Below are 127356 nucleotides of genomic sequence, written 5' to 3'. Positions count from 1 at the left end.
AAGGAATATGTCTTAAGACCTAGAATTCTTTAATTCTCATTTATCTGACGACCATATTCAACCACACTTCTAAGGGGAAATGCCTACATTTTAAAAAACTGAGTTACATAAAATACATGTAACTCTATATATACATAGATATACACTGGCTAAAATCCTATTGTGGAAGTTTACACCATGTAAAGTTGATGATGTCATCAGCTGCAGCATTTCAGAAATTAAAAATTTTCATTCCCTCTGTGATCAGGTTCATTGCAAATATTTGACAGTTCCTTCATTTAGGTGGGAAAAGACAGGAGCAGAGTTTCTTTAAACAACTCTTTATTAACACAACTGGGTTTTTTTTCAACAACAACTTCAACAGGGTCATTAAAGTCTATGTCAACTGGCAAACTGGTTCATAACATAGGTAACATCTTTTCATAGGATTCTTCCTTTAACGGTAGGACTGACTGAAGCGTTCCATATCGGTTAGTTTCCTCAGGCACCCACTCCTTATGGCACAAATAGTCCCGCAACAGGGTTGGCATACCCATTCTCCCTCCAGTGGCTTCTCTCCTGGTTTTAGTGGTCCTGGTCAAATCACCTTCTTCAATCGCCCCCGCGGGTAGACTAAGACTGTCCATTCTTCTGGGTACAGTCCTTCTATAATCGGTTTTATGTTCTCAGTTGCCCATCCTTTGAGTCATCATCTTTTCCCCCCAGTATCTCTCCCCTTTTGGGGTACCTTAAATATCTTAGGTTCAGTCTAGGGTGTCCACAAAGCTCTTTTCCAGCACTGTATTTCACCGAAATCTCTCCCCCCCCCCACATTAGGTTTCTTCACTGTCCTGCTTTCACACCCCTACAGGAATAAAAAAGTGTGGATAATGTTGGCCTTTGTCTCCGGTGACACATCCTTATACTTAATGATCTTTTCTAATTCTATCATTACTGCCCTTCTAAGTTTCAGTCTTCTGATTTCTTGCTTGCAGTTCCCATTTGCATTGATGATTGAGCCTAGGTTACCAAATCTTTAACAATTTTAATTTCTTCATTGTCAACATTAAAGCTGCGTTTTTTTTCTGTTTTGAGAGAAACCAGAACAGAGAGATACAGTTGTGAAATCCTACATGAGTAAACTGCTGCCCCTAGCATTTGTCACCTGAGGGCTCCTTTGCCTAAACCGCAGAAGCCTGTGCTGCAGGGTCAGAAGACTAGCAGTCGTAAGATCGAATCCACACAATGGAGTGAGCTCCTGTCACTTGTCCCAGCTCCTGCCAACCTAGCAGTTTGAAAGCATGTGGAAATGTGAGTAGATAAATAGGTGCCACCACAGTGGGAAGGTAACCGGTGCTCTGTGTCTAGTCGTGCTGGCCATGTGACCATAGAAACTGTCTATGGACAAATGCTGGCTCCACGGCTTGGAGACGGGGGATGAGCACTGCCCCCTAGAGTCAGACACAATTGGACAAATTGTCAAGGGGAACCTTAACCTTTATATTTGCACTTTTTATGTCTTAAGAAGTAGATTTCGATCCATGAAACTTCACAATGAAATAAATCTGTTAGTCTTTAAAATGCTACAATATGTTGCTTTCCCTCCCCCTCCCCTTTAGTTTTGCCAGCATGTTGATATTGACTGACACGGTTACTTCTTTGGTGAATGGGTAGTTCATGTGACTGAGGTAGATGGCCTCATCTCTTAATACTGAAACTGCTTGGAGCACAACATCCTTAATTTTGCATCTTTCTATTGCATAACTATTAGGCCTCAAAAATTACATTTTATTTTTACCACCTGTCACCATTTGCTTCTCATAAAGGGAACAGGTCCCAGAACTTTTACCAGATTTGTAACAGGAAATTAAATAAGAACAGCTTTACTAAGCATATGACATTGGAAACAGCAGTTGTATGAATCTCCATTTTAATAGTCAAGTACGTAACATGAAGTTGAGTCTCCCCCAGTGTTCAGAACTGAGAACTACTCCCACTGAGTTATGCACAGTATGTGCAAGTGCCACTTGCATCCTGAAACGCTAGGCAAAGCTACATATAACTCAATTTCTTCTTGGTGTGCACCTTGTCTTGGCCTCCCTGAGAAGGAACTCTGCATCCTTTCCCTTCATGAGGTACAAGATAGGAAAAGGCTGTATTTTACACTAAGGACTGCAGTTGTGCTACTTTCACAGATGCCCAAGAGAAGGTGCCTGTGACATCCTGCAAGGCAATTCACATTGGTTTTAGTAGAGGTAGCCATGTTAGTCTGTGCTAGAATACCAGCCCCCCCCCCCCAAAAAAAGACAAGAATGTTCTGGGACCTTAAAGACTAACTGCTATACTTTAATGTGTGCTTTTGTTGACAAGTCCATCTCCTCAGAATTTTAACTGCTTCTATATACAGTACTTTTTTTCGAGGTTTTTATCCATTCTTTCCAGCACTAAAATGTATAATTTTATATTTAATCAAAATCCCCTATCAATTCCTTTGATAATGGTCAATAGAGCCCTCTTCCATTATGTGGACCAACCAACTGATATTTTAGTAAATTCTTTAGACAAAACCTTGGCACATCTATGAGAAAAAAAATTTATATGGAACATGGTCTGCTCAATCACTTCTTACAATGCTACTGCTTTGGAAGGTATTTATATATCAAAGAGCAATTTGTTCTCCATGGAATGTTACAAATACAATATGAATTAGGCAACAGCTAACTGGATTTAAATTTGGATACATATATATTTTGTATACACTTTTATTTTATACTCTGATGTATCTGCTTTTCAAAAACTCATGACAGCCCTATCTCAATCCCTTGTCACACTTCAGCATACTGTGAATCAGACAGGTCACATGTAATTCTAGATCTTAGCACTTACAACAGTTCTTTCTGTACACAGTTACCTATCTTTGATGCTTTGCCAAAATATGAGTAGATTAATTTCAGAATCTAATTCAAGACAAATTGAACAGTGTGCCAAGTCCGAGTTTCCCACTAGATACTGCTGTCTCCAAACATCAAAACTGTAAGCTGGCAACTGAAGATCTAAACATTTTAAAGCATGAGACATTATTCTCCATTTCTACATAACTGAGCCACTTGAACTGGTCCTCAAGGGATAAGTTTTCACCTACAACTACGGTGCCTGATATAATTGTAAGGTAAATTAATTTCACAGCACAGCCTATGAAGTGCCTTCTGTCCACTTATTCTCTAGTATCTGGAAGAGAGCTAACCCACTGTGTTGATGAATGGATGAAGCCCAAGCATATTATCCACAAATATTTCTAGAAAAATACCAACATAACATGCCTTTTACAATAAAGGATAGGGAATGGATTTCCTCTCATCACACAAAGGACAAAAACATGCATGTCTATCTGATTGCATTCATGTATGGCATGGAAGTTCAACCAATCGGATAACTCTATTTTATACTACACAGAAATGTTATAACCCTTCCATTTGATTCCTTAGCAAGTTGTTAAGTCATGTCCGACTTTTTTGTGACCCCATGGACCAGAGCACGCCAGACCCTCCTGTCTTCCACTGCCTCCCGGAGTTGGGTCAAATTCATGTTGGTAGCTTCGATGACTCTCTCCAACCATCTCATCCTCTGTCGCCCCTTCTCCTTTTGCCTTCACATTTTCCCAACATCAGGGTCTTTTCCAGGGAGTCTTCTCTTCTCATGAGCTGGCCAAAGTATTGGAGCCTTCAGGATCTGTCCTTCCAGTGAGCACTCAGGGTTGATTTACTTTAGAACGGATAGGTTTGATCTCCTTGCAGTCCAGGGGACTCTCAAGAGTCTCTACCAGCACCACAATTCAAAAGCATCAGTTCTTCAGTGATCTGCCTTCACTTCCATACATTGCTATTGGAAAAACCATAGCTTGGACTTTGTCAGCAAGGTGATGTCTCTATTTTTTAAGATGATGTCTAGGTTTGTCATCACTTTCCTCCCAAAAAGCAGGCATCATGTAATTTTGTGGCTGCTGTCACCATCTGCAGTGATCATGGAGCCCAAGAAAGTAAAACCTGTCACTACCTCCATATCTTCCCCTTCTATTTGCCAGGAGGTGATGGGACCAGTGGCCATGATCTTAGTTTTTTTTTTATGTTGCGCTTCAGACCTTTTTTTTGTGCTCTCCTCTTTCACCCTCATTAAAAGGTTCTTTAATTTCTCCTCACTTTCTGCCATCAGAGTGGTATCATCTGCATATCTGAGGTTGTTGATACTGTATTTCTTCCGGCAATCTTAATTCCGGTTTGGGATTCCTCCAGTCCAGCCTTTCGCATGATGTATTCTGCATATAAGTTAAAGAAGCAGGGAGACAATATACAGCCTTCTTGTACTCCTTTCCCAATTTTGAACCAATCAGTTGTTCCATATCCAGTTCTATTGCTTTCTGTCCCACATATAGCTTTCTCAGTAGATCGATAAGGTGGTCAGGCACTCCCATTTCTTTAAGAACTTGCCATAGTTTGTCATGGTCCACAAAGTCAAGGGCTTTTGCATAATCAATGAACAGAAGTAGATGTTTTTTCTGGAACTCTCGGGCTTTATAGCAAGTACAGTAGTACCACTTAAGTATGCCTCTTCTAGAATAAAGAACACCACACTAAACTGATAACACTGACAAAACATATTTTCTTCTGAATGCTATGACACAGTTTGGAATCAATTTATGTAAAGGTTTACAAAAGATTTCATAGTATTTCATAATATATTTAGAGGGAGTTAGCATACATGAGAAAAGCTTGGGTTTGGCTCCAAAGCAACTACACCTATCCATAACTATACTTGGTAGCATAGCAAAAATAGAATGATACCCAAAATGATTTAATGCAACATAACTCTGCATCAGCTTGACCAGTCAAATCTTATTAGCCCAGATTTTTGCATGTCACTATTTACTTGGCCAGTTTGTGACCATATACATCTTGTATGACCAATTCTATTACACTGCAGGTATAAACAGAAAAACGGAGAAAAGATTCTCCACTACTGATGTGCAAGAGCAGAGATGCAAAAATTGTGTACGGATTGTACGTACTACCTTCCTAGAACATTTTCATACATTTGCCAGCCTATGAGTTGTTACCTAAACTGGCACAGTGAAACACATGTTTACCATCTGCTGTACTGTTTCTAAGTAGACTTGCTTCACATCAAATAACAATGACTCACTTGCAGGTATCCCTGCAAACGTCACATACAAAATCACTAGGTAATCCTCCAAGCCCCTTAATTTACTGGACAAACCTATTCAGAGCATATGCCTGCAGATCATCACACGTGTTAAAAAGTTTAATGTGTGGCTCCCTGCATATTAGATTCATCCACATACAATCCAGAAATGACATCCTGGAGGAATCTGGGCATGAGTAAGTTTTTAGATCACTATACCAAAATGATCCCAAGTACGACTGGTAAAACTAATTCCCCTATTGCCAGGAGTCAAATTAGTCCCCAAACTGCCCCAAAGACTGCCAGTCTAAAGCGCCCCTCCCCCACTCGTAATTAAACACAACACGCCCGTGAGCACTAGTCCCAAAAGGTAGCCCACTCTAGAGCAGGGTTTACTAGCATATATTCTCTCTCCCTCACCCCCCACCCCACCGCCCTGACCGCTGCCCCAGGGCCTCCAAGATTTGTGTCCAGGGAGGAAACGCAAGGGGGGGCGGTCCCTGTCCGGGGGGGGTAGCGAAAGAGAGCTGAGCGCGGTGCAGCCCCCTCCCTCGTCGCCTCCTTCCCTCCCCCCCTTCCCTCTCTCCATCGTTTGGCCGGGCTGCGCTCCCGCTGCTGCCGCCACCACCGCCTCCATCTTGCCTTTTCTCGCTTCCTTCCCCCCCCCCCGCCCCGCAACAGGAGCCGAAACCGCGGCAGAGGCGCTGAAGCGAGTGGCAGCGAGGCCAAGCGGGCAAGGAGCCGCGGGCATGAGGGGGCGGCGCTGAGGAGACACGGGCTGAGCCGACATTTTGTCCCCCCTCCCCCCTTGCCGACGGTGCAAACTCGTCTACCCGCGGAAGACCCGGTGCCGCCGCGGAGAAGGACAAGGCGGCGGCCCAGGCAAGTAGAACCAACACCACTTCCACTATCCCCGGCGCCCGTAAACCCCTTCCTTTCCTCCCTCCTTCCCTCAGCTATAGCCCCAGGGTCGCGGGAAGGTGACCGGGCTGGATGGGACGGGGATTTGACGAAACTACAGAGGCCTGGTGCCCTCAAAACTGCCGGGCGGCTCTGTCTCCTTAGCGCCGTAAACCGCGGGTGAGGAAAAAGAGCGAGAAAGATCGCGGGGGGGACGGGAAAGCCGATCCCCGCCATCTTGTTCGCCTTCATAACCGGGACACCATTGGCCACGCCCACCTTCTCCTTTCCTATTGGTGTAGCCTGGGACACGTCGCTCCCGCCCGCACGCTGGGCGCTGCTGTGGGCCGTGATGGAGGAGGATGGACAGCGGTAATATCCAATAGAAGTCTGACTATTTCTGTTTCTTTTACCTGTCGTGTAATTAGTCCAGGGATTTCCCCCTCAGAGGGACTCGCAGATGTGAGGAAATGTGTACTTAAGCCGCCTTTACTTACCGCGTCTATTTCTGTGTGCCTTGCATTTCGCAGAGCAAGGTTATTGCTTGCTCTGTCACGCAAAAAAGGCCTGAATTGTGACACATTTCAGTGTGTTTCCACAAAAAACAGTTTTTGTGACAAGGCCTCTTCTGGGGCTGTTTCTTTGGAGGGGGGCTTCCCATCATACACTCGGGATTTGACAGTGTTTATGCAGTCAGACCTATCGTGAAGGGTTGCTGCTGGGACTCTCGACTTAGTTCAGTGCATGATTACTGGGATTAGAAGATAACTCATGGGCACAAAACGTTAATTAGATTTTACTCCAAAGTGGCACGAATTCACATTCCTCAAGTCAATGGTGGGGAATTCCCTCCCTGTGGAGAACATGACCCATTTCTGACCTCTGTGGCACAGCCTTCTTCCTTGGCTGGTTTCACTTCTATGAGCCAGAATGAAAGACTTGCTAAGAGAGTTGAGTTTATGTTTTGTCACTACAATGACATTGAGAGCCTACAGATTGTAACTTAAGGGCTTCCTTAATTTTGGGAGTTCATTAAAACAGCAGGATTGATCTCCTGGGTAATCACAACAACTCAAGGAATTAGTTTTAGCTCCTCTTAGAACATTCCAAGGGAGGAAAATGTGCACTGATGATGTTTTTTCATTGCTTACATTTGATCTGTGCCAAGAAGGGAGAAAAAACAACAACAACAACCTAGAGCATGAAACACATTTTGTGAGTAGAAGGTTTGGAGTTTGATTTCTCACTGTGCTTCCTGGGAATATAGCCAGGTAGTGTAGCCTTGAACATCTGCATAGTCCCAGGGTGCTCTCAAAAGAAGGGAACGGTTAACCATTTCTGAGTATACCTCGAAAGAACAGTCACCATAAGTCATAATATACTTCACAGAACATTGCTATTAGTAGCAGTACTTGTGGTTCTTTACTTTTTGTCTGCCTCAGGAAGTTCCTGTCCTAAAACTGCAGATTTAATCCCAATTCATTAAATATTCACTAGATGCCTATACAGTAGTCAAAGAATTGGCTAGTTAAGTCAAATCTGTACATCAGCTTCATCTTCAGCACTTTGTCTTTAGATCCCCATTGCTCCTTAGGATTGTCTGGTTACAATGCTTCAGTTCAGGAGAAGTGAAAATGGGCAATTTCCACCTGTCAGGGTTGTAAGAGTCTAGATCAGTGGTTCTTAACCTTTTTGAAAGAAACGCCCCCTTGACCCATTGAGGAAGTTATCATTGCCCCCCTCCACGCAGTGATGATATCTTATTTATTTATTTATTTATTTATTTATTTAATTATTTAATTAATTAATTAATTAATTATTTGATTATTTGATTATTTTATTACACTTAAATCCAATGACCCCTGAAAACAAAATTCAATTACAAGAAAATGAAATGCCCCCAAAATGTAACATTTAATGATTTAGTTGCAAGCGAATTTTAAGACGCAAAAAGAAATATAAAAAGGGCATAAAAACAAACCACAATGCAGGAAGTAAAAATTTCAAGACAAAAACTCTGAAACTGAATTAAGATTGGAGGAAGGTTTGGCTTGCTCCAGAGCCCCCCTACCGCCCCCTTTCTGCTCCAGCGCCCCCACACCGCCCCTTTTCGTTCTACCGCCCCCCTGAAAAATGAAATCGCCCCCTGGGGGGCATTATCGCCCACGTTAAGAACCACTGGTCTAGATGTAGTAACTTGCTTTCTCTTCAGCATCCAACCTGCCTGCTTGCTTTCTTCTTGCTGTAAAAGAAGAGATGACTCATCCTGAAATAGCAGGCCCTCTTACTTGGACTATGGGCTCATCTGTGCCAAAAAGTCATGGTCCCATTTGTTCCCTCTGTCATCTCTTTAATCAATCCACTGTCTTCACCACCCACACTTGCCTTCAGATTTCTGATTTTAAAAAACACTTCCTGATGTGCACAGTTTTCTTCAACAATGTCTCTTGACCTGTTTTCCTGCTTTCTCACTGTCACCTTTGATTTTAGACTCTGGAAAATTTCTTCAGAGTTCCCCTCTCCTATTAGTATCTCTTTGTTATTGCGAGGCCGGCTCGAAGAAAGTGTGTGCTGAAAAATAAATGACTCCCAAAGACAGAAGACTTCGCTTTGTTTAGCTCTTTCAGTTTGCTGGGGAGAGACTGTTCTTTCTGTTAGCTGGGGAGAATACTGAACTGCCTCACAGCTTCTCTCTGCAGTGTTCTTCTATTTTCTCTTTCGGTTTCTCCCTCAACTTTATCAGCTCAGCTCTCTCCAGCCACTGTCAGAGTGATTTATTGCCTATAAGAACGCCTACTTTCAGCAGAGTTTCAGCCTATCAAACAGCTTATACAGCAAAACCTATCCTATTACAATGCAATAGGAAATGAGGAAATATGCTTCTTCCTGTTGCCTATAGATATATGGAGAGTACATAGACTTATAGATATAGCTACATACAGTAATAAACTCTCTTTTCTGCTGCTGCAGAACCATTTCCCAACATTCCCTCCGTTGTTTATTTAAGCAAAGGATTATAGTCATCTAGCCTGATACAATTGCTAGGGCTAAGAGAATCTGATGGGACGGTTCAACGACAGTAGGATAGCAGTGTAGATACAAGAGCAAGCAAACATTGAATAACGCAACATTAAATAACTAAAATTACAATTATAATAATGAGATACATAACAAGGGTATGCAACCAGGTCCGCTAACATGACATCTAAAGCTTGGCGATTCTGCAACGCAACTGAACATAGTTCACTGAGCTCTGAATTTACAAGCTTTAAAGCACGGATGGTATCATTAAACATGGCTTCAGTGAAATTAGATAACTTTAGTAAACTGCGATAATTCCAGGTAGCGCCACTTCAGAATTTCAGACACCTTACTTATCTCTTTAAAATATTAATTGTCCTGCCATGGTCCTAAAGAAATACTCTGACCGCAGGAAAAGATCAATAATAACACTAAGCACATTATGAGTCTACAATTTCCTTTGGAAGCGCAGTGCGCCATGGTCGAACACATCGTGCAGGAATCCACACAGCTCCTTTGTCCAAAGCAATCGCCGCATATCCACGTCCCCAGGTGATCAGCTCGGCCGGGCCCTTCCAGGTAGGGTCCGGTGGCTGACGATATGACACCAAGGGTCGCGGCAGCTGCTCCTGGGACCTAAAATGAAGCTCAACAGGAGTGTGGTTCCTATTGTGAGGAAACAGCAAAAAGTTTAATGTGTACAATACATGAGCAACAGCTATAGGGATGTCAACTACAGGAACATTCTTCCCAGAGGTCTGTTTCTGAAGAAGGGATTTAAAGGTTAAATGAGCATGCTCTACAATTGCTTGACCTGTAGAGTTGAAAGGAATCCCATGTTTAAGCCTAATTCCCCATTGTTTACAAAACTGAGAAAAGGCATCTGAAACATAAGCCGGCCCATTGTCAGTTTTGATCAAGTCTGGTCGGCCCATGACAGCAAACGTGCGAACACAATGCTGGATGACGTGTCTAGTAGTTTCTCCTTTCATTGGTGTCGCCCAAATAAAACCTGAATAAGTGTCAACAGTGAGATGAAGCTTAGAGAACGGGGACAACAATGGAGTATGAGTTACGTCCATTTGCCAAATCTCATTAGAATGTTCTCCACGGGGGTTAACAGCATCAAAAGGCAGATTCAAAGGAGAGGTAGTACAGGATGAACAGGCTGAGATGATGTCCCGAGCTTGAGCCATGGGAATATTAAACTGTTTATGAAGAGTCTTAGCAGATTGATGAAACATCCCATGCGAAGAAATAGGATCATCAAAAAGGTGAAAGGTCTCAGGGATGTCATGTAAAAATGAATCCGCCACCGCATTTCCCTGGACAAGGAACCCAGGCAAATTAGAATGGGAGCGAATGTGAAAAACAAAACACTGATTGATGCGTGACTGAAGCAGAGACTGCAAAGTGGAAAACAAGTCATACAGTTCCTTGTCCATCGAGGGAGCAAGATAGGAGAAAGGCAAATGCAACAGTAGTCGAAATACGTACTGAGTGTCCACAATTAGGTTAAAGTCCTGGTGAGCAAATATTTGAAAGGCAAGAATAACAGCAGCAAGTTCCGACCGTTGAGCAGAAGTATGAGAAGATGTAAATTGAGGAACCCAGTTACCACTTTCGTCCTGCCAGGTGACAACGCCCTTGCTTGGTGAGCCATCCGTGAACACGGTAGTCGCTGTAGGCAATGGATGATCTGCAAAGCAAGTGGTTAAAGTATAGGGAACAAGAGACAGCAAAGTTATACGTTTGTCCTTTGGAGGATTAGGAATGATTTTGCCAAGAAAGTCGGCGTATGCAATTTGAAAATCAACTGAATTTTGTAGAAGACGTTCAGCATCCCCTTGCCTGAAAGAAAAATAAACACAGTCAATATCAGAACCAATCAACTGAACACAACGAGAACGGGCCTTAGAAAACAGGTCTGCCACAGCTGTGACAAATGGATAGAGTTTGCGAGAAGGTGTGTGAGGAAGATGCAACCATTCAATTATGGCAATCCTTTCAGACGTGACAGGAGCATACAGGATGGCTGTAGGGAGTGAAGGAGTAGATAAAATAGCACATGAAAGATGAGAAGAGTTTGGAGGTAGTCGATCAACGGCTTGAAGTTTAAGGCGGTGAGAAACAAATTGAAACGCTTGCTTCATTGGCTCTGTGATAGGAAGGACATCCGCCGGCGATGTGTGACCAGAGAGAGCGTCGAATAATGGAGAAAGTTCTTTCGTGGTGAGAGCCAGGAAAGGTCTAGCCCAATTAATATTTCCTAGTAGGCTTTGTAATTGTACTAAGGTCAGAGTAGATGGAATCTTCAGTTGAGGAAGCTTTGGTATAGATGCTTGTTGTGCTGCAGCATACATAGCTGCCTTATGAGAAATAGACCCCACATTTTGACAGACTCTTAACATATCCTGAATAGTGGTTTCTGGGTTGCTATAAATGGGAGTCAGTGCCTTTCTGCAGTCATCATTAGCATTTTCAAAGGCCAGCTGTTTTTGAAGCATAGAACGTGCCTTATGGTTATCAATTTGCCTTTCTATTGCTGTAATCAGGCGACTAACAAAGTCAGAGAATGATTCTTAGGGCCTTGTCGAATGGTTGTAAACCCAGGTGATGGCCCCTCAGTAGACACTGGCAACTTAGCCCATGCTTTTTTCATAATTTTGGCAAGCTGTTCAATGGCAAGGTCTGAAAGGCCAAGTTGTTGAGCTGTTGTTTGGAACTGCCCATCACCAATAAGTTGATCCCTGGTAACCCTGTTTATGACTGCTTGGTTTGACTGGGCATTTTGTTCAGCTTGCTCCGTTGCCAAGTGTCGCATTTCATCCAAAATTAACAGCGACTGAGCTGGAGGCAATAATGAACGAACAACCAGTTTCCAATCATTAGGTGTCAGCTTCTGTTCTGACAAATTTTCCAGTAAGGCTTTGGTGTAGGGTGCATGAGGGCCATATTCTTTAACAGCCTGCAACAAGTCCTTGATCAGTTTCATTGGGATGGGTTCATATCGGTCTGGGACCGCGGCTGCACCAGGGATCGCAGCATTCCCGCCCGCAGCAGGAATTGCAGCGACAGCAGGGGTCCCCCGGATGATGGGAAATGCAGAAATCATTGGGTGTGCTGTATCCCCAGAGTCAATTAGCGCAGCAGACAGAGAAGCTGCAATCGGGGTTACCACAGGGGTTGTTCTTAAAGGTGCATTGTGGTCATTTTGTAGAAATAGGTCAGGAGTGCTAAAGTCATCATTGTCCAGTTTATCAGGAGGCTTCTTCCTACTGTGGTAGGAATCATACTGAGAAGGCAATGGAGGTGCAGAAGGCAATAGGGATGCACTAGGTGCTGGAGGTAGTATCTGTGGCAAAGGAGGGTACATGGACATAGCCCCACATTCCATTTGTTGATTGAAAAGGATGTTCCTTGGGGAAAGGTTCTTAAGAGAAGCCCTCACTTTGCACCAACTAAAAAGAATGTGTGAAGTAATTTTTGGGTCGTTTTGAAATGTGCTCCCAATCTTCATCCATTGTTCTAAGTCAAGGGTGCCACTCTCAGGGACCCATGGACAACATGAATATATGGCCAAAACTAAGTCTTCCAGCTCTTTCTTTGTGGCTGGGTGGCCATGGCTTGTAATTAGAAAGAACAGTTCATCTACGAAAGCCTTTTGGTCTTGGGATAATCCTGAGCCCATTGTATGTATCTGAATTTGACCAACCTACTCACCCTTTGGGATCCTTTAAAAGGATGATTAGCGCGCTGAGCTCGTGCAGAGCGAGGTGGTAGGGCAGAACACAAGTACCGTCGTTCTGTGGTCGTAACTGAAGATTGATGGCCCTTTTCTTACGTTCGATCACACGGGAGCACCACTTATTGCGAGGCCGGCTCGAAGAAAGTGTGTGCTGAAAAATAAATGACTCCCAAAGACAGAAGACTTCGCTTTGTTTAGCTCTTTCAGTTTGCTGGGGAGAGACTGTTCTTTCTGTTAGCTGGGGAGAATACTGAACTGCCTCACAGCTTCTCTCTGCAGTGTTCTTCTATTTTCTCTTTCGGTTTCTCCCTCAACTTTATCAGCTCAGCTCTCTCCAGCCACTGTCAGAGTGATTTATTGCCTATAAGAACGCCTACTTTCAGCAGAGTTTCAGCCTATCAAACAGCTTATACAGCAAAACCTATCCTATTACAATGCAATAGGAAATGAGGAAATATGCTTCTTCCTGTTGCCTATAGATATATGGAGAGTACATAGACTTATAGATATAGCTACATACAGTAATAAACTCTCTTTTCTGCTGCTGCAGAACCATTTCCCAACACTTTGTCTCAGGTTCTAGTGTCATCAGCCCTCTTCCTCAGGCTTCCTTCTCTATCCATTGCCTACAAGCTTTACATTCTTTGTGTAAGATTTTACTATAGTTTTCAGTCAACCTATTTCAGGTTTTAATTTTAGCCAAACTGGCAGCTTTGGCCTCTCTCACAGAAGTTGGACAGCAAACTGTACTGTTTCCTGAGCAACCAAGCATTTTATGTCATGATGCCCATTCAGCCAGCGTTAGAGGCATCCTTTTCTCAGACACAAACTGAACCAAACCAAACAAAAAGTTACACTTTGCCCACAAGTACCATTTGCTGAATATGACTATTAAGGAGGAATGACATCGTATAACAGGAAAAGAAAGCTTTAAAAAAATCACATGAAAACATTTGTTAATGTCAACTGTCAATATTCTTTATAATTAAAATTCCCAAAATGCTAATTTTGCATGAGCGTAGTGTGATCAATGAAAAACAGAGTACCATGTTTTCCTGTGTATAAAATGACACTTTCCCCTAAAATAATTAAAGGAAAAATTGAGGGTTGTTTTATACTTGAAAGTAAGGAGAGAGGGAGGGAGGGATCAAAGTGCTTTGATCCCTGCTTTCCCCCTCCACGTTTTGCAAAGAAAATGGAGGTGGAAAGCGATTCCTACTTTGTCCCTACATTTTTGTTGCAAAAAGCAGCTTTCCCCCTCCACTTTTTGCAAAGAAAATAGAGGGGGAAAGCGATTTCTGCAAAACGTTTGCAATTAATGTATAGGGGGAAACCAGGAATTGCTTTCTGCCTCAATTTTCTTTGCAAAACGTGGAGGGGGAAAGCTGCTTTTTGCAACAAAAATGTAGGGGGAAAGCAGGAATCACTTTCCTCCTCCACTTTCTTGCAAAGAAAGAAAATTTGGGTTAGAAAAATGAGTGTGTGTGTCTTATACACAGAACAATACAGTAATACAAAACAGAGCAGTGCCTGTCTTATATAGCCACTTGGTTGGATTAGAGTGTTGGTATGGTAATACAACTAGATAGTAAATGCTGTAAGCCAAAAATGCTTACATTTTGTAGTGAAGAATGACTTTTTAAAGACAGTAGTTCAAGTGGCTAGATGCTTATTTTGCTGTACAGCTGACCCCTTCGCTGGTAGGTAGGCAGTATAGTGAGGTAGATATCAGTTAAGAGTAAGCGTGTCACCTGTATGCATTTAGGCAAGAAATACGAGGGAGTACTGACAAGTATTGATCCTTTCCCAGAAAAAAATTGAGCTAGGAAGCTGTAACTGCCACACTATTCTACATATTCCCCCAGAAAGTCAGTGCACTTGTGACATCTATCCTGCAGCTTCTTAAGTACCTGCAAATAAAATTCTTCCGACTGCTGGTGTAACCACTCATTTGCAGCATTAGTTGCCTCCAGAACACTCCCAAATCGTTCTCCCTTTAGGTGTTTTTTGAGTTTGGGGAACAGATAATAGTCAGAAGGAGCCAGGTCGGGAGAATAGGGTGGATGGGGCATCACTTGAAATCCTAAGGACGTCAGTCTTGCTATTGTTTCACCTGCAGTGTGTGATGAGGTGTTGTCATGCAACAGGATGACATCTTTGGAGAGCTTTCAACGTTTTTCCTTGATGTTTTGCCTCAGTTTTGTCAATAAAGTACAGTAATATTTTGCATTGATGGTTGAACCCTGTTGGAGGTAGTCCACCAGCAGAACTCCCTTCTTATCCCAAAAAAGTTGCCATTTGCTTCTACACCGACCTTTGCACTTGGAACTTCTTTGGCCTGGGGGAACCACTGTGCCTCCGTTCCTTAGACTGTTCCTTTGTCTCAGGATCATAGCAGTAGATCCATGTCTCATCACCAGTTACCAGTTTGCCCAGGAAATCTGACTCATTTCTTGCAAAATGTTCCAAAACAGCCACTTATGACTCCACACATTTCCTCTTTTGTTCAGTTGTGAAATGTTTGGGGATCCACTTTGCTGCTAGCTTTCTCATTTCCAAGTCGTTGTGGATAATGGCACCAAGTCACTCACGTGATATTCTCAGATACAGTGGTGTCCCGCATGACAACAATAATCCATTCCATTAAAATCTCTGTACAGCGAAATCGTCGTCATGCGAAAAAACCCATTGGAATGCATTGAAAAATGATTAATGCGTTCCAATGGGGAAATACCTCGTCGTCCAGCGAAGATCGCCCATAGAGAAGCGCCGATCAGCTGTTTAAAATCACTGTTTTGTGAATCTTATGTCCAGAAAACAGCCATTTTGTGAAGAGAAGTCAGCCATTTTGCAAAGGGAAGCCATTTTGCGGAGTCGGAAAAATCATTTTGCGAACAAATGGTTCGTGAAGCAAGGACCTAATCAACGTAAAGCGAAAATCCCCCATAGGAAACATTGTTTTGCGATTGCAAAAAAGTCATTGTCAAGCGATTTTGTCGTTCAGCGCGGTAAGCGTCTAGCAGGGCACCACTGTATATAGCAATACTTTTGGCTGATATTCGGCGGTCCTCTACGATCATGTCATGGATGGCTGTCACATTTGCAGGCATAGAGATAGAAACAGGCCTTCTACTGAGTTTCTCACTTTCAACACCGAAATGGCCAGTTTTAAAATTGACAACCCAACGTTTAACTGTTGCATATGAGGGGCCACTGTCACCCATAGTTTGTGACATTGCATCATGGATCTGCTTTGCACCTTTCCCTTGGAGAAACAGGAACTTGATTATGCTCCTATGCTCTTCCACAATGAACTTTTCTGGAGGTGCTGCCATGTTCATTTTGGACCTGAACATGAAATATAAGTTAAAATCATAGGTAGTTGATTTTTGCACCATTGAATACAGACAAATTGGCCAATACACCCTGCAATTTATAGCTTCCGAGCTCAATTTTTTCTGGGGAAGGCTCAATACTTATCAGCACCCCCTCATATAACAAGATAGTAGACTGCACTGCTTTGAAACAGTTGAGAATTATTTTCTTCTATCTGCCAATGGAACTAGGTTAAAAGATTCATCATACCATAGTTAAAATTTGGTAAGGCTACAAGGGCTCTGATAAAAATTCCTCATGGACTATATCTAATCAGTTAGTTGTTTTGCTAGCTATGACAGCCATAAAGGAGATTAAATTAGTTCTGTGCTGTATGAAAAAGTCTAGCAAAATCAACAGTTACTGTTATTGTTTTGGCTACATGCAAGGAACTGTCAGAAACAAATGGAAGCATTCTAACTGCTCAGTGCCGCATGTATTTGTCTTTTTTGTTTTGTACTGTTTTGTTCTTTGGATTTTGCCTGATATGCTTGCACTGACTAACACGGCTACCTCTTCTAAAACTACTCATTAATTGCCTCTGTGAAGTAATGCAGAGCATACGTACACCACAGAATCCAGACAAGAGAACAGATCTAATTTACAAAGCGGACTATTTTAGTTTCTAAAAATATTATGTGAATAAACTTCTGACTATTTTGTTTTTTATTGAAAATTTTTCTGCAAACTACCATGTTTCCCTGAAAATAAGACAGCATCTTATATTAATTTTTGTTCCAAAAAACGCAATAGGGCTTATTTTGAGGGGATGATTTATTCTTTTTCCATGTACAACAATCTACATTTATCCAAAAACAGTCATGTTATCTTCTGGTTGCAGCACAATGCTGCGCAATGATGGAGGGCGGGGTTTCACTTAACTAGGGCTTATTTTTTGGGGTAGAACTTATATTACGAGCATCCTAAAAATCATACCAGGGCTTATTTTCAGGTTAGGACTTATTATTCAGTGGTTGGAATTCTGTTTCTTAGTATAGTAAGATACAGTGAAGTAAGTCCATTAAATTAGTGAGGATTTTGTGAGTTAACCCCTCCGTGTTTCATTGATTCAAATGGGCCTGCTTTAGTTGTGACATATTGCACTTAAATAAGTCACAACTAAAGTAGGTCCATTTGAATCGCTGATGATTAAGAGGAGTTGATTCACCAAATTCAGTGGGCTACTCTACTGAAATTTAGTAAGCTGAGCAACAATATCTCAACCAATATAGCAAACAAGAGTGACATATAATTAAAAACACCAAGATTTAGTCACAATGAAAAAAAATATACACAGACATGAACAACAGCACAGAAGTTGTTCAGTATCCAGTTCATATTTTATTCTTTTGAGCTTGGGTAAATAAACATGTCTTTGCCTGAAAAATAGAAAAGGGCACAGCAGCAGAAAAAGCCTGTTTCCAGTTATCACCCAATCACCCAACAAACTTCACAGCTATCCTGGATATTTTCATTTGTTGCAGTTATGTTCCCATACTGTTTTTAAGGTATGTGACATGTTCAAAAAGTTAGTTTCCGCTGCATAATTGGGATTTGAGCATTGTCTCAGTCCTAGACTGACATTCTGTCCATTATACTAGTGGTTCCCAGCATTGAGTCCTCAGATATTCTTAGAATAAAACTCCTAGAAGCCTTCACCACTAGCTGTGCTGGCCAGACTTTCTGTAGTCCAAGAACATCTGGGGACCTGAAGACTTCCTCCAACCCTACAGTCCCCAATCATTTTCTGGGATGAAAGGGATTCCCAGGGAGCCTTAGAACCTTTGGGTGGGAGGAGGAATTAGAAACTTTTAATTCCCCAAAAATGGCTGTTGCTGATGATGTTGTCAGTTTTACATGTCATAACTTGATGCTACTGGATTTCAGCTAATACTTTAATATATTAAGCAGCTGGAGGGCTGCTATATGTGACAATCTCCCTCTCTACCCACCAAGGTGGATGCATACAACTCTGTGATTGGAAGTGGCAAGTTTTGCTACCATCACCACACCATATATATTGCTATTATAGTGGTAGGAGTTAAAAAGGCTTCAAAAATGTTGGGGCTTAGGTGGAGACCTTGGATTGAATGGGTCCAATATGACTTTATTTTTCCACTTTAAAAGCAGGATGGACAAAAATCAATGATTTAAAAAATCAAATCACAATTTAAATCAAAAATTTAATTTAAAAAAAATCAGTTTTTTAAAAATCTAAATCAAATCCACCCTGCTTAAAAGTGAAAAAAATGTATCTACCAATGACAAATGGAAAATCAATTGAGGGTTTTTTTCTTAATGATAAATTGAGCCTTCCACATCCTCTATAAAAATCACTTGCTGCTAAGTTTTTCCAGGTTCTTTTTGTGTAGAACATTTTGCAGTTTTAGTCCAGTTATGTTAAAACAAAGAAAGAATGTGGTTTTTGTAGAAATTTAAACAGTCAGTTTATTCATCTTTGGCTGGAAGACTATCTTACTGAGTTCAGAAGAAGGTCCTGCTTGGAAGTATGGAGATACAGTGGTGCCTTGCTTAGCGACGTTAATCCGTGCAGGAAAAAATATCGCTAAGGGATTTCGTCACTAAGCGATTTTTAAAAGCCCATAGAAACGCATTTAAACTTGTTTATTTCATTCCTATGGGCTTTAAAACTAACCTTATGCGAAGATCCTCCATTACGGCGGCCATTTTCAGTGCCTCTAAAGCGAGGCAACACAGCGGGCGGCCATTTTGGAACCGCCGATCAGCTGGCCGAAAATGGGGGCTTTGCAATTATCGCTTCCCCGCGATCATTGCAAAGCGATTTTCCCCCATAGGGGCCATCACTAAGCGATCGCTCGAGCGATGGCCAAAACCCCATCGCTAAGCGATTTCGTTGCTCAACTGAGCGATCGCTAAGCGAGGCACCACTGTATTGGATTGTAGCATTGTTAACAATCAGGGTTCTTTATACAACTAGTTTAACAACTGAAAAGTCTAATCAGGTGGAGGAAGACTGGATTCTTATAGCTCTTCAGACAAGTGGATTATATATTATTATTGTTTTTTTAAAAAAATTTTAGAAGCTAGCATAATATTTTAGGTGTTGGGCCCTTCACAGAACTGGGGGAGATATAAATTTGTCAGCATCAATACTTTAATAGCTAGGCAGTTAGACTCTTTGGATTTTTCTGAGTTCTAGTGATTTTCTTAAAATAGTTTACTGTGAAGTTGTCCCATTCACAAATTACATCATTTCAGAACAAGTGACCACTGAAAACAGTATATGCATCTGTGAAGCAATTGTAATCTCAATGAATTAATTCAGCTTTCATGATAGATGTCCAAGGGGGAGCTGTCCTCTTTCCTTAAATGATACATTTACCGTATTTGCCGGCATACAAGATGACTTTTTTGGCCCAAAAAACCTGCCTCCAAGTAGGGGGGTTGTCTTGTACGCCGGGTGCACTTCATTTGGGCCAGGAAGGAGCTGCCGCCGCCATTGAGTGAGTGACGTGGGGCCGCGCTGGCCGGGGAGGAAGGCAGGCCGGCAGGCAGGCAGTTGGTCTGGATGGAGGGAGGGAAGCAGAGACGGCCATGCCTGAGCGACCAGAGCCCGCCGCCGGGCTGCCCGCTGCCGCTGAGCCAGTTGCATGCACGCTTGCCCGCCACCCGCCCGCTTCCCCTCTTCCTCCTCCTCCTCCTGCCGCTGCCCGCGCAGCCTCTTCCCCTCTTTCTCGCCCTCCTCCCCGCTGACCATGAACTTCCAGGGCGGGCCCGGGCAGAGCCCCAGGCAGCTGCCGCCGCCGCCACAGCAGAGCCGTCCATTCTATATTTTGAGTGGAAATGTTGGGGGGGTCGTCTTATATGGCCAGTCGCCTTGTACGCCGGCAAATACGGTATGTATTATTTTACTGTACAGACACAGTGTGTTGAAGTGATAACACTATGTGTGCAAATTATGTTAAAATATACACCTCCCAGTCCACTGCACCCTTATGGATCTCTAAACATTTTTCAGTTGGGAAGATTTTGCTTGTTTTAGATTAACTGCAGAATTGTATGACATCTTAACCTGAACAAGTTGAATTAGCGTGGCAGGTATGAACCATAGTGAGCTTCTGGCATGCCTACTCTCACTTCTCTTTCTTCTTCCTGCATAATCAGGAGAAGATGGTCCACCATGCCTTACTGTGTTACCTAACTGGTGATTGCAGTTAGTACTAACTATGAGTAGTTCCATAAATCAGTTGCAGAAACTGGTTTCAAGTTGACGTTTTAAAACTAACCACATTTGTTATTAGCCAGTTTAATGCAGAGGACAACATGGGGAACTTCAATTACTTTAATACTGAAGTTATTTATATACTTTAGTACTTTAATAAAAAAATCTCAAAACTTTTGATTGTGCAGGAGGACAGGGCAGAAAATATGAACCTGAATTTCATGGCAACTCGTTCCGGTCATAATAAACCATGGCATATTTTTATGTACAAATATAGCCACTATGGATAATCATAGCTACGGTAGGTTTTGTTGGCATAAGGCTGTTATGAAATTGACTTGTTTCAAAGAACCACAGGTTAGGTTAAATTACAGTATAGGTTTCAGACATCCTGCAGTTAATAGGAATGAAAATGAAAAATTTTGATCACATTTTTGCAGCTGTGCAGGAAAGGTAGGAAGCAAGGATGTTTCACATTACGTGAATGCAGTTTTAATCTGTGGCCAGAATCCAAATGAATATTTGTGTTTGTGTAAGTGCAGTGATGTAACTTGGAGTGCTAATTAGTGAGTCCCAAGTTAAATTGTTATGTGCTAAGTCATGCAACTGGTGCTCTATTAGGAATTCAATCAAAGACTTGTTAATTAGTACCTGTTTGCTGTTCTGAGTTACATCATTGAACATGCAGGTGTAAATATTCAGTTGTATTGTGATCTTTTTGTCTTGATAGCCACAGCTAATTTATTGTTGGTTTAGTATCTGATTCTGGGACATTTTTCTTAATTGAAAAATGTTCATAGAATTACGCTGATGGTGAGTCAGCACTGCACACATGTGTACCCATGAGACCATACATTTATAGAGCTGGTGTTGGAGACAGTAGGGGAAGCATTGATCCCAGCTGAGGTTGTGTGACAGGATCCAAGGCAATTTTTGTTTACAAAAGGCCTCAAATTCAGTTTTTTAAAAACAGTTCCTTGTTTATGATTTAGGAGCATTAATATATGGGTCTCATTTTGAAGCTGTATTTTCTTTCAAAATGATATTCACAGAACTAGTTTGCTGCTTCTTTGAAGCTTCATAAACCCAACTGCACTAAGAGATAACACATCAACTCAAATTTATCTTTCTAGGCTGAACCCATGTGCTGCTTAGTATTCTATATTCCTAGTTCATCAAGAAAGACTGTGTTTTTAAATTCCTGCTTCTTTTAACCTCCTCCTGTGAGTTTATGTTTTTTTACAATAGGTCTTTTTCTAGATCTTTTAATTAGATTTCCTATTCTGCCCTTTTCTTCATGTTCTAGCTTCCTTGTTTCTGTTGTATTTTCTTTCCTTTCTTTTACTATGGTTATTTCTGAATTTCATCCTGTTGGCAATAGAATCTTTGTCCTGTCCATGCTATAAAAGGCTGCAATATGAGTACAATATTCTTAGACATTTCAATAGAATGAGAGAAAAAAAGAATTTGAGGATCCATATTCAGAATGTCTTAATGTTAAAGGCTATCCATTAATTAAAGAGCTTTCAGATTGCAATCCTGTATCCATTTATCTGAGAATAAGCCCTTTTGAATTCAATGCATCTGCACCACGTATATTAGATTATTCCTGTAGTTTGTTAGTAATCTGTCTTTTAACTGAGTAAACCATTCTATTTAAATAAATGCGAGTTTCAGTATTTCCAGAGCTTAAAGATTCACTCTTCAAAATATTGTACAAAATATTATTGGAATTTTAATAAACAAAAACTTTGCTCTCCCATTAAAACTGTTCTTTAACTTTTTTCCTTGCTACAACCAATGTAGCCTCCAAATAAAATGTGTTCTTAGTTCTGTCTTCACCAATTAAAATTTAACTCAGCTAATTAATCAGATATAAAATTAAGCCCTATATTGTATAAGAATCAGTGTAGGTCATATTTAGATATGCTGGTATGTAAACTATTCTCCCTCCCCTGAATTGTCCTATAGGTATTTGGAGTTGCTGCTATGAGGAAACCTCGGAGGAGGTCACGACAGAATCTAGAAGGCAGACGGTCTCCTTCACCATATAGCTTGAAATGCTCACCCACAAGAGAAACTCTAACTTATGCCCAAGCTCAACGAATAGTGGAAGTTGATATTGATGGTCGTCTCCATCGAATCAGCATCTATGATCCTTTAAAGATTATAACTGAGGATGAACTGACTGCCCAAGATATTACAGAATGCAATAGTAACAAAGAAAATAGTGAGCAACCATTATTTCCTTCAAAATCGAAGAAAACACAGTGTAAAGGCAAAAAAAGGGAGACATGTACAAAACATGCTCCAGGGACATCTTTCCATTTGCCACAACCAAGCTTTCGCATGATTGACTCATTCAGCCAGCCAGATGCTCCACCCTTGCCTTCAACATACTATCAGTATATTGAGAAACCACCTGAGGATGTTGATGCTGAAATTGAATATGATATGGATGAAGAGGATTTAGCTTGGCTTGACATGATCAATGAAAAGAGGAAGAATGATGGTTATGGGTCAATTTCTGCTGAGACCTTTGAATTGCTTTTAGATCGGTTGGAAAAGGAGTCATACTTGGAGAGCCGTAACAGTGGCGCCCAGCAGACCCTGATAGATGAAGATGCTGTTTGTTGTGTTTGCATGGATGATGAGTGTCATAACAGCAATGTCATTTTGTTTTGTGATATTTGTAACTTGGCTGTGCACCAAGAATGCTATGGTGTGCCCTATATCCCTGAGGGGCAATGGCTTTGTCGCTGTTGCCTACAATCCCCTTCCCGCCCTGTTGATTGTGTTTTGTGCCCAAACAAAGGTGGTGCCTTCAAACAGACCAGTGATGGTCACTGGGCCCATGTTGTTTGTGCCATATGGATCCCAGAAGTCTGCTTTGCGAACACTGTTTTTCTGGAACCCATTGAAGGGATAGAGAATATCCCACCAGCTCGCTGGAAGCTAACATGCTACATCTGCAAGCAGAAGGGCATGGGAGCAGCCATCCAATGTCACAAGGTAAACTGCTACACTGCTTTCCATGTTACCTGTGCCCAGAGGGCTGGTCTTTTTATGAAGATTGAGCCCATGAGGGAGACCAGCCTCAATGGCACAACATTTACTGTGCGTAAAACTGCTTACTGTGAGGTACATTCCCCTCCTGGCACAGTGAAGAAAAGGCATTCAGCTGCTGTCCACGAAGGAGAGGGAAATATTGCAAAGAGTGAGATAGTTGATGATCGCACTCCCCAAAACAAGAACAAAGTAAAGTTAAAACAGAAGGTGAAGAAGAAAAGTTGTACTTCAACACCTCTACTAATGGTCACACAGATACCTTCTTACCGGTAAGTGGTGTGATTCTTCAAGTTACAGCTTCTGTGCCGATACATCAGTGTCTAGGATTTCTGTTCAACCTTGAGTCTAAAGAAATGCCTTCTTTTTGCTGTGTGGCCTCTGCAACAAATGATTTGTTTTAGTTTGCCAGGACAGCACAAAGAAGTTATATTTATATGAAATATACTTTGTGGCAGTTATGTATTTTCCATGCTCTAAGGCAGTGGCAGCGAACCTTTTTGAGCCCGAGTGCCCAAACTAGGGGGCAAAAAACCCAAACCAGCGGGTGCCGTGGTGGCAGTGGCGGCGGAACCGGAAATGCTGGTGGCGGAACTGGAAGTGGTGGCGGAAGGGGGAATCCTGGGCATGGAGGTGCCTCGAGACCCCACTTCGGATCTGCCGCCAGCTCTGGATCCTGGCCTGCTGCCTGTTGAAGCGCCAGCACTGTGGCTGCAGCTGCTTCCTGAGGTTTGGCTCCGGGGGGGGGGAAGTATCGCTCGGGTGCCCACAGAAGGGGCTCTGCGTGCCAGCTGTGGCACACATGCCATAGGTTCGCCATCGCTGCTCTAAGGCAAAGAACATATTCTTTTTAAAAAGGCTTTTGTGTATGGTGTGCTATGCACTACCAAGTTGTTTCTTACTTATGAGGAGCCTAAAGGGTTTTTGAGATCCATGAGGTATTAAAGGAGTTGTTTACCATTACTGCCTGCAGAGGAAGTTTCTGTGACTGAGTGAAGATTTGGACCTAGGTCTCAGTGAATCCTGCTCCAGCATTCTATTTCTCAAAACTTCTTACATTGCAGCTGACTCTTCTACATCAGTGGTTCTTAACCTTTGGTTACTCAGGTGTTTTTGAACTGCAACTCCCAGAAACCCCAGCCAGCAGAGCTGATGGTGAAGGCTTCTGGGAGTTGCAGTCCAAAAACACCTGAGTAACCCAAGGTTAAGAACCACTGTTCTACATTTATAAGTCTCTAGAATTAAAAGAAGTGCAGCTACGTATCAGTTTCAGGTGAACTTATTGGAAAACAACAATAGCTTTTTCGTTACGAGCGAATTTTTTCAGTGCATGTATTTCTGTGGTATTTAGCCATTCTAGCTATGTGCAGGATTAGAGCCTTAATCTAAACTTGTATTTGTTGCCTAGTGTTCCTTTCAACTATGCAATTAAATAACTGTATAAAATGTATTGATCTACTGAATTGCTTGTGTTAAACCTTGTAATTTGGCGCATTTGAGCTTAGATAGTAACTCAGTGTTTCCCATTTCACTGTTGTGATTGCTTAATAGGAGCTGTAGAGCTGGTTCTAATGGAACCAATTTCATAGTTGAAAGCCTTTGATGAACTTGTATAGCTCTTAATATGTACTTACATGACATTACAAAACTACATCATATTGTTGAAGTGGGAAGGCTACAATGCCTCAAACTGGACTTTCAGAATCTGAAACTGGGTTTAACATTTGTATTTTAACAATGGAAACATAAGAAGGTAAGAATTATTGTGTAAATCACACTAAGACCTGATTATTATAAGCTTCTTTTCTCACTATGGCCAACCAGAGGCTTCTGAGAAACTCACAGGGAGGCCATAAACACAACAGCACACTCCTACTTGTGTTCTCCAGGAACTGATATTGAGAGGCATAGTGCATCTTACACTGAAGCCATTAATACATTTGGTAGCCATTTTTTCTATTACTTTTTTAAATATATTTTAAAATCTGTCTAGGATCATCAGCCCAAACACAACCTTTGCAAACACTGTGAAAAAGAACTTTATTTTATCCCATGCTGATCTCCTTTCTTTCAGCTTCACTGGATGACTCCAGGTTCTAGTATGATAAGAGTAGGAGAAAAACCCCTTGTTTCCACTCTATCCGTACCATGCATAATTATATACATTTCTGTCACACACTCCCTTTATGTGCCTCAGACTTTGTAATTTCTTCATATGCAATGAAACATCTTGCTGCTGTTCCTTTTCTGTAGGCTGAATAAAATCTGCAGTGGACTCTCTTTCCAGAGAAAAAATCAGTTTATGCAGAGGCTTCACAACTACTGGCTGTTAAAGCGTCAGTCCAGAAATGGTGTCCCACTAATACGACGGCTGCACTCTCACTTACAGTCCCAAAGAAATGCAGAACAGGTATAACAACATCTCAAGATGTTATTTTATTTTGGGGAAAAATGATGTGAAACAATTGTTAGGAAAACATCTGGAAAGATTGGATGAAAAGTATTCATCTCAAAATAGTCACATCAGTAGAGATAATGTACTTTGCACATATTTATTTATTTTATTTATTTATTTTATTTATTTATTCAATTTATATGCCGCCCAAACTACCCAGAGGTCTCTGGGCGGCTTACAATAATTAAAATTCAATACAGCAAAAGATAAAATAATTAAAATACAATTAAAATACAATTAAAATTGCCATCAGACCCACAGCTAATATTATTTCAGTTAAAAGCCTTCTGGAACAGGAAGGTTTTGACCTGGCGCCGAAATGTCATCAGCGTCGGCGCCAGACGAATCTCAGTCGGGAGGGCATTCCATAGTCTGGGGGCAGCTGCTGAAAAGGCCCTTTGTCTACAAGCCGTCCCTCTTACCTCCTTAAGGGACGGCTCTTTCAAAAGGGCCCCCTGGCTAGATCTTAACTGCCGGGTAGGTTCATATGGAAGGAGGCGGTCCTTCAGGTATCCATATGTAACAAACAGGAGAGAGAAATTCTGTAACACTTCTTATTGAGTTGTTTTCTGCATAATTATTCTTCTAATTGTAATAATGGATTTTGCAACTTGCAGCTTGTATGTATTCTATAAGAATAATAATAAGCATATACCATCAAGTCAGTTATGACTTATGGTGATCCATTTTGGTGTTTTCCAGGTAGATAATTTTATTTATTTAATTTCTACCCCACCCATCTAGACCAAAGGTCTGCTCTGGGCAGCATTACAAATTTAAAAAAAGTTAGACCAATAAAAATGTACATAAATAAATCCAAGATGGCGAAAATATAGAAATTAAGATACAGCAGGAGGGAAAGCTTACCCAAATAACCAAGTCTCAAGTTTACTCCTGAAGACACCCAGAGAGGGAGCCAGGCGGATCTCCATGGGCAAGTTGTTCCAGAGGTGAGGGGCCACTGCCGAGAAGACCTGGTTCCTCATTCTTTCCTTCTGGACCTCCCTCGGCGTTAGGCCCCTCAGCCACCCAGCTTGGCTGGAACAAGTGACTCTGGTAGAACTGGGTGGGACAAGGCACTCTGCCAGATATTGAGCTTCTAAACCATTTAGGGCTTTATATGTCATCGGTAGGACTTTGAAATCAACGCGGAAGCAAATGGGCAGCCAATGCAAGGTGGCCAGAGTGGAGGAAATAGGGTGGTATATTTTCACCCCTGTAAGAAGTCTTGCCACCGTATTCTGCACCATCTATAGTTTCTGCATCAGTCTCAAAGGCAGCCCCATATAGAGTGCATTACAGTAGTCTAATCTTGAGACTATGAGTGCATGGACCAAAGTGGTGAGTGCCCCCACATCAAGATAGGGGTGCAGCTGGACAATCTGCCGAAGATGGAAGTCTGCGGAATGGACCACTTACGCCACCTGAGTTTCCATGGTGAGCGCCGGGTCCAGATGTACACCCAAACTGTGAACCCCACTCTTGGTGGTAAGAGTCACCCTCCCAAAAGAGAGGGAGTTTCCCAAACCACTGATGTCTCGGCCACACACCTGAAGGACCTCCGTTATGCCCGGGTTCAGCCTCAGTACATTTTCCTGCATCCATTGATGAACGCCCCCAGGCAGCGCTCAAGGGACGAAACAGCATCCACTCTTGTTGGAAAAAAGGAGATGCAGAGCTGAATATCATCAGCGTACTGATGACACAAAGCCCCACATCCCCTGATGACCCCTCCCAGCAGCCTCATATAAATGTTAAAGAGCATTGGAGAGATGATTGAGCCCTGTGGAACCCCACAATTGATGCTCCACGGGGTCGAAAAGCTCTCTCCAATCTGCACTTTCTGCGGACGGTCCTCCAAGAAGGAACAGAGCCAGGCAAAAGCCAGGCCACCAATTCTCAACTCAGAGAGCCTCCCCAGGAGGATACCGTGGTCGACGGTATCAAAGGTGGCTGAGATATCGAGGAGGGCCAGCAGAGACATTTTGCCCCTGTTGGCCTCTCTCAATAGGTCATGAAACAGGGTGACCCGTGGCATTTCCATGCCGTGGCGTGGCCTGAAGCCCGACTGGAATGGACCTAGGGCATTGGTTTCATCGGGACCCTGGGGCTGGTCGGCCACCACCCTCTCAGCTACCTTGCTGAGGAAAGAAACATTAGCGACGGGCCTTTAATTACCAATATTGTCCGCTGCCAAGCTCGGTTTCTTTCTAATGGGCCTAATGAGTGTCTTCTTGAGGGCAAGGGGGAACCTTGCCCTCCTGGAGAGACCCATTAACTATTGCCATAGCTCATTCAGATGTTATAGGCCTGGCTGCTTTGATTAGCCAGGCTGGGCAAGGGTACCCTGGGACTGCGTAACTTGCCCAAGGCCACGTAGGCTGGCTCTTCTGGCATGCACAATGGGGAATCGAACTCCCTACCTCTTGTCTTTAGCCAGATACCTAAACCACTGAGCTAGCCAGTCAGCTTACAAAAATGGATTTGTATTCTGCAATACAAAACCTTTAATGACTTGCTCTTTTCAGATGAAAAAACTCTTAGTTCACCCCATAATACTAATAATTATGTCATGTTAAATCAATTCTGAGTTATAGCGACCCTTTCCATAGTTTTTTAGGTAGAAAATATACATAAGTGGTTTACCATTCCCTTTTTTGGGGGGGGGTGTGTGCTTTGGGTCTGTGTAGCTTGCTGATGTCTACACAGGCAGCTCTTCTTGCAGGATACCTAGATACCTAAACCATTGAGCTATCCAGCCATCTAATTCATCCCACAGGGCAGCCTTTACTACTATTGAAAAACAACCCATTGTTATTTTCACTGTGGATATTAATCAATGGATTCTATCCACTTTATGTTTCTTTTCTGTTTAGGATATACTTTAGAAACAATTAGCACCACTAAACGCCAGTTTTCCTTAGTTTTTAAAGTGACAGGACATATACACTGATTAATTGCTTGAGGTAACATCCCCTTGGTTCTGAGTTACTTGTTTCCTTCAGGTCATGAACCCTAGCTTTATTATTGCTACTGCTTAATTTCATATAGCAACAACAGTGGGTGACACCTACCTTTATTATTGTCTTCAGTCAAAATGTTTACCTGACACTTGCTGTGCTCTATGATATTACATTTGTTTGGCTCTTCTGCCTTAGGTAGAAAGTTTCCTGGACAGAGGAATCCTATATTTCATTCAGTCTTGTTTTCAGTTTTAGCACAGTTATGTCCTAAAACTCACTTTAAAGTTATAGAAATGTCAGTAAGCATAGCTAAGATACTTCTAAAATGTTATAACCCTGGGTATGAATTATTTATTAGTACAGTACTAATCAATACTGTGCCTATTTAACCGGACTGAATTATAATGCTTACAAAGCACATTCTAAGAGTGTCTACTCATGAATTTCTGTAGACCAGGAAAGTTCAATCAGTAGAAGTCTGAAATGAGAGTAGGAAAAAATATGTCTACTTCACAGAAAGAGCAAGATGAAAAGACCAGTGCTGTCAAAGAAGAACTGAAATACTGGCAGAAACTGCGGCATGACTTAGAAAGAGCACGGCTCCTCATTGAATTAATCCGTAAACGTGAGAAACTCAAACGTGAACAGGTGAGTAGTATCATGATTCAGAGGCCTTTTAGCAGTGTTCCTTGAGCCTAGACATCAGACTCCTTACATAGGGAGAACTCTCTCTCTCTCTGTGTACACAGAAACAAACATATTTCCATTTGTTACAAGGTACAGTGCAAATGTATTTATTAGCTGTTTCCACTGCTAATAAAGATGTACAATTTAATGACATTGATTGTGACTTGGTAAAGATATGCTAGAAGTTGTGAATTATTGCCATGTTATTCTAAAAGCCATTGAATTCCTAAGGATATTTGTTTGGCCTCAAGCCCTGCTCTGTTTACTTGGGTTTAGTTCCAAGTAAGTGTGGGCAAGATTGCAGTCAAAATCAGGTTCTGAGATTGATCAGGTGCCACCATTCGCTGGACAAATTGTACCATGCGCGCGCGCACACACACACACACACACACACACACACACACACACACACACACACACACACACACACACACACACACACACAGAGTCCAATAAAATGTGATATCTGACTCACTTCACAATTGGCTCAGAATGATATATGATAATAAAATAACAATAAAAGCAGAACTAAAGATAAAAGCATAAACCATGAAACACAACAGAGCTCCTCTACAACATTAACATTATTTCTAAAGCATACAGAAGTGTAAAACCTGTTGAAATGTGTGGGCAAATAAAAATGTCTCCCTGCTGCTAAAAGAACAGCAAGTCTAGTGCAAAGCAAGATCCTTTGATAAGTGCTTTTTACAAACAGGGCAGCATTAACGAAAAACTCTACAAATATCAGATGGAAAGGCTCTCGGATGAAAAACAAATATTTTGCATATATTTGTATGAAACAAGGCTGTCCTTCAACTAACAAGGTCCCAAGATATGCTTTGGTAGCTAATAAATACTGTTTTGAGTTGTACAATCAACAGTTGTATATTAAAGTACTTGCAAGATTTATCCTCTGCTACTGGTCCACTTCACATCTAAAAACTGATTTTTGTTGCAGCTGAATTTTCGAAAAAGTCTTAAAAGGCATATGACTGTTGCAGTCCCATTGTATGCCAATTTGGTATGACAATGCTTTATCGATAATTGCCCCAAATTTTCTTGCCTAGTTATGCCTCCAGAAAGCAGATGGCACAACATGCAGCAGCCTCTTGATGCCGCCGCGATTGGCACTTTCGAGTTCTCAAAGGGCTTTCCCCCCTACATCGGAGGAAGCCCTTGGAGAGCTCCGAATCCAAAAAGGCAGGAAGAAAGGGCAGGAAATTTGAATTTCCTGCCCTTTCTCTCTTTCTTTTTGCCTTCGGAGCCCTCAAAGAGCTTTCTGCCCAACATCGGAGGAAGCCCTTTGAGAGCTCCAAAGGCGCCGATCGCGGTGGCAGGGACCCCCAGGGAGGTCTCCCATGGTGGCGGGCAAGTCCTGGGAGACCTCCCTGGGGGTTCCCGCTGCCACAATTGGCACCTTCGGAGAGCTCAAAGGGGTTTCCCCCCGTCATTGGAGGAAGCTGAGACCTCCGAAGCCAAAAAGCCAGGGAGAAATGGCGGGAAATTGGAGTTTATAGCCCCTTTCCCCTGCCTTTTTGCCTTTTGAAATGCTGGAACACATTAATTCCATTCCCATGCATTTCAATGGGAAATGGTACTTTGACTTACGAACTTTTCGACGTACGAACGTTGTTCCAAAATGGATTAAGTTCGTAAGTCGAGGTACCACTGTATTATGGAAGAAGCACTTATCAAAGTTTCTTCTGGAATTAATGTACATATAGTTGTCACATTGAGACTGATGAACAGACTGGTTAATTTTATTATATATGATAAAGGGACATATTGTTTTTTCTGTCTTTGATATCTGTATTTGACAATTGGTTTCCTGATTTTCAGGTAAAGGTTCAGCAAGCTGCTATGGAGCTACAGCTCACTCCATTCAATGTTCTGCTGCGCACAACACTTGATCTACTGCAGGAAAAGGATCCAGCTCAAATATTTGCAGATCCTGTCAACTTAAATGAGGCAAGTTCCTAGAGCTATAGTTAAGCTTTGATAAGAACGCAGTCATATAAATTGACTGAAATCCAGTTGGTGCAACCATACCATTCACATGGTGATATTAACCTTTTATTTTAATTTAAGAATTCCTATCCCTCCTTCAGGTTCTGAGTAGGGATCCATTTTGCCTTGAGGAAGCCTTTGGGAGGCTTAGTACAGGGAATGGGAAAATCACCACTGTAAAAACCATCACCAGATCAAATCCTCTAGTGGCAATCTGGCAGTAATTTTCTGATATTAAAGCCCTCACTGCCTCTTGGGCTTCCAAATGTTTCCCCAGGCAAAAGGGATCTGTAGGGAACCTTGGAAAATGAAGAGCAGGATAGGAAATTTTTAATTACATTAAAATAAAGATTAATATCACTGAGTCATGACATCATTACTATTTAGATCTGGTGCACCTATGCAACAGGAATTTAGCTATTGTACTATAGCAAGTAGAAGATATTGCTGAACTGCTCATGTTGTTGCATAAACCAAGGTATTTCTCCAAGGTTTTTAAATAGAGAGATTCCCAATCATCTTAACTAGTCCACTGTTTTGCAGAAGTTGATAATTACTTCTTAACAAGGTAGTTTCTTTTGCCATAGCTGCAGTAGCCATAGCTGGGTTATACTGCTATGAATTTGTGCTTTATCCCAGTGTCAACAAGAGGGCATTTAGAGTGTTTGTGATGAGTATGCCCTGGTTGGCTAGTAAATGATTTTTGTAATTGTACAGGTTTTATATGTTTAGGTTCCAGATTACCTGGAATTCATTTCCAAGCCAATGGATTTTTCTACCATGAGGCAGAAGCTGGAGTCCCATCAGTACCAAACACTGGATGAATTTGAGGAGGACTTTAACCTTATTCTCACCAACTGCATGAGGTATAATTCTAAAGACACAGTTTTCCATCGAGCAGCTGTCCGACTCAGAGACCTTGGAGGGGCAATATTACGCCATGCACGGCGGCAAGCTGAAACAATTGGCTTTGACCCCCAAGTGGGGATTCACTTGCCAGAATCACCAAAGACAGAAGATTTTTATCGTTTTTCTTGGGAGGATGGTGAGTGCCTGTTGATTATCTAATTTAGTAATAAACTTGAATTAATTCAATTTGTTTAAGTGGTGGACAGTAATTCAGTAACTTATTTTGGAAAACAATTCTGCTTTGGAGGCAGTAGTTCAATTAATTTACTATTCCTAATCAAGGTCCGGGTTTTACATTGATTCTGATGTATTTTCTAGATACTCTTGACATCTCACCCTCACATCTTTTTAATTTTGCTTATGCTATATAATTCTAAAGTAGTTTTGGTAAAAATTGAATACAGATGTGGCACTGATAGTTTCAATTACAGTAGTGCCTCGCCTTACGAACGTCCCAACATACGACTATTTCAAGTTGTGATCAGCTCCAGCCGCAAAATTTTGCTTTGACTTGCGGCCGGAGCTTTGAGTTGCAAACAAAAGAGGCAGGGGAAAAAGGCAGGGAATTCAAATTAGAGGGCTAACCGTTGGTCGGCGAAGAGCTTCTTCGTAGCTCGTTCGCCCCAATGGTTAGTGTGCAGAGAGGCTTCGGACTGCCTGGTGCTGCTTTTGGCTTCTGGGTGAGTACATTTACAGGGTTTTGCAGGGTGGGTTTGGGGTTTTTTTTGGGGGGGGGGGTTCTGTTTCTGTGCTGTGATTTTTTTGGTGTGTTTTGGTGTGTGTTTTCCCACCCCCATTGCGTTCCGATGGAGCTGGCTGTGGTGTGTGTGTGTGTGTGTTTGATTTTTTTCCCCAGCCGCATTGCGTTCCGATGGAGCTGACTGTGGTGTGTGTGTGTGTGTTTGGTTTTTTTCTCCCAGCCCCATTGTCTTCCGATGGGGCTTGGAGTGGTTTTGTGTGTGTGTTTGTGTGATTATTATTTTTTTTGGCCGGAACAGATTAATGGGTTTTCAGTGTATTCCTATGGGAAATGATGCTTTGACTTACAACCATTTCGAGTTACGTCCATCTTCTGGAACGGATTATGGTCGTAATTCGAGGCACCACTGTACTAAGATATTCCAGGCATGTCTCTTCTAATAGGCATGAGGCGTCAGTGATTGGTTGTTCACACTACTGTTTTGTTCATTGCAGTTGATAACCTTCTCCTCCCCGAGAATCGGGCTCATCTTTCATTGGAAGTACAGCTGAAGGAATTACTGGAAAAGCTGGACATGGTGAGCACCATGCGGTCCAGCGGAGCCCGAACTCGCCGCATCCGCCTCTTGAGACGGGAAATCAACTCTGTCAGGCAAAAGTTGTCACAGCAACAGAATAAAACTGTGCCAAATGGAGAGCCAGCTCCATGGGAGGAGGGACTGGAGAAAATACTACAAGGAGAACAAGATGAAAGCAGAGAGAAAGGTGAGATGTTTCTCTAGTTCTCTAAGGGAAGTAGTTTAGGCTATACGGGAGAAGGGAGTCCTTTTAACACCCCAAGAATCTGTGTTCATGAATGCCATGCAACTCTTTGGAAAGAAGGCATTGAGTAATTACTGCTTTCAACAACAAATTCAGAAATGGTCAAAGAAATTGAGAATATGAAAAAGATCCTTAACAATTTGTGGCATTTTAGGAAAATGGTGCTTAGTCTCTCTCCCCTCCCCCCCCCCTCCTTGGATGGCTGCGACCCAGAATCCATTTGCACAAACTTCTCTGGGACATCAGTAGAATATGCTAAGATACAGAGGCAGCTCAAGAGCTTTTGCTTTCTGAGCAAAATGAAAAATTGATTTACCTACCTCCTGTAAGCAGAAGCCAACCAGACTAGCATTTGATTTACAGTACTGGTTGCCTTTGGTGCAGCTGAGCAGAATAGGGGAGGGCTGGGGTGCAGGGTGAGCTATGTACTGTAGTACACCTACAGCTGAATTCTCTTTACACGTTGTTATCAGTCCTGCACTCTAAAATCCTTTGCATGAAGCAGTAATCTCTGTTTGCCTAATGGTAGGACCATACCTGCCAGGATGCAACTTTCCCCAAAACTGTCAGCCTTAGAAAAATATATTTAAAGTTCTTATCCCAGGTTTTAGAGGACTGTATCAGAAAGACAGCAACACTGGAAGCACTGATTGAGCCTGCAATCCTGTCAGAAAGAGGCTAAAGGCTGAGGAAGTTGTTGATCTCTCATCCCTCAAACAACAGTTAGCTATTGGGTACATACTATTAATAGTGAACCGTGGATATTATTAAATGAGATTCTGGAGGAACTGTAACCCAGATTACTTCAAATAATTCTTGACAGATAAAGGTAAGGATCCTTGGGTTCTGATCCCAGCATCAGCTGTGAATTAAACATAGCATGCACAGTTACAGAATAGCTCATGAGGGATTGAAAGCAGATTTTAGTTTACTTTTGAGCAAGAATGGCTCTACCTGTTTTCTAAAACAGTGTGATTTGGCAATATGTAAGTAGCCTTCTGACAGTTCCCTAAAAGCAATGAAGAAATTATCATCTTCAAATTCTGACACATTGCAAGGCTGGGGAGGATGCAGAATAGGAATAAAAATAAATAGAGAAGCAATAAGGGTTGGTTCTTGCTTCATTATTATATCTAAATAATGTCATTCCCGTGACAGCATTTTCGGAAAAAGCTGGTGGACATTAAGTGCTCCCTGCCCCTGGCTGAACACACAGAACACTCGTGCTGATGTTTAGTACTATGAAATAAAACAGAAATAGTTGTGATTGCTAAAATTTAGTATGAACTTACTGGTCATCAATTTAGGTGTTTTCTATCACTTGTAGTCAGAAGATATTGTGCAGCTATTCCATCTTTCACTCTGTAGTAGATTGTTGGTGGGGGTGGGGAGGAAGAAGCAGTGAGAAGACATGAGAGCACTACGTATATCCCCTGTAAATTGTTTTCATGAGACAGTGATTTTGCAATAAAAACTTTGTATGGAAGTGCCCATTGTTAGTTGACTTGTTTAAATATTTGACACTGTTTTCCTCTGCACTGTTCCAATAACTAAAGGGATTCAATTGTTAAGGTGGACTCTCTTTTCAGCTTTAGAATATGTGTAACAAACCTTCCTGGTTTGTGTAACTCTTAGCATCAGAATGGCATGTGATTTATACAGAATGGAAAAGAATAGCAGCCCTGGTGTCAGATAGCTGTTGGTGTATATGATTATTTACCATAACGTAAAAATGCTAATTACTTTGTTAAAACTGAGTCTTTGCAAAACAGCCATTTAAGCCTTCGATATTATTTTATGACTTTTAGAAAGTGAATGTTTATAAGATACCAAAGAAGTGAAAACATACTAGAAAATGAAATTACAGTGGTGCCTCGCACAACGAGTGCCTCACACAACGATGCCTTTTTCTGTTAAATTTGCTGCCTCACACAGCGATGTTTCCTATGGGGGATTTTCACACAACTATCTCCCTTTCCGCTCCTGTAAAAGTGTCTTAAAATGTTTGGAAGCTGTTTTAAATGATTGCAATGGTTAGTCCACCTCCTGAAACCTATGCAAACTGATTTTGGTGTTGTTCTGACACTTCGTTAATTTATGATGATTTTTTGTTTTTTCCATTGGAAACCATTGGATGGTCTGTCTAATGTTTTCCAATGGAAAAAACAAAAAATCATCATAAATTAACGAAGTGTCAGAACAACACCAAAATCAGTTTGCATAGGTTTCAGGAGGTGGACTAACCATTGCAATCATTTAAAACAGCTTCCAAACATTGTAAGACACTTTTACAGGAGCGAAAAGGGAGATCGGGAAGAACTTTAAAAGGCAAACGGAGATCAAAGAGCCCTTTCCCGATCTCCCTTTTCGCTCCTGTAAAAGTGTCTTACAATGTTTGGAAGCTGTTTTAAATGATTGCAATGGTTAGTCCACCTCCTGAAACGTATGCAAACTGATTTTGGTGTTGTTCTGACACTTCGTTAATTTATGATGATTTTTTGTTTTTTCCATTGGAAACCATTAGACAGACCATCCAATGGTTTCCAATGGAGAAAATTCAAAAAATCATCATAAATTAACGAAGTGTCAGAACAACACCAAAATCAATTTGCATAGGTTTCAGGAGGTGGACTAACCATTGCAATCATTTAAAACAGCTTCCAAACATTGTAAGGCACTTTTACAGGAGCGAAAAAGGACTTCACAAAGCCATTGAAATGTATTGAGTCGGCTTCAATACATTCCAATGAAGGAAACATTGTTTCACACAGCGATGTTTCCTATGGGGATTTTCACTCAGCGATGGCAATCCGTTCCAATTGGAACGGATTAACCGGTTTTCAATTCATTCCTATGGGGAATGGTGTTTCACAGAACGATGTTTCACACAACGTTGATTTTTTTGGAACCAATTAACATCGTTGTGTGAGGCACCACTGTAGATAATTAGGAGAGGCCATTTGAAATCTTTTCTATATTTGAGATAAGACATTGTAGCCATAGCTGAAGCAGTAGAGTTAATATCAGCCAGCAGTAGCTTCCTTGAAGCTTTTTAAAAATGTATATTTACATTAGCTGTTCTAAGCTGGCAATGCCTTAGATTCTTGCACATTTAACTTTTGGAAACCAAGTGCTGCCCCTGTTGAACAAAATTATTTCAAATGGGGTTCAATTAATTTATGAGAAAAAAATTGCCCATGGTAATAGAAGTTTGAGATAGCACAAACAGCTTCATAATAGGGTAGAAATAATAATTTAAAACATGAAGGTTTGAATCAGGAATTTCAATCAACTTTGGTGAATCTTGGGACAGTGAATCTGAGAATTTCAGAGACTGCCAAAGATGCAACAGGGAAACAAAAGAAGAAGAAAAAAAACTGGAAGCATCTAGAAGTTAAATTCCGTTTTTAAAAATCTCATATTTCTTCTTTGTGGCCTCTGTGAATGCACACAAATGGGTTTTACTGCGCCTGCACAGGACTCCTTGGATACAGGCTGAATGAATCCGATCGCCACTATGTTGAGGATTCTTATGGGTGGCCTAGGCGTGTACATTATATGTATGCCTCTCCCACAAATTCTCAATCTCCTTCACCACCTCCCACTCTACGTTGATATTGAGCGTACTACCAGCACAACCCTGCAATACCAGCACCAAGAAAATCTGCTTCCAAACACGGATTATCCCCATCTGAGATCCCCCGACTGGACTGGGTACCAACGAAACGTGCATGTTTATCCTCCCTGCCAGCGGCCTTGACTTCACAGCCGGGTTCTGTTGTCCATAGGTCCCACTCACTTCATGCTTCAGCGTTGATCCCACAGGTTTTAACCTCAGCTCACTCACCTCGGGCTCATCATTGTTCCCCTTCGCCTCTTCTCTCTAGGGACTCTTCGATCTCAATGGCTTCTGAGCAGGATCGGGATCTCCCTTCAGAAGTTCCTAGGGAGACCCCGTTGAATTTACCAACACCTGACTTGGATGTCGCAGATATCCACCCACCGCCTCCATCTGAAGACTTTGCATCTTACTCCCAGCTCATTCTCCATTTGGCCAAATCTTTGGAACTCGACATTGAACAGCCTCCCCCTCCCAAATAGGACCTTGTCTTCAATGACATAAATTGAGAGATATCCCCTCTTTTGAGTCTGGCATTCATACCAGCCATGTTGGACCTTATCAAAGAGTCATGGGACAAGCCGTCTAGGTCTACCCAAATCTCTCGACGCATTGAGAACCCCTATAGAACACATGGATCCGACACAGCTTTTCTCGTTAAACATTCTGCTCAAAACTCGATTACAGTGCAGTCAAATCAGTCCCTTGCTGGCAATCGATCTTCAGTCAGTCCTACCAATAGGGAAGGTGGAAAGTTGGATGTCTTCAGCCGTTACCTATATTCTCTGGCCTCCTTTCTTATGAGAGTCTCAAATTACCAAGCCGCGATGGGAGCTTATCAGAGACAACTGTGGAGTAAGATCCTCTCGGTCCTTCTGGCTGCTCCTGAGGAAACCAGAACCTCTGCTCTCAACACTCATCTTGAGGCCACTACACTAGCTAAACAGCAGCGTCTTGCATCTCGCCACACGGCTGATGCTGCCTCGAAGGCTTTGGCTTCAGCTATTGCCCTCAGAAGGCATGCTTGGTTGCGCTCGGCAGGGATCAATGATGACGCTAGATCTCGCATTGAGGATCTTCCCTTCGATGGCGTTGGTCTTTTTAATGAGAAGTCATATGAGGTGATGGACAATTTGCACAAGATGCACAAGACTGCCCATTCTTACCCTACCCAACAGCCCAGATACCGACAGTGTAACCAATGGCATAGGTCCTTTACCTTTCAACAATACCAGCAACCATATTGGCCCTACAAACCTCCAGCTCTGGCTCCTGAAAGATCCAACCCTCCTCAGTCTTCCGCAGCTCCTCCCTTCCGTTCCCAGGCCCCTGCTCAGCTCAGACAAGGTTTCCATCACCCTGCAAGAAAAAACAAGCATTGACTCTTCTCTCCTAGACTGTCCTTATCATCCCCAGCTGGCTCCCTTTTTCGACAAGTGGTCCACCATCACCAAGGACACTTGTGTGCTCGCCATCATATGTTACGGTTACCTATTAGAATTCAAGGAGCTTCCTCCTCTCAATCATATCAGACCCACAACTTACTCGCCTGCTCTAGAGGACAAGGTTATACTCCTTCTTCAAAAACGTGCTATCCAGAGAGTGCCTCCCCAAGATACTCTGAACGGTTTTACAGTACTCACGTTACTTCACAGTTCCCAAAAAGGATGGAGGCCTCCGTCCCATCTTGGGCCTGTGATTTCTAAATACCTACATTCATCTGAGGCATTTTCGCATGGTCACCCTCGAATCAGTCATCCCTCTTCTTCAGCCAGGCGACTGGTTTGTGGTTATAGTTCTACAGGATGCATATTTTCATATTTCAACTCACAAGCACCATTTCAGATATCTCAGTTTTCTTTTCACGGGCATGGCATACCAATTTTGTGCTCTCCCCTTCAGTTTGTCCACTGCTGCAAGGATTTTTACAAAGTGTCTGGCTCCGGTGGCTGCCTATCTTCGTGTACACCACATCACGGTATTTCCGTTGATAGTAGCAAGTTCACACAGCGCAGCCTGAAGGGACTCTACCTTTGTTCTTCAGACTCTGGCAGACCTCAGCCTGCAAGTCAATTACAAAAAAATCTCATCTCGAACCATTGCAGACCACGGATTATATTGGGGTGCATCTTGATTCCATCGCAGCCAGGGTATATCCCCCTTCAGAAAGAATACACAAGTTAAGGCGAGCCATTCGCCCCTTTCAGCTTTGCATCACAGTCACCACTTACCATACGCAGCACCTGCTAGGTCTGATGGCTTCAACTATGTCTGTGCTCCAACATGCGTGACTGAAGATGTGGTCCTTACAGGCTTGGCGCCTATCCTATTTCGCCCCTTTGCTAGACCATCCTTCCAAGTGTCTGCTGGTGACCCCAGAGTTAGCTCGCCAACTTACCTGGTGGACCTTTGTTCCTCTCCTCCTGGTGGGCCACCCATTCAGGCCTCTCCAGCTGACAGTACAGGTCACAACAGATGCCAGTCAGATAAGATGGGGTGCACACTGAGGTCATTGCAAGATCCACGCCTTGTAGTCAGGCTCAGAGAGACTGCTGCACATCAGTCACCTAGAGTTTCTAGCAGTTATCAAATCCTTCTGAGCTTTCCAATTTCTCATAGCTGGTTGCGGTGTCCAGGTCATTACGGACAATATGACCACCCTGTATCAACAAACATGGTGGCACCCATTCTTTGAATCTTCTATATTTAGCGATTCAACTGTGGGAATGATGTTACGGTCCCCATGTCTTTCCTGTGGCTCTTCATGTGGCTACAGAGAACAACGAGGTTGCAGACCATCTGAGCAGTCTTACCACCCAAACCCACGAATGGACCCTCAATGATACTGTTTTCTCTCGTTTCTGCAGTTGGTGGGGAACACCAAGTCTCGACGTCTTCGCCACTCAGGTCAACTCCAAATGCAGCAGGTACTGCTCTCAGGTAGGAAGAGGAGAGAACTCTCTAGGTGATGCTTTCATGGTGGACTGGGGTGATAGCTTTCTTTATCTCTTTCTGCCCATTCCTCTTATCCAGCAAATGATAGTCAAGCTCCATCAGCTGAGCTTCGATGCCATTCTAGTAGCACCATGGTGGCCTCAGCAACCATGGTTCACTACTGTCGGAGCCATGGCTACCGACTTCCTGAGATTACCACTTCAACCATCCCTTCTGACTCAGGACGAAGGCCGAATTTGTCATCCCGACCTCAACTCTCTACACCTTACACTGTGGAGAATTCCTTACTGTGGCTGAAGTTCTAGATAGGGAAAGGAAGCCCTCTACTCAGTTATTATATTCTTATAAGTGGAGCACTTTCACCAAATTTGATGCATCACGGAAATTGCCCACAGTTCCAGTTTCCGTGGACACCCTTCTCAAGTTCCTTCGTTATCTTTTTGACCAAGGTTTGGCTCATTCAGCATTGAAGGGTTTATATTTCTGCTATAGTTTCGTATCAGCCTGCGGGGTCTGAGGCCTCTCATTTATTTTCTCATCCTACTTTGAAAATATTTCTGAGAGGTTTACGGAACATGCGCCCACTTCCACGGCCTCCACTTCCACAGTGGTCTGTTCCTTGTGCCTATAACTTCTGCATGTCGAGCAAGTGAGCTGTCAGCTCTTTGAGCTGATGCCCCTTATATTCAATTTTACCCAGACAAGGTTGTATTATATCCAGATGTATCCTTTCTTCCCAAGGTGATTTCAGATGTTCATGTTAATCAACCGTTGATCCTTCTGATGTTGTTTCCAAATCCCTCTTCTGATGTTGAGCACATGCCCCACTCTCTCGATGTTCGTCATGTCTTAGCATTTTATATTTCCAGGACTAAGGAATTTCACACTTCTCCCAGACTCTATGTGTGCTTCCATGGCCCAAGAAAAGTCTCTCCTGCCTCCTCGCAGACATTCTCAAAGTGGATTGTCTCTACTATTACTTTAGCTTATGACTTGGCAGGGAAGACTCCGCCAGAGGTGCTAAAGACACTCCACGAGAGCTATGGCTACTTCTACAGCTTGGTTGCGTGGCGTTGAGGTCCCTGACATCTGTCGAGTGGCCATTTGGTCTACACCCTTGACTTTTGTGATGCATTATCAGGGCCAAGAAGGAAGCAAGTTTTGGAAGGGCTGTGCTGACTTCATTGTTGGCATGACGGCCCTCCTTTCAGTAAGTGAGCTTGCTAGTCACCCATTTGTGTGCATTCACAGAGGCTATGAAGAAGAAAAAGAGGTTACTTACCTGTAACCATAGTTTTTCGAGTGGTCCTCTGTGAATCCACGCATCCTGCCCATCCTCCCCGCTATCCGTCACTTGGTGTCTTGAGCTTGTTGGAGTCAGAGCCTTGACAGCGGCGGACATCTTTGGAACTGAGGTGTTATGGGCAGGGCAGGTCCACGGGGCAAGGTCCTACTAACGTCTTTTAAAGCTCTAGAATATTGCAAGGAGTCCTGCGCAGGCACAGAAAAACCATTTGTGTGGATTCACAGAGCACCACTCAAATAACTATGGTTACAGGTAAGTAACCTCTCTTATTGAGGTGTTACATGATACAGTAGTGCCTCGCTAGATGATGATAATCTGTTCCGCTGAAATCACTGTTTAGCGAAATCATTGTCTAGCGAAAAGTATTTCCCCATTGGAATGCATTGAAACCTGTTTAATGTGTTCCAATGGGGAAGAATTGTCATTGTCTAGTGAAGATTGGCCATAGGAAAGCCGCTTTGCGAACCACCGATCAGCTGTTTAAATCGCAGACTTGCGAAGCTTAGGTCCCAAAAACACCTGTTTGCGAGCACGGAGGGAGCTGTCAAAATCGTTGTCTAGCGAAAATTGGTTTGCGAAGCAGGGACCAAACATTGTCCAGTAAAATTCCCCCATAGGAATCACTGTTTTTGCGAATCGCTATAGCGATCGCAAAAAGTCCATGTCTAGCGAAAAAACTGTCATGCGGGGTAACTGTCTAGCGAGGCACCACTGTATAGGAAGGAGCCCAGTGACCTATTCAAAAAGTGAATCACCAGTGCTAGAAGCTTCCAAGAGATGCAAATTAACTATTTTTGCTGAGAAAAGAGGAAAAATATCCTTTGGGCGCTACATGCTTTGCCCATCCCTGCTTTGAGTAATGACTAGCAATTCAGATAAATATATTTACAGCAGTATAGGGTGGATCAGCAGCCATTTTCAAACTATTAAAATAAATTCTATGCCCACTCTTCATTGGTTTTGTTGTTGTTGTTGTTGTTGCTGTTGCTGTTGCTGTTGTTCCCTTAGTGAAAGATGTGGCTAACTGCATGTGTGCACTTTTTAAGATTTCTTGGAGGAGGAAAATCTTTGTATTGTAGGTAGGAAAAATCCAATTGGTTGATGACGACTCAGGTTTCGTTTACGTAGTATTTTTGCTTTCCATTAGCTCTGCTAGATATACAAGTCTCATGCTGAGATGGAAGAACCAGCGGAAAATGTTAGAGCTTGCTCAAGTTGGCAAGAATAGGGAAAGCTGGTAACATTTAATGTGGGTTTTTAAAAGTTATTTTTCCCCCATTAGAAACTTGATGTCCAATATCTTAGTTGCTGATCTCTTGGTGTAGCATCTGGTTATGCTTTTGAATTGTAGCTTCCATATTTCTTCATTGTTATCTGTGAGGACTGATGGAAACTGCACTACAACAGTATCTAGTGGATCAAGTATTATCCATTCATATTAGAGCTCAAATCAGTAATAGCATATTATTTTTTTTATTGTAACTCTGGCCACTAACAAACTACTTTTCTTTTTCCAAGTGCAGCTTGAGATTCATAATATTTTGTAACACGTCATATGGAGCCAAGCTTCTAAAGCTCTCTAAATGTCAGTATTAGTTGTGAAATCTATTGTCAATCTTGCAGGGACAATGACTATTCAGTAGAAAATGTTGAGGCCTTTTCTGGTAGGTTCCAGCACTTGCAATGTCTATCATAAGGATACTTTTGAACAATGAGTTTGTATAGATTTGAAGGGCTCTTTGTCCATTCTTCCCAACATCCCTATTCCCATAATTACCCATTTGTGATCAGCTGCCACCTGGTGGGGGCCTGGATTATTCATAACTATTAACCAAGAAACCTTATTGCAGTAGTGTATTCTCAAGTGATGTTTCAGAAAGTGCTTTCCAATAAAAAATGACACAGTGATCTACTGTACTTCTATTATTTTGGTCTCTGTAATCAGTTTAGAACTTGTACAACTTTTGTTTAGCATCTATACTAAAGGGGATAACGGGAAGTTTGTTATATTTTGCATTCATAGTTTGTCTATGCTTTCCTTATGCTTTTATTAGCTGCCATACCTTGCCACAGTGTGGGCACCCCATGATGTTTAGAAAGTTGAATGAATTAGCTTGTTTCCATGGTGACTGCTACAACTCTGCACAGATGACAAATATTGCTTGTATAGGAGCAGGAGCTTAAAAGGTGGAAGGAGCAGGTTAATCTCTAATCTCAATTCAGTGTGAAGTGGCATGAAATGCTCAGGCATATTAATGTTAGAAATAAAGGAAGGTTCAGTGGGGAAAAATCTGAGATTGAGTCTGTTTATTTGTTAAGCTCTGGTTGAATTTGTTTATCTTAGTGCAGGGGATAACTAGAAGGACACATAAGTCACTATTTCCTATTGACTTTCAACAGGCTGTGGGCTCCTGAAACTTTCTTTTGCCCTTCAGTATTTCCTGACCCATTTATAGTCTGCAGAGATCGATAAATAGTGTGAGGGTCAGAAAAAGGGGGTGGGAAAGGGGGTGGAGAAATGAGGTCCATGCAGTTCAGACTTCAGCATGTTTTCTTGGAACTCACTCTCAATAAATTTAATGGGATTTATGATTGAGTAAGTATGCAGACAACTGCTCTTTTGAGTAACATTAATGGTTTAATGTCCAGCAAATCTTATAAGGGAGATAATACTTCCATTATTTTATAGAATGATACAGATATGATTCCCCCCCTTACTCACACACATTCTGAATGCCTTTTTAAGAGTATACAACAAAAGTTATCTATTACCACTGATCTGCTACTGATTTCTGTCCATAGAAAAGGGCAGAAAGCTGTAATCCATGCTTTGGGGAAATACTTTCTAAAATGTTCAAGCAGATTCTTTTTCTTTTTAGCAGATGACACCAAGCCCCCACTTCCCCCCACCCTGGAGCCCACAGGACCTGCACCCTCCCTATCGGAGCTGGACTCTCTGCAGGACCCTCCAACTCTCAAACCCATTAGCGAAAGCAAGTCCTTGAAAAGACTACATAAACGGCTGAAGTCTGAGGGTGAGCTCTTTGATAAGAAGACGCTGCAGAGGGAGAGCCACGCCTTCCAGCGCTTGCTCAGCGACAACGGCCTGAACGGATTGGCCCTTCAGGCCACGGGCACTTCTGCCAGCCCTCTGTTTAGTGGAGTGGGCAGGCGGACATCTGTCCTTTTTAAAAAAGCCAAGAACGGGGTGAAACTGCAAAAAGGTCTGGACTGTTCCCTTGAGAATGGAGAGGATCACAGCCAGAGTGGGCAGCTCTCCCCCTCCAGCATAGAGGGTGAGCGGTTATCTCGGAAACGGTCATACAGTGGGAGCTGCAGCGAGAGCGATGGCAAGAAATCCCCCAGGCAGGCAGGAGTGACAGGTGACTTCCCTGAGCTTTCATTTCTCTGGTGTCTTGGAAAGTCAGAGACCCCCACCCCAGGGTAGGAATGTGTTTTCTAGTTGCTCTGCTTGCCTTCTGGCAAAAACACATCACATTTCTATAGCATCAGACATTTCCCTGAGTCCCTTTGGTAACTGAATGGCTGTCACATAAATCCTAGCATCAGCAATTAATTATGTATTTCTTGAACGTGAGTGAAAGCTATGAGCAATTAAGCCGAAGATTTTTTGGGGGGGGTGATGGTAGCTTTATTGGTCTTTAAATCTGGGAATAATTTGGAAATTTTTCGTAATGCTGCTAGGCTTTTTTTCAGAAAATGTGTAATATACAGTGGTGCCCCGCATAGCGATGATAATCCGTTCCGGAAAAATCGTCGCTATACGGATTCGTCGCTATGCGGAACAAAAAAGCCCATAGGAATGCATTAAAACACGTTTAATGCTTTCCTATGGGCAAAAAATTCACTGTTGTGTGAAAATCCTCCATGCGGCCGCCATTTTCGCTGCCCGGTAAGCGAGGAAAGGGTGCGAAAACACAGCGGACGGCCATTTTTTTCTGGCGGCCATTTTGGAGCCACCGATCAGCTGTTAGAAAAAACATCGCTATGTGAAAATCAGTAAGCGAAACAGCTTACCAATCATCGCAAAGCGATTTTTTGCCATTAAAAAAGCGATCGCAAAAAACAAATCTTCGTTAAATGGGGTGCCCATTATGTGGGGCACCACTGTATAACAGTTGGAGATGAGGGGGAGCGGGTTTCCCCCTCCTTTATGTAATAAAATTATGTGCCCCTGTTTCCAACATCCATCTGAATCACAAATCTCTCCCCATGCCTTTTTGAAGACAGAGTAACCTGTTATTTACAAACCTTTTAAATAGAGTAAATCCTGGTATGTTATGAGAGCTAAAGAGAGGAAAAATAAGTTATATGAAAATTTTATAGCATATTGTTCCCTATTGCTTCTTATTCTTGATCTTGAGTGATTCTGAGTCGGAATAGAAGTAATTCGCACACAGAGAGATAACATTGTTTTGAAATACAGATCAGATTATTGTGAAGGAGGGAAACACTATTCAGGAACTTCATCTATTTATAGGGTCTGGATCACCCAATAGAAAGATTAAAGCATTGATCTGAGTATGTTCCTGAATCCAGGGCTGTATCACACATGCTTGTACATCATTTGTAGATTTGTCACTTGCCCCTCTAGAAAAAACACAGCAATTGAAGAGATAATGAAAGGTTTCTGAATGTTGTTAGAGCTGTACACATACACAAACTCATCTGATGCTGCAGTCATCAAGTAATAACCACAGACCTGTGAACCAGGCTTAAAAGACATTGAAAAAACTGGAAGCAGTAAAAAAAATCCTAGTGCCTTCTGTCTTTCCCTCATTCTTACTTTGCTCTTTCAAGATTAAGTTACTAGCATATGTGTGTTCTAATTAAGTAAGAGTAGTAACTAATTCTTAACAGTGTTTTTCTTTGGATCAATTTTTTAAGAATGGTCATACTTAAAGATTCATTCTGGAGATTTCTTTACAAACGTAGTCAAAGGAAAGTCTGGAGTGTTATGCTATGAGTACCAAAATGTATCTCTGTCTTAGAGGATCAAGATGAAATAAAGTCAGATTGGTATAGAGTTCCATCTTTGTAAGTACAGTGATACCTGTTTGAGGTATGCAGAGTGTTGTTACAAAGCAACAATTGGTGTTAAACTAATAAGTGAAATGTCCCATGTAGGTGTTGCTTATTGTGAGGCATGCAGGGTGGCTTGCACTGCTGCATTTTATAGTTCATGTAAGGCAATCTTCTACAACCTGGTACCTTCTAGAGATGTGTTAGAATAGAATGCTCAGGCAACACAAGCTGGCTAGTACATTCTGTGTAATCCAACACATCTGGAAGGTGGCAAATAGATGAATGCAGGTATGAGAGGTGAATGTGTGTGTTGTACAAACATGTTTGTTTAGACTGATAGTAAATTACAGGAGTTTAAAACTAGGAGCATGAAGTCCAAAAGAGAACCTTTAACACATCAAAGCCAGAATCTTGTTGAGGTTATGCAGTCCTTTAACAGCAATCTCACAAGCAGTAGGACACATTTTGCTAGTTGTCACATGCCCCATATTCCTCTAATCATGTGACCAGGCACTCAATCGACTGCCAGCATATTGTGGACACAACATTGTTAGTGCATAGCTACTCTATAGAATTCTGGACCAGGATACAAATCCTAATGGAAACTTCACTGCAAGCTTTAGAATGTCTTGAATAACATTGTATTTTGCCATAAGGTGTCCTGGGAGAAAGAGATTTCATAAACTTGGGGCCCCTATTGATAACACCATTTTTCATGTGTGTACATATGGACTTTGCAAACAGAGGAAGGTGCTCTATAGTTTATAATGAGAATTATGATGGAATGTAAGAAGAATGCCCCATATGTATTCAATATAGTTCTCAATGTTTTGGTCATTATAGGCAAAACATAGCCCCTTGAAGTACATCTGAACTCCATTGGAAACCAGTGCACACTGTAGAGTACTGATATGCAATGCTCCCAATGTCCAAATTAGGCAGCACTGTTGGGGCCTAGGTGTGCTCTGATGATAGCTGGTTCTCTATGGGCTGAAATGTTTTTAAGGCTGGTTGACAAAGTGAGTTGTCCTTCACCTCCCCACATTATGTGCTGTGTGGTACTTTTGTGATATGGGTTCCCTTCTATGATGCCTGTTGTGACTTGGATTTCTTCTGTATCGTGGGCTGGCTTGTACACCTAGTACAGCTTTCTAAGACAGAGCATTAATTGTGTCTCATTTGAAAGTCTTATTTGAAAGTTCATTGGCTCATTTGACTGGGCTGCAGGTTGGGTAAAGAGATTAAATGCAATTAAAATGGAGGAAATTGATTACAGTTCTACTGTGCTCCAGTCTTTTACTAAATGGAGGAGATTTTTTTCTTTGACTCTGTTTCTCCTATGATGGTTTCCCTCCCTGCTTTTTAAAAATAATATGCTAAAAATGTATAATGAACTTCTGGGAGTTTATACTCATTATTACTGTCAGTGACCAGGAAGATAAGAATACATTGTTTAGTTAAAATCACATAATATCAGAGACATTGGTCAAGACATGACACCATCAATGCATCCTTTGACTATTTTACCACATTAAAGTTAAAAAGAAGTTCTAAGTTAGCCAGCAGCATTAAAAGATATAAAAGCTTTTAAAACATCACAGCAGTCACATGATACAGGATGAAATTAAGAGACACATATAACCGTCATTATGCCACCCTAACTCCTAGAAAATAAGTTAAACAAGAAATCTTTAACAAAAGCAGGGACGCTCGAAGACCTTGTGTGATCAGAAGAATGCGGCAAGCTATTGCGGAAGCACAGTATTTGGCCACTTTACTAGTAATGTAAGAAACCTTATCGGAGAGCAGCAAAAGAATATAAAATTTGTCAGATCTCACCAGAAATTTTAGAAAAATATGGGAGAGAAGATCCTTGAGGAGATCTTGATAGAAATGACAGTATAAGAGGACATGCCCCACTGTTTCTACTTCACCACCGTCGCAAGGACAGAAACTTTCAGAGTAGGGTATGCCTGGAAATCTCCCTTCCAGGAGATTAGAAGACAACACATTAAATCTGGCTAAGGTAAAAAGCAATTCTGTTCAGGGAATTTTCCTGCCCTCTTCATTATAATTATATAGCAAACATTTTTCAGGAAAATATAATTAAAGGTTAATTAGGGGAATTAGTTGAAATTAGACTAGAGAGAGCAAATTAATCCCTGGGAACATAATTGGATCAGATCAAAGTCCTATCTAGTCTGGCATTCTCCACCCATAGCATCCAGCCAGATGCTTATGGGAAGCCCACAGGCAGGACCTGAAAACAAATAAAACCATCCTTCTTGTGTTCTCCAACATCTTATATACAAAAGCATTTTGTCTTTAATATTGGAATACTTCTAGCCATTATGACTAATAGTCATTGATAGTAATTATCCTCTATGATTTTGTTTAATGCCTTTCTTAAACGAGTTACGTTGGCATCCCTCTTACACTGAATTCTGTGATTCAGCTGTACTTTGTGTGTGGAAGTGATTCCTTTGTGTGTCATGATTTATGGGCCCATTATTCAGCTTCATTGTATGACTTCAGGTCATGATATTGTCAGAAAGAGAAAAATTCTCTGTTTCTATTTTCACATTATGAATAATTCGATAAACTTCTATCATTGCCTTAATTACCTTCTTTGTATACTAAAATGGTTCAAACACTATAAATATTGCTTGTAGGAGATTTCCTTCAGCTCCATTATATTTTTTGTTATATTTTTCTGCACCATTTCTAGTTCTGTAGTCTCATTTTGAGATGTAGCACTTAGAGCTATATATAACTGTCCAAATACAATTACAAATTAGATTTATATAAAGATACTGTGGTATTGGTAGTTTTACTTTTTGATTTCTACTGATGATTCTGGCATGGAATTCATCTTTTTCACAACTGCCACAGAGTAAGTAATCATTTTCATCCACATAACCCCCATGACCCCAAGATCCCTTTATTAGTCAGTCACTACCAGTTCAGGTTGCATCAGTATATCTGTGAAGTGGGGTTTATGTGCTTATAGTGAATCCCATCTGCCATTCTGTTGCTCATTTGATTTTGGAAAGATCTTTTATGAGTTCTTCATAACCCTGTTAAATTGCTTTTGACTTATGGTGACCCTAGTAGAGTTTTCAAAAAATGTGAGATGTTCAAATAGTAGTTCATCACTGCTGGCCTCCAGCAAGTTTCCATGGCCAAATAAGGATTTGAAGCCAGATCTCCTAGTTTGTAGCCTAACACTCTGCCCACTGTAACATACTGGCAGTTAGACAAGGGCACAAAGCAGCACGCATACACATCCCCAAAATAAAAGTAATGAGGTACCTAGGGGATTAGCAGTGAACATAGATGCAGTAACCATTTAAAGTGAGCATTTTAGAAGAATAAAAACTGACACAATTATTAATTGGGAAGAGATGGAATACTGGTAGAGATGAGAGGCATCCCAAATGTAAGTCCAGTTGACCTCAACATTATTGCATGAAAATTAGTACTTCTTTCACAGGGTACTAATATTCTGGAAAACAAAAACCAAAGAAATACATAACTAAGAAGACTAACCAGGAATATGATTCAAGATATCAACTGCACTAATGATTCATAGTCTCTTCAGGTAATAATCATATGCAGAACTAGCACTACAGGCATATCCACGTGTTAAAGCAGGGGTGTCCAACCTTTCACCTTCCGTGGGCCACATTAGAAGACAAAAATTTGGTTTGGGCCGCACATACATTTGGTTTGGGCTGCATGGGGGGGCAGCCTTAGCCATCCTCCGCAGCCCCGCTCCAAGTGCACTTACCGGCAGCTGCGATCTCAGACAGCAGAGGCTGCCAGCTTGACTCCAGCGGCTTTATGGGGCCAGGAGGGGGTCCACCTATTGATGGGGATGGCACAATGCAGTCACGCAGCCCCCCTGTCCCCTCCCCTCCCACTCCTTCCTTCCTTCCCTCTCTCCCCCTCTACTGTTGTGACATGCCCCGGCCACATTCCGGCCGCAAGCGCTGGCAGTGTAACTTGAAACTTTGGAATTTCTTTAAAAATAAAAAATTGCACTGGGCCGCATTACGAGCTGACCTGGGCCGCATGCGGCCCTCGGGCCGCAGGTTGGACAAGCCTGTGTTAAAGTTTCCTTCTTACCCACAGTCCTAAGCCAGATAGCAGATTTAAAAAAAAAACAGATCCAAATAGAGGCGAGTTCTGAGTTATATTTGATGTGAGTAAAATGATCACCCACTGTCTTAGAGATTACAAGCAAGACATGTTATGTTAGCCTTGCAAGTTAATGATTTCATTTATTACCTAATTTTTTTACATACCCATCTCCCACATAAAGTTTTATTTCTTGAAAGTTTGATTAAATTCATGCAAATGTTCAAAGTTAATAGTAATGTGCTAGAATAAAGAGTGTGTCCGTGGATGAGAGTGAAGTGTGGTAGATAAATGTACAACTAATGTGTAAACAGAGACTCCTTAGTTTTCCTTCTTCTCAGTACAACTGGGTGTGTTTGAAGGTGCAGTCATGTTATCTTTTTACAGGAACAAAATTTTGAGCACACAAAAACCATTCTTTTTCTGAGGGCTGCAATTTCTCCCACTTCTCTTTCTTTTGGTATGATACATAAGAAGAAACTAAAAGCACAGACTGCTCAATTTTTTTGCAATATCAGAAAATTGATGTTCATGCTTTTTAAGCATGGAGGACCAATGGTTTGTGTGTTGAGTGTGTTCCATTATAGCCTGCATTTCCATTCACAAACAAGTGCTTCTGTGATTATTTTGTAAAGTAATCTTCAGAAGGAATAATAGATTAAGGGTTTGATGTAGCTGTATGTTGTTTTGAAATGAGGGCAATAGAACAGTGTACTTAGCAAAGTTACTTTGTCAATAAAAGTTTCAATAAATATTCGCCCACAAGTACACTAGTCTAAGTACTAAATAGTTCACGGGAATCAGTCCTAGGAGTTTAAACTGGATGTATTTATCCCCCAGTCTGTTCTGCATAGTATAACAAATAGTTTTTTAAAATATGTATTTCAGTTCCTTCTCACCAGTAATGTGGTACACACATTGGTAACACAATGTAATGTCACTGTAGCACTAGAAATTAATGCAGACATCCCTAAAAAACATTCTCAAGATGCATGGTCAGTGCATTCCAGTGCAGGACCCAGTCTCTGTGATCAATTTCGCTCCCATTGTGGGGTGGATGTTTGACAGATATTATGATAGCAAAGTTGGATATTTCTTTGCTTGTAGTTGTTGCAAGATACTTCTTAAATTGGGACTGTACACAGACATTAGGGAAGATGATTTCATGCATTCTTCTACATTTTAAATCCCTTTTTTAAAAAATGGCAAATTCAAAATACGTCTGGTTAGCTGGTACAAGTGTGCTATTATATCCTTTTTTCTTCTTTCATAAGTATTTTAAGATTTGTTAAAAGATGAGTGTAGGCAGCTAGACTTGTTCTCATATATTTTCTTCTCAGCAGCAGTAACCAATGGCTTCAGGAAGCATATGGAAAATGGTTCTGACTCAGAATGCAGTTCTGGCCTTGGTGGTGGTCTCGCATTTGACATCTGCAGGTAATCCTATTTTGTAAGGTCTCATTCTAAATAATCTTTACTCTCCTGAATTTTCTAGCCTTTCTTTCAATCTGTAGTTTTAGATGTCATTTACATCAGCGTCATGTCATGACTTAATTGGGGCCTTAGTATAGTCAGCATTCCAGTCGTTGTATCTGTGGCTCCATATCTGATGTTGACGTTTGTGGTACTCACTAGACAGTGAGTTTAATGTGCTATTGGGCTAAATTCAATTTTATTCTGTATTATTATTATTATTATTATTATTATTATTATTATTATTATTATTATTATTATTATTATTATTATTATTATTATTATTATTACTACTACTACTACTACTACTACTACTACTACTACTACTACTATTACAGTGGTGCCTCGCATAAGGGGCGCCCCGTTTAACGACGAATCCGCATAGCGACGATGTTTTTGCAATTGCTTTTGCGATTGCATAACGATGTTTTCTATGGAGAAAAATCGCTTTGCGATGATCGGTAAGCTGTTTCGCTTACCGATTTTTGCATAATGATGTTTTTCTCCAGCTGATCGGCGGTTCCAAAATGGCCGCCGGGTAAAACAGGGATGGATTCCTCACTTACCGGGCGCCCAAAATGGCCGCCGCATGGAGGATTTTCGCTTAAAAGGTAAGTTTTAAGCCCATAGGAACACATTGAAGGGGTTTCAATGCATTCCTATGGGCTTTTAAAATCCGCATAGTGACGAATCCGTATAGTGGTGATTTTTGCTGCACGGATTATCGTCGCTATGTGGGGCACCACTGTATTATTATTATTATTATTATTATTATTATTATTATTATTATTATTATTATTATTATTATTATTATTATTATTATTATTATTATTATTAAAAAATACCAGGCACAAAATTATAAAAATGTTGACTTGTATTATATAACAAATACAGGGTTTAACCAGAAACTTAAGTATCTGTTAAATATCAGTGTAGTATATACAGGCGTATGAATTTAATGCATTCTACGGGACATTACATAATGCAAAAAATTCATAAACTGAAACGCGGATTGCCATAGGAACAGGGGCAGCGCTATAAACCTCCAAGCACAGTGCATCCTGGGGGAAAGGTAAAGGTAAAGGTTCCCCTTGCAATTTTTGTCCAGTCGTGTTCGACTCTAGGGGGCGGTGCTCATTCCCGTTTCCAAGCCATAAAGCCAGCGTTTTTGTCCGAAGACAATCTTCCATGGTCACATGGCCAGTGCGACGTAGACACGGAACGATGTTACCTTCCCATTGAGGTGGTCCCTATTTATCTACTTGTATTTGCATGCTTTTGAATCACTAGGTTGGCGGGAGCTGGGACAAGCGATGGGCGCTCACTCCGTCGCATGGATTCAGTCTCATGACTGCTTGGTCTTCTGACCCTGCAGCACAAAACTGAGGCATTATTTTCAACGCCTTTTGCTTCGTAAACCGAAAATTATGTTAAACAAGGCATTTGTAAACTGAGGTACCACTGTATGCTGTTCCTGGTACTGCAGTTTTTTGCAGGTCTGATGATGTTATTTCAGAAATCTGCAACTGCTTTTATAATACTATGTGAAATTTCTTCATATTGTTCCCAAAGCCCAATGGCAATGGGGACTGCTGAAGTGTATTTCATCCCCTATTTCTATTTCTATTGTTGTTGTTATTAAAGTTATGAGTAACAACTTCCATTTATATCAGAGGGTGTGCTTGTGTGGTGACTAAAACTGTATTTAGGCCCTAAGGTATCTGCATTATGTTTTCATCATGTGGCATCTTATGGCTGAGAGTGTGACTACCCCAAAGTTAACCAGTGATTTTAATGACTGAGTGGCGGTTTGTACCCAGTCTTATAACTTCTATTCAGCATTTTAACTAGCACAACACACTACACTGGCTCTCTATTTTCTTTCTTTTCTGTCTTCCATCATTTTGTGTTTTATTGTGAGGACTTCAAATAATCCAGTTTCTCGTTACAAGGTTTGAGGCTAAGCATTGTTTCATCATGTAACTGTCTTTTCATGTGTCTTTTCCACAGTGGCCTGACTCCACACAAACAGAGCAGAGGAAAGCCTGCTCTTGCACGGGTTCCTTTCTTGGATGGTGTAAATGGAGACTTAGAATACAGCAGCACAGGTAGGAAGCTCTCTCTCTCTCTCTGTGTGTGTAATGCAAAATGTGCTGCTTTAGTCCATACTCCTAATCTGTGGATACCATTTTTCTTGTTGCTTATGCCACTGGTTCTTAACCTTGGGTTACTCAGGAGTTTTGGACTGCAACTCCCAGAAGCCTTCACCACTAGCTGTCCTGACTGGGGTTTCTGGGAGTTGCAGTTCAAAAGCATCTGAGTAACAAAGGTTAAGAACCACTGCACTAGAGCGCTGGTTCTTAACCTTTGTTACTCAGATGTTTTTGGACTGCAACTCCCAGAAGCCTTCACCATCAGCTCTGCTGGCTGGGGTTTCTGAGAGTTGCAGTTAAGAACCACTGGCTTATGCTAATAAAGATTTAGGCTGTAATCTTTGCATTCTTCTATGGGAATAGGCATGATTGAAACTTGCTTCTGAGAAAACTCAAGTTTTGTAATTCCAGATTTTTCAGAATGTTATATAATTATATTCAAATTAAATTTGTATATTATATTTAAAATTATATTTAAAATTACATTGGATAAAAATGTTTTCTCATACAGCAGAATTGGAATGTTCATGATGCATATTTTGCTGGGTTTGCGGAAGTGGCTTAGTGTGTGAATGTTCAAGAGGGGAGAAATGCTGTTATTACGGATTTTATCTATTAATTCCACTATGACAGTGTTTCTCAGCCTTGGGTAACCCAGATGTTCTTGGACTGCATTTCCCAGAAACCCCAGCCAGCACAGCTGGTGGTGAAGGCTTCTGGGAATTGCAGTCCAAGAACACTTGGGTTACTCAAGGTTGGAGACCACTGCACTATGATCTTGCTTTAAGGAACGGTCTTGTATTGGAGATCTGCCAGGGAAAGCACTTTATAATTCATGAAAAGCCATGCAACAGTGGCAAAACAGTTGAGATGCTGCCTTTATGATGGATAGGTTTGTACCATGCCTCATTTTGCGCCAGCAGAAGGGTTGCAGACATGGAAAACTTAATAAGCTAAGGTATAATTATCTTTCTTGCCCTCACACAACTACTAAGAAGGGGCATACTCAGGATGCAGAAGTGTGATGGGTGCTGCCTTCAGCTTATATGAGATACTCTGTTGGGAATGGACCATAGGACAGGGTTAAGTGAAGGATTGGGGTGACGAAGAGGTTTGAAGAAGATGAAGGTGATTGAATTCTCCTGGGAGCCACCTGACAGAGCTGTCCTGTTCAGCAGATAGCAGGAAAGATGGATTGTTTGCATTTGTTGTCAGAGAAGGGGATGGCCCAAAAAGGAATGGTTGGCCTATGTAAAGGCATCCCTGCATGTGCTCAAATGTGTATATGGGGGAGGGCTGGAATGGTTCCTAGTGTGGAATTGTTACTTGGGTTTTAACCTAGCAAGACCTTCTCTTGTAGCCCTACTGTTCCTGGTGTCTATATCTCAAATGCTGATGAGAGGAGAAGGAGTAGGACAAATGCTCTGTGATGTATCTGAATGGCTAAGGAACTGCTCTATTGAGCTTATGGTGCAAGTTGAGTTTGAATTCCTGGGAGGACCTATTTTATACCTGACATAGTTCTGTGCCTGGCAGACCGAAGATATGGGGGGACATGTCATGATTTGAACTTCTCCCCCCCCCCACACTCCCAGTTTTAATTTTATCAAATATTTGCCCCTAAATTGTCAATCTGGTCTCTATAGGGTTTTTTTAAAGCCCCCTTTTTGAATGGTCTTAAAAACAAGTCTGGTGGTGATGGGATGCTACAAAATGGCAAGGTTTTTTTCCCCAGTTTGTGGAGGGCATGTTGTGCCAGAGTGTGTCAGGGAGGCTGGAATTTCCCCAAAGCTGTGGGGAGGGATCAGTCCCCATACCTCTGCAAGTTACCCATTCATTCCCTGTAGAGTGAGCCACTGGTGATTGTGCTTTGTGTTCCTTTGATTGATATATCAAATGTATCTTCGCCTCTTTGGCAATTGAGAAACAATGTGGTTTTTCCCCTGACTGTTATGGCTTTTCCCCCTATCAGGACTATGTAGAGTCTCTGCAGGTGACCTGCCAGGAAGGTAGCTATGTAGGTGCTGTGATGTGTGACGGCTCTTTCCTTTCCTTATGTTGTGCTCCTAATACAGTGCTTGTGGGGAAGAAAAGGAAATCCTTAGATTTGCAGTTATTTGAAGAAGAAGAAACACTGTCAGCATGGAAGATCATAATTTAAGTTAGTTCTTATTATGACTTCTTAGGTAGAAATCTACTGATGCCATTTGAGGAGCATGCTGAATTAGAGCCTCTGGAGCTTGTGTGGGCAAAATGTCGTGGGTACCCATCTTACCCAGCATTGGTATGTATACCTGGTTCACAACCTGCCTTCTTTCCAGGGTGGACATTTTGGCAACTAAATTTTTAGTACTAACCTTACAATGTCGTTAAGGTGTTATACTCAATATGCCAGCAAGTTTGGAAAACTCATCAGTGGCCAGAGGATTGGAAAAGATCAGTCTACATCCCAATCCCAAAGAAGGGCAGTGCCAAAGAATGCTCCAACAATTGCACTCATTTCACACACTAGCAAGGTTTTGCTCAAAATCCAACAAGGTAGGCTTCAGCAATATGTGGACTGAGAACTCCCAGAAGTACAAGCTGGATTTTGAAGGAGCAGAAGAACTAGAGACCAAATTGCTAACATGCACTGGGTTATGGAGAAAAAAACTATCCATTTTGAAGGCAATCAACCCTGAGTGCTCACTGGAAGGACAGATCCTGAAGCTGAGGCTCCAATACTTTGGCCATCTCATGAGAAGACTCCCTGGAAAAGACCCTGATGTTGGGAAAGTGTGAGGGGAGAAGGGACGACAGAGGTCGAGATGGTCGGACAGTGTCATCAAAGCTACCAACATGAATTTGACCCAACTCCGGGAGGCAGTGGAGGACAGAAGGGCCTGGCGTGCTCTGGTCCATGGGCTCACAAAGAGTCGGACATGACTTAATGACTAAGCAACAACAACCTTACAATAAAGAACACACTGTGCATTGTAGTTGATAGAGTGACAGACCTGAATTCAGAAGGCCTGGGTTCAAATCCCCTCTCTGCCATGGAAACTCACTGGGGATATGGAACTGGTTAAAGAACTCCTTAAACATCTCACTTTCCTCAAAAGCCCTATTAGGGTTGCTGTAAGTTGATTCTGACTTGACAGCACATAACATAGAGCTTTTAGTAAAGTTGTTAGGAAAAGAAGGTATCCCCGAGAAGAACTGTGAACAGCACTGATGTCTTAGTTGAGATGCATTCTCGAAGGCTATCATGGACAGGATCCGATGGTTGTTGTAGGTTTTTCGGGGTGTTTGATCATGTTCTGGAGGATTTTCTTCCTAACTTTTTGCCAGTCTCTGTGGCCAGCATCTTCAGAGGACAGGGTATCCCACACAGTACACCAGAACACAGACAAAGTTCTAACCCCTGTCTTAGGATATATATAATACAGATAAGCTGTGTTCTCTGTACAGTTTAAAGCTTACTCTGCATCTGTTTTCTAGAATGGTTTCCAGTTTTACATCTCCAGACTCCGCACTACTGCTTAATTAATTAACACAAGCAGTTAAATTAATTAACTGTAGTACTCCACTCCTACTACCTCATTCTTCTTCATTGTCTTATGGCTCCATAATACAGCCAGTCTAAATGCTCAGACAGTTGTAAAATGGGTTCATTTATTAATATTTTAAAGCAAGACTTCCCATTCCGCCCTGATAAATCAGAAGATTGCTGTCCATTTTCCCACCCTGTCTCCAGTAGCTTTAGATACTATAGAACTTTGGACTGGATGTCTTTGGACTGAATATGTTGAGTGTTTTCTGTATACCTTGAACTGTGTTTAGATTATTGATCCTGAGATGCCACGAGAGGGTTTGCTTCATAATGGAGTCCCAATTCCCGTTCCACCGCTGGAGGTATTGAAACTAGGAGAGCAGAAACAAGCGGAGGCTGGGGAAAAGCTTTTCCTTGTCCTTTTCTTTGACAACAAAAGGACATGGTGAGTAAATGTTTAAGAATAAGATGAAGAACAACTGAAGCATGCAGAAGGTGTGTGTGTGTGTGTGGGAGATAATAGATTATGTGACCACATTGCAGATATCTAGATATACCATTACATAGCTTCCTTCTCCTGGAGAACTTGCATGCTGCTGCAATACTACTAGTGAGATATACTTATGAGTTATTGTTGCAATTAAATGAATAGTAGTAAAAATTTCTGTAAATTTGCAAATTGGCTGGATCTGTTTATTTGGCAGAAGATATTTAGGCTCAAAGTAATTACAAATATATTTCCTTGTGTTTTGTTATACACTGCATAAATAATTTTCGTCTGCTTATGTGTTCCTGAACTGCAGGCAGTGGCTTCCACGAGAAAAAGTTCTTCCCCTGGGAGTGGATGATACAGTGGATAAATTAAAAATGATGGAGGGACGAAAAACAAGCATCCGCAAGTCTGTCCAAGTTGCATATGACCGTGCCATGATTCATATGAGTCGAGTGCGGGGAGATCATCCTTTTGTCACACCAAATTATCTCTAGGGACTGAAACTGTTTTCTTTGCCCTTCTTGCTTTCCTTGGAAACAGTGTCTGCATCTGTAGGCATTGTTGGCGCCATGGGTCTTGGTGTAACTGAGCAGTACGGAGCTTCTCCACTGCCTAGAGGAAGATGTAACTGCCATGCTTGTTTCTATTCAAATCAGAGGTGCACTGCTCCTGGTGTTAGGAGAAGGTTTCTGAAAAGTACCTGATCTGTGCCAAAACCCCTGCCTTGGTTCTTTCAGAATATGCTTCTCTGAAGGGCCAGCAATGTCATGGAGCAGTGCAGTGTATGCTGTGGGCTTGATAGAACCTTCGGTCTAAAAAGCTGAGCTTGTTTGCTGATTGGACTAGAAGGTCCACAAGTCTTTAGTTTTGTGTTTTTTTTAATCTTCAGCTAGTCCTGGAGAATCTCTGGAGGCTGCCACTGCTATAAAGAACTCAGTATCCTTTTAATGCCTTCTATGTGCCAAATTTACTGTATTCATCATACTTTTTCATTTTATTTTTAAAAGCACTGGTTTGCTCCATTGCATTTATTCATTTATACCCTAGTCTAGAAGTTTCATGCCTAGGTTTATGTACCTGATGTTTATGTTTAGTCTCACCTGCAGGAGAAATAGAGTCAATATTTTAGTGAGTTTTCTCTTTACCTCATTCTTTCTTACACTGAGTTTTAAACATGAAGAAATCACCTCTAAAATGTTTTGTTTTACATTTATGAAGTAGTTTTTACATTTCAACTGCAGTTTCAGGTTAAAATATTGAAGTGGGCACAACAGTCTTTCAAAAGTTTTACAAAGGCCTAACCTGCTAGAAAAATGTTACTTAATGCAAAGTTTTGTTAGGGCATGTGGCAAGAGAAAGCTTTTACAAACCTCTGGCCCCATCAACCCAATTAAAAGACACTATATACAGAGTAGGAGCTGCCTTAATCACTTTGGTACATGGAGAAGATACCACCGCCCTGAAGCTGAATGATTGTTGAATGCAGAAGCAACCTCTTGCCTGTGTAGAGAGTGCAGCAGTTACAGAGAGTGCACTGGTTCCACATGCACACCTGCACCCGGTTGGACCAGGACTGATGTGCACCAGATTCTATATGAAGAGCTCCTTCCAGCTTTGTGTGGTATATCTTGAAATAGAATACCATGTGGACATTGAAGTGTGCTGCTTTGAATCAGGGTATCAGTGTCAAAGTGACAATTTCTCTTTACCCTGGAAAGTTATCCTAACTTGTTTTAGGCTGAGTTGGAATGTTGTCTTACCTTCATGCTCACCAGAATACTTTGCAGTTTCGCCGTTTGCATTACCGTAAATAATTCATTATTTCCTGTTCTGCTGCATGAGCCCCCATTATTGGGATCTTTTAATGAATAGAGCACAACTCCTCAGAGAATCTTATTTTTAATGTATATGTGCTGGAAAAGCAAGAAGAGCTGAAGTTTGCAAGATGAAAAACATTTCATGTTTGAATTTTGATTTAAGGATGGGTATTTTCTTTTGAAACATTATGAACCAAAAGTACAGAGCAAGATTGTAATTTGAAGAGATCATTTTTTTTCCTTTTAAACTCAATTTTAAAAATTGTTTTATTTTTTCATACTAAAGAGATAATGGAACAAAATGTTAATAGGGAAAATCACTGCCATTTCTGTGTGATGTACTTTTTTAAAAAGAAAAGTACGGCATCTTATATATTGGGACATAAAATGACACTTTATGGAAAATATCTGTAAGGTATAAAGAAAATAAATGGGAGTTTATATATATATATATAGTCAATTATGCCTGAAGAGTGTGGTTATGTAAGGAAATGTGTACATAGTTGTAAAATACAGTTCTAAATTATTCAGGCCAATTGTAACCATTCTTGAAGTCCTCAGATGTGTTGCTGGGTCTTTTGTATGCACACAGTGTAATTAATTTAAAGCAACATACACTTTTCCCAGATTGTAGCTCAGCTGTGGACTAGTGACCTATGTATAACTGTTTTAATTTTTTCATTTTTAAAAAATTACATTTTAAGGATTTGAATCAGTTAATATCCTGCTATTGCTATGGGACCTAAACGTGACTTGTCAGTCTGCTGTAAAGCACAGATGGCTCTATTTATTGTAGAAAGTGAGTTTATTGCTTTCTATAACTGTTTATATCAGATGATGTAAGAGTTAATAAAATCCTATGCTTGTAAAGAAAAAAAATGCTAATTTTACCTGCTATAATCTGACTGTCTGAAACTATATTTTCTCTTTGAGAAATAAATGTTCTAATGTAAAATTCCTGATTTAATTGTTTTAGTCCAAGAAGATCACTGGCTCAATCAAATCTGATGATTTACCAGTTTCCCTAAGTCCCAAAGAATTCAGTAGCTTTCATAAACTTTTTCTGGAGTATCTCTCCCTCCATCTGTTTCCCTTGTTTTAATTTCAGGCTTGGCAGAATATTGAAAGATTTCTTGATATAAGCAGGTGGGACTTCTCAATTAGCATAGAAAAAGTGGAAGACTTAATTCAGTGTGGGAGCATTGAAAAGATAGGAATGGAAAATACAATATCTATCAAGTTGTGTGTGTGGGAATCCCTCCTCTTTAGTTTTTATGGTGTGTGTGTGTGAACGAACATACAGGCTTTTGATCCACTGTGAGAACTTGAACATGTGGATAAGTAGTTTCTGTTCCCAATGCAATATTATTCATACCAAGTTTTCCATTGAATCGTATTCACAAGTCTTTTGAAATACTGGCAATCATCCTATAGTAACCTATGATTGTTTTAGATACAGAGTAGACTTACATAATACATATCTTCACTTTTGTCTGTTAATTTCAGTAAATTGGTCCTCAAAGCTGGAATAGAGTGAATGTGAAATTCTGTCTAATAAAATGGAGTGATATTAGAGCACTGTTCCCTTTAATTTTGGCTAGTGGCGCGCTGGTTGCTGCCTCCCTATGTGTGGAGTTCCAGCGGCAACTGGAAGTAAATGGGCAGCAACACTGATCTGGCAGTGCAGGATTGATGCAGCACCGTGCTCACGCAGCATAAAGGTAACACTGTACTATATTAGAGTTGTGGTAGGGATTTTTTTTTTTTTAGCTTTGCTCATACAGGAAGGTTTTTGGTTCAACAAATATGTTTGTTTTCTGACAATCAGAGGTCATTCTACATTTGAGGTAGAACTGTTCTTTGGAATAGGGAGGCAAGACCTATTTGTTGATAGTAGAGAAAGATTGTTGTGCCTTAGAGTGCAACTGGGTAAAAGGGTCCTTTGGAAAGACTGAAGCTTGGAAGTAGCCTGTTACAATTAAGATGTGTATTGGACTCATTGAAGGTAATCCCCCTTCTTTACTTGGCAACAGGTTCTTTCCTTGGTGCTGGGGTAAGTAAAAGAGATCCTTTTGCCTACTCTGCAGCCTTATTCAGACATTCAGAAAAAGATCAATTTGAAAGAATAGCAGGGAGAATTCTAGTTTTCTCCCCACAAATTGGTGCTATCCCATGGTGAGCCAGAAGGGATATCTGAAAAGGAAAGCTTCTGCAAGACACAGAGTCACTCAATGCATTCAGGATCCTGAACAGCCCTGGTTCCCAATCATGTGAAAAGGCCTCATGTGTAGCTGACTGTCTCCACGTAAGACTGTTGTTAGCAGACAGATGGAGGAACTAGAACGTTCTCCCTTTTCCTACTTTCAAAGTAATTCTTTTTTTAGCATATGGATATGGCTTAAGTCGGTTTTGCTTTTTCTGACTTCTGGAGGTTAGTTAGGGAGGGTGAGAACACAGACCTTGTTGTACCAAGGCTCAGGAAAAATGGCCCCTCTATTGCCTGTCCACATAAGTTCATGTGTGTATAAGAGGGCAGGCCCCTCAGTGGAATGGATTCCGTAACACTCATCTATGAGTGTGTGTGTGTGTGTGTGTGTGTGTGTGTGTGTGTGTGTGTGTAGGGAGGGAGGTGGACTGAAAGTGAAGCCTGCTGTGCTGATCACCAGCTTGGCAGTGAATTAGGCAAACAGCAGGAGAGGTGGTCACGTGGGTTGCTGGGGGGGGGGGTTGAGTCAATGGACCACTAGACTCTGCAGGCTATCTATCAAACAGTCATAGTAGAACCTTTGTGATAGTGTGAGACCTTGGCTTCATAGTTATTTAGAAAAACGAAGGGGGAATTGTTATATATAGTGCAGGTAGCCTTTGTAGGAGAGAAGCCTTTGACCCATATTATGATCTCCCTAATTGGCTCAAGTATTTCAACTTTATCAATGTGCTTGTAGATATGAGGAGCCTTTTCCAGAAAGAGAGAGATCACACTGAATGTTTGAAACTGGAATTTTCCACATGTGAAAGTCAAACTTTTCCATAAACCCATTGTTGTTCAAATCAGAAATATGATCTCGATGCATATGGTTGGGTCTATGTGACCACAGGTAGCAAATGTCTCATGGTGTATATGTCTCCTGTCCATTTTGGTGGTTGGATGCATGAGGAAGGCAGACAGGTATATAAGGTACTGTATGCAGTTCCTTCTGTTTTCTTCCAGCATGGCTATTGCTGGCTAGATATGCAAATGGAATGGGGTTGACTCTGATATTCGCCATGATGCACCTGGAACTCCTGCTTCCCTTTCTCCTACTTCCCTATGCTCTGAGGTGAACTATTGGAGCATTTGCCCATGAGAATGTGGTTATGACTGCTCCTGTTGCCTCTCCAGGTTCCTCTCTGGTAAAAGGCTTGTTTTTCTTCTTGCATTGGGTTTTGGGTTGATGTCCAGGGGAAATCTATGCATCCTTTTGTCCAAAAGGGTGCTGTACTACACTGCATGTCTTTTTTATTTTTGTACCTTGTAGTCAAAAAGGTGTGCATGAAGTGTTTATTTATTTTATTTATTTATTTATTTCATTTCTATCCCGCCTATCTGGTCAGATTCGACCACTCTAGGCGGCTTACAATCTCTGTGTGTGTGTGTGTGTGTGTGTGTGTTGTAGGCTTTCCTGGAGACTCCCAGTTGCTGGGTTGTTGCTATTTGCAGCATCCATGAAGTGAAAAGATGTTGCGGACAGCATGCCTAACAGCCTGTGTGGTGTGTTACTTATGTGGTGAAGCAGAGAAAAGGCACTGAGGCATCCTGTTGCTGTGAATGGATTGTGTTTTTTTTCCTGCAGGTATCTGTTACTGGATATTGTTGCCATGCCAGTCCAAGAACAGTGGTCCCTAGTAATATTGTCATATATGTTGTCGTATGCCATATGTTTTCTTTCATTATCTGTTTTTGCAGTGGCATTTTTCTCTCTGGAAATTTTGTGCTGGGTAAGTAGAAGATACTGACTACATTACACTGTTTCTGGAACAGCATTAAGTCTGGGACAAGGGAACATGGTCAGAAACTATTCCTAGATCTCTGGTGATTTGGAATTTCTGATTCCTAGTTGTTAATAACAAACAAAAGGATCCCCTCTCCCCAAATTTGGTTGATGTAACAAAGAAAGTTTGGAATAACTAGAATTAGACTTCGCGAAGCCTTTCACGGCCAGGATCTAATGGTTGTTCTGGGTTTTTCAGGCTCTTTGGCCAAGTTCTGAAGGTTGTTCTTCCTGACGTTTCGCCAGTCTCTGTGGCCGGCATCTTCAGAGGGCAGCACAGGTTGCTGTCCTCTGAAGAGGCCGGCCACAGAGACTGGTGAAATATTAGGAAGAACCACCTTCAGAACATGGCCAAGGAGCCCGAAAAACCCACAACCATTAGAATTAGACTATTGTGTGAAACGTACTGAGTCCAGTTCAGTCCTGGTTCTGAAATTGTATTCCCAGGCTCAGAATATGCTCAGAGACACCCTGTTCTTTATTTCCTATGTGTAGCTCTTCTGCACATGGTTTTGGCCCATGTATATTGGGATTTGAGTGAAAAACAGTACTGTAGATCTGACAAATCTGAACTCTGCCCACATTTGATATAAATGGCCTGCTGGTATGGGAAGTGGGCTGGGGTTGCTTGGACCATCTCATACATGCTGAACACCTGCATTTCTCTTATTCTAGTGCAGATTATAATCTGGATATTATCCATTGAGCTTGGTTTGTGGATAGACGACAACCCTGGTGAAAGCAGATAATTTCTGCAAGGGAGATAAGTATTCACACACAATACCATATAAGTTCCTCTAGCTGTTTGGGTTTCTTTTTCTTTATCTGGCAAGGTAGAAGATTATTCTGTTAAAATAATTTAATTCTCTCTTAAATTATGCAAACATTCAACGTCCAGATTCAAAAATGGAGTCACCCGCATTACATTCAGAAAAAGTGCTGAAGTCTGAATCAGCAGCATAGATGTCAACGATCTCTCCCTCCTCATTTAGCTGGAGTTTCAGGATGACCCTGCAGGCTTGGATTTGCACCTCTTCTTCAGGATGGATGATAAGGGAGAGAAGACAGTCCGCTAGACGGGAATCATCCCCAAAGAGGACCTCATGAAGGGATGACTCATTGTATTGCCAGTGCACTGCCTGGTAGTGAGGAGTCAAGCGACCTTCACAAAGTCGTTCCACAAACACCAGCAACTCAAATAGTAGGTTTCCAGGCTGAGATGTTTGGAAGAGGTTGAGAAATTCAGGGTACACCTTAAAAGAAGTAGCAGCAGAGTCAGTTTCTAGTTTTAAAGAGAGAGAGAGTACAATAAATAGGCTTGGGCATGAGGCTTCAGTTTACTCTGCAGGGGAAGGCTCCCATGCATCAGGGAGGGCATATGCTTATATCTCTTCTTTTAATGAGCCCCTTGAGCTGCATTAGCCTTGGAAGTCTAGCTTTGCCCCCTTCTCATGCCTTTTGCTCCTCTCTTCTCCCAAGTCCCGTTTGCTTTCTCCTCTCTTCCAGTTTTCAGTGGAGACAAGAAGGGAGTACTCACCTGACAATTCATGATGTCAAACAGCAGATCTTCCTTCTGAGCCAGCATGCTAAAGAATTTTAAAACCTGCACCTGAAAATACAGATTATATCATCAGCACAAGTAGAGTGTCTCTCTGTGGGTGAGGGCTTCTAAATGATGCCTTAAAAGACTGATGGTTAAGGAGTTGGCGGCTGGAGCAACACAGCCTTAGTACCTGAGCCAAAGTGTTTCCCAATTGCAGAATTTCCATTAAAGCAGGCATAAGCTTTCTTAGCAGCACATGTGTGTGATCCGGCAACTGTAGCCCATTCAGTAATCTCAGTCCTGCAACATGCACATCGTAATCCCATACACTGGTGATAATTTCAAGAATTTTGGGAATGAATTCCTGTACAAAACAAATAGCATTTTGTGATTGTGAGCCAAGCACCAGAATTATGCAATTTCCGTACGTCAGGGCATGATAAACCTTATGGAAGCATGTCTCTTATGCCATGTTTTACTTCCTGTGATTTCGTTAACCTCATTTTTCACAGTGAAGGAGCTTCTAAAATGATTTCCAAAGCTTGATTATCACATTAATTTTTTTACCCAATAGTTTGTAATGTTAAGCATAACTTCTCAGTGCTTCCAATATTTAGTGGATTCCAGAATTAGAAAAGTTAGTAGAAAATGATTGCCAGTTGAACTGTTAATGAGTTCAGAACTCCAACTCACCTAAGGTTAAGTTAGAAGGCACATGTTTTGAACAGGTAGTTATTATTAAATTGCCATTTAAGTTGTATTAGGTTACTATAGTCTTACGGGAAAGAAGCAGAAAACTCCTATTCATGTTCCCACCCCCACACCACACAGTCCTCCTTTTCCTCCAAGGCAAAATAAATTGCTCCCTTCCTGTTTTGTCTCATAAGATTAGCCCTGTGATGGAAGTGAGGCTGACAGAAAGAGTTGCTGGCCACTCAGTGAGTTTAGCAGCTCAGTGCAGATGTGAACCTGCATTTTCTGTGTCCCAACCCAGTACCATATTAATCACAGCTCAGCAGCTCTCTCCTCCCCTTGAACAAACTGTTAGCCTTACCAAGGTAATCAGATCACTCATTCCAAATGTACTGATAGTGAAATACAGCATTTGACAAGCCATAGCATTTTTGGAAATGTAGTTGTTGACTAAGAATTGAAACCAATTCAAATTTTAATCTTAAGGGGTATTTTTTTTAACAGAACAAAATATGCGGATTAGAACACATACAACATTGTGAATGCTGATGTCTACAATGGTGGAAGGTGAAAATATAGACAAAGATGTCTTTGTAGACGGAAGGAGACCAACGAAAAAGTTGCCTGTTATTTTCATCAAGTCTCTTAAGTGCTTCTATTATATACAAGGGACATTTTAGAATAAAATACATTTAAAAAAAATATTTCACATTTGGCCTATGGTTGTGATGCCAGAATCGAATAGATGGCCCTGGGAATTGAATCTCTCATAACTGGTAAAAGTTGTGTTCAATGAAATTCAGGAGGGCTAATAATAAAAGCCACAAAGGAACATAAATATGTATGAATCAATAAGTAGTGTCTAATACAGTTGTGTGTTTTTTCCACTGGCAGCAAAAATCTGACATTCTTCAAATAACTTTTTTCTTGCAGGTATTTTGTGTAAGTAACCAAAAAGCTCCTTAGCTTGCTATCCTGTATCTGCTTAAATGGGAATAAGCACCTTTAGACTGAGGGGAGTTAGTAAGTGGGCATGTACAAAACAATGGACAACACTGCAGTTGAGCAGATTGTGGTTCAAACAAAAAAAGAATAGTGTTCATGTTAAGTATAAGTAGAAATGGTAGTTCTCCCACTGCAGCACACATAGACCTTCCTGTAGGACTAAAAAAAGCTAGGACTCACCCTGACTTAAGAGAATAATCCAATAATATTTTGAAGCTGTTCACTCCTGTATCATTTAAAATAGGTGCACAAATTTAAGCAAATTTTTTAAAGGGAGGATGTGAAGGACTTTTATTTCTCCCAGAGCGAAAATATCACCTCAGCCATTTTAGATGAGGTACCACAGTGTTGCCATGGAAGAGATACATGTGGGAAAGTGTTTACTAGAGATACTTCTGCATTTAACTGACTTCCATCTCCATAATTTGGTAGGAATTCCCCAAGCCAAATTATGGGAGTGACAGACCTATAGCAGCATGAGGTAGAAGATCCCTTCTTACCTGCATTTGGTTCCTTCACTGTTTCTCCAGTCAATAAGAAGAAAAGTGCCCCATGGGACAGTGAATTCTGATGTGCTGCCTCCGTAACCCTATATGGAGGCAGACTCTGTCAGAACTTGCCCTCTCACAGGGCTTTGCCAGTCAGGGAATCTTAACAACTCCCACACAGCAGCAAAATACTTTCTTCCTGCTGACCGAAGAAACATTAAGGGGGCTGTTCTTTTATTATTATTATTATTAAATTTAAACTTTAATTAGAATTAGGTAAAGGGTACAAGGGATGAAAGGAATAAAAAAGGGAGAGAAAGAGAACATAAAATAAATTGGCAAATGTTATTGTTCACGTTACAATGTCTAATCAACTTTCTGCATTTCTATAGTTTAATTGCCCTTCTAGATTTCCACTTACAGAGGGCCTCTTCTGACTCATACTGCTATGGGGCTTTTGCTCTCATAATTTAGTCCAGGAAGCTCCTGCCAAATTATGAAGGAAGAAGTCCCTTAAATACAAAATTCCCATCACTGTGTATAAAATAGTCTCCTGGGTTACTTTGAATGATTGAATTGTGCCCTCTAGTGATCATAAAATGATGGTTGCGTACAGTAATACTACCATGTTTCCCTGAAAATAAGACAGGGTCTTATATTAATTTTTGCTTCAAAAATGCATTAGGGCTTATTTTCAGGGGATGTTTTATTTTTTTTCCATGTACACAACAATCTACATTTATTCAAATATAGTCATGTCATCTTTTTCTGGTTGCTGCACAATGGTGGAGGACAGGGTTTCACTTAACTGGGGTTTATTTTGGGGGCAGGGATTATATTATCATCCTGAAAAATCATACTAGGGCTTATTTTCAGGTTAGGTCTTATTTTCAGGGAAACAGGATACTGAAGCAGAATAACTGTCCACTTTTCTTTTTATATTATAAGGCTCCAGAGATGGAACTTCCTGGTTAACCCAAATGGGAAAAAATACAAAAGAAGTTCTTTATTTCTTTTTCAGAGTCTTTTGTGGCTTTACAATAGAGAGCTTCTGAGATATGGAAGATTTGAGATTCTGAAAAAGAAATCAACAAAATTTATGGAATTTCCTAAGTATTTTGGATTACCTCCATTTGACCCATGTACACAAAATGAGTTTATATGATATTCCAGCAAATAGTGTTGCAAGTCTCATGATGAGGATTGTCAGCTGCCAATTAGAATTCAGAGAACATCCTGGAAGGGGTATGTTGGAAGTTTCAATCTTTAAAAGGGCCTGGAAAACCAGCATGACTTTAGCTGCTTGGTAACTTGTTCACTACTGCTGAGAGAGCTCTTCTGACCTTCATTTTGGATTAGATTTATTCTTTGCTGGCCTCCTACTGGTACTGCTGTTCCTACACCACAATTACATTTTTTTTTTAAAAAAAAAATCTTGCTGCTGTTCCTCCACTTTTGAATTACTTTTTGGATTATTTGGATTCCCTGCTTTTTTCACCTCTTATTGTATCGATTTTTGGAGAGATTTCCCCCCATTTTCTTTATTGTTGCTTGAAGTGCCTGCCTGCTTGACCCTGCTTTCTCTGACCTAGTTTTGGGGGCTCTGTAGATTTGGATATTTTGGGATTTGCTGAAACAACCTGTACCTGAAAACCCCCACAACTGAAGAAGGAGCCCCATGAAAGTGCCTGAGCTGAAAGTCAACGGAATCTTTTCCTTGCCCATCCCAATAAGGCTTATAAAATTATGTGTTGCATGGTTTGCAGCTACTTATAGATGGTCACAACTGACAGAATTCAAATGTGCTATCTCTTGCAGCTTCTCAAGCTGAATTAATACGGGCACATCCATCACTGAAGTGATGATTTTGCTTTGTGTGAAAGAGACATCACAGATCAGACCCTCATGGACCGAGCTTCCATAGCATTTGTCATCACTTTGGACTCATAAATTTTCACTGCAGGAAGTTTACATGTTTAGTTGCAAGCCATTAAATCATGAAACATTGACTAATGTTAAGCGGCAACCATGAATATAGATCAACCGTGATGTGACACATAATGCGTGATATAGAGCAGTGATATCTACTAAAGCAATCACCTGAATTCTAATTCTAAACTTCCAGATGCCAGTGAAGGCTTTGAGGGCATGAAGTGTCTGAATCTTGATGCTGATGTCTGGATCATCCAAAAATGAGGCCACCAGTTTGATATCCTCGTAGGTACATGCAGATGCCTGAAACAGTAGAACATAAAAAGTTGTGTGTCTGAGTCACTTTATAATCTGAGCCACTTTATAAAGTTGCTTGCAAACAACGTTTTGCAATCTTTCAGACCTATGCTCACCCTATTGGTTTCAATGAATAGAGTTTAACAATGTATTTCTTTATTAAGAACAGAATTCTCAAAATAAGCATCTCTAGGCAAAAACATTAAAAATGTTTAAAATTATGCAGAAATATCGTAAAATGCAATCAAGAAATGAAATTATTGAAACAAGATAAAAGAAAAACAAAGACCAAAAGTAATCAACAATATTAGCTGATGTTTTTGTGGTATTATTAACAGAGTAAGACATTTAGATTTTCAATAAGTATGAACGTCTAAAGAGTTGATGTTATAAATCAGAAAAAACACTTTGGGATTCATAGTGGGAGAGACACAGGAAGGCAGACTCTGATCCCAAGCATATTATGGCTTTAATCACATTGGGAAACTGGCCAACAAGCAGTGCAGGTGGTGTAAAGAATAAAAACAAAAACAAACAAAAAATCTGGGCTCAGCCATCAAAATCCCACATTCTGAACTAGCTATAGTTTTCCATGGCTCTCAGAGGATGATCTATGGCTGAGGAAATCTCTGCCCTCCAAATATTGTTGAGCTGTAGTTCCCATGATCATCTTGCCATTGGCCACATTGGCTGGAGGTGACTGGAACTGGAATTGAACAACAATCAGAAGGCCACCTGGCTCTGATATAAAACGTGTTGTGATAGCCCAAAAGCAAGCTGATCACACCATCATTATGTGTGTGTGTATGTGGCTTTCTGAGTATTTCCACAGACAAACAGAATAGTAATTCAAAAGAAAACAAATGCCCAAATGCATATTTTCTGGTTTAAGGTGTGTTGGTCAGTATCCTCTTGTCTAATAGGAGTGACATCACATTTTGTGGCAGAGTGCTGCTAATTGGAGAGTTCCTCTTTAGAGATGGACTATTTATATTCCTCTCCCTTTGAACCCACCCGCTCCAGAACCGGCTGGTTCTCTTACTGCTTGCAGTGAGGCGTGTGCAGCCATCATTGTTCACACTGTGCCAACTGCAGAACTAGCCCAACTGGCACTTCCCCACATCCCTGTGCTGCTGAACACTCAGCATCTGAACGGAGAGACTCACCAACCTGCCTCCTCGCCGGAGTGGTCAGCAGCACAGGGAGGCGAGGCAGCACCTGTCGGGCTACTTCTGCAATTGGTATGTTGTGGACAATGATGGCTGTGTGAACTGTGCCCAAGCAATAAATGGTCTGGCCAATTCTGGGAAGGCAAGTCCAAAGGGCCCAGCTACCTGTCGACGAATGTAAATATCCCATCTCTATTTCTTTTCTTGATTTCAAAGTGCATGTGACTGTGTATCATTGTACAAGTCATACATATCTCAAAACAGAAAAATTGACTCCTTAACTGATAGCTATCTGCCATGGCTGGTGATATCATTCCTATTCTGCAGGTAGAGCTACATCACAGGATACTTTCTGCATTCTTTTTAAAGTTGATACAATGTACTTATTTATTTAAATTATTTTTACTCCACTTTTCTTTTTAAAAGGACTGAAGGTGGTTTGAAAAAACTAAGACAATATTTAAAAGCTAAAAACAGTGAGTATACAAATATTTAAAAAAGAATTAAACAAGTATTATATTAAAAATGGTCAATAAAATCACATTTAAAAACAAGAGCACAACAATCCATTAAAAATATCCTCTGCTTAAAAACCTGGTTTATGAGAGGATTATTACATTTATAGTCTCATCTTTCTGCTTGCATGAAACTAAGGTTTGCAGAAATAGGTTTCCCACCCACCCACTGACCAAACGTAGATCTACGTGGCTTCAGTGACCTTGCTTTATCATTACCCCATGCTTTCCGTGGTGTTTGTGTCTCACTTTATGGGAACGACACCTTCCTTAAACTGGGGATTGCAGTGTCCTGATGGTTTAAAACAGACTGGAGCACAATGTAAAGAAAAAAAGGGTGCCCAAGGAGATGGTGAAAGTCTCCTTCCACCACCCTCCCCAACGTACACCCGCTCCAAGATCTAAGTCTGGTCAGGACCTCGGTGCGAAGCTTATTTTTGCCATCTTTAATTTCCATCCAGGCAGACTCTAAACCTAGGAAGCAGGGGCTGAAATAGAGGAAGCAGCAGAAAGGGGGGCAGGGTGGTAAAGCAACCTTGCATTCTTCATGTGCTTTAAATCAGCCCCACCATCCTGTGCTGTCCACGAGACAGAGAAACCTATGTTTAACAGAATGGGCAGAAACCATCAGGTGCGCTTTAGTTTTGAACCTGGCTATGAGTAGTAAAACACAGCTATCCTTCCTGCACCAGATGGTTTTTTGGCTTGCTTTTCTACCACTCTGCTGTACATCTTGCAATTCCGGACTCTTACTTCTGTGTCCAGTAGATAAACGCATCGGGTAATGCCGTGGAGTATCATATTCTTGGAGTAGTCATCCAACCTCGGATCGAGGGAGAGCAGGAGTCCCCTGACCTCTGTAGAGTCCACCACACTTTTAGACTGGTGTGCTATGGCAAGTCCTAAAAACAGAATGGACATTACTGGCAGCCCTAAGCATAACAAGAAGGCAAAAGAAGGAGTGCCAGTGAATGATAAAACCAGTCTGGAAGGAAGCGTGCCCTGAACTGAATGAAAATGGCAAATATAATTTGACTAGATCCTCTGATAAGTCACAGTTCTACAGGAACCCTGGCTTCCTGTGGATGATATCACATACTGGATCCCATTGCGGTTTCTCCCAGTAATGCAGCGAGTGTAACTAAATAAAGCATTGTCCATCCCCAGGAGCCAGTTCTCTGTCTCTCTCTGTCTCTTTTTCTTCTTCTTCTTCTTCCACAAGACTGAAAAAGAAACCATGGTTTATTTTAGGTTTGTTTCTCTGGCTCGTTTGGAGAGGAACACCAGAAATGAATGGACATGCCCAAGAGCAAACTGCTTATGAATTACACTGGGCCTATCTTCAAAAAAAGAAAGTATATTCAAATATATTCTTGGAATTAAACAAAAAGCTATTTACAGTATTATGCTTCTCAAAAGTTCTCAGAATTCTGGTTCTCAGAAGCAAGACAATGGCAGACAAAGGTATGCAATCACTTGGAGATATATGACATGTATTTCATAGCGGTCTTCAGTGCAATAAGCAGATTGCTCCATCTTCATGAGACTGGCAAAACCTAAGCGTCTATACCTCCACCCCACCTCTCAGGGACATGTATGGCAGGAACTCGAAGACAGACAAGCCCTCTGTTGCAAAGTTTAAGAGACCATACTTAGCATTTTCCAGCTGGTCACCCTCCAAAAGTATGGTAGTATCTGGTCTCATCATCCCTACACAGCACAGATAGTGACATGCTGGCTGGGGATAATGGAAACTGTGGTGTGACACATCTAGAGGGAACTGTGTTGGGAAAGGCTGATGTGTTGGATTAAGTTAGTGGAAAATTCCTGCCCAAACTGGTTAAGGTCCACCAGCCTTTGGTGCATCTGACAGCCCACTTTATGGCTGATTAACTGTGCAACAAAAAAAACTAGCCCGTGGTTCTTTATATGAGTGTCACTGACCCATACATAGGGCTTCAGTTTTGCAGTTTTTATTGTTTTGTTGCACGGCACCATGCAATGATGCCTGATTTGGCCCAGATATACCTTATTCCCATACTGGCATCTGGAGCACATTCAAAATATCTGTCCATACTCTCATTTGATAGTTGAGTGTTCAACCAGGGCTGCATGGAAATGTACCCAAATACCTGAAAAACATGTGGGAGGCTCAAAGCTACTTCCAAAACACAGCAAAATGCAACAGGAATGTTGCACTCTTGCCCCAAAATCCACACATTACTCACTGGCTAAAGTCAGTGGCTCTGGGTTGTAGGGGGGGCTCTTGATCCCTGCTAAGATGGTCTTGGCTACGAGAAAGATGGCCCCGGCCCCTGCAGCTGCAGAGACCACATTTTTTGTTGTTACCAGATCTAAATACTTCATCTTGTTGCCTTCAACTCCCAGGGCTCCGATCCAGAACCCTGATCTCCAGCAGGCCTCCAGTGGAAGCACTAGACTGGTCACTGCATGGTTTGTGATGTCACCACATTCTAGCATCAGATCTTTCTGACATGCCATCTCAACATATAAGGAAAGGAAGGATGTAGCGGGAACTGAGGCTCCTGCTTCCTGATGCACTTCTGAACAGGCCACTCTTTGTTTCAACTGTAAAATAGCCCAGGCAACCAGCTTTCCACCATGTGGGCCAAAGCTGGCAGAGCTCTTAACTGAAGGAACACAAGCACATTGGCCAATAGGCTGTGCTCTGATCTCCCTGCCATGCTAAGTTTAGACTCTTACAGCCTTGCAGTTTGTTTGGAAATATTCATATACATTTCATAGCAAGTGCATTTCACTGACTTAAGCTAGCCGTGAAATGTTAACTACATTTGAATTAATAACCCCCTGTCAAAAAGCTTCTTCCATTACTTTGTCACACTTAAAGTGATTAGGAAATGGAAGCCTGCATAGGAATGATTCCTGCTGAATGATACAGGGCAAAGCAAATGGGCTGCACTCACTATGAGTCACAAAAGGGGAGGGAAAAGATGCCCCACGTCTGGACACTGAGCCTCACAGGGGCTCAGCTCCCACTCGGACAGTGTTCCTGGCTGCCATACATTCATTTCCATGGGGAAAAGGAAAGTATTCTAAAAGGAAAACCAGATGCCCAGATGCAGCTTGCAGGAGAAATAAAATCAATGTGTGTAGACTTCTGGGCATTCAAGCACACCGTGGGCCCAGAAGAATCCTTGCAATCTATGTACCACTCTCACATTGTAACTGATAGATCATAGATGCAAACAGAAACATGCATACATTTCTCTTAATAAATTGCAAGAGCAGCGTTCTGAGACATTCTCTTTTCTGTAGGGGGAAAAAAAAGGACAAGATGGTGTCCCCCCCCCCCCCAATCCCTTATTGCATCTATGGAAGCATAACAGATTTGCGGTTGCATCCTCCTTCAACACTGATTAATGGGACAGTTGACTGTGATGATAGGAACCTCATTTTAGGGGAGGTGGACAGATGGTGTGGCACACACAGCACTTGTCTTCCAACAGAGGGCAATGGCTGGGGACTCAGGTGGAAGAGCTGGGAAGCTGCCACTGCTACTGCCCAGCACCAGCATCCACCCACTTCATGGCTGGTTTGGTCCTGACCATGCACTGCTGCTTGCTTCAAGTGCTCAAGGGAAATGAAAGAACAAGCACCTCCTCCTTCCCCTTGGAGCTGGAGCTGCAGGTGCTTGGCTGAATTGTTCACGGGGTACTACAGCACACCCATCACCACCTCCCTCCTTCTTATCCTTAATTAAAAATAACTGCCATTTTCTTGGAATATAAGGCATAGATGGGGCTGAAGGACTTACCTATCCCATATCATACTTAAGTTCTTGATTTTGAAGGAAGTAAAAGCAGAGTGTAGCCACACGCGTATGCTGGATTTTAGGAAAGCCAATTTTAATAAAATCAGAACGATGACAGGTAAGGTCCCATGACATGAGGTCCTAACAAGAAAATAGGTCCAAGATGGGTGGGAGTTTCTTGTAAAGGAAATTCTAAGTGTTTCAGCTTGTCAAGACTGGCAATGTGCGTTTTGAATTATTTGGATGACAGATCCCATAATTCTTTCTGGGAGCACCACTTGCAGACCTTAGGGATACCTAAATTGTGCTTGCCTAGAGAGAAGGCTCAGCTGTCAGGCTTCATGCTTTGGGTAGACTTAACTTTCCATTTGAAAAAGAAGCGACACAATGTTTGGTTGCTGGGGAGCTTCTTTTTCAAACAGGAAGTTAGGATGATCCAAGGAATGAAACCTGCCAGCTGGGCTTTCTCTCTAGGCAGGCACAATTTAGGCATCCCTAAGGTCTGTACGTGGTACTCCCAGAAAGGAGAATTATGGGATCTGTCGTCCAAAAAATCCAAAATGCATATTGCCAGTCTTGACAAGCTGAAACACCTTGTCTCATCTGAGAAACAAGACATGATGTGAATCCTTTACACCCACCAGATATATCAAAACGTTTCTGCACAATGCCCACTATACAACTACTCTCCCGGCATCAGATGCTCACACAAACGCAGGAAGGAGTTAAATGCAGAAGAGCATGCACACATTTTGTAAAAGGTGGACCCAATCGAAGGAACAACAAGTTGTTGGTAAGCTGTTGCTGACGAGCTTTTCACTAGGCAAAACGAATAGTCTAACACTACCCTAAGACTCCAAATGATAACAATAGACTACAAAGCAATACTGTAAAACATTTAGCTGAAACTTAGTTACAACAGCCAGAGCACAACGAATGTTTGCAAAATTTCAAAAAATCTAACAATTGTCTACTCACTTGGCTCCTTGTGCCAGACATGCAGAAATTCTGGCATTCCTCCAAGCACAGCCATTGGGCTGAGAACACTTGTCAGACATGCTAAACTGTTGTCTTATTCAAAGCAAAGACAGCGCCTCAAGAGGGCGCTCTCGTTCAAAGTTAGAAATCTCACTTGGCCATAAATAAGAGGAGGCAGTTACTTATGTTAGGCTTTTTAGGACTTTATAAAGTATCTTGAATTGTATGTAAGTGAACATAAGAATAGATGCAGCTGCTGCAATAAGCAACATATAGTCTCCTTTTATATATGCATATGATAGCAAGTGTGGTGTCGTGATGGACTAGGATTCAGGAGATTTGTGTTCAAATCCCACCTTGCCTATAGAACTCAATGGGGAGTGGCAATAGTAAAGCCATCCTTAAACATCTCCCACAGTTTGAAGACCCGCTTAGGGTTAAGGCAAGCCAGATGTGACTTGAGGGCATATAATGACCTCCAGTGGTGCCTCGCTAGACAGTTACCCCGCATGACAGTTTTTTTCGCTAGACATTGACTTTTTGCAATCGCTATAGCGATTCGCAAAACAGTGATTCCTATGGGGGAATTTTGCTGGACAATGTTTGGTCCCTGCTTTGCAAACCGATTTTCAGTAGATGACAATTTGCTTTTCGCTAGACAATGATTTCGCTAAACAGCGATTTCAGTGGAATGGATTATCATCTTTTAGCGATGCACCACTGTATATGGAAAACATAAATACACCATTACCAAGTCTATATCATGGCTATTGATGTGTTTCTGAGGTGACCCCAGGATGGAGCAAAGAGCCCAGGGGCACTCTGGGGATGGAGTGGCTCTCCCCCAAGATAAATCTGGGATTTATGGGGTTAAAAAAGTTAAAATAAAAAAATTAATGCTATGTAGTTAAAAGTGGAGAAAAGGGAATCTAAAGTGTTTGTGCCTTATAAGGAATTATAAGTGGCCAAAGGGAGAGGAGCCTGTTGCTTTCAAACAGCTCCGTTCCCATGAAGCCCACAACTTCACCTGCACACTAGAGTGACTTTGAATCTTTGGGGGAAGCCGCTGGTCTGTAGCAGCCAGTGCCTGCCATCTTTTTTCCACTGCAATTTGAAGTGAGGAACTTCTGTTGATTTGGCCTATTGGGCATTCTTGGTGTTTAAAAAAAAAGTCTTATGCTATATTGCAAGAACTGCCTCCATGTGCAGTTATGTATAGCGAAAGGAATGCCTGCATTCCAGTGTGGATTTTAAGCAGTGCACTCTTCCATTTTAGGTGCTGTCTTTTCTTTTCTTATTGAAACAGAAGTGTCACTGCCAAAGGTCATAACCGCTGTGTTCTGTTCTCTGTTTCCAGCACACTTTGTGCTGGAGGCAGGCCAATAATTCTGCCAGAAATCATTCAGATGTTGTGGTGACACCCCCTCCATTCCCTATGTTACAGCTGTTTGCTTTTCCCCATTTGTGTTACTTGGATCCCTCTGCCCACCCCCCAGAAGTTTGGAAACACATAAATGCTGCCATAGATTCAGACAATGATCAGGTTGGAGTGTTTTTGAAAGGGTGCAGAACAGAACAGGTGACAATATGTGTACTCTACCGCAACACCCATGTGAAACTTTAGGTATCTATACACAACAGGCTAAATGCCATCCCTTTATCACGGTTGTAAAAATCACATTGAATCAAATCTACAACAGCATGGTGTGCATTAACAATCCCTCAAAGTGCTACAAATATATTTGGATGTGCTTTTAAAGCACCCTTTAATTGTGCAGTATGGCAGCTCATGCATGCCTAGAGAACAACCAGGTGCAGTCCAGTAGTACAAAACACACACATACTTTTTGCACACTTGTGAAATGAATGCTCAACCAAACCATTACAAAACCAACCCCAGTTAAAAGTCAGCTCAGCACTGAGCTATAATACAACAGGCAGTACAGATGAGTATGGCATGAAAAAAATGATCTGGAAAATAAATGGTATTCATTGTTATGGCTTTATAGATAGTTGTGGCTTCATAGGTAGGTTGCAGGCATGTGCATTGGCCCCCAAACCAGGTCTGTGCCCAAATAGAAATACACATATTGGTGCCTGATCTTTTCCATGCCCTTCCAAAAACACACAGCCTCATCTTTGCCTGGGTCGGTGGCAGCATTTGTGTGTTTTCAGATTCCCAGGGTGGAAAACCCATTCCCACAAATGGGAAAAAGCAAACAGCTATAAGATAGGGGGAATGGCACCATCAGAATTATTTCTAGTAGAATTATTTGCTTGCATCCAACACAAAGAATAGAGGGAACAGGACACCGATATTATTACCTTTGATAGTGACACCTCCTTTCCGCTAAGAAAAAAAAAAGGGGGGGTTATAAAAAAATTACTGAATAGTGAAACAAACCACCAAGCAATGTTCTACTGTTAGGGGGACAGTAGTCATTGCAACATATAGTTTTCTGTTGCTGACCCCTGAGACTTTAACATTTATTGAGGTCTGGAATATACCAATGTGCTCTGAGAAAGATGGAAGGGTGCTGTGAAAAGGAAGCTGCCATGGTCATAGGTTCATAATGTTGGAGTGGGTCTTGTGCGTCAGTTCAACCCCTGCTCGGTGAAAAATCCTAGAGTGACCCCAATCGTTGACTGCACAGCCTCTGCTTTAAGAACTCCAGTAAGGGAGAGACCACTACAACCCATGTAATTGGTTCTATTGTTGATCTGCCCTTGCAGATGTTCAATGTTTTATTTAACATGAAGTCAGAATCTGTTTTCCTATAAAACCAGGTCATTAGATCTGTTCCTGCTCTCTTGGGTGTTGGAGGACACGTTTTTCCCCTTTTGTGTTTGATTTTTCAGGCATTTGAAGGGTGATACCACAATGATAATCTGAGAGTGTGTGAGTAGTATGTGGTCATGTGTCTGATGACTTGTGCTGGTCCAATCACCTTGTGTCAGCTTCCATTCTGGAAATTGTAGTCCAAAAAAAAAAAAGGAGAATTTTCCAAGCTCTGCCCCAGATCTCAAATATCTGGGAAATACATCCGTGTAAAAGGGCACCAGGACATGGGATTCACACCCAGATGTTGCTCACTACTGAGCTATACTTATATGATCTAGCCTTGGGGCTAGATCTTCTGCTTTCCAACTCCTTCCTTTGAAATAACCAGCCTCCTTTGGTTGCTCTGTTTTGCTTCTCTTGCTTTCCAATAACAAGCATTCTAGCCTGGGTTCTCATAGCTATCAGTCTGATTTGTGTGTCTGCTGGGCTGGTGGTGGTTAATTTCTGTTAATCTGCTTTTTCTTTATTGCCCTTCTGCTGCTGTGTCTTGATTCACCATTCAAACGGCTGATAAAATGCCCCTTCCTCCTAATAGCCACGTCCCTTTTGGATGGCTGCCACATCTCACTTGAAGCATCTGCAGGTGATTTCACTGTTTGGGTGGAGGAGCAGGTGGCCTGTTGCAGGAACTGATAATGCTTTCATTGATGGGGAAACTCATTGTAGGGGAAAAAAAAGAATATTGCTCTTTCACCTTTTGGAAGGAGGGAAGAGATGCTGCTATGTCATGGGGTGTTTATGTTGAGATAGTAACACTCTTGCATGCTTTGTAACACTAGGCATCAATGGGAGGGAGGTTTTTAAGATCTAAAGGGATTTTCTTTTCCCCCACTAATCTATTGCTAAAGTTCTTATCCCCACCTCTGGCTTGCCCCCCTCTTCTTGTTTAGTTTGTTTTGCTTCCTTTGTTTTTTGTTAGTCTCGCTTTGCTCCTCAACTCTGACCATACAACCAGCATGGAGGATCTGTCTTCCACATGGTTGAGACAGACCTCTCTGCTTCCATATGGTTGAGACAGACCTTTTTATCCTTCTGACTGTAACTACAGGCAAGAGCTGTAAATAAAAAATACCTTATTTTCCACTTTAAATGAACACACAAAGTGCTAGTCACTGTGAGAGGGTGGTTGTGGTGAAACTGGGCTGATCTCACCACATTTCTTATTCTAACTAAAAGAGAATAACTAAAATTATTTTCCCAACAATTTATGTTTGTATGGCGTTTGATAAATGCTAACACTGGAGTGCCCCTTCCATCGTCCAGCACAGAAAATTGTCTCCCCGAGCACAGCCCTTTCAGCTGAAAACTGCCTTATTGCTGGAATAATGATAACTCATAGAGATATACCAGAGTAAAATCCATTCACTCTTCTTACCAGAGCTGATTTGTTGTCACTGGACACTAAATATGATCAGACATCATGGCCCAACAGGCGTGAAATGGGCAACAGGACAGTTTGCAACCTGTCTGTTTGGATATCCTTGTACATGTTAAATACTCAACTCTAGGGGGGATGTTGTTATTTTCACAATGTCAGTTCTAGCTTTGCTGGACAGCCACAAGCCATCACACTGGGGAAGATTTTATTCTCATGCATTTTGAAGAGACTGGGCAAGAGCTATGGCTGTATGTGTACTTGAAAAATCAAAATCCCATACCAGCTTGACTCAAAATCCATACCCAGAAAACTCAATATCTGTATCTTGTATGCATTATGTGTTTGTATATTCTCTTCCTTCCTTTTTAAAAATGCAGCTAATCATGCTGGAGAGGTGAGCGAAAGAGAGATATTTAAGCCCTGTTTCCAATCCAATGGAAAATCCTCTTCCCAGCAATCACTTGCTACTGCAGTTTTCCCAGGCATTGACGGATACATTCAAACTCACCTTTCGACTTTAAGAACTGGAAATATTAAAAGAAGAAAGAAGCAAAACCTAAGATTCTTGGAATGCTGAATTCTGCAGCAAATATTAATGGGATAATAAGCTCCGTTGCAATCTAGAGCTCCCTCTGTGTATCTCTCTGGCATGTCAAGGCACTTACCAGTGGAGGGGCCACTCAGGAAGGCAGATCACCATATTACTCAGGGGTTTTCAACCAATTTTATAGTTGAGTGATGCATGACCTTGGAAAAGTCACAAGCCTGCACAAACTCAAAAATTGTGAGTCTGTCTGCCTACTGATGGAGGGTTGTGAAGTCTCCAGAAACAGAAACCATTACCATGGGGAAGCTGATGTTGTAGCCTTCATGGTGTCTTCAGAAGTAATGGGAAAGAAGTTGCAGATGTTAAAGCAGAGCTCGCCCAATGTTAATTTCACGTGTCTTCCAGTTTTCCTGGGAACAAGAAAGACCACAAAAAAGCAATAACCTTCAAATCCCATTTTGAAAACACATGCAGCTTCTTTGGAACCCGGAACCGTCCCTGTCCAGTGTGAGGCTCACTGCTTATTTTTCTGGAAGAGATCAGGGAGTCTTGGGAAGCTCCTATCCTCATGATTATCCAGTGTGTTTACCATTCACTGGCACTCCTTCTTTTGCCTTCTTGCCATGCTTGGGGATGCCAGTTGTTCCCTTTCTGTTTTTAGGACTTGCCATAGCACACCAGTCTAAAAGTGTGGTCGACTCTGCAGAAGTCAGGGGACTCCTGCTCTCCCTCGATCCGAGGTTGGATGACTACTCCAAGAATATGATACTCCATGGCATTACCCGATGCGTTTATCTACTGGACACAGAAGTGAGAGCCCGCAATTGCAAGATGTACAGCAGAGTGCTAGAAAAGCAAGCCAAAAAACCATCTGGTGCAGGAAGGATAGCTGTGTTTTACTACTCATAGCCAGGTTCAGGACTAAAGCACACGTGATGGTCTCTGCCCATTCTGTTAAACATAGGTTTCTCTGTATCGTGGACAGCACAGGATGGTGGGGCTGAGTTCCACTTCCTGGATTAGGTACCAACAGTACTAGATAAGTCATGCACATGAAGAATGCAAGGTTGCTTTACCGCCCTGCCCCCCTTTCCGCTGCTTTGTCTCTTTCAGCCCCTGCTTCCTAAGTTTGGAGCCTCAATGTCCTGCTTGCATGGAAATTAAAGGTGGCAGAAATAAGCTTCCCACCCAGGTCCTGACCCAACTTAGATCTTGAAGCAGGTGTACGTTGGGGAGGGTGGTGGAAGGAGACTTTCACCATCTCCTTGTGTGCCCTTTTCTTCTTTAAATTGTGCTCCTGTCTGTTTTACACCATCAGGATGCTGCAATCTGCTACAAAAAGTGATGTCTCCTGCTATGCAAATAAATACTTGCCAACATATAATTAACCAGAAAATATATATTCGGGCATTTCCTTTCCAGCAGCTTTTCCGTCTATCAGCAGAAATACTCAGAAAGCCAACCAACCAACCCACCAACCTAGGGATGCGCACTAGTACGAAAATGCAGGTTTGGAATTCAGAATTACATCCCTTGGAATCCTTGGGATTTTTTTAAAAAATTGGATGTCTAGAACTCCATTACAGTCAATATGAATACTATACTATTATTTTCTCCTTTAAAAAAATGTGAACAGGCAAAAACATTTAAAAGGATTGCCCTGTGTCTTCTGACACCTTCCCAGTGATTATGCCAAACAAAAAGAGTATGCAACAATAGCCAGAATTGTCTAGGTGTCAGCAAATGACTGTAATGGGCATACTGGTTGAACCCTGAACCCTGGGAATGCCATCATGAAATGCCAGTCACATTGGGGAAGCAGGGAACAGGTCACAATGTGTAGTGGACAAATACCCTGAGCAGCACTGGTGGGCGAACTGGAGCAGCGGATAGCTTGTAGTGGGTGGGAACTGTGCCAACAGTATGGGGCACAACACAGTTGAGCAAGTGAACACTATCTTAGTGTAGCAGTTGGAAAAATGAAAGAGAAAGCAAGAGGGGGCAGCAGACTGAAGCGTGACATGCCTAGGACTGTGAGAAGAGTGTGCCATTCTCTCTAACTTAAATTGGACTTCAGGGAAGCCCAGCAATGGTAGGGTGACTTTAAGGAAAATGTTTTTCTGCAGATCCAGGTTTCAGGCATGAGCTGTGTGGACTAACAATGTCCCCTGCCTGAGAAGAACACTCTCTCATGGGGCAAGACAGAGGGTCTCGCTGCCATCTGGATCAGACCTTCCCAAACAGACATCTCAGTCCAGTAAGACAAGAGATTGGTCTCTTGACTTGCAAGGCACCTGCATGTACACCTCTATGCCTCAGCCAAGCCCCAGAGGAGCAGCCAACAGCAATGGAAGTCTGCAGTGCCAGAACATGAAGCTCCCTCTACTGCTCCAGCACTTTTTCAAGTAGGTAGAAAGTGGAGTTCCACTTCCTGGATTAGGTACCGACAGTACTAGATAAGGCACGCCTCGGTCTGCTGCCCCCTCCTCCTTTCTCTCTTCACTTTTCCAACTGCTACTCCAAGGTGGTGCTCAGTCAACTGTGCTGTGCTGCTGACACAGTTCCCATCCACCAACATTTTCCTTGCCTCTGCTACCCCCAGACACTGTGGTGAAAATGCCCTGCCACCTTTCTGGCCCACACAGTTATATTGGGTATGCCCTGCAAAGTACCCTGAACTACTAGGTTAAGAGTTTGGGCACACTTCATCTTCCCAGCCTGCTGCCATGTTTCCCCCACTGTTTGCAACAAAAAGACCTTGGTTTTCCATAGCTAGATTCCACTGCATGTCCCTCAGAGCCTCTTGAATTTTGTGAGCTGTGTGGCTGCCCTCTATCACAGACATATTCAACAGGGCCCACCTGTATCCTGCCCTTGTGTGTTGCCCTATGTCTGATGCCTCCACCTTCCACCAGTGTCCTCATAGGGAGAGAGAGGCATGTTTTGCACCCTGGCTGCTTGAGATGCCATATGCAAAATGTATGACCTGTGTGCTGGCTAATTGCTACTGTTCCAGTTGTCTGACACCCTCATAATAATCGGACACTACTCTGAGGCTAAGGGTCATTCCAGATGGCAGTTGGTAATGGGCTGCCAGTTCTGCCACAAACCCATGGAAACCAGTGTTCTCCACCAGAGAGAATGGCTGGTCATCCAGGACTATCATCACTCCTAGTCAATGTGTAATGCTGGCAATGTTACATTTACAGAAGGCCTTTTCCTACCTCTCCAAGCTCCTCTAAGGTGGCCTAGAACCTATCCTTCCGATGTGGCATTTACTGCTTCCCACCTTTTGCTATTACTCATCTACCTCCTTGCTTCCTTGGACTGGTGGCTCAATCTCTGCCCTCTGATGGCTTCACAGTAAGGAAGCCACTTACTTGCCTCCACAGTAAGCATTTCGTGCTCCAGCAGTAATGCATGTGCTGAGTCTTCATGTGGCTGAGCATGCTACTGTTGGACGAACAAAGAGGCCTTTTCGCTCTGAATAACATCTTGGGTTTTTTTTTCTTTCTTTCTCTTTTCTTGGAATTCAAATCCTTCATATACCCTGTGATATATGAAAAGCATACACATTTCTCCTTGCATAATGGGATTCCTGCCACATCGTCTCCTGGGAGAAGGATCAGCCTATGTGGCTTTATGCAGCCTACACAGTCTCAGGGTATGCCCGAAAGAAGGGAATGTAAAACCTTGACTGAACACTCTACGCCTAAAAAAAAAACCTCTGGAAAGGGTAACTGTAGGTCAAAATTAATTTGATAGCTTCTTGTTCTTCTTCTTCTTATCTAAATAGGGAAATTGTCTTGAAAGGCTTTGGAATCATTTCATACAGTAAAGTGTCAGCTAACACGGTGGATCCCAGCTGGAACATCTGTTGATTGCTTCTTCATTTGCTGTGTATTTCCTTTCTAGGAAATAAATCAACTGTTTCCAGTCAGCTTTCTCCATGCTGGCTGAGGTTGTTCAACCCATCTGGATGGCACCAGATTGAGGAAGCCTGATTTAAAACCATTTGCTCATGTCCTGATATGACTTCCCCTTGATAGGGAGACTTTGGCTTTAGCACTTAAGGAAGCACAAGAGGAATTCTGCTGGCTCCATGCTGCTGCCTAGCATGAGTGATCATTAAACGTTTACATGGAGCTGGATTATATATACGTGCACAAAACTATAATCTTAGAGCATGGAATGTAATTGTCCATAGATTTCTATATGTGTGCCTCAATAACATTACGTAAATAAATAAATCAGCAGTGTGTAATAATGCAATGAATCAGCATTTATTTCAGCAAGTGTGACAGCTGCAATACTGGGCTTTGTACTACACAGGAAGACTACTATTCTAATAGGATCGCAGTCACTCCGCACACTCCTCATGTGCCTTGAATCTCTGCTACTCTACACTCATGAGCACAGCTAGCTTTCTTTCCCCTCACCAAATGCAGGTGAGAAAATCTGGGCCAACCTTGTCCCTTGTAACGCCTGTGTGTTCACCAACCACACACTCTGGCTCTGTGGACATCGGCATCAGCCTGACCTGAAGAGGGTCTGTATGTACAAAACTTGAGTTCCATTCATGGAAATAAATATATCTGTTACAGTAACCAAGATATTCAGACCCGGATGGGTCATGGTTTGGGACAAGGCTCAGATCACAGTCTGCCTGTGAATTCAGGGAAAGGTGTGGAAGCATCTTTTGATAGATTTTAGACTTTCAGAAATGAGGCATGCGGAATAATGCTAGCACTTCACCAGAAATGTACCCTGTATGAAGTATGAGGGTCTGGCCATTCACAAAGTTATAGTGCCCAAACAGAAGCCTCGTGGCATAGTGGTTAAACTGCAATATTGCAATAAAGATTCTGCTTGCAAACTCAGTTCTATCCTGACTCAAGGTAGCTGGCTCAAGCCTTCCATCCTTCTGAGGTTGGTAAATTGCTTGCTCAGGGGTGGGCAATGTGTAGCCTGCATAATTTAAACCAGTGGTTCTTAACCTTGGGTTACTCAGGTGTTTTTGGACTGCAACTCCCAGAAGCCATCACCACCAGCTGTGCTGGCTGGGGTTTCCGGGAGTTGCAGTTCAAAAACACCTGAGTAACCCAAGGTTAAGAACCACTGATTTAAACTATAAACTGCCCAGAGAGTGCTTTAAGTGCTACGGGGTGGTATATAAGCAGCTTCTTTTTTGTTTGTTATTTACTTAAAGCTGGATAACACATTCACATAAATAATGTGTAAAATTCACTTGCTTGTCTTTGCATACACCTTTGCATTGTATAAGAGAAGCAATATATCATTAAAGAGTTTCCACTCCCTCCCTTCTGCCATTCTCATTTACTGTACTCATATTCAGCTAGTATGGCACGTAGCAAAAAAGAGGGAGAGGGGAGATACTTCACAGATGAGAGAGAACCTTGCCCCTGGCTTTCACCCAGCAGCTCATTGAGACAATCTGAACATAGATGACTGTTCACATTCTCCAGCAATGGCCACTTCTGCAGATCACTCGCTGCTGTTCCTCTGGCACCCAGCCTATAAGAATCAACTCCCCCCCCTCCTTTTGACACACAGCATTGATTTAATAGCCATCCATTCTTCCTGCTTTTCTTACCTGAAGGTCCCTGTTGAGCATCAATCTCAGGGAATTCCACAAAACAGTCAGACCAGGGGAGTGGAGTGACCTTTGGTTCATCTGCCTGCGGCAAAAAATGAGCAAACAAAGCCTGGAACAAACTCTTTACAGGCAGATGCATAGCAGGTGACAAAATGTAACATCACTTGATGTGAGGCTAAGGATTCGTGCGGCCTTTCTCAGGGTGGGCATGTATTTCTGGCTGCCATCCCAAGTTCTCCCAACAATAAGACTTGGAAAAAGTACTTTCTGGATGGCATCTCCCAGAACCCCCAGGTAAGCATGGTCACATTGGCTTGGGAAGTGGGGAAGATATGGCTCAAAAAAGTGACTTCCCAGGGTTTGAACTGGAGGACTTCTCTATGTTTATGAAATTGCCAAACAGAGATGCCTTGAACTGTCACCAGGCCAAGCAAGCCTCTATCCTAACAAGCTGGTGCAAATAACAAGAAAAACAATATTATTTATTTATTTATTTATTTATTTATTTATTTATTTATTGGACTTATATACCGCCCCATAGCGCTACAAGCACTCTCCGGGCGGTTTACAATTTTTTTTTTAATTATACAGGCTACACATTGCCCCCCCCCAGCGAGCTGGGTACTCATTTTACCGACCTCGGAAGGATGGAAGGCTGAGTCAACCTTGAGCCGGCTACCTGGGATTTGAACCCCAGGTCGTGAGCACAGTTTTAGCTGCAGTACAGCGTTTTAACCACTGCGCCACGAGGCTATTATCAAAAGTACTATAGAAATGAATGGACAGTGGAATCACAAGCAGGGGTTCTTTTATGGATATGGTATGCTTTTTCAACAATTGTGCTCCAGTGATCGTATCAATTGCGTAGGTGGAAGGAGTTGGGGGGAAAAGAGAGGGGCTTTTCTGTGCAATGCAGTAAGAGAATGGTCTCTCTGTTGACCCTCTGCAGATCCACAGATTGGTTGTCTAGGATGCCACAGGGGGACTGATTTTTCCAGCAAAAGTATTTTATTATCAATGAGGGATCATTCCCAACCATTGTCCATGCTAGCTAAGACTGATGAGAATGGCAGTCCGACATCTGGAGGCAACAAGTTACCCACTGCAGTCTATTTTGGAGCTGCTCGCATTCAGGTCAAATACTATAGTGATGTCTCTTCAGGGTAAATATTACATCTTGAAGGGAAATCACTGAGAACTTTGAGTATAGGTGAGGGAGTTTAGGTTGAAATTGTTATGGAGAGCAGGTGGCCCTTTTTATGTTGTTCTGCAGCTCTCACCATCCCCAGGTAGCATAGCAAATGGAGAGGGATTATAGGGGATACAGGCAAGCAATGTCTGGAGGGCCAGATTTTGCTCACTCTGACTTAGATAAAGCAAATGTTAATGTTAATAATGTATACACAGTTGTAAATAAATCAAGCAGCTCTAAATAAAAGATTCCAGAACTTGTGTTTGACAAAGACAAAAGATTATGAGGGGAGGGGGAGATGAGGTGGGCTTGTCCGTATTTAATTTATCCTTGAATCTAGTAGAGTCATAAAATGGAGCTCTGATCATTATTATAGAGTGTAAGATTCCAGCAGAACCATGTAAAGTACCTTTGTAACTTTACATGATATAACATTGTTGTCTAGACTGTACTTCAGCAGACAGTTGTGTTGGTTTTTAAGTACTACTAATAGGTACTAAAGTGAAATTAGCATAGAAAGTTCCATGGCAACAGTGTCTGTCTCCTCTTCCACTCCACTGTCTATTCTCTTTCCTGCCCCTTCCCTTCATGAATGAATTCCACAGTTGATAAATGTTGCAGTTCAACAAATACTGGACCTTCTCTTATGTATGACTCTTAAGCTGCAACTCTATACATTCTTGCCTTGGTGACAGGGGGCTCACCTCAGTGGAGCATACTTCTGAATAAACAAGCTTAGAAGTCCCCCTACCTGTCTCTGAACTGTGGAAGTGTTTGCACGCAGCAAGTTGTCAAAATCCTATTCTGCTTCAAACACATATAAAATTTTGATCAATCCATAATCTCAAAGACCTACCAGGAAAAACTAATGGGAGAGATATACGTATAATGGAATACTCTTGCTATGACTTAAACAGAAACTCACTCGGAAAATAGAATAACATTGTCCCAACCTCATATTTATTGCATCATTGCTGTTTCTGATATTCACGATCATGCTGATTTCCTAAAATAAAAAATACCTATGAGAAAAAAAGGCATCTGCAGGATGAATACCCAGATATTTCTAATGTTCATTTACTCACTCCCCCACTGTTTGCTTTAGGGACAGAATGATGCCCCCCACCCTGAATTGGGAATTGATGGCTGATGATAGAAATGCTCCTGCACAATGTTTTCCTGACTCAATAAAGAAACATTATCTGTGGGCAAGGAGAGAACGCTTTATTTGCCTATAGTTCTACTTGGCTATTAAAACTCACTCAGTAACCCTGGGCCAGTTGCTCTCTCTCAAGTTGATCTGCTTCAAGTGTGGGAGGAAGACAGCTGTGCATCCTGCCTTGAACTCATTGGAGGCAAGGTGAGATATAAATTAAAAAGGCAGGTAACTAAATAGAATATAAATGTAGGCTATGCTGACCAAGGTCAATGGGTTCAGCAGTCTTGCAACATCTGCAGGGCCACAGATTGTTCACCATTGACAAAAGTATAGGGTAGTGAGTGTCCCTGTCTTGGCCTCCCACCCTTCTGTGTGCACAGCACTGTCTTTCACAGAAGGAAATTTCCCTCCTCCTATATGTGCCTTTGCCATAGTGTCAGCAGGCTCAGAGTAAATAGTTATTTTATAATCTTATGTTTCTATCAGTCAACTAATGGGCTCGCTCAAACACCAGTGCTGCTGGAGTTCTGTGCCATTAAGCTGTATAATGCCATATTTCTCAGCTGACAGTGCTGTGTTCTCATCAGGATTGCTTACAGTGACAGAATTGCAATCAAAGTAGGTGGGGAGAAGGGAGACTTCTTTCTTGAGCAAGAGGATGTGAAAGACAAGAGGAATGCATTTAGAAAAGACCTGGGTGGGGAAGAAGGTATTTCTGGAACAACAGCTTAAATCCCAGTACATTTCAGAGGGAGAATGCAAGTGGGCTATGTAGTTTCTCTCTTGAAAATTCAGTCCTAACAACCTCCCTTAAAGGCATGCCTTCCTCACCGTAAAGCCATCAGCCTCAGGTGCTCTGCTTGCATAAGCCCCTGCACATCATGGTAGATTTCCCTGAAAGGTGACCTATAAACAAGCAGATAAGTGGGAAAAAAAGTGAAACAAGAGCGCAGCATTCTGTAAGCTGTAGTTGGCCCTGTCTCCTCCTTAATGGAAAAACATTTTGGGTGGGTAAGAATGGACGTGTACTGGCTGGAAAGCTCAGTGAGTTGGGTACCCGAATGTGGTGTCAAAGGCCAAGAGTTCTCTGAAGAGTCACAGTCCCACGGCACTCCAGAAGGGAAGAGTAGACCACTTCTGAGTACTCTTTGCCCAGAAAACCCTGGAAAAGGCTGCTGTAGTTTGGAATGAGTTTGACAACATATGATTATTGTTAAGAATGTGTTTAGTCAATGAGTACCATTGCGAAACTGTTTTCCCTCTCTTGTCTGGAGCTTTCCTAGTGATCCCACCACCATTCTGTCTGTTTCCCCTGTGGCTTCTCAAAGCATAATTCCCTTCTGTCTCTCATGTTCACACACTCATTTTTCAATGCTTCACCAATGACAGGAGTATGTAATCATTGGTCCTCCAGATGCTGTAGACGTCATTTCCTGGAAGTCCCAACTACCATGGTCAATGTAAGGGACTATGGGAATGATAGCCAAAAACATCAGGAGGACCAAATGTTCCTTACTGCTGACCTTAGGGTATCCTCAGGAAGTTTCATTGTACCATAATGAGGTGTTCTGAGGATGTCTTTTATCCTTTCAGTCAGGGATGGGCAACATAGCCCCTCCAGATATTTTGGGTTACTATTGACCATTGTAGTTGGGATTGATGGGATTTGTAGTCTAAACAACTGGGAGGTCACCGGGTGGTCTGCTATTGCTTTATCTTGTCAAGTCTGTCTGATGGCAACCCCAATAGGGTTTTCAAGATATGTGACATGTTCAAGGAATTAAACCATTTCTTTTGCCATCAACCAGTGACTTTTCCTGGTCATGAAGGGAGTTGAACCTGGTGCTCCTGAGTTCTGGTTGAACAACCCATTTGCTGCACCACACTGACTCACAAAGTGGCCTACCTCTGCTTAGATTAGGCATCCTTCAGTCTGGTAGCGTGCTCTGTATGGAGAACTTGGAACAGCATCTAGTGTGGCTGAGAAGGCCAATTTGAGAGTGGCAATCCCTTCCACACTGAAGACAAATCCAATCTGTCCCCTGTCCAGCTTCCTGATTTTGCTGCTTTCAGGACTGCCTCTTTGCCTCAGCCTGCTGAACAAGTATCTCTTCAAATTGGGAGAGGCCGTGATGTACTGCCTGCCTCCAGGCTGAAACGCTCTGAGTGTTCAACCCCTGCTTAAAAGACTAAAAATTGCCAAAGTCCCTCGTACTAATGGAGAAGTATGTGAGAGTATGGCACCTGGGCAAAAATGGATGAGGAGGACAGAAGCACAGGAGGATAGCCAAGAGATCCTAAACATGAAAGACAACATTTTCCAAGGAAGCAGCCCAATTTGAAACCCCTACTGATCTCTTACAAAATCATAAGCAGATTTTTTGGGGATCTATAACTAGACCACAGGCTACCTTCCACTCACAGCCCTGAAACAGAAGGCTGTCCTCAGACTACCCTTCAAATAGAGGACTGTGTCCTCTCTCATTTGGAGAACCCCTCTTCTCACAAAATAATTAGCTGTGAGCCTTGTGTTGCGTGGGAATGTTAATATGGCACAGAAGATGGAGGAGAGCCAGTTTTAAACTGCATACGCAATTTAGCCAAAATAGGTTTTACATTTCTTTTACAGACAGATTTAAGGGTTGGGGTTTTGGGTAATTAAAAAAACCTGAAAATGCCCAGAAGCTTCCCACACATAGCACATAGCACATAGTCAGAAGTGTGGGAAGTGGACAAAGGATTTCATGCTTCTCCAAAGCAGAATTCTTGCTGTGCAAGCAGGCCCTTCTGCCAGCACTGGTTCTGCTGATGCTCCTGGCTATGGCGCAGATGTCTAGGGAGAACAAAAGGCCAAAGAAGACCGGATGGGAAATTCAGAGCTGGGGAATGTTATTGCATACTAGCATTCTGGTGATGGGAATTTGGTAGTCCAAAAAAGTAACATTTTCAGTATTAAATTGTGCCTTTGTTTTCATAGGCAGTTTTACTTTTAATTGCAACTAATTTCTGTTAGAGGCCAGTGTGTAAGCAGGCATAAAAGAATAAATCAACACTTTCTTCTTCTGAAGCTGGTGTTTTTTCCTGGGAGAAGATCAAACATTGGAACCAAATGTAGGATTACTGCCAGTGAATCAGAGGAAGGATTTTTCTCACAATCACACCAGGATGGAAAAAGTTAACTTATCCCATTGTGGGTAATGGGGTCTGGAAAATTGATCAGTCCCACCAAGCTAATGATATATGCTGTAAAACAAAATAAAACAAGCCCTGCACATTAAATGCAAAGATGTATTTCCTATTACATCTCATTTGATCTTGAATGATGCTGAAGATGCTCCTAATGCATGAGCACAACAAGGGTGAGTTGTCTACAAGACTTAGACATCCGGTCCTTTTAAAGTCTACTTTGTAAAGTTTTCATCTCCTTGCTCTCAATGTACTGAAACCGACTGCACTCATATGATTCATACTTCAACATTGGCAAGAGAATAGCATGTTTGCTCATACCTGGAAGTCATATGGCAGACACAAATTGGTCCTTCAACAACAAGGCATGCCTAATAAGTTCACAGCCTGGAGGCTGTTGTTGCTTGGACCAGCATTTGCTATCAGGGACATCCTCTTGTTCTGGCTAATTATAAGGCTAGCCCTGGTGGGCAGACTTGCTGAGTATTGGTTGTAGAGTCCTGGATCTATCTAGGTCTTGGTCCAGCTCCATTCATTTATGAAGCTCAGGTCTTCAGCTGCAGTACTGGGCCACCCAGTTCCTCTCTCAGAGCTAGAAGAAGTGCCAAAGCTGGATGCAGCCTGATGTCTGTGAGCCCTGAACAAGATGGGAGAAGAGGCACCACAGGCAACAGGGCAAAGGAGCAGCATATGAATCAAGTAGCAGTTTGCTATTTGATTCATCGGATGTGCCATGGCACAAAAGGGCAGGCCAGGCATCCTTAGAAAGTCACCTGCAGTGATTTCAGCAGCACGGGAGGAGGAGGTGGCTGGCTGGCTGGCTGGCAGGCAGGCAGGCAGGCTCCGAAGGGGAAATGGCAGCCACGCTATTTGCTGGCACGCATCGACATCCCTTCTTTGCTGTGCTCATGGCTTTCCAGCTCATCCGTCATACAGCAACGACAGTCAGTGTGTGACTAATTTACCCGTAGCTCACTTTAATAAATCATCAGGAAAGCACCGGCTCGGGCACAAATGAAAAATTACTTAATTTTAATTAAGACTGCACAATTAATTTGCAGGACGCCTGCCAGGAGCTGGCGGTCACTCCTTTCCAGCGTCAGTACATTTGGCTTATGGTGCCAACGGTAATAGAAATCCAGGCAGTTTGGCTGAAATGAGCGTGGGATGCAGGATGGTGGGAGCAGGGAGGACAGGCAGCTCACTGGCAGCTGCCTCTGTGGGGAAACCTGCATGGAGGATCTGGGGGCTGCAGTCAGAACAACGCTGGGTGACAGTGTGGCTGAGTAAATATTGTAGGCAAGGCGACACACATGGGATTGGATCCAAAGAACGATCACAGGCATACCTAACAGTTTAGATATATCTCATGGGATTTATTTGTTCTCTCCTTTAAACAGCAGGCCTCCCCCAATCCACAACCCCGTGTCATAGGAGAGGTTCCTTCTGAAAGTACTCTCCTTCTCCAAAGTCCCTTCCATCTCAAAAGCAGTTTTCTTTCCACTATGAGAGGCTTCCCTTCATAATAGATCAGACCAATGTTAGTCCCGTGTTCTGTTCCTATTGTAGCCAAACAGATGCCTATGGGAAATCCGTGAGCAGGACACAAGAGCACCCTTCTATTTGTATTTCTGAGTAGGTGTTATTCAGAGGCATACTCCTTCTGATACTACAGGTAATATGTAGCCACAATGGCTAGCAGTCATTGGAACCTTAGCCTCTGGGCAGTTTGTCTTTCAAAGCTGCCAGAGTGGGCAGCCATCACTGCATCACATGCAAATCATAGTTCCATAAATCCAGTCATTTTTAAGCTGGTGCCTTCAGCTGCCTTGAACTACAACTCCCAGGATGCCTAGCCATTCTGACTAGTGCTGGCAAAAGATTATGGGAGCTGCAGCCTAACACATCTGGAGGCCACCACCATGGGGAAAGCGGGAGTAGGTCCTGTGCAAAGAAGGGCTTCCAGTGCTTCCTTGCACAGTGGAATTGCATGATTTGGGATATGGTTAATAGCAATATTGAAGGTATGTGCACAGACTGAACTTAAGAAGGCAAGAAGAGCTGTGCGGCATCAGGCCAATAGTCCACCTAGTTCAGCATCATGCTTCCCATAGTCATCAACTAGATGTTTCTTGGAAGACTACCAATAAAAAAAGGAAGGAAGAATCTACAGTCCTATCTTGTTGCTGTTTCCCAGTAACTGGTCTCTGGAGGCCTATGGTTTCTTCTTCCTTACGGAGGGTGCCTGTCACTCATCATTGGCAATGGCCAGAAATGGGGATGTGACAAGCCTCAGCCTTGATTTAATTGCTTTTCTCTAGATCATTGTTTTGTTCTTGCTCCATCCTTTGTTCGTATCAGGTTGTGAGACTTTTCTCCTCCTATTTCCTGTCTGCAGGTATGCACTCCCCTCCCCCATTATTCTCTGAAAGTCTACACAGTGTAGTGAATAGAGAATTAAACTAGGACTCAGTAGACCTGAATTCAAATCCCTACTTAGACATAGAGATTAACTGAGGCAAGTGACACTGGAAAAACTTCTCCCTGAACATCTCACATACATTAAAAGCACTATTAGGGTCACCATAATTTGGTAGCAGCTTGATGGCATGTAACACATATTTTGTACATACCCTCCCAAGACATTAAAATATAAGTAGCCTTCAACTGCACACATTATCAGCTATTTGCATTCTAAAAAATGTGTGTGTAGTTTCGTGCTATTTGGTTTCTCCAAAATGCACCACAAACTTCACAAATGTCTGATTTTCAAGGTGAGGTTTAATTTCTCTTGCAATGTATCAGGAAGTGTGGGATTGCTACTTTCATTGACAATCTTGACTCTAAAAAATTCCTTTCCATTTCTAGCTGTAGTTAGCATTATTCCCCACAAATCGGCTAATCTTCATTTAAAGGCTTTCAGCCAAATGTCTTATCTATGTGCTATGTTGAAAAAAAATGCTTCTTTGTATTTGTAAACTACAATTTAGAATTGTAAAAGGTGATTTTAGGTTTTTTTTACTGTGAGAAAAGGGTTCATACAGATGCAGACCGATCTTCAGGCATGCTCATTACGCTTGTTGAAACCACTGGACACTGTCCAGGATCCTATTGTGCTTCTGAATGTAATAATGAGGGTTTGGACCACTTCTGTAAGGGTTGCTAATGCCTGAACAGTGGTCTCCACAAAGAAAACATGCCCTCTGTTTGCCAACAGTGATGCCTGTGCTAGCTATGTGAGCCCATGTTACTACACCGATGGAACTATCCGCTCAGCAGAAACTCAAAAGGATACTTGCCACTATTTTGGAAAGGTGTTTGCTGAAGTAAGCAAAGTGTAGTGCAGACTATGTTCCACTTACAGTGGCAAAAGAAATTCAAATCAAGGATGGTTTACAATTTAGGTACCTAGTTGCAGGGCCAGAGTTTGGGAGTTTGATTCCCAACTGTGCCCCCTGTGCTTCCTAGGAAAACAACCAGCCTTGGGCAAGCTGCACAGTCCCAGGATGCCCCCAAAAGAAGGAATGTAAACCACTTCTGAGTATTTGCTACCTGAAAAATCCTGAAAATAGTTGCCATAAACCAGAATTCACTTGATAACTTCTTCTTCTTCTTCTTCTTCTTCTTCTTCTTCTTCTTCTTCTTCTTCTTCTTCTTCTTCTTCTTCTTCTTCTTCTTCTTCTTCTTCTTCTTCTTCTTCCATGTATTTATTACCTCTACTTTTCATGAATTTACAGATGAATGGCAGATATTACAGTCCCCCACAATGTGAGGTTAGCATGAATGTTATTCATGCTGTCACACTTTTCTGAAACATCCCCAGATATATGGAGCTTGGGTGAAGATGTTTGATGTTAGAGGAGGGTTATTGGATGCTGGCAAGTCCATGCTGCTTTATCGTTTCACCTGTTTTATTTTCTTATTTTTCTTAGGTTATACATTCACATATATTTCACATACTGCTTGAGCTGAAAAACTGCATAAAGCATTTGTGGTCCATCATGGCCAAGGGAAAGAGAGAGAGAGAAAAAAAAAACAAAAAAAATTCAACCCTTGTTTCATAGGGTGGCAAACAGGTTTATAGCCATGACAGATGGGGAATCCCCATCATGCTGAGGAAGCTATTTTTCATCAGCGCCTCAGAGAATATAAAGCAGCTGTTAATCTGACGTAACACTTGATACTGAGTTAATGCATCTGTCAATAAAAACAAGTGGAATTAATGCTAGTTTGTGAGCCTTTTGAATAGAACATAAATATGTTCTGCCATTTATTTATTGCAAAGGCTTGCAAAGAGAAACCAGACTCTGCCCTCTCTGCATAGAGTCTACCAGCACCGGCAAGGGCTTTTCAGTGACACAACTACAAGAGGTCCAAGATGGCCAAAATCACCTTTTCTAAAAAAAGAATGTAACACCCAGAATTGTACAGCCAGCTTGGCCACTAGTCATGCTGCCTGGGAAATTCTGGGAGCAGTAGTCCAAAACAGTTACATTTCTGCAGTGGAGCACAGTTGCCCACCACTGAAATGGTAATGTCTAGTCACCCTTGACAGCGCAAGTGTTGCTATAACTGGGCTTCCTAGTTTAAGGAACAAAATGGACCTGGGAAGAGTAGGACTTGATTGATTTATACAAAATTGTGTGTGATGAGGAGAAAGTAAGAAGGGAGATGGTTTTCTCTCTATCAGATGGGCATTTTAGTCCCTCAAGAAAGCACATTTTGCTGCTGACTTCATGCAGAACTAGATCTACAATGGTGGGAATTTTATAGCATTGTGACCTGACGAGTTGTAAACAATGTATTTGAGTTTTAGACATTTGCTGGACACATTTTTTTTTAAAACAGAATGCATATCAAAAAATATCTGGGACAAAAATTGTTCCAGCAAATCAATCACTTTTTGCCATTGTTGTCATTACGTGCTTTGGTTATCAGTAAATTAGACCCATTTCAGGGGCCAGAGTGGGAGTGGAATTTTCAGTGGTTCCAGAAATATAAGGCATGTAAATGCAACTTGAACTTTATTGATAAAATACAGTACCCCAGAATTCATCCAATGCAAGTTTCTAAACCCACCCAGATTAGGGTCAAGATCAATGTCCAAGCATCTGCTCTTTGATTCAAGAGCAGAATTCTTTCAAAAATCATGGCATTCATTCCCCCTGGAAATACTTCTGTGGGTGATTACATGGCAGCATCCTTCATCACATTTAGTCATTTAGGGTGAAACCAATAAGGGGGGAGATTTAAGTACCTTTCATCCCGTCCACTGATTTGTCAACTGCCAAATAATGTTTGAGTAATAGAGACTGGCTGAAGTAATACTGATCTCACATTGTTTAGAAGCTAAATATGACCCCCTCGTTTATCTTGTAATATTTTTTAAAAAATAATTATGTCACTTGTAGGCCACCTTGCTTCCAGTGAAATGACCTAAGGCAGCTCACGATGGTCAAACAAGTAATTCTACAAGCACAATAAATTACCAATTAAAAAAACAAACAAGTGTGGGATTAATTAAAAATTCATTAATTAAATTAAAAGCATTTAAAAATTTAAAAATGTAAAAAAACAAAAACAAAAAAACACAGAACATAGCACATAGGGGCTCAGTCATAGTTGTTAAAAGTCTGCCTGAAGAGCTGGGTCTTCAACGGTCAGAGGAGAGATAAAAAGGAGGAGGTCAACTTATCCCGAGGGTGAGCTTTTGACAACCTGGGAACAGCCACAGAGAAAACCCTCTCTCATGTCCCCAACAAACGCATGTGTGATAGTGATGGTCCTCCTCTGAAGATACTAAGACCTGGTAAAGCTCACATGGTGTGATATGGTCTTTTAGAGAGCCTGGACCCAAACCACATAGGCCTTTCATAAACATGAAATTCTGCGCTCAAGCAAAGGGAAAGCAGACAGTAAGTGATTTAAAAGTCATAGAGATGATTCAGCCCTTAGCATCTTGAAGAGACAGACCCTATATTGTGTTCAGCCACAGAGAACCAGAGCACAGGAGTAGAGTGTTACAAATAATTAGTTATTTGTCATCATTTATTTTTGCAACAACTTAGGCTGAACCAAGTTACATTACAGTTGCAATGTAACAAGGATAACTTTAATCCTTTTGAGGAGTAACTGTAACAGTCTTAGTTACTCTTAGAGGGTGTGTGACCTCATTACTTAAGTTTTTGTTTTAGCCACAGGACAGAGGCTTGCAACATTATGATATTTTGATAGAGAGTAACAAATAGCTATTAAAGGGAAGGTCTAGACCAGTATTTGTCCCACTGTTTCTGCTGTGCTTCTCACAGTTTTTTTTAATACTTATTTCATTAACTAAACATCAGTACTAAATGCAAATAGATCCAAACTTTTGACATGAGTATACAGTACATTTTGTTTAGCTGGCCGGGCTTGTGTTTTTTGTTGTGTTTCCAGTTGCATTATTTTGTCTTGCTTTTCGCTTGTACGGTTGCCTATATCAGTCCTTTCCAGAAGTTGCTGGGCATGTCCAAATGACATCACTGATGATGCAGAGTGTGGAGTGTAGCATGGGAGTGGATCCTGTTCCTTTGGCCGGCTTTCTGCTCACACTGGTAAGGACTATGATGGCAATGCAATTAGTTACTTTTGCATAAGAAAAATAAAATATTGTTTTCTAAAAATATATAACTGCACAGTAATAGTAACTAGATATTCCCCCCCCCCCCGTCCTTGGAACTTTGACGTGAGGGGTGTGTGTGCAAGTTTTCCAGCTTAAATCCCTGATACTTGCAAATATCACAGTAAGTAAAATGAGGTCATAGCCAAATGGCAGCACGCTTATGGGCTATACAAATTCTGATTGCAAGTACATGAAACTATTTTTCTCAATGTTTCCTGATAGCCACCTAGAGTGGTCTTATAGGCCAGATGGGTGGGGTATACTGTAAATAGACAGACAGACAGAGAGACAGAGAGACAGAGAGACAGAGAGACAGACAGACAGACAGACAGACAGACAGACAGACAGACAGACAGATAGACAGATAGATAGATAGATAGATAGATAGATAGATAGATAGATAGATAGATAGATAGATAGATAGATAGATAGATAGATAGATAGATAGATAGATAGATAGATAGATAGATAGATAGATAAAAAACTCCCTATATGTTGTGAACTCATTCAGGGAAGGTCAGCATTGTTTGTCTGTGCAGCTATAAACAGGACAGCATAAGGAGAAGCATTCAAAAATATGGAACCCTTTGGGGTCTGAAATGATAGAGTTCAGAATGTCACCAGCATTTGGTAGAATGCCTAGACTGGCTCTAGTGCCTGCATTACATAGATCCCTGAATCCTTCTGAGATGATCTAGCCAGGAGTTACAGATCCTTTCCTCTCCATGTGGTTACAGCTGCCACATAGACTGCTTTCAAGCACTTGTCTCATGGTTAGCTTTCCCTCCTTGTTCTCCGATATTTGCTCCCCACCACCCACCCACCATGGTGAATTTCAGGCATTGCTTCCCAATGTGCAGCGGGTTGGTGGGACAGGAGAAGATGACATCCCAAGGCTTTGCCTAGGCCTGCTTATCTTGTCTATTGTTTCCAGATATACCAATCTGTTCCTGCTGTGTACTCTGACAATGATGCCTCTACTCAGACCACCTTAAGTACAGCTTGAAACACATCAGAAACCAAGGCTGCAATTGTGGTGGCAACAGTCATAAAAATGATTAGATAACTACATGGAGGGCTAAGAACTATTAGGAGCTACAGGCTAAAGCAGAGATGAGCAATTAATTTCTATAGGGAAGCCACATGAAAAATCTGAACTGTGTTCGGGGGCCAAACCAACTTTACTTAAAAATAAAATGAAACAGTGATGTTATGATTGTTTTTATTTTAGACTTGTTAATCTTCACAAATACTAAAGAGGTTTTTTTTGCGGTATGTTAAAGATAAGCAACTGATCAACTTTAGACAAAAGCTATAAATGGTTTTGATGTTCAAAACTGTCAGCGGGCTGGACAGGAGCGGCTCGCAGGCCGTACGTGGCCCTCGGGCCGCACTTTGCCCAGGTCTAGACTAAAGGCTGACCATAGCAACACTCTGTTCACAGAGCCAGGATGTTTCTGGTTGCCAGATGTCATGGTTCAGCAACAAGGGTTGGGCACTGTCTCTGCACTGTGCTCCTTTGTAACTTCTCCCTGGCCATGGATAATGGGACTGATGCTTTTAAACGTTATTCATGAATGATCAGGATTTGGAAGTGAGCAGTGAGATGGCCAAATTTGCTGATGACCCACTAAATTCATTATAGGTAGCTAAAAAGGATGGATGGGTGGTAGCAAGAAGTGTCAAAGTATCTCTCCAAAGTGGAGACAATATGTTCAGTGCAGAGCTTGCAAGTTTACCCTTCTGAATTATGACTCCTATGTTATGAGAGAGCACAGAGACTGATGGACCACAGTATGAACCAGTCAGGCTTTTATACTCTTACTTCAAAATGACTGATATGTGACCATTCCCACCAATGAATGAAACCATCAAGGAGTAAATGGATGTAGGACAATGGAAAACAGTATAGGGTATGGTCTATAAAGATAAAGAGTATGATCTATGTAGTATGTTGTATAGATGAGAAGAAGAATGGGAAGGAAAGTAAAATCTTTCCAAACATGTGGCTGTTGCTTCTTAGCTTTACCCGGATTTTGATGGATGATACTACACTGTGAAATGGCCTGTAATTACTCAGTGGGACATTGTGAATTCATCAAGCAGTGATCAATATTCACAGCATCCAATCAGATGAAAGCCTTCATCCTAGACTCCGTGCATACAGAATCTTCAAGCTGATGGATAGACACTGCTCCTCTGACTAGCAGACAGCATGCATCTCCAACAGTGTGTGCATACTTGCATGCTAACCTATCTAGTCATCAATACACACAGAACTGCAATTGCATATTGTTGAGTACGCATAACGATAAACCTCAACACATAACTCCCCAGCTGAGTCCTGCACAGTCACATCCGTGCATAGTGAGATCCAAATCCTTGTATATAACTGCATATGTAACTCTAGCACCAGTGACATAACACTGAGCCCTGGATCTATTGTACAATACCTATCACATCAACAGTAATAGGCAATGCAGCTCTTTCCTGCCATTTACTGTATCGTCTCTTTCTTATTTTTCAACAAGAAAAAGAAAGAGCCCACCTTTCCAATTGTGTGTTTAATTTCAATGACATTCAAGTGTTCTTCATCTTGTGTTCCCATTAATAAGGCACATGTGGCCTTCCAGATATTGCTGTGGCTAGACTGCAGCTCCCAGCCTCTCTCACTCCATTGGCTGGAGGGCTACACATACCTCATTCTTTGTCTAGCCCTTCAAACAAAGGTTGTGCTCAAATGGCATTAAGTTTCCTTTTTGGAGCACCCAGGGCAGGACTGTTTTAATCTATTTTGTGGTGACCAAACATTCAGGAGATCTGTGCCCAGTTCAGAACTTTTTTGGTCCGGGGACAGGCCTTGTGGCTGGCGATCACTACACACAAAAGACCAGCTAATGACACCCATCAACCACAGTGACAGATAAACTCTTCTCCTTAGCACAACAATACACCCACAACAATACACACTAATCACCCATCTACAGAAAAAGACAAAAGCCTATCTCACAGCCATAAATACTGCACTCCCAAGCCAACTACACCAGAGCACAGAGTGCTGTCCTCTGAAGATGCCGGCCACAGAGACTGGTGAAACGTTAGGAAGAACAACCTTCAGAACATGGCCAAAGAGTCTGAAAAACCCACAACAACCATTAGATCCCGGCCGTGAAAGCCTTCGCGAATACATTGATCTTATATTCCCTTCTAATAGCACTCAGAGTTGACAAATGCTGACAGGAGTGACACCTTGCATCTGCAGGAAACATGTGAACTCCCCCTCCTTAGTTCTCCAGTGAATGTTGTTCTTGATTATTTAGAAGAGGAAGTTCTTGTCAATATGACTTTAGGTCGCTTATCAAGGAAAATAATAATTCCGAGGCATGAAAAGGACAGGGCGGTGTGATGGTTGCCAAAGGGAAGTGATGTTGTTGAAATATGCTTCAGATGATTGTGTTATAAACATGATCCTCAATGAATGTATGCATGAGAGTAAGTCTTGTTGACATAAATTGAACTTATTTTCATGTAAACAGGGTTACAGTCAGGTTGTAGGTCCTCCATTTTCAGAAGAAGCCATTGCACATGCACAGGGAAACAATTTCATTTTGAAAATATAGCCCCAAGTCCCCATTTTAATTCTTGCAAGCAGTCTTGATGGGCTTTGCTGGTTACTTTTGTCTCTTCCCATTACCTGTGTCACTGAGAGATTAAAGCTGCAAGTGTCTTTTTGAGGGCTGCATGCTTCCATGCCACTGAGAGGCAATCAGAGAGCCCCATGCTGGTTTTTCATTGGGTCCTCGAACAGACACAAAGAAGAGGTGGCAATCAATTGAGACACAGTATGCATTCTAGGAATTACATGCCCTTCCCCTGTTCCCCATGCATCAATTTCCCCCTTTTGCTGCTGTTTCCTTGTGTCTAGTTTAGATTACAAGACTCTTGGGGCAGCAGACGGTTATACTTGTTCTTTGCAGAAACGCCTGCAAAGAGATTCCCATCTATGGTTCTTTTTTTTTTTTTTTGTCATCTCTTGTTCTTTGTACAGCACTGTGCACTTAGGTGGTATTGAGCCAATAATCGATGATAATGACAACAGCTGGAAAAATAGCAGGGGAAAAAGGAAAGAAATACCACCTCATTGCTTTTGGATGTTAAACATCAACTTGATCTGAACCAGCCAGCAGGGGGGAAGAAGACAGATGGACCACCTGTATATCTTTGAAACCCTGCCTTTCTAAGTAACTGCTCATTATGTGCAGACTGCTGTTTTTAGGCTCTGTTTCTTTCCTGATTTTTCTGTTGACTGTTGTCCTTTGTATCTTAAAACCAGGTACTGTATGTCCCCATAATGACTGCAACCACACCAGCCAGATCTAGGAGATTTTGTAACATACAAAGGAGATTTTGTAACATACAAAAATACAATTTTTCTTCTGATCGATCTCTGAATGGATTTCTAGAAACAAAAGTTTGTGGGTTTTCTTTTTAATTAACAGCTCCTAGAGTATTTTGTTTTCTTTCAATAGACACAGACTTAGCACCAAATTGTTGGATTCTGCTACTATAAATATCCAATATTTTTCTCATCTCCTGACTTTTAAAGGGCATTTTTGCTGAACAACCTGGCTTCCAGGCTCCTTCCTCTTCAGGTTTGTTCCATTAAAAGTAATGAAAAAGATCTGTTAGCATGAACATCTGGAATGTCTAAAGGGGAAAGCTAGCTCCAGGCTCAGAAATCAGCTCCTGCTGGAAGACAGCAAGCCCCCGGGCACATCTGCCGCAAGCAGCAGGACTTTGCTGCCTTGCCCTCCAGAGGCTCTTGCCAGGGTGACTTCAAAGTGTTCCACCAGGACCACCATCTCCAATTTAAATGGGCACACTGACTCAGTGTTAAGCAGATGTTGTCAAGTAGTTGAGATTCTACATTTAAAACAATTGCGTGGGAAAAAGAATGAGGTGATCTCTAATGAGAATAGGCGTCTTTTGTCATTCCACAAAATGGGATGGAAAGTACATTCGTGTTTTAGTAAAATAAATACTGTATGTGGAATATTTGAACATAGCTGAAAATCAAAAGTAACCAAGCAGGCATGCGGTAAGGAGGTTGCAGAGAAAAGGAAAGGCCTTTTATACCATGAAAGGAAATACCAGAAAAATGAATATGAACTTGACATTCATTAACTGATATTAACCATTGCATCAACCCAAATGAAGCATACCAGAGCTAAAGGCTTTCTGAACAGAATACCTTCGGGTCTGGAAACACTTTCCTCTATTCCCTGTACACACATGATTGCACCCCACTGTATAACACCGATGCAATTATTAAATTTGCGGATGATACGACAGTGGTGGGGCTCATAAATAAGAACAATGAGTCTGCTTATAGAAAGGAAGCACAAAGGTTGATACTTTGGTGTAAAGAAAATCATCTCACACTTAACATCAAAAAAACTAAAGAACTCATAATTGATTTTAGGAGGAAGAGAAATGTACATTTACCACTGTACATAAACAGTGAGGAAGTGGAGAGAGTTGGTACTTTTAAATTTCTGGGTACTTACATCTCAGAGGACCTCTCATGGACTATAAATGCCAACATGCTAATGAAGAAGGCACAGAAGAGGCTGTATTTCCTGAGAATGCTTGGCAAGTTAAATTTATCTCAGCATTTACTTCTGTCATACTATCGTAGCACCATTGAGAGTGTCCTAACCTATGGCATTCTGGCATGGTTTGGGAGTAGCTCTGTAGCGGACAAAAATGCTCTACAGAGAACCATTAAAATTGCCCAGAATATCATCGGGCTCCAACTACCAACCCTGGACGACATCTTCACATCCTGCTGTCTGAGGAAGTCACACAGCATCCTGAGAGACTCTTCCCATCCTGCTTATAACTTTTTTGAACTGTTACCATCTGGCAGAAGATATAGAACAATTAAGACTCGGATCACACGTTTTCTCAATAGTTTTTATCCCAGAGCTATAATTGCAATTAATAATGAGCTTAAAGACCACCAGTAGTGAATAATTAGTTGGACTGTGTTACTTGGCCTGCGGTGTAGATGTTTGTATTTTTAGTGGGGGACTTTTAGTGGGTGGGGAGTGTTTGGGGAATTTTATGTGTGTGCATGTGTCTGGTCTCTGGGTGTCTGTGAATTTCGTTGTATGTGTATATACTTACAATGACAATAAATTATTATTATTATTATTATTATTATTATTATTATTATTATTATTATTATTATTATTATTATTATTATTATTATTATTATTATTATTATTATTATTATTATTATTATTATTATTATTTAATATGTCAGATGTGTAGATGGCTGACTGTGACAAGAGTAAGGCACACTGCACATACTCCAGGATGTCCTCTTCTTATATATTTGTCATGTTTCCCATCTAAGCTCCTGGCTTTCCAAACAGGTTCTAGGACTTGGCTCTGACTCAAACTCGGCAGCACACCTGACCAGTTTTCTCATTTTAATGTATGGCCATTGTTGAATGTGCAATTGTATGCATAGCTTCTCAGAGTAAGTCCCACTGTGCTGAATGTGGCTTATTCCCTAATAAGTGTATTTGGAATTGCAACCTGAAGGTTGTTATTTGCACAAAAAAGGAATTCAGACCCACCCAGTGCAATAATAATGTATTTCTTTGCCCTGTAGGGAAATGACACCATCCCTAGCTACCCAATGCACAGCTTCTGTATTGCTTATAATAAACCTCATATCAAAAGCAGATAGGTTTTATATGATTTATACCCAGTCTTTTAAGTAATCAATTAAATTTAAATGAATCTTCCTGTCACAAAAACCCTTTGGAATATTGAGAACACTGCCCAGATAATGTAACAATTTAATAAAGGAAAGCTACAACTCATTGTTAGAAGGAAAGTCTCTCCCACTATAATTCGTTTTTCATTTCCTATTACAGTAACACAATGTCATTACTAAACCAAAAGAGCCTCCACAGATCAATTAATGTGCCCTTAAATGCCCAGCTTTGAAAATTAATATTTGCCTTTACCAATGAATCAACTAAAGCTTGCCTGAACCATGTATGAGGCATTTAGTAAAACATACAATTAGTTTTCTACATGTCTCCTGTGCCTAAGTAGGACATTGCAGGTCCATCCACCCCCACATGGACCCCTTCGCTACTGTATCTCTTCTAGAATTTGGCTTGTTTTAAAATGCAGCCACCAGGATCCCCCAGGCAGCATGGCCACTGATTTTAGACTTCTCCACTTCCTCAAACCCCTTACACTTTCGGGGGGGGGGAGAGATGGAAAGGTACTTCTGTAAGACCCCAGGAGGAATGATTTGCATTTAAAATGGGTTGCAACCTCACCCACTGTTTAATTTCCTCTCAGATATTTTGGGGGCAGATAAGGGTGTGATCCCATGGGGAAATAGATCATAATTTGGAATCCTCGCGGAGTGCCCTGGAGCTATCTCTTTCCCAGCAATCACATAACACATAAGGAAATGTGCTGTCTCCCAACCCCAATCTGTGTCCAAGCTGGACTTTTTTGGTCCAGCTGTAGGGCTTCTACTTTTGGAGTTGGAATGGGGAAAATATCCCAGCAGACAAAAAGGGTCACTTTAAGGGGGATTACTCCCATTAAAGTGACCTTTTCTGTAGTCAGCTGCACACTTTTGCAGCTGTTTGATCACACTCTTAAGTTGCCTTCCTCAACTTGGCAGTTTACAGATTTCTACACATTACTGTTGGCTGGGAAAGGTGGGATTTATAGTTTAACAGATCTGGAGAGTGCCCAGTTGGGGAAGGCTTATAGAATGGTCTCTAACAACCCATACAGTTATGTTTTTGTACTGATTATCTGCTTTTCTTCTCTTCTTTCAACCTACATTCCGTGCCTGTCCTCCTGTCAAGAAATGAAAATTTGAATGTATAAAATGTTAAAATAACTAATTAAATGGATGTTTAAAAAAAACAGCCCTGAAAATTTACAGTGCATTTTAAGTATGAGGTTTGAACAGTAGTTTATTAAAATGATTTTAAAAAACCATCAGCCAGCACTCCAGCTAAGCCGAGAAGCAAGAGTCTCTTTCATGTCTGACAGCTGAACATATTTATAAACGAATAATTGTTTTAAGAGCCTTGTGGTGCAGTGGTTAAACTGCTGTACTGCAGCCAAAACTGTGCTCGCGACCTGGGGTTCAATCCCAGGTAGCCGGCTCAAGGTTGACTCAGCCTTCTATCCTTCCGAGGTCGGTAAATGTGTAGCCTGCATAATTAACTTGTAAACCCCCCAGAGAGTACTTGAAGCACTATGGGGCAGTATATAAGCAATGCGCTTTGCTTTTGCTTTTAAAAGTTATTGAAAAAATTGGCTTATATTACATAAAATATTATAATGTGCTGATGTGTTAACATGACCGGTAAGTGCAGATCCACCTTATTTTACTAAATCCAGTAATGTAGTCCCAGTGTAATCTGCTAGTTAAGCAACTGTTTATCAAAATAATGCTTATCATCATATGGGCAGCTTTCAGGTTCTGATTTACTGCATTTTAGAGGAGTGATAAGAGCAATAGAAATTTCTATTATAATTTTTTTTTTCACTGTAAATCTAGTCCCCCTAATTTACTGCACTGGTAGAAGTCAGTTATTTAAAGCTGAAGTGGAATCTAAACATCTGAGAGAATTATAAACATAGAGAGGCAACACAACACTGTGCCACACACACCAGATACCAACAACACGGCTACCAAGCAGCGGCAGACACAGCAGCAACAATGACAACAGATGAGGACTTTCCTCCATAGAGTCAAACTGGCTTGACTGGGTGAGCACTTAGAGAATAATTTCCTGTGTGTGTTCTTATAACATTTAAAGGCTGAAAAACCAATTTTTTTTTTAAAAAAATACTCTTACTTTGAAGAACTTTTATATTTGAATGATGTATTCTGTGCTTTTTGATTGTGCCTTTTTAGGCTATAAGCTCCTGCACTTTTAGAATGTAATAAAAACACTGCTTTGGTATTTTATAGTACTTGTAATGCTCCTGGATTGAATTCTGACTTAAGTATTTGCCAGGAAATTAAATTTTATATTCATATATTTTTAAGAATTTGTGTCTACAGTTTTTTTTCAGAACTGTAAGACTTGTGGATGTTTTCAACAGCTTTGAAGTATTTTTGAACTTATGGAACATAAAAGCAATGTAGATAAATAAAGCTTGTAGAATTAAACAAGCTGGAATTATTGCAACAAATAAAAATATTTTGATACCAGATGATTTTTGATATGATTGAAAATGATTGTCTGATTTCATTCTGGAATCAGCTCTAAATGGGATAAATGCCAGCTGTAATGAACACAGAATTCTAATCTAGAGGTTTATAAATTTCTGTAGGGAACTCTTCAGACATCAAATTCTCTGACCTGACATGCTGGCAACAGGTAAGTTATTCACTCACTTTTCAAACACCGCAAATTGTTTAAGCAAGAAAGGTATAGACACAGAAACATGTCTGGCAAAATTTTAAATGCAAATTAAAACTGTCTAAAATGACTGTTAGAAATAACTCTCAAAATTACAAGGCTTTCTTCATTAAATCAAAATGGCTAATGGAGTTACCATTCATTACATCACTTTTGAAAAATAACAGTTTTGCCCTCATTACTAAAAAATTAAATATTAAAAAAATGACCTGTTACAGGTAGCTGTATGACTTAAATTCATTAATTTCTATCACTGGTCTAGAAACTCTTTTATTCTTTTAAATATTCCTTACTGGGAAGGCTTGTTTTGCACAAGGGGTCCATTGTGAGCAGGTCAACCTCAGGGTGATCTCCCCAGGGCCACCTGACCCTTGGAAGGTCCCCACCTTGCAGATAGTGAGGCAATAGCCCTACTAGACTTGCCTATGAGAGTGGAAGACACAACAACTTTGGGAGAGCACTGCCCTAAGTGTCCAAAGAGCAAGGAATGTTCCAGAAGCAATGAGACTCAAGGCAAGATACAGGGATCAGAAGCATCTAGAAAGGAGCAGACCCCACAAAGGTATAAAAGAGGAGAGAGAAAGTGAAAGGGTGGAGGACGTGTGGCAATAGACAGTTGAGGATGAGGCAGGAGAAGACAACAAAGGTGAGACCTAGGTGGAAGCACTGGAGTGGCCCCTGCTAGAAGCACCTACAGAGATTGCACACACTTCCTGCTTCAGTTGGCCAAGGGATGCCATAGCCCAAAGAATGCAAAAGTCAACATCCCATCAATCCTGCGCCAAGGATCCCTACTCAGACAGTAGGGGGAGGAGGGAAAAACAGATTAATTGACTCCGATAACTAGAACACAAAGGTGCAAGTGATCCAAAGGATGGCAACTTCCCCCAGAGGCAGAGGGCAGCAGTGAGAACAGCTTTATGACCCTCCTCTCTTTTAGAGACCCTTCAAGGAGGGGGAGGAAACTATTCCCCATATGGGTGCATAAGTATAGCCCAGAATCAGACAGCCCTGGGTGGGCTAACAGGGGACATGTGGGGTTGGAATAGTGTCATTTCACTGGTTTGACTCCTGCACCTCTGTCTGGAGCTGTGGGTCCCCTTGATGCCTCCTCCACACAGAAGGCTTGTGGGGCATTACACCTGCATTGTGGAGAAGTTAAATGCCTTGATGACCAGAAAGGGGGAGTGCTACATCTGTGCATGCACATGACCATAGGCACACCCACAAAATGTAGAGTGCTAAGGGAGGGCAGAGACCTGCTTACAAGAGCGGCAATCCAGCCACATTTAGGGGGGCACCATTGCCCTTCTGTGCTTTACTCAGGATTGTGCATGTTGTTTAGTGTGATTAGCATAGCAGTGAGGATCTGCTGGCCTTCTAGGTCCTTTGAGCTATATAGCTCCCATATGGTCATACCATTTTTCATGCTGGCTTGAGTTTTCTGGGGATTAAAGTTGCCTTGGGTCCTTTTTAAGGAGAAAATCGAGGTAAAATATTTTAAACAAAAATAAATAAATAAATATAGTTTCAATGGTCTGGTGGGCAGGAAGGTCATGCCCTTGAGGCAGAGCATTGAGCTAGTTGCTCCTGGGCAGATTTAAATTCAAATCCTTGTTTCCTGTGCAGTGCCTTTCCTTCACTCAGGGACCCTGGGCCAGTCCTGCTCTCTCTCAGCTTTACCTACGTCACCAGCTTGTTTCAAGGATCAGCAGTGTGGGGTGAAGTATCTACACCACCACAAACTTTTCCGTGAAAGCAAAAGGGGAGGGGGTGATATAATTTCAACAGATATACCAAGATTTTCTTTGTTATCTTATTCCATCACAGTGGATCATCGTAATCTGTCACATATCTTAATCTGCTCACAGCAGTAACTCCACTGTGACTGTCGTTTATCTTGCTGTAAAAACCTAGCATGCCTTTTGTTCATATAAACACAGGGAAAAACAGCACTGTATAAAGAAACTTCAACAGTAGTCATACTGTAAGTAGACAACCAAAAAAAAAAAGGCATTATGAAAATTTATATTTTTAGCATCTGCTTGGCAAAAGTGGGGAATAGACCAGCCCTCAATAGGAATGAAAGTTAATGAATTGTGTGCGATCAAGTCAGTTCTGGTTTATGGAAACCCTTTCCAGGGTTTTCTAAGTAGAGAGCACTCATAAGTAGTTTACCATTCCCTTCTTCTAGGTGGTGCCCTCTGACTGTGCATCTTGCCCAAGGCCACACAGGCTGGCTCTTCTCTCCGGCAGCACAATGGGGAAGTGAACTCCCAACCTCTAGCTCCACAGCCAGATACTTACACCACTGAGGTCTCCAGCCAGGTCCAGCAAATTGTTTGCCAAGTGAAGTCAAAAGAGTCAAGGAACTTGAGAGGTTGTCCATATGAAATGGAAATAAGCACAGAAATTTGGATTGTTGTTGGTTCTGGAGCATGAGGTCTCACTATCATGTAGCCCACATCTTTTTTTATTACTTGTTGGTTAAAAATCACATCTGGTTTGTTGGACAACACATTTGTTTCATTACTTATATTTACTTTCATTTCAACTAGTGTCTTTTTTGAGTTTCTTTAGGACAAAATGCTGCTTGTGGGTGATGCAGCGCCTGCCTAGATGCTTTTGAGTTATGAACGTCAGCCACTGAATTCAGTTCCACCTCATATAGTCCAAGTGCAATTTGTATCTATGCATATTTCTCTTGTACCAAAAGAGGCTGGCTCTGTTGAATTTTTTTCATTCATTCCCAAATTAATATATCCTCCCACCACAGTGAAAGCCAAGCTGGTCAGGGAGAACCTAGTCTGAAAGTAGTATCCGAACCAGACAGCTAGAGCCCAAGGTGTTGAACTGTAGAGTACCAACTTTCGTGAAATGAAGCATGAGACTAGATGAGTGAGCTTTGGCTAGTTGCTATCTTTTTCTTCCACCCTCACCAATCTCATTGGGATGCTGTGAAGATAACTAGGGAGAACTATGTATAAGGCCTTGAACTCTTTGAAGGAAAGGCAAGGTGTTGATGTGATGAATCCACCTTGTTTCTGCATAATCCCTTCTGCTCTATGAGGGTTCAGACAACAAAGTGGATCCAATGTAATGGATCCATCTTGTTTTCTGGACCCTCATTAGAGCAACCTCAGATGGTGCGAATGAGTGGACTTCATTTCTATGGTGGCATTCATGCATAGCAACTGGGGCACAAAGGCTGACCAGAGCGAATCTCACAGAGCCAAAAGGAGAAAGCTTGAGTGACTTTTCTCTTTATTACTTGCTGCCTTTAACTTCTGCTCTACTAATTCTGGCCCATTTCATCCTCATTTGCTCTTTAGCTGAGACTGCTCTGGATCAAAGCAGAGGTGTCTCTTTCTCTATCTTTTCCCTGTTTCAGCTCTGACTGGGAGCCATGCTGGAAGTCTTAATTTGCCTCCCTGGTAACAAACACATAGAAGGGATTATGCAGAAAGAATGCCCTTCAAGGTTAGTTTGCTTCTCATTTTGCTTCCTGAGATGAGAAACCTGCTGAAAGTTTGAGAAATCTGAAATAAGTTTCCAGGGCATTACAGTCCCTTATTACTGCTGTTTGTTTCTGAGACCAGAGGGATTATCTGAGTCAGTGAACTGAGAAATTCTATCATTCTTGCAAAAATGGGTTGAAACCGAAGCTGTTTGAGGCACCAGGGAGCAATTAGAGTGACCTTGGCCGTCAAGATGCACTGTTCTGTGGTGGGATGGACATTACTCTTTAGGGGACCTACATGCCGCTAAAGGATAGGGTGGCAAGGGGAGATGACCGATAGACGTCCACTTGGAGCCTGAAGTCCCATGGTCAGAAATGCCTTTAACTACCCTCTAGAGAAATCTGGCTACTAGTTGGGTGGGATAAAAATGTAAAATAAAAAAAATTAATGAATTTAAAAAGCCTGCTGCTTGGAACTAAAAATCAAACTGGATGACCAATGAATAGGTTTATCATGCTTTTTTAATAATCTGTTTGTCATAGCATGTAATTATCTACAGCTGCTATACTTCTGTCTTTCCCAATGCTTCATTCTAGGTGGGCCTTTGGGATGTAAACATGGATTTAATTTGCAAGTCTGATTACTGAGATAGGTGTCTCTGAGGAAATCCCACTGTGGGAGGGAAAATGAATTAATTGTAATAAATAGCTATTCTCTTTCGCTTCTAGTTTGACCAGTGAGCAATGGTGATGATTAAGGATGTGTGAAAAGAGTTCTTTGAGGAAAGGTTGAAGGATTCCCTTTTGCCCTCTAGCTTCACAGTCAGTTTAGCTTAGAGAAGAGAAAAGAGGGGTATGTGTGTGTGATTGATTGCATTCTCCCTGAAGAACTGTTACATTAAAATGGGGATAGGGTCAAAGTGGATCAGGATCTACCTATAGAGCAAGAAACTGGCAAGGGTTTCTGACTGCGAGCTATCACACAACGCCAATAAGTAAAAAGCTCTCCAACTGAAAGGATTTCTGACAAAGAATGCTTGAGGTGAGGCTGGAAGGGGTGGGAATCTTGTTGGAATCTGATTAATTGCTGTGACATACTCAGAATGTAAGTGACATGACTGCTGCAGCCCAGGGGCTTGCAAGAGGTCCAATGTGCCCCCAACCCCTGGCATCTGCCGGTCCATGATTTACAAGCAGCATGTGTGCACTTTTCATGCATTAGCTCCTGACTTGGAGAGGCAATGTTCTAGCCAAATGGGAGTTGTAGTCCAAAAATATCTTGAGGAACACCAAATTAGGGAAGGTTGTTTGAGAGACTCTGGAGAAAACTCAACCCCTAATCCTTCCAAATACTGTGTAAAAAATGTCAACAAGCCACACATTTGAGACCAAAGTGCCACTAGAATAAGGAGATGGTTAGAACATATGAATCTAGAGGTGGGATTATGGTGATACGACCCCTTTCTAGCAGCAGGGTCCATTTAGATGACAGAGCTAATGAGTGTGTGACCCTGGGACTCCCATTGTACTTGAGAGAGACTGGGACACACTCTGGGACAGCATTGTGTGGTCACTTGAGAATCAGGTCATGTCGCCTGGCTTTGGCTGCTGTCCAAAAGGCAATGAGCAGAGTGAGAGCAAATGGCTGGAGGGCTGTTAATTTCAGCAAACTGGAGAACTCTACAAGGTGATATCTCTTTGCTTTGTACATCACCAGCTCTGAGGCAGAATTAACCTAGCGAACGTGGAGGGGCAGGATAGAAAAGGGGAGGGAGATCCTTCCTTGTCACTGAACACACACAAAGGCTACCATCCTCAACACATTCAGTAGGACATGGGTGGGGGAAATGTACGACTTTCCAGATGCTGTTTGACTGCAAACCCCTTCAAACCTAGCAAGTTATTAGTCAGGGGATGATGGGAATTGCGATGAAAATCATCTGGGGCCACAATATTAGGAGCTAACAATATATTTCTATGTGTTCTTACTCAAATGTTAGATTCTTTGAACTCAGCAGGAATTGCAGTTCAATCTGAAATGAATAGGATGGCCAAGGGCCATTTGATCAGATAGTTGGCCAGCTGAATCTGTGTAGAATCCAACCCCTACCCCAACCCCATTCCTGATGGTGTTACAAATTATTTAAGACTTTTCCTTAGCATGTCTAGATTTTGTGCTGTTATTGTTGTTATGTCTCTGGGTCAAAGGAAGTTTGGATCAGATAACCCTCAGTTCTCCATCCACTCTAACTCTTCTCCATTCCTCTGCCCCCAGTCTGCAAGTAGATCTAAGCTGGCAGGCATATATGTTGCCAGATCAGTCTGTCAGCAGATCTTTGGGATAAGCTGACAGAAGAGAGAGTTGCTGGCAGAAGGATATGTAAAGGTTTAGTGTCAATCCTAACCCCCCAACAGTGGGTGAATAGTCCAGATAAGATGCACTGTTATTCCCAGACCTTGCATTAGTAGGTCTCATTGGATCAACATTTGACTGGAGATATGTTAACTAGCCCTGTCTCCTGTGGTTTCTACTCCAAGGGTTCAAACATGCAGGAAATGTATGATTCCCATGCTTAACAACATTTTCAGCATTTCAATCTCCTTTGTTTTGAGTGTCTCAGTAATCATACATACAGAGGAAGCAGGTATTTACACGTCAGAGATTAATCATGCTGCTGCTTTTAATGGTGCTTTTACTAGTGCATGGATCCTTCTTTCGTCATGTGAGGGGGCAACACTTCTAGACCTGGAACAGAATTTTGTCTACTTGTGTCTCAAGTAAACTTGCCTATTGTTATTTGCCCATGTGCTATGGACATTTGCAGGAGGTGAGCCATCATGTCTACAGGTTTGCATGAAGATAATTCCATGCAGTCTGGAAGTCTTCCCGAAAGTCTTTATACTGTATGTATAGACAGAGAGTTACTTAGAGTGTGCCATGCCTTGGTGGGACTTCTAGGTGTTTATCACTCACATATTGACATAATGTGTACTTCTGAGTATTCTTTACTAGGAAACCCTGAAAAGAGTTGCAATATCAAAACTGATTTGATGGCGTATTATTATTATTATTATTATTATTATTATTATTATTATTATTATTATTATTATTATTATTATTATTATTATTATTATTATTATTATTATTATTATTATTATTATTATTATTATTATTATTATTATTATTATTATTCAGGGACAGTGGAGAAGAAAGAGTCTTAAAGTTAGTTACTGAACCTCTGAATTTGATTCCATGTATGATTCCATGCTTTCCTGAACCATTATGGAGAAGCCATGTGACTGCTGGGAAGAGGTGTAAGATGGAATTGACCTATGACAGAGAAGAAGGAAGGAAACTACTTAGATGTGTAGATCTGGAAAAAAAAGAAGCAGGGGAAACACATCCAGGCCTTCTGTCTGCCTATTCTCTCCCCTGTTCACAGCTCAGAACATTTGCTACATTTGCTGCTCTTTTTCAACAAGAAGGATGCCATCTTGTCTTTTGCCTTAGGCAGCAAAATATATTGGACCACCAAGATCCTTATGTCTGTCTTGGACTCCAAGTGCATGTCTATCTAAGATTTCATCTTAGTGAAAGAAAGATTGGGGCTTGGCATAGGAACATCATGCATGATTGAAGAAAGATGACAAAGGGGGAAGTATTAACAGAGACATATCAAACAACAAGCAGAGAAGAGATAGGGGACAGAGGGACCTACCACCACCTCCCAGGCCCTGCATTGTACTGAGGTCATTCAGTGAAACTGAAGAGCATCACAAATGGGTGTATCCCACTACAGCCCTTAATTTTAAGTTATGAAATTAATTAGCAGAAGAGATAATGAGAGGCAGTAAATGAGATTGCTTCAATAAAGGTATGTAGGAAATGTCTGTTCATGGGTATGAACCACAAAAACTGGATGGAGCCCCTGTACACTTCAATTTACAATTGCTGACTTACTCCACATGAACGTACATTCATTCAAATATGTAGTGAAAGATTTGCTTGAACTGGCAGCTGTGTCTGTAATTGTGACTGCAGTTTTTCACATAGCTGTGAACACAGAGGGTAAAAGCTATTGCATAACTTTGCACCTTGTAATACACATTGGACACTGGAAACATTTAATTTAAATTAATTAAAAACTTCCTATCCCCCTCATTTTAGATGCTAAGACACTTAGGGTTCTCTTTTGCCCTGAAGACTGGGAACCTTGGGATTCGGTGGGCCTTTTGTTTGAACTATCAAAACACTTGCAATACATAAATTATCAGGAATAAATAGGATACCAAAAGAACTACATCAAGTTACAGAGACTGAATCTATCAAAATCCTTACAAGAATATGTCAACAAATATGGAAGATAAAACAAACCCATAAACTTGAAACGTTTTATATTCTAATCCCAAAGAGAGGAGAGATCAAAGATTTCATTAGCTATAAGACCATTGCATGAATTTCCTGTGCAAGCAGGGTGATGCTCAATACGAAAGGGTGTTATATATGGAGTGAGAAAGGCCAGAGGTTCAAGCTGAATTTAGAAAAATAAGGGCACAAGAGATGTACTGCACATGTATGTTTACTACTTCAATGTACCAAAGAATCTATTTGTATTTGAAGTTCAGAGTCAAGCCTTTACTGTGCAGAACATGCAAAACTAATGATTATTCTAAAAGCAATGACCACAACATTTGATTGTTCTAATCAATAACTTGTGGACAAGAAGCTCCAGTTAAGACAGAATATGGGCAAACCGAATCGTATCCAATCAGCAAAGGTGTCAAACAAAGAGTATATTTCATCTTCTCTTCAATCAATCCTAACATACGATACAAAAACACTAACCTTGGATTAAATGAAGGAACAGTGAAAACTGGTGGAAGAAATCAATAATTTATGATCATATTAAAAATATTAATTATAACACATCAAGTAAATTCTGACTTGTAAGGACTCCTTCTAGAATTTTCTAGATGCATGGTACTCAGAATTGGCTTGTCATTTCCTTTCTTCTGAGAGGGGTTCTTTGGAAGTGTGCAGCTTGCCTGAGGCTATATTTCCAGGAGGCACAGAGGATTTCAACTCTTGCTCTCTTGCTGCATAGACAGATGCATAACCCACTGAGCTATCCAGCAAATAGATGATAGCATCTTACTGGCTGAAAATGGCAGTGACTTGAAATGGCTACTGAGGACCGTTAAACATGAAAATACAAAAATAGGAATTCTTGTAGAATATTAAGAAAACAATGAGAATGACTGTGAAAGGATAACATAACTTTAGTATAGACAGTGAAGGAACTGAAATAGTGTAATATTTTCTGTGTCTTGGTTTAAATCAATCAAAATGGAGATGGTAGCCAAGAAATCAGAAAAAAGATTGAGATTTTGAACTATGAAGCAGTGAGAAGAGATCCTTTAAGAGTAAGAATCTGTACCTGTAGAAACAAAGCCAAGATCATTCATACTGTGGTATTACTATATATGGATGCGAAAGCTGGACTCTAAAGAAAGCTGTCAGGGAAAAAGTTGATTTATCTGAAATGAGAAGTTGGAGCAGATATCATAGATCACCAGAAAGACCCAAGTGGATTCTAGATCAAATCAAGCCTGAACTAGAAGCTAAGATGACTAAGATAAGGCTATCATCCTTTGGGCATATCATGAGAAGAAAAGACTCACTGGAAAAGACAATAATGCTAGGAAAAGGAGAAGGCCTTAGGAGAAATGGACATTCTAACTGGAGGTGTACTGAATGAATAAACCAAGCCAGTGCCTTCTGTTTGCAAGACTGATAGGACATTTCAGATTGCCACAAGTTGAAAACGACTTGATGGCACATAAGAGGCACATGCAAAGGTGAGGAAAACTGTACTGGCATAAGAGATACACTGCATTTAGGGGGGAGAGATATCTAAGATTCAAGAACATAACAAGACATTGAACAGTGGAGAGTGCTTGCAAGAGGATACATTATGGCTCAGCCCAGAGCGCAGCAAAAGAACCAAAGCATTTTTGCAGGATCCAAGACTGCTGAATGGCCCACTCAAGGAACTGTATATTCTCATTTTGCATAGGGCACTCAGGAAAGAAAAAGCAACATAAGCAAATTCTTTGCCTGTGCCTTTGTCATCCTGTCACTAATTGTGAGCAGCCCCCTTGCCCCCCACCTTCATGACAACAGTCTAAGTTGTTGTACAACTGTGGCCTTTTATTTATACAAATGTCCAACTTAAAGGGCAAACAGGCCTCAGCAGAACAGTTATATATGGAGTGCCTGGGAGTTTAATTCACTCCTGGTCTCTTCTTCCCTTGAACCAAGTCTACAGGATAGAAAGCAGACCCTGCTCACCCATCAAATCCAGGTGAGCCAGGAGGGGGTGCTGCAACAAGGATGTTGGATACCAGTGGACACCTGTCCGTTGGAGGCGGGTGCTGTGGTTTTCGTCCCTGGCCAGGCCATAGGGGCCAGTGGCAGTGGCTCCTCCAGTCCCATAAGTGCAGTCATTCTCAACACCAGCATGACCAAATTCCAGGTGCAAGTGGCTGGCACCCTCAGTCATGTGGAAAAATGGGTACAGATGGGCTGGGCTGTGTGGTTCTCTCCTCAAGGGCTGTGGAACTGGAGGGGGCAGCTAGGTCTGTGGCAAGCAGTCCTGATTCTTGTGGTGCTGGCACTGGGTATGATGCTGGTTCTCCAAAGGGTGGGCCTTACAACACCAATCCTGGTCACGCTGGATGCGGGCCGCTTCCTTGGACAACAGGGTCGGCTCCACCCAGTTGCCAGTGCCTGGGTCACACTTCTGCACCTCCTCCCAGCTTTCTCAGGACAGCACCTCTTGCAGCTGGACTTCCTCCACCTTGTACGCCTCTTAAATGATGGTGTCCACCCATAGGTTCTACTCCACAGGGGGCGGGATCATCCTTAAGTAGGAGTCCCACCATGGTCGCACTTGTTTGGTCAAGGGTGTCTCCCACAGTTTCATTGTTCTGCCCCAAGCTGTGCACATGGAAGGTTGATGCCTGCTATGCTGAGGTGGAAAGCCCAACATCTGGGGCAGGTTGGCTTTTAATGGACCCACATGAATATTGGATATATATATAAACTCTGATGCTGATAGTACGTTATGATTCCTCTGAAATTTGCATGGAAGTAACAAACATATACACATTCAAATATGCAGCTATTTCAAATGCTTTCTAAATTACTTTCTGCTTTTTTCCACAAGTGAATGTTTGAACCAAATATGGCAGTTTATTTGAGGACACACATACGCTTTCCAAAGGAGTGCAGACTTGTGCGTACTTCTTGTACAGCGAGAGATCAGTATTTTCTTTTTTTTTACTCAGTGGGCTGAAGCTCAGAATAATTCTATAGATGGCCTGAAATCAGTTCCTTAATAAAAGGGCAGTGAGTAGCTGTCATTCAGCAATGTAGGCATCTGTCAGATGCAATGATTATCTATCATTAGGTGCAGCTGAAATAAAGGGATTGTGATAGAATGTGATGAAATGGGAAATGTCTTAGTTCTGCCTGGAATTTATATGGCTGAAAGAGGGTATTAGCATGAGACATTGTTCTGTTCTACTGGCACTACTCCTTAATACATTCCTAATGCTCATTATTGCATAGAGCCCCCACTTCATTCCATGCAGCCAGCCAGAAATGTCCTCCAATCAGTCGGTTGTCACTATTCATAGATCAAGATTCATGATCATAACAGATTCAATACTGTCCATGAGGCAAGCTGCCTTAGAACAGTGGCACCATCCATCATGTACAGCGACCTCTGGCACAGGACGAAGAAGCTGCAGCCAAGGACTTCAGAAGGAAAAGGCGAGTAATGGAAGCATCTACGCTTAAAGGCAACCAAACCTGTGTCTTTGCTACATGCTTAAATCTGTTTATATGGTACAGATCCCTACAAGGAGTCCTTCCTGTTTATGGAGGCACTGCAATTTTTCTGCTAGCCTCCTCACAAAATAACAGGCTCATAACAATTTCCAAACCCCATGTAATTATATTTAGAATTTAAGGGTCTGCCTGATTGTGCCCTAGGCATGTATCGGCTATGGTATGCAAGGAAGAGATTTGTTGGTGAATAAATAGGAGCAGGGGTTCAACAGTGAAACAGGAAGGGAGAGTGCTAAATACATAGGGATGTAGAAAGTTACCTTCCACTGAAGCAGAGGCCATTTGTCCATCTAGCTCATTATCAGCAATATTGGCCACCGGCTACTCTTCAGGTCTTCAGAACTGGCATCTTTCCAAGCTCTACCTGGAAATGCTAATAACTGAACCTGTAACCTTGTGAAAAGCTTGCATTTTTGTTCCTGTTCCCTCACAGGAAGATAACCAGACTTATAGTCCTTCCTAGGGTCAAAAGAGTATTAGCTGGACTGGGATCTCTGTTTCTTAAGCTGAGGGGTCCAGGAGTCACAGATACATACTTGCCCTGAAAGCCACCATCTTGCACAAGTGTTTACACAGACTGGATGACAGAGGGGCAAGTTCCCTTCAGTGCATTGGTGCCAAAGAACAGCTAGTGTGGTAAAATCCAGTTTTAGAACAAATGCACACAAAAAATGGCTTTACCTTGTTTTTTCTCTGTTTCAGTGGCTGATAACGGGCCCTCATCTACAATCTCAGCTAGCTCTATTCTTTTATAAAATCAAATGGGGAAAAAAAGCTTCACTGACTTCAATCAGGGAAGAGGGTTTTTCCCTCAATAAAATCCCATCCCTTCCTGACAAAGGTCCTTATGGGATTCCCCTCCTGCAAAAGCTCATTGTAAAAGCATGACAGATTTCATTCCTCCCTCTTCCAGCAAATGCAGGAGTTGCTTCATTTATTGAAGATGGAGAGCTCCCCTTCTGAAAAGTCTCTAGAAAGGGGGTGCTTCTTATACAGTTCCTGCTTCAGAAAATGCCTTTTGTGGGGATAACATTCTCCCTTTACCTTTCTTTCCCCCTTTTTAAAGCATAGCATCTCCCTGGTCAGCTGAACATTAAGAAGATAAAAATGATGACTAGCAGAGACTTACATAATTGTAATGTTCACAAGGAAGAAATCAAAATTGTTGAAGATTTTCTATACCTTCGTTCAGTCATCAGTCAAAATGGACACTTTAGCCATACATTCAGAACACAAGTGAGACTTGAAAGGGCAACTATGAAAGAAACAGTAAAGATTTTTAAGCGTAAGAGCGTGCTGCTGGAGAACAAGGCCAAGATCACCTATACTACGGTCTTCTCAGTTATTATCTATCAATGTGAAGCTAGACAATGAGGAAAGCTGACAGGGGAAAACAGTCTATTCATTCAAAATACGGTGTTGGAGAGTACTTTCAAGACACCATGGAACAGCAAAGAGACAAATAAGTGGGTTCTAGATAAATCAAGCCTGAACTCTGACCAGAAGCTAAGACAACTAATTTGAGGCTATTGTACATCTCATCAGAGGATAAGACTCACTGGAAAATGCAAAGCTGGAGATAATAGAAGAAGAAGATTTATCATTAAATGGATAGAAAGCTATGATCTATAGTTTGCAAGATATGAGAAGGACATGTAATGACAGAATCTTGTGGAGATAATTAATTCATATAGTTACCACATCAGACTTGATGGCACATTGCAACACTGACTTGATAGCATATCACAACATTAACGTAGAAAGAATTTATCTGATTTTAACAAAAACACATGATGAGGAGATCTGTATTCCTTCCCTCATACTGTTATATCAAAGGTGTCACCATTTTTTCTGCCTGGCCCGGAACACAAGCAATAAATAACATTGGCTCAGTTTGATAGAGCTACAGATTCTAAGTGAACTTTTAAATGTCATTCCAAGGTATTTGTACGAATTGGTCTGTTCGAGCAATTTTCTGTTCAACTGTCATAGTGCTGTTGAGACCAGAAGTTGTAATCATCGTGCTGTAATTGTAATGATTTAAATAAAAAAATAATTCTGGGCAGTACTGTACATCCATTTTAATGGTAGATGTGAATTCTGTGTGTGTAATATGAGGAAAGAACAGCACTTATGCATGCTCTCCCACTGCCCCAGGCAAACTGCCCCAGGCAATGGGAGAAACCATGTCCATGCCCCTTTCCCACTGCCTCCCCACACACAACCATCCTGCAACTCACAAGGAGGGAGGAGGGGAAGACAGGAGGGCCAGCAGTGGTGCATTCTTACCACCACCTGCCAACCTCAGTAGCATGACTGATGTATAAACAGTATCCAATGCTATTTAATATCTATAAGAGGCCTCTGGTCATCAGGAGTTTTGAAGCTCTGTGTCACCAATATGCAGATGACACTCGGCTCTTTCTCTCCTTCCATTGTTCTGCAGTGAATGCTGTTCTGTCCCTTGAGCACTGCCTGGATGTGGTGGTGGAATGGATGAGGGAAAACAGACTGAGGCCGAATCTGGACAAGATGGAAATCCTGTGGATGGGGCCCCCTAGTGTTTGTGGTCTGGGTGCCTCCCTATCTTTCGGGGGGGGGGCTGTTACTCTCTCCACAAAAGGTGAGGTGCATAGCTTGGGTGCACTTCTGCACCCAGCGCTATCAGTGGCATCACAGGTAGCATCTGTGGTCCGTTCCACTTATTTCTACCTAAACGGGTCACCCAGCTGAGCCCCTACCTTGACACCAGGTCCCTCACCACATTGGTTCATGCGCTGGTAGTCTCAAGATTAGACTACTGCAATGCCCTCTATGTGGGGCTGCCCTTAGGACTGCTATGGAGATTGCAATGGGTCCAGAACACAGCGGCCAGATTATTAAGTGGGACAAGGAAGTACCAACACATCTCCCCCATCCTGGCTGCCTTACACTGGCTTCTTGTTCACCTCCTTACCAGTGTCAAGACAATGGTACTAATCTATAAGGCCTTAAACAGTTTGGGACCTCGATATCTGGCCAAGCGCCTCCTTCCAATTAGATCTGCCCACCCTATAAGATCACCCCAGGCAGGGCGGTTGAGAGTTCTGACCCCGAGAGAGGCCTGGAAAACAACTACTAGAAATCAGCCCTTCTCTGTGGTAGCTCCACAACTATGGAACTCTCTTCCGCCTGATGTCCGCCTGGCCCCTTCACTGGGAACATTTAGGAAGCTGTTTAAACCTGGCTATTTAAGCAGGCCTTCCCTGAACAAACAGCTGTATGATACAACAGTGTTTTGCTAAAGCATCATCTATCACACTGCCATGCTTCTTGTCTTTTATAGTTTATGTTTTTAATTGTAATTTATTGTATTTGTTTTTACGGCACTTTATGATATTTGATTTGTTTCCCAATTTTATTATTATTATTTTGTATATGTATCATTTTGTTATTCTGATATTTGTTTATCTATTGTAAACTGCCCAGAGTGGCCCTGTCTGCTGAATGGGTGGTATATAAATCAAATAAATCATAATAATATAATAATGGTTGGCTCTAAGAGCCCTGGAGACCAAAGTCTTATGGGGAAGGGTAGGTGATTTTTTTTTTTTTTTTTGTCCCTGAGGATACTCAGAGCAGGGCAGGATTCATGCAGTGGCTGTTCTGTAAGAGCAAGCAGGTGGCCATTAAATGAAAGAGGCTGGTGGGCTGCTTAGGTGGTGGCAAGTGGGTGGTGGCGGTGGCTCTACTGCTGCTAAGGGCACTTTGCCATCTGTGGTGAGCACCTGGTTCTTAGCCAGTGTCTGGCTGGACCCTAGGAAAGGGCGCGGGGAGTTTTAGGATGCAACAAATTCTGCAGTTTTCGAGCCTGGTTATGAAAATGACCAGTAAAATTAAGCCTGAATCTGAAATTGATTAGAACAGACAAGCCTCTGAGAATACCAGTTGGATTGTGGAAGCAATCAGAGAAAGGCAGGTTTTACCTATCATCTTAACTGTGTCTACTTAAAAGTAAAACTGAAAATCATCTCCACACTTGTCAGTCCACAACCTATAAAGCTGTCCTCCAATGCTACAATTCAAACTTTTCCTGTCAACTTTTTTCACTGTCATAAGAACAGAAGAACAGCCCTGCTGGGTCAGGCCAAGGGCCCACCTAGTCCAGCTTCCTGTATCTCACAGTGGCCCCACCAGATGCCTCTGGGAGGACACGAGACAACTAGATACCTGTCTGCTGATACCACTCCCGTGCATCTGGCATTTTGAGATACCTTCTTTTTAAGCCTGGAGATTATACATCCCCATCATGGGCTGTAACTTGTGATGGACTTTTCCTCCAGGAATCTGTCCAATCCCTTTTTAAAGGTATCTAGGCCAGATGCCATCACCACATCCTGTGGCAAGGAGGTGCACAGACTAACAACACGCTGGGTAAAGAAATATTTTGTCTGTTCTCACTCTCCCAACACTAAATTGGAGTGGATGTCCCCTGATTCTAGTACTGCGTGAGAGGGAAAAGAGCTTCCCTCTATCCACTTTGTCCATCCCCTGCATAATTTTATACATCTCAGTCATGTCCCTCCTCAGGTGCCTTTTCTCTAAACTAAAGAACCCCACATGCTGTAGCCTTTCCTCATAAGGGAGGTGCCGCAGCCCAGTCACTCTCTTCTGCACCTTTTCCAGTTTCACTATATCTGTTTTGAAGTGTGGCGACCAGAACTGTACACAATACTCCAGGTCCAACCTTACCAGCATTTTGTATAATGGCATTAGAATGCTGGCTGTTTTATTCTCAATCCACTTTTTAATGATCCTTAGCATGGAATTGGCCTTCTTCACTGTTGCCACAGACTGGGTTGATACTTTCATAGAGCTGTCCACCAGCACACCAAGATCTCTTTCCTGATCTGTCACGGACAGCTCAGTACCTATCAGCTGATAACTAAAATTTTGGTTTTTTGCCCCAATGTGCATTACTTTACATTTTCTTACATTGAAACACATTTGCCATTTTGCCGCCCATTCTCCCAGTTTGGAGAGATTCTTATGGAGCTCTTCACAATCCCTTCTGGTCTTTACCAACCAGAAGTAAAGGCAGGCATGGCCTTGAGTTTAATAGAGTTGAGCAAGATGTTAACGAATGAAAGAAATGAAATTCTGTCCAATGAAAGAAACGATGTTGGTTTTATGTGCCCTCAAGTTGCTGTTGACTGACGGTGACCCTATGAATGAATGAGTTCCAAGAGGTCTTATTATTAACATCTTGCTCAGCTCTATTAAACTCAAGGCCATGTCTGCCTTTATTGAGTCAATCCATCTCGTACTTGGTCTTCCTCTTTTCCCGCTGCCTTCAAATTTTCCTATCATTATTGTCTTTTCCAGAGAGTCTTGTCATCTCATGATGTCCCGAAGTACAACAGCCTCAGTTTGTTATTTTTGGCTTTAGAGTAAGGTCAGGCTTAATTTGATCTAGTATCCACATGTTTGTCTTTTTTGGCAGACCATTTAACCCAAAAAAACCTCTCCTTTAGCACTATATTTCAAATGAATCTTTTTCCCATTGGCTTTCTTCAACATAAAGATTCACATTTGTGCATAGTAATTTGTGCATAGTTGACCAATGTGGAAGAAATATCAATAATCTAAATTTGGGGGGAAGGGATGTGGTCAGAAATGCACTTGACACCGGGATTTTTCTGTCCTTGTAAACTAACATAGGCGGTGCTCCTGTAATTAGATGTTAGGCACCAGTGCTTCAGGGTACTAGGCAGAGTACCCATGGAGGCCAGTGAGATGAGATTCAATCGGTTCAGGGAAAAAAAGAAAATGTTTGTAGGAGGCTTATCTGTCCACTTGACTGGTGTTTACCTTGTTGCTTTAGCGGGGGTTGTATACCCTTTAAAAGGTCAGATGTGTCATTTGGGGCTGATACGTAAGTTTGTTGTTGTCTCTTTGGATTATTTCAATCTGTTATATGTATTGTTTCTTTTGGTTTGAAAACTTCAGGTATCCAAGGATGAGGTGGGGAGAAATTGTTAAAATTCATCCAGTCAAAATATTGTTAAAATTCATCAAGTTATTCAGCTGTTCACGCTGAATAAAACTCAGTAGTCTTTAAGGTGTCACAAGATAATTAGTTAATTTTCCTGCAACAGACAATTATCTTCCTATAGACTGTTAAGGGAGACTTAATATGGGCACATTCTATCAGTACTTGTCCATTTTCTCCTGCTGTGAATCCGTTCCTGGGGTGCATACTAAGTGCTGGGTTTAAATTTTAAAGCCTGAAATGGCTTGGGCCCACATTATTGGGAACTGCATCTTTCCCCCTATATATTTAACCCATGCCTTAAGATCATCATTTGACACTCAATGAAGCGAAGAATGGTATGAAATCTTTTCTTTTTAATTTGATAGCCATTGAATTAGTGATTTGAAGCACTGAAGTAATGATCTGAAGCAAAATATTCAGTTTTCCTTCTTAAAGTATTTTTAAAATATCCTCTCAGTTCTGTGGTTGTCAGAATAGCAACAACAACGAGACAAAAAAGAGGATGAGAAATGAAAAACCAAGTACAGAAGGCATGATGTGTGGTTCATCTCAAACTGTAAAAGAGTTTTTAAGTTTATGAAAACATTTTTGTAAGTAATGCTGCATTGTTTCTTAACCAATTAAACATTTATTAAACAATTGTTATATTTTAATTTTGTTACAGTCCATAATTATAAATTATTTTCAGGGAGAAAAAAATAGAAGTGCTACTCAGACTGGGCTTCCACCCTTCCTTCTCCCTCATCCACCCAAAGTATTGTATTGGGGAGCCGTGGCCTGTGGCTAGTAAGTCTAGGGGAGCCACGAGTCGAAAAGTTTGAAAACCACTGGGCCTTTTTTGTGGTGGTACCCCATTTCTGGAATTTCT

At 41.7% G+C, this 127356-nt stretch overlaps 2 protein-coding genes and 1 long non-coding RNA gene across 13 annotated transcripts; 1 reads left to right on the top strand and 2 right to left on the bottom strand.

The window, feature by feature from the left end:
- Positions 1 to 5918: 5918 nt before the first annotated feature.
- On the top strand, positions 5919 to 61520 carry BRPF3 (bromodomain and PHD finger containing 3). Of its 11 annotated transcripts, none has more exons than XM_020795193.3 (13): positions 5919 to 6057; positions 22395 to 23761; positions 25743 to 25899; positions 29424 to 29555; positions 31434 to 31562; positions 32334 to 32646; positions 33705 to 33974; positions 44791 to 45294; positions 52438 to 52534; positions 54581 to 54678; positions 56910 to 57007; positions 58546 to 58700; positions 59059 to 61520. In XM_020795193.3, exons 2-13 carry the CDS (start codon positions 22413 to 22415, stop codon positions 59240 to 59242), a joined length of 3486 nt encoding a protein of 1161 aa, XP_020650852.3. In that variant the 5' UTR covers positions 5919 to 6057; positions 22395 to 22412; the 3' UTR covers positions 59243 to 61520. The 11 variants fall into 11 exon arrangements, with proteins under 11 accessions (XP_020650852.3, XP_078248874.1, XP_020650869.3 ...); XM_078392748.1 differs by lacking the exon at positions 5919 to 6057 and adding an exon at positions 6399 to 6447; XM_020795210.3 differs by lacking the exon at positions 5919 to 6057 and adding an exon at positions 19778 to 20097.
- A 3892-nt stretch (positions 61521 to 65412) lies between these two features.
- ARMC12 (armadillo repeat containing 12) lies at positions 65413 to 74605 on the bottom strand. The gene is made up of 6 exons (XM_020795275.3): positions 74467 to 74605; positions 72992 to 73140; positions 70426 to 70560; positions 66330 to 66503; positions 66134 to 66205; positions 65413 to 65849 (listed from the first exon to the last, which is right to left on the bottom strand). The coding sequence occupies exons 1-6, from the start codon at positions 74603 to 74605 to the stop codon at positions 65484 to 65486; spliced, it is 1035 nt and encodes a 344-aa protein (XP_020650934.2). The 3' UTR covers positions 65413 to 65483.
- A 14864-nt stretch (positions 74606 to 89469) lies between these two features.
- Positions 89470 to 89914, bottom strand: LOC144589011 (uncharacterized). The gene is made up of 2 exons (XR_013544836.1): positions 89848 to 89914; positions 89470 to 89591 (listed from the first exon to the last, which is right to left on the bottom strand). It is a non-coding gene; the product is annotated as an uncharacterized LOC144589011 (long non-coding RNA).
- Between the last annotated feature and the right edge of the window lie 37442 nt (positions 89915 to 127356).

Source organism: Pogona vitticeps, chromosome 4, assembly GCF_051106095.1.
Source record: "Pogona vitticeps strain Pit_001003342236 chromosome 4, PviZW2.1, whole genome shotgun sequence".
NCBI lineage: Eukaryota > Metazoa > Chordata > Lepidosauria > Squamata > Agamidae > Pogona > Pogona vitticeps.
This window is presented reverse-complemented; position numbering and strand designations above follow the sequence as displayed.

Bases quoted from the DNA above. Each gene is read 5' to 3' on its own strand.
- BRPF3 (XM_020795210.3), top strand. From the start codon at position 19,852: ATGCACGCTTGCCCGCCACCCGCCCGCTTCCCCTCTTCCTCCTCCTCC. The intron at 20,098-22,394 runs GTATGTATTATT...ATTGTCCTATAG, and splicing joins CTTGTACGCCGGCAAATACG to GTATTTGGAGTTGCTGCTAT. The intron at 33,975-44,790 runs GTGAGATGTTTC...TTTTCTTTTTAG, and splicing joins AGATGAAAGCAGAGAGAAAG to CAGATGACACCAAGCCCCCA.
- ARMC12 (XM_020795275.3), bottom strand. From the start codon at position 74,605: ATGAAGTATTTAGATCTGGTAACAACAAAAAATGTGGTCTCTGCAGCT. The intron at 73,141-74,466 runs GTGAGTAATGTG...TTCTGTTTTTAG, and splicing joins AGAGCCACTGACTTTAGCCA to GACTTGCCATAGCACACCAG. The intron at 70,561-72,991 runs GTAAGAGTCCGG...CTACTGTTTCAG, and splicing joins TTTATCTACTGGACACAGAA to GCATCTGCATGTACCTACGA.